At 38.0% G+C, this 144,179-nt stretch overlaps 1 protein-coding gene across 7 annotated transcripts; it reads right to left on the reverse strand.

The window, feature by feature from the left end:
• Positions 1 to 481: 481 nt before the first annotated feature.
• On the reverse strand, positions 482 to 86,616 carry gria1a (glutamate receptor, ionotropic, AMPA 1a). Of its 7 annotated transcripts, none has more exons than XM_055178188.2 (16): positions 86,208 to 86,613; positions 85,903 to 86,037; positions 66,836 to 67,075; positions 59,821 to 60,005; positions 52,684 to 52,737; positions 44,726 to 44,884; positions 44,235 to 44,402; positions 42,439 to 42,543; positions 40,863 to 40,973; positions 36,896 to 37,102; positions 35,890 to 36,323; positions 23,391 to 23,589; positions 21,750 to 21,997; positions 16,047 to 16,161; positions 9,418 to 9,552; positions 482 to 4,223 (listed from the first exon to the last, which is right to left on the reverse strand). In XM_055178188.2, the coding sequence occupies exons 1-16, from the start codon at positions 86,287 to 86,289 to the stop codon at positions 4,056 to 4,058; spliced, it is 2,745 nt and encodes a 914-aa protein (XP_055034163.1). In that variant the 5' UTR covers positions 86,290 to 86,613; the 3' UTR covers positions 482 to 4,055. The 7 variants fall into 7 exon arrangements, 4 of the variants coding, with proteins under 4 accessions (XP_055034163.1, XP_073710381.1, XP_073710384.1 ...); XM_073854280.1 differs by lacking the exon at positions 16,047 to 16,161 and adding an exon at positions 16,623 to 16,737 and having other exon boundaries at positions 86,208 to 86,611; XR_012357960.1 differs by lacking the exon at positions 16,047 to 16,161 and adding an exon at positions 16,595 to 16,737 and having other exon boundaries at positions 4,086 to 4,223; positions 86,208 to 86,614.
• Positions 86,617 to 144,179: the final 57,563 nt, after the last annotated feature.

The raw sequence follows: 144,179 nt of genomic DNA on the forward strand, positions 1-144,179 counted from the left end.
GCTTGCGGCAGAAGTTGAACATTTCTCAACTTTTCAGCCAATCAGATTGCCTTATAACTTAGGCAGAGTGAGCCAATTACGTTTATGGAAGACCGGAGCATGTATTGCGGCCACTGTGATTGGCTGTTGGCCATGCTTCAGACAAGCCCTCCTTCATGCGTGAATGCTTACTCCCCAAGTGAATGTACCTTTAGAGTTGGTAAAAATTTAACAAAAAAGTGATTCTAACCCCAACCCAAGAGACAATGGTAAGAAAACTATGATAAAACAATGCATAAAATGACACGAAAACAAGGCGTGAAACGGACACAAAAAACATTTATAGAAATTCGGTCGAGTGACACAAAAAATACATTTGTGCTCAAGGCATGAAAAAACAGAATTTCGTGCCATGGACAAAAATAAAATTATCAAATTTTTCGTGACTATAACATGACTTTCCATGAGATCAGTCTGTGAAAAAGGCAAGGCACAACGATGATGAAAATATATATTACTTTTACTAGAAACTTAAACACGGATACATACACAGAAGAATAGCATACCAACACAACATTAAATGTAACAAGCACTGACAAAGGAATAGAAACAAGGCAGGGGTATAAATACAGAAATAATGAATGAACTAAACAAGACACCGGTGTGAAACAATAAAAACATGGAAACAGGGGAATGAGAAAGAAAATCAACACGATAAACTAGACACAAAAAACTAAAGCCAAACTGTAACAGGAACACTGTCAGAAGTACAGGGTCAAAAATGGTCCCTATACTGTAGCTGTCACTGTGGCAGTACCCTTTAAAAAGGACTGTAAAAAAATGCAGCATCAAAATTAAACAACTTAATTAAGCAAAATGTAAGTAACTTAGAAAAACAAGTTGAAATTGTTTAACTTAATCTGTTAAAAGAACATAAAAATATATGTTTATATTATATAATTTTTTACAGTGTAATGTACCCTTTAGGTACAGGTATACATTTGGTACTAATATGTACCTTTGGGGTACTAATATAAACATTTCAAAGGTGTACTTTTTTAAAGGGTACCACCCAATTGCCAGCTGGGACAATATTTTCTAACAGTGTATATATAATGCGATTAACAATATAAGGCAAAAACTGAGCTCTACTGTCTATGACAGTGGTTAAAAAAGTTTTATTTTTCTTTATTCATTATTGACTGAACATATTTTCCAATAGTTTTTTTCCAATCACATCTCCCTTATCAACAGAAAACCCCTAAATTAAAACGAACCAACAAAAAAGTCCCAAATTAAACAGTCAAGACTGTAATTGTCAAGAAGTAAATGAGTACAAATGATAAATTCTGCATTAAAAGATTCCCAAAATAAGACATATCGTTTAACATTATTATAGCAGAAACACAAAAAAACCCAACCAGATTTCTCTCTCCAAACGAATGAAAATCAACATCCTTATCAGAGTGAATATCCATGTCACGTTACATTGCCTCAGCATGTGTAAAACACCGATTCAATCAACTCTTCAAAATCTCACAGCGGTATAAATGTTAAACGTCCCACTTGAACTTTACAAATCTTTTACTGCTTATAAAATACTGCTCTCACACGAGTTCATAAATGACTGCGGTGGTCTGTGCCTAATAAAACGTGTCGTGAAACTGTAAAGGAAAGTCAGAGAAATATGGCGACTTGTGTTGAGTTTGTGAGTAACAATGGCAGTGTGCAGAAGGAGGCTGAATAGACAGAGCTGGAAGCCATGTTTTGAAAGCCTGCAGTGATAAAGTCTAGAGCTCTGAAAGGTCAACTTTACCCCAGGAACCGATCAATGATATCTCCACAAACATCATCTCATGAAGAACTATGCTGCACAGTGTGTATACAGGACAGAAGAGCTTATATTCACCAGTATTTGTATTCTGTAGTCTGAATTGAAAACCTTTTTCAAGTCACATGTACCATAGGCCCACATAGAACCGGCACACGTTTTGTTTTTACACAGAAAATCAGATGGATGTAGAAAGTGTTAAACAGCTAAAACGGTCCTATTTGTAGCTAAAAGCCTCGTTAGCAAATTATCAAAATAATCTTTAATACAGGAATATGTAAATTGTATGTACCATCTAAACAACGGGCAGATCCATAAACCATGTAAATGAATCATCATTGTAACAATATTAAAGAATATCTTCTCAAAATGTATTCACAATGGCTTAACTTCAGAGTTCTGGTGCTTTGTGCTGGGGACAAACTACTAGCTAAATGAAATACATTTAAATATGGCGCCCATAATGGAGGGTAAATCCAAGGCGTCCTCCCTGGGAGAGCTCCCAATGAAGTGATCAAACGGGTGATGGATTACTCCCAAATCTCCGATCTCAGATGAGGTATGATGCCTGAAACGAGGCGTAGCAGCTATGCAAGGTCTTTGAGGTGGGAAATCACAGAGCAAGATAACTAAGTTCAGATATGCTCTACTGATCGACAACAAATCAAACTTACCCCTTACTCAGATTCAGATTTACATCAGAGTATTTACACTATCAACAGGTTGTTAAAGAAACACGCCCACATTTTGGGAACTCAGCCCACCCGCCCCATCACCCAGAGCCAGACCAGTCCACACATACCCCCCCCATCTCCGCGCGTCCTGCAACTCCGTCCGACGCACCCCCCGCCAGCCTAGCCCAGCACAAAGACCGGAAGCAAATGGGTCCAGCCAGCACACTTCACCCCACAAGTGACAAAATAACGTCAACATTTTCCCATTTTTGAATTGTATAGTCACATTGTGTACAAATAACAAGGCGATATGAGACACAGCAATATTTTAACAGTATACATACAGGGAACTATATTCTAAGAAGGCGAAGCACTGCTACTCGGGCGGAGTGACTCTGAGCGAACTCTGTGCTCCTTACCACTGGCCCAAGTAGCAGTTGTGACTATACAAATCAAAACATATAAATAGGAAAATGTTGGTGTTATTCTGTCACTCAAAGGGAGCAGCATGCCAGCCGGAGCCATCCACCTCCAGTCCCCGTGCCAAGCCAAGCCAGCGGGCAGTGCGCCAGACAGAGCCACAAGACGCACGGAGATGAAAAAGGCATGTATGGACCCATCCAACTCTGGGGGACACGGCGAACAAGCCAAATTTCAAAAATGTAAGCATGTTCCTTTAAATGAGCTGATATGTTATTCAAAATATTCAGTATGCAGAGTGATAGGTTTTAAAGGGAGAACTCACCCAAAAATTTATTAACTTTAATGTTTGGTTTTTTTTTTGCTTTTGAGGAATAATAAAATGTGTTTCTTACACAATGCTATTATATGGCTTCACAATGCAAATACAAATCACATGGATCATTTTTATGTGACATTTGTGTTAATTTGGTAACAGGCGCTTTTCACAGTCATGAACTGGTATGTGTGTAAATTCTTCAAAAAGTTGTAGGTTTGGGGTGACAGAATTAAAATTTTTGGGTGAACATTTCCTTTAAAGTTGTCTTTCGGTATGGACACTGGATCTATAAAAATTAACAAAATTTGACCAATTAGCAAAAAGCTAATTAGCTTATTTAAACGCTTTTTTTAGCGAGCAAGGAAATAATATATTTGCCATTTTATAGAACATATTTGTGCAAAAACATCTCTGTGCGATCTAATCCTTGTGAAGAAAATCAAGTAAGAGACAACATTGCTGAACACTGATATAAACTGAAATATTGCACACTCAGACAGAAGTAAACAGGTTTATAATATTGGCACGGCGCAAGCGAGTGTCAAATCAGACACAAGACTTGTCATTTTGTCTTTTTTTAAATTTATGACACAAACATCTTTTTCCCAAAAAAGTCCCATGGGCTTGTTATTGCAGCACATCTTTTTCCCTTTTTTAATGTTTTGTTTTTTTAAAAAAAAGAGTTTTATTGGTGGCTGTCCACTACGAAGTCTTATAGAGTGCATTTTGGCAGTACTGTGCGTCTGTTGCGGGCAGACAGACATGAGGGCAGACGGCAGGTGAACGGGAGGTCCATGCGTTACATGTGACGCGTGGCGCTCTGTCGAGCCGGTCACATGCCAGAGGCTCCCAGGCCCATGCTGGCCGCGTGGCTCATGCACGGCAGCGTCTGCACAGCTTTGGGGAAGTCATGTGTGACGATCCGCCCGTTCTCCCCCCCGCTGCCGTTCCCGCTCATCCGGGTCAGGGTGGAGCAGCGCATGGCGTCGTTGATGGATTGCTGGGATGGAGACACAACAGTGTTAGACGGAATATGGAAATATGTGCAGAAGTGTTTAACAGATACTTAATTTTAGTAGAAGACATTAAAAGATGATTTAAGCATCTGCCTAATGGAGTATGCACATATAATGATTTGTTATGTTATGACTGGATAATTAGTTTCAGAAAAAGCTTTGTTATTTATCCTTTGTGCTGAGTTCGTACAACTTGTATGTGTCTTGGCTATAATGTATTTGTATGGTATGGTTCTACTGGGTTACAACATAGCAGTTTACAAAGCCAATAAAAGTAAACAACACGTAAAGGTAACGTGTGTGTGGCTTGGATAAATACTAGCATTTGTTTGGAAAAGGATCTTTAGATTTTAAAATGTTTTTTTCTATTGCATCACTGCGAAGAGCCTTTTGTAGTATATCATTATTTTTAAATGCATGCTTGTCTGACTTGTTAGTCTATTTGGTGCACTTTAATAATGCATTTCTAAAAATGATGCAACTCTAGAAACAACAACACCATTTAGGCATAACACTGCAATGTTAGCTCACTATTGCAATTAAAAAACCCTAACCATTGCATGCCATTTTACCCATAATTTTTTTGTGCGTTTTATTCAAAAACGACTTGTTAATTAAAATAAATTTTACATTAAAGCTTCTGTGTTGTAGTCACATGCTGTTGTGTTGTCAACTTTCAATTGCTCTGCTAAAGCTGTTGTGTTGCGCCCTGCAGGACCACCATATTAAGGCCCTCAAAACCAAGCTGACAATGTAAAGCATCTCTGACATGTGGGGAGACAATAAACTGATTTGATAAGCATGTAACACAAGATTAATTTTCTCTGGCGGCGTGGAAGTCCAGAGAGAAATGTCACTGTTTAATTGCATCTATTGTGAAGAGTACCTCACTATTGTAGTCACACCCAGTGGATTTGATTTCAGGGCTAATGACGTACCCCCTTTAATCGCTTTTTCCAATCTGGGAACGATTTCATTGAGGATACACATCAATGCGCTGGGAGGTAAAAGGGAGGCAGAATAGTTGTCTAAGCTGTAAAATGTGACTCCTGCCGGTTAAATGTAAACGAATCTATATTAATCTGTGCTATTATACCATTACATGGTAAACTGGTTACAAAGCATGCTTTGGGTAACTGGCTGTCATACTGATCACAAGAATACTGACATATATCGGGTCAGTCTTATTTTTAGATATTATTTTATAAGATATATTGTTACGTGACACTTCAAATTAATAACATTAGCAAAAGTGCATTAGGTAAGAAGTGACGCTGGCCGTATTTTATAAAGCAGATGAGCTGACTGATGGTGTGTTAGCATCAGTCTAGACAGACTATTTTTGGAGTTATGGTGATAAACAGAGACCTGCAGTGTCTCGGGGGAACACTTGCTCTGCCTTATGAATGAACAGAGAGACGATGTGTGTAAAGAAAACTCTAGTCTATGGAAAGAGCAGCTAGGAGAGAGAGAAAGAGCAGAGAGAGACATGGGCGTTGCTAGGCCATTTTTTGGGGAGCTTTAGGAGCTAATCACACCAAATGCGCTTTAAACGCTTGGAAACTGCAACGCGGCTTTTTATATTGCTAAGCAACCACCGAGTCAGCTGTCTTGTCAATCAAATATTGAAGCGTGAGCGCTCTTTTGCTGTTAACTGTCATATTAGCAGAAACTTTAAAAAGAGGGCGCTTGCTCTGACCTTGTTTGATGGTGAGAGGTGCACAAACACGCAGGAGAGAGTGAGCGAGTAGAGTCTGGTTCTTCAAAGCAACTGTAAACTTTCCTCAACACAATGTAAGGCCCGCCTCTCCACTCATTCGATTGGACAATGAAAAGACGCAAATGACGTCAGGCGCTTCTCCGCTCTAAGCGCTCCTTCAAAAGCACCTGCTGCAGCAAAAACCGCAAGGCGTTCGGCATGCACAAACAGCGCGCAAACGCTCCTTGCACATAGAATATCATTCAAAAAAGGCGACTGCAACTGCCATAAACGCTTTTGGTGTGATCAGGCCCTTAGCCTTCTACTCAGCCCCCCTAAAGGTTTTGCTATTAGCTCAATAAACTGTACACAAATTTGTGATCGGTCTAGTCCCCTATAAATTTCATATTTCAAAAGTCATTCATGTACTTAGGGTGTGATTTGTGAAAAGATCAAATATTTTTATTTATGGAAAAAATTATATTGATTATTCAGGGTATTTAAGCTATTGCTTGTACAGTAACTGTTGAAATAAAATATGTATAGAAATGTAACCAGTCCTACTCACACCCGCCCTTAACAAGATTCAAACCGCTGTGATCTGGCATGAGAGTCAGATGCTCTAACAAGAAGGTTAAAGGCCAAGAGCTCCAACGTCTGTCGCTAGAGCACTTTTTGAGGTTGGGGAGTGAGGTTTACGTTTACTGCATTGACTAGCTTCCTTCTTTATGCTTTGCGTCAAACATCTTATTATTTAATAGAAAAAATGCAATGTACTCTCAATATAACAATAAAAAGGCTAAACTGTGGCAAGAAAAAGTGTGAATCTTCTGGAATTTCATGGTTTACTGGATACATTTGTTGTTAAATGTCATCTAAGTCAATGTGTATCGACAAACAATGTGTATGAAAAAAAATAACACAAGTAAGTTAACCCTTAGAATTAACAACTGGTTGACCCTATTGACAGCAATAACCTTCTTCCTTGCAGAACTTTAGCTCTGTCGTATTCTTTGGGACGTCTCATGTGTATGGCCCTCTTCAAGTCAATCCATAGCATCTCTATTGGGTTGAGGTCTGGGCTTTGACTTGGCCACTTCAAAAGGCAGATTTCGTTTTTCTAAAGCCATTCTGTTGTGGACTTGCTCTGGTGTTTTGGTCGTTGTCCTGTTGCATCACCACCTTCTACACAGTTATAACTGACATACAGACATTCACATTATCCTGAAAAATTGTCTGATATACTTGAGAATTCATCTTCCCCTCAATGATTGCAAGGTGGCCAGGTCCTGATGTAGCAAATCAGGCCCAAATCATGATGTTTCCTCCACCATACTTTAGAGTTGGGATGATGTTCTCACGATTATATGCAGTGCCCTTTCTATGCCAGATATAGCACTGTGTGTTTTTTCCAAATAGTTTAATCTTAGTTTCATCAGTAAACAAAACATTTTTTCAATACCGCTGTGGAGTGTCAATGTGCTCTTTTGCAAACATCAGGCGTGCAGCAGTGTTCTTCTTAGTAAGTAGTGGCATGCGTTGTGATGTCCTGCCGTGGATACCCTGGTTGTTCAGTGTTTTACGTATTGTAGACTCATGAACAGAGATGTTAGCAAGTTCCAATGATGCCTTCAAATATTTGGCTGTCATTTGGGGTTGTTTCTTTTCCTCATTAATGAGTCTTTGTTGTGCTCTTGGTGTCATTTTGACTGGTCGCCCACTTCTTGGTAGAGTAGCAACAGTCTCAAAGCGTCTCCATTTGTAGATTGTCTGCCTAACTGTAGATTGGTGAACTTCTAAAGTCTTTGAAATAACTTGGTAACCATTTCCAGCTTTGTGTACAATTGATAGTAGCTCTTCTGAAAGGTCTTTTTGGCAAGGCATGGCTCACATAAGCGTGTTCTTCTTGTGCAGAGCAAACTCCAAAAGTTTGAGGGGTTTTTATCAGTCAAAGTAGCTGTAGTCCACACCTCCAAACGTATTATCTTAACCAGACTCCAGGTGTGCTAAAACCTGACTCCAATTAGCTTTTTTGAAGTCATTAACTCAAGGGTTCACATACTTGTTCCACAACCACTATGAGTTTTTTTGGTTGTTCTCAATAGAGACATGAAAGATCAGAATTTCTTGCGTTATTATTTTTAAGACACATCATGTTTGTCAATACCCCTGACACAGATGAAGATCAGATCACATTTTATGACAAATCTATTCAGAAAACCATGAAACTCCAAAAGGTTCACACAGTTCTTCCTGCCACTGTATATGCCTACTTAAACAAGAAGTCAGACTAAGAGAATAGTCTGTTTGATGACGGACTTTGACCTCTTTTTTGAATTCCTGTGTCATTCCCTTGATTTTAACGATGGTAGTTACAGCCGTCTCATCCTCAATGGTAATATGGATGTGACGATCCTGTAAAATACAATGATATGCTGCTTGAAATCCTTTTCATTTATTATTTGGCTGTTTTCTCGCTGAAATAGACTATTGGTGCTTGGCGACATTTGGAAAATCCACGCATGGATGAAAATGATGACACAACCTAGATGCACTGTCACTTACTTTATTGTCACAGGAGAGGAAGCGTAATACTCCGTTCCTAATTTTACTGTTGTTTGCACTATTGCGTGGTAGCATTTTTACTTTATTTTAGGCCATTTATATGGCCGTTTGATGACCATTAATCATGGGGGAGATCAATTTTGTCCCCACTGGAGATAAAAAAAATCTTTAGAGGCAGGGATATAAAGACCAGAGGTGGGGATAATCCCCGCCATCTCCCCAGGCAAATCACACCCTGGTTGTACCCATCTATGCAATACAGTGGAATACTTCAATAAAGCTTGTATATAACCCTACACTAGTGGTCAATCTTTTTTTCATTATATCCTCATTGGGGGCTGAGCCCCCCAAAATGAAAATCCTAGAATCGCCCCTGGAGAGAGTATTATAGTGGAAGAGAGATAAGGGCTTTTCACACTACAGTACACTTAACCCTGGGTTCATTTAAAAGGAAGTTTGTTTTTGAAAATGATACATTTTTTTTATCTCTGTGTGAACTACAAAAATGCAAATTTGTACAAATGGTGATTCATGTGCATGAGTAATACGTGTTCAGACTTAATCCCGCATTACGTGTACCCATGGCCCTAAGCAGCACTGCTGCCCCTGGGTTAAGGATTTCAGTATGAAAAGCCCAAAACAGAAAAGAAGAATGATAGTAAGAGTAAAGAATTAAAGAAAGAGATCGCTGACAGTGGGCAGCAAGCTTTGGGTCTGTGGCAACGGTTAGATGGGGGCAGGTTAGGCTGCTACGCGAGCGGGATGTGGCCTAGCTCTTGCGCTACTTGAGGCTCCTACCCTAGAGTGCTTTATATCTTAACAGTGTCGGCCCCGTACAGGCCGTAACTCTGCAGCTCAGTGTAGCTGCTGTCTAAGGCAGGGCAGTAAAAGGCCTGAGCGGCCCGCGCGGACACCTTCATTCTGCGGGACTCTGTTCTCGACTTGTAGCAAAACTCCACCAGCGCCACCAGCATGGCCAGACCCAGACCACCGATCAGAATGTAGAAGACCCCAGCCACATTGCTGAGGCTAAGAGCACTGGTCTTGTCCTGTGGGAGGAGAAGCAATGATGAGACTTTAGTAGACAGGTAGACAAAGACGCACCATTTTTATAGACAGAAATACCACATGATTTCATATACAGTAGGCGTATGAATAAACAGTGAATCTATTAAAAGCTAACCTGTCTTGCTGAAAGTTTTACATGGCAAAAAGTTTGAACTTAGTTTGTAGCATTCATAATTCAGAATGATTTGCTAAAATCAATATACAAAACTTAAAATTGATGTATCATTTACTAATACTCATGTTGTTGACTTCCTATGGATCACAAAAGGAGAAGAACTGATTGTTTTAATCATTAAATGAAAGTATATGGTGACTAGCTGTCAGTTATTAATATTATGCAGAACCTCTTCTATTGTGTTCCTGTTGATAAAGGGTTTGGAATGGGGACCTCTTATTAGGCAAAACATGAGAGTAAGTAAATGATGACACAATTTAAAAAATTGTATTTATTTTCTCAAACATGGGCTCTAGTAGTATATTTTCATTTAAGTTTTAATAACAATTTAAAATGTAAAATTCTGATAAAATTATAACACAACAGTTATAATCTATGATCTACTTCAAATTATTCATGGAAATTAACATTTATCACACCTTTCAACTTAGAAACATGCATTCATGCACTAACACAAGCAGACACTCTGACTGACTGACTATTTATTTAACCCTTAATTCTAGTTTAATCTACTAAATCACAAGCTGTTTAACCAACTGCAGTCCAAAATCTATATTAGTGAATGGCAATCATGTGGACCATGGCATGAATCTAAAGGACTTTTGAATTTGTAGTTTTGATTTGTAACACATTTCTTTCACATTTCTTACATTTTCTTACAAATACTGAACAGAATCGCTGGGTTACAAATTACTCAATGCTGGGTTGTTTCATCCCAATCCTGGGTTGTTTAAACCTAACTGCTGGGTTATTACTATAACTGTATGAAGCGGTTTCCCGGACAGGGATTAGCTTAAGCCAGGACTAGGCCTTAGATAAATTAAGATATAAGAGTAATTTTTAAAAGCATAATTTATAAATAAACATTACTGATGTGGATTTTCAGGATTTTTATATTTTTATATATTTTTGTTTTTGGTCAAGACAACACTAAAATTTAAGATAGTCTGGGACTAGTTTTAAGCCCTGTCTGGGAAACCGCCCCTATAAGGACTAGAAATTGCAAGCTGTCTATAGGACACAGAATCACTAAATTGTTTCACAGTCTCTTATAGTGTGCTACAGTACGGGGCGGTTTCCCGGACAGGGCTGTATCTGTGCCATTGTTTTGTCACAAGATGCACACTTTTATTGTGTTTTTTTTTTTGTAAAAACTTCTTTAATGTCCTAATATAACTAAGGCCATGTCCTGAATTAATCTAAACCCTGTCCGGGAAATCACCCCTACATGTTTTATTTAAAATTACCGTAAAACTTCAAATAATAGCCGAGTCCCAAATAGACGCCTGTCTCTTTTAGACGCCTGGTGTGACGACAGGTTTGGGTAAATAAACGCCTGTCTCAAATAAAGGCCTGGTCTGTTTTTTAGTTTCGGGTTGTATTTAATCTTCTAAAACCCGTCAGATAGTCTGTTTAAGACAGTTCTATGGTGCAGATTGAACACGCTAAAGTTTTTTTTGCTTACCGGTAGATGTCACGTGACAGACGCAGTCGTTCCTTTACTCATCACTATTGGCGCTTTTCCATTGCATAGTACCCCACGGTTTAGTTTAGTTTGGGTCGGGTCAGCTCACCTCACTTTGGCGTGGTTAGCTTTTCCATTGAGTTTAGTATCACTTCGCAGTGGGAGGAATTATAGGCGTGTCGTTATATTTGCGCTGCATACGGCTGTGACATCATACAAGAGAGAGCGTCCTTGTACATTCCCAAACATTTATTTATTTATCAGTCCGCCACAAAATTAAAATTGGCCACCACAAATACGTAGATGTTTACTTTGAACATTGCGTTTATAACTACCTCTGTCTCACATGACAGTTTCTGTTCAAACACCCGTGGCGTCAGTCGACGGCGCTCCGCTGAGCCTCAATGAAGTTGCATTAAAGCATAAATAATACTGACGTGCACGTCGCGAATGTGCCGCCACAAACTGCAAGTCTGGAAAAAATTTTATGTGTTCCTGATTCACAACCTGTGGACGTTTTTAATCGCTAAAAGGGTGTTTGGAAACTTAAAACAGAGCACAGATGACAACATGTATGCTCGAGACAGCGCAAGCTAGCAGCAGCAAGCTAAAGCTAATATTTTACATAATAGGATGACGGCGCCGATGACGATTCTCTCAGACCAAACAGTGAACTACAGTGTTTACGCGTCACTTTTGTTATCAGCTCGGGTCGCTTGGAACCCCAACCGAGGTGGTACGAAAAAAAGTATCGGGTACTACGAAGTGATCCCAATGGAAAAGCTCCCAAAAGTAAGCTGACCCGACCCAAACTAAACCAAACCGTGGGGTACTATGCAATGGAAAAGCGCCATATGACAACACAACACGCTTCGTCGCCAGGATTGAGGTGATGATGACAGTAGCGAAGTGGCAATCGGAGAGTCAGGACTTTTCCCGGTGGGCCGGTAGTGTTTTGGGGCCGCTGATAATAGCCGGGGTTTCAGTCTTTTGTCATGCATGCACTCCCGCCACACATTGTATTTCTCACGCGGAAACACTATTTATCATATCTAATATGCTGCAGCGCCTAAAATGTATCTGGCCGCACTGCTCTCTCTCTATCAAGCCCGTCTTCCCTAGAGTTCTAGTCGAGTGAGCCAATACAAAAAAAGAAAGAGGCTACACAATAGCCAATCAGAAAATAGCACTGTTGTATCTGGGTAAGATTTCACGCAACAACCAATAAAAAAACATATCATTGTTTGCTTTATTTATACTGCCAATAATTTAAGACTGTTGTTATTACACGAACTAATTTGTTAAACACATTCAAATTAAAAATAAAACGTAATATGTGGTAACCTCCTGCTGTCATGCTGGAACAATTAAATTAAAAGCCTGTCTCTTATAGACGCCTGTCTCTTTTAGACGCCTGGTGTGATGATAGGTTTGGGAAAATAAAAGCCCGGGCTATTATTTGAAGTTTTACGGTATTCAAAGCTTTCCCTAAGAATCAGACTGTACTACTGTACTACTTGGCATCTTGGCATACACCCTGGCTCACCTTAATGATTCATAAATAAATGTTTCTTTCGTTTCACATCTCTTCAGTGAATGGCTGTTCTTCAGAATTTTTTATGTGTGTTCCATGGAAGTTTACGTAAAGAAGGACATCGTTTATTCATAAATTGTTTTGCTGAGCTATTTTCTTTATTTTATGTTTATATAAAAAGAGGGTGCCTGAACTGATTAGTATAGACGGTTCTCTTCAAAAAGGCAAATGTGTCATTGTCTATTAGTGCCAGGTGGGTTTAGTGTTTTGGGGGTGTGGCGGCCAGGGCATATGACAGTACAGTCAGCTGTCCACTGGGTTTGCATCCAAACACATGCACACTCCAAAGGCAGACAGGAGGGAGAACACAGAGGCTGAGGACCAAGAGAAGGGCTGCTTTCTTACTGACGGTCAAAACAATGTGACCAATCTCTCTCCAGAGTTTCATTTGTACTACCAGGCTATTTTAGAGAGAGTAAGTGTATCATGGAGCGAGTCATTCGACCTAAAAGAGTTTTTATCCTGGTGCCAGCCATACTATTATTTACACTATTAGAAAATATGTAATATAAAAAGCATACATTAATTATACTGTTACTTTTGTGTTATACAAGCCTTCATTTCTTTAAAAGAATTATGACAGAAATAAAATATGCAACATGTAAAAATCAGGTACACACGACAATATTACCACTATTCATGAATACACTTACAAGTACACTCTCAGAAAAAAGTACCTTTTCAAAAAGTAGACTTTTGTATGTAAAAGGCACATATACAGTAGGGACCTCTTAGGTACACATACTATTACATACCTGTACCTAAATATTAAGACCTTTTTAAAAGGTACTGTCCCAGTGACAACTTTTGTAGGTTTTATAAGAAAGTGTACAATAAAGCTTCTGTGTATTTCTGACACCGCAACAATGAGTGCCAATGTTTGAAATACCATACTTAAGCAATATCGCTCGAGTAGGAGTGTGATATAGCTCTATATCATCACGGCTGTGATTAGGCCAGAGGCACAAGGCCGCAGGCCGAGTGCCGGAGGCAATCACAGCCGTGATGATATAGAGCTATATCACACGACTCCGAGAGCGATATTGCTTTTATACAACAGTTCGACGGCACACGTTTGAAAAACGAAAACTAGAAAACAACAACGGAGTTATTTTAAAAGCCTCTTTGTTTGAGAACTACTTCTTCCACCACGGATTTGAGGGCGGCCAGAATGACAGGTAAAACTTTCGGCTGCTTTGAAGCTCATAACAACTCAATGGACGGAAAACCCGTTTCTTTATATTACCGTTTCTTGGTCACAAAGTGTAGTTTTAAGATTAGTTCAGTCGAGAATGCATCTGTATTATATTTAAATCTGCAGTCGATTAGTAAAGATAGCGCCTGTTTGAACGTTTGCTTAGTGAGATTCGGTACGAATGAGAACCAAAGCATGAGCGGACGTCAGTGTTCACTCGCCCCGCTGACCACCGCCCTCTCTGGGCTACATCTCTGAAAGGTATTCCCTGGCTCTCATGTTGGCCTTGTTTGTTTATGATCGTCAAAATGAGATCAAATCAGCAGTATTTGGTGTCATGATCAAACTAGTACTTGTTTTTTTATTCATATTTAGTGTCTTTTGTGTTGTTATTGTTTTGACGTGAGGTAAAAGTTAATAAAACTATACTTGTGTAACGTTACTATTGCTTTCTCATTTATTCTTAACGCGATACGAGCACTCGATTATTATTATTAAACTTTGTTCTTGTCAGTACTATACAAAACTGTTTTTTTATAAGTGTCAGAGAGATGTTTTTGCATGCTGCTTATAAATATACCAGTGGGGATATCTCATAACATGTTTTAATAGTCACGTCACGATAAAGTAAATGATCAATGTCCACATTTAAAAGCTGCGGGGCTTACCTGCAGTTCCACGGTGTTTTCGCGTTCTGATAAAAGATATAGCTCCAGAAAAAACGAGTGTTTATATTCCTCTTTCCAAGTGTTAATCGTCCACACGATGTGACAAGACATTTCTCCCATTAACTTTAACGTAACATACAAGAGCGCTGATCTTTGACTGATCAGACTGATTTATGAGCTAGTAAACTAATAAGACACACGGAGAGTGATTCAAACGGCGCGTCTGTGTTTTTCCATTCAGAGATGAGCCTGCTTAGGACCTCCATTCACTAGGTGGCGGAATAATACGAAAGGTGAAGCGGTTACAGTGCCGTTATCAGCACAATATCGTATAGCTCTTAGCCAATCAGATTCGAGAACCAGAAAGAACTGTTGTATAATAATATATAATACTATCATAAAATAATAATTAAAATGTATTTAACATTTAAAAAATTAATATTGATTCTAATTCATAATAATTAAAAATACTAATAATTTTTTCAAATATAATTATAAATATGATAAAATGCCATTTTTACAGTATGTACACCTTTCATATGCCCTTTCTGATTATCTGACAAGTGTGTGGCAGTTGCTTAAAGGTCATGTTCTTCCTGATACCATTTTTTAAACCCTAGTTAGTGTGTAATGTTGCTATAATAGCATAAATAATACCTGTAAAATGATAAAGCTCAAAGTTCACTGTCAGGCGATATATTTTCTTTAACAGAATTCCCCTTTCAAAGCAAGTGAACGGCAGGTTTGGACTACAGCGCTCTACTTCCTGCTTTAATGACGTCACTAGAACAGTTATTTGAATAAACTCCGCCCACAGGAATACCTCAGTCGTCAGCTAAGCTAACGGCAAGCTAAGCTGCATTGAATCACAACACACTAAACAAACAACACAATCAGAACTCGATACATATTTCTGAAGGAGGGACTTCATAGAACAAGAAGACATCAGGCGTTTTGAGGACAGTGAAAACAGCGGTATAGAGATAAGTAAATTGTGTGAAAAATACCGCGTTTTTTTACACGTGAAATGAACACATGTTATATTGCGCACTGTAAACACAATCAAAGCTTCGAAAACACAGAAAGAATGGGACCGTTAAACTATCTTTTAGGTAGGAGTGTGCTATCAAAAAGAAAAACATCAGCCTTAAGGAATTCATTAAATGAAATCATCCATATAAATGATCTACAAACATCCATTAATGGATCTCAATCAGGCAGATCTATTGCCTTATAATGTGCAATGAGATGGAAATGGAGCCCTGGAGAGAGAGTAAGAGTTGCCCGTACAGTATATGACGTCTAACTAAACCTACTGTAAGGGTGCTGGGGAGACTAAACTGAGGGGAACAGAACAGGACCAAATGTGTGAACTGACCTTTCTTCCGGAGTCCTTGCTTCCACACTCCCCCTTATCGTACCACCATTTGTTTTTCAGTTTGTCTAAGACGGCTTGCTCATTGAGCTTCAACACCGCTAGGTTAACTGGGATTCTTCAACCAGGGAAATAACATAAATAACATTATCAATGTTATTTTATGTTATTCATGCACATTAAACACATTCCCATCAATATCAACTCAACTGTTGTGTCTCTTTGCTTTAATTGACTACACACACACACACATCAGAAACATGTTGGTAGTTCATTGTAAAAGTGATATAGATTAATACTCCATCTAGCGATGCTGCCTTGCTCCCTGCTGCGAGATGTGTATTACTATCACTTTGGGTAACCGGCAGGCCGCAAGCACTCCACTCAGAATAACGTGAAGAGGAAAAAAACATAATTTGCATAATTTTGTAAGAACTTCATGATATTTTACAGACCAAATTTAAGACCAGATCAAATTAATTTAGAGTTTCATCTGGAGTGTTTGGTCAGCTTGAGTTGCCGGTTACCCCCCATGGTAGAGATGGTTTTACCCGTTGGGTTTGTCACATTGGGGCTGACCTTGGAATCACCTCCTCCGCTGCCACACTCTCCTTTGTCGTACCACCATTTGTTTTTCAATTTGTCCAACAGGCCTTGCTCATTCAGTTTTAACACTGCCAGGTTTACTGGGTTTCTTGAAACGATAACGAAATAATAGTTTGGTCAGTTTTGGCCCGGATAGGCCGTTTGAGAGACAGCGTGATGGGAGAACAAACTCAGACTGATTTAAACACAACACCCACTGCTTTATGTAGGCTGGAATGTTAAATGCATGATGCAGTGGTTTCGATCTGAGTCTGAGTCATTTGTTCAATGTTAATATGTTTTAATGGAGAGCGATGCTTTTGTTAGTGGCCTTTGTGAAAGGCAGGTTTTATAAAGCCAGGAGCGGGACCCCTACAGATAAGAGGAAGATGACCTTAGATGTGTTTCTGCTTCATCTCTTTAGGGATGATGTCACAAGGGTCACTCTATAGAACAGATGCCTTTATGTTTAAACAATGACTAAGTTGATGTTAGCCTCTGTCATTTATCTGACTTGAATTTATATTTGTTTTTTTCGGTATTTACTGTCTCTATATTTATGCTGCCAGAAATATCAACATTAAATCTTCTATCTAGGAATAATCTGCAGTTGCATGACCTTGCGCATGAGGCTTGTAATGGGAATATTACAAGTAAAACTATTAACCGTTACTTTTGTAAATTCTTGTCTCAATACATATTGAAAAGTACTAATTTAGCAATGTAATACACCTGATAGAATACTTAGTAGTACATTTTTGCACCTAGCAAGGTCATATTAGTACCTATTGTACCAGATTTAAGTGGTGCATATTAGGACCTTTTTAAAAGGTACTACAAGTTTTATATATTGTTAGCGACACATATCATACACGCCAGGTAATATCTAATAGAAGAAAGCACATCTGAAGCATCTCTTTTTATCTCAGGTCCTGCACGCCGCGTAAAGTTCACAGGCACAAACGCACATTTCCCCACGATGGATACTATCGGCATCGTGAGCAAATGTCGTCTGATGCTCTGCACGTTTAGAGAGCGATTGACTGGCTTGATAAAATCCCAGAATTCTTTCTAATCCCAGAAGTTCCAGACAGAAAGAAATCAGAGAGTATTTTAGGAATGAGGAACAGACGATTACATTCAGTTTGATGAACATTTTCTTCAGGAGGTGGCAGTGCTTTTGGTGAGATGATTTTATTGACTAAACACAAATGGAAAGAGATAAAAGGGCAGAGACATCAATCTTGAGGGCTGTCGCATCATGACTGCAAAATAAACCGATTTAAGGTATCAGCCCGAGATAAGACAAGGCAAATGAGGAGCAGCTGTCAAAATGCACCGAAACAACATACTTATTTAGCAAGTCAGTAAATTAAAATACACATCACAAAAGAGAAGTAAAAAGTGAAGTTCAAAAGCTCAATTAACATTTTTAGTCTATTAAGGTTCATTAAAGTTCATTAAAGCAAAATGAGGCTAGCAGACCATAACGTCCTGAGCATAACGTCTCTTAAAATGATCTGTATTATAAGCTTTAATCAGAATCACTTAAAGGGATAGTTCACCCCAAAATGAAAATTGACGATAAACATTAGCCGTTTCTCAATACCAAGTACGCCAAACTCGGACTTGTGTCCTTCGTAGTTCGAACTTGCAAGTTCAGACTCTGAAGAACGAACTCCTGACGCGAAATGCATTATGGGAAACTTTGCTGTCATAAGTCCACACAAGTCTCCTCTGATGCATCCTCGATAAAATGGGCGGATCAAGAACACATCCGGGGATTTTATGTGAACTTGGGCTTGATGCGAACTTTGAATTGGAACAGTACTTGGGCCGCGACTGATGACGTTTCACAAGTCCACAAGAACGCAAGTATAGACAAGAACGCATATTGAGAAACGGCTATAGACTTCCATAGTATTTGTTTTTCCTACAATGGAAGTCAATGGGTACCTTCAACTGTGTGCTTACCATCATTTATCAAAATATCTTCTTTTGTGTTCAACAGAATAAAGACTCATACAAGTTTAGAACAACAAGAAGGTGAGTAAATGATGACAGAATTTTCATTTCTGGGTGAACTATCCCATCAAGGGCCGTTCACATTATGGACGATAACTATAGTTTTAATAATTGCTGTAAATGCAACAAAACAGCACATTTACATGTTTAATAACATGTAAACAATTGCAAACGTTTTTTTTTAAGGAAATCGACAATATTAGTTAATGCAAATAAAGGTAAATGATTTGTGCGAGTATTGCGGCACGTAAGCAAATTACCATTAAAGGGACATTCCACTTTTTTTGAAAATATGCTCATTTTCCAGCTCCCCCAGAGTCAAACATTGGATTTTTATCGCTTTGGAATCTATTCAGCCGATTTCTGGGTCTGGCACTACCACTTTTAGCCTAGCTTAGCATAATCCATCGAATCTGATTAGACCATTAGCATCGCACATAAAAATAACCAAAGAGTTTCGATATTTTTTTAAACTTGACTCTTCTGTATTTACATCGTGTACTAAGACAGACAGAAAATTAAAAGTTGCGATTTTCAAGGCGATATGGCTAGAAACTATACTCTCATTCTGGCGTAATAATCAAGGACTTTGCTGATGTAACATGGCTGCAGCAGGCATAGTGATGTTATGCACTGCCCGAAAATAGTCCCCTTGGTTACTTTCAATAGCAGGGGACTATTTTCAGGTGCAAAGCAGCAAAGTCCTTGATTATAATGCCAGAATGAGAGTATAGTTCCTAGCCATATCGCCTAGAAAACCGCAACTTTTAATTTTCTGTCTGTCTTAGTACACGATGTAAATACAGAAGAGTTTTAAATAGGAAAAATATCGAAACTCTTTGGTTATTTTTATGTGCGATGCTAATGGTCTAATCAGATTGAATGGATTGTGCTGGGCTATGCTGAAGGTGGTAGCGCCAGACCCGGAGATCAGCTGAATGGATTCCAAAACGGTAAAAATCAAATATTTTACTCTAGGGGAGCTAGAAAATGAGCATATTCTAAAAAAGTGGAGTGTCCCTTTAAGTTATCTTAATCATTTGGTGGTGTGAGTGCCAATATAGTTATTGTTATAGTTTACATTACGGTTATGATTAAAGTGTAGACTACACATTTATTGATGACAGATAAGGATGTTATGGTTCATTTTGACAACTGCACCATGTTCAACATCATAACCAGAGTATACAGTATATATACATACAGTAATATGAATGTAAGTGACTGATTCTAAAAGCAAAGACTCCCTCATTGTTTAACAGTATTTCCACATACTGCATTTATAGATTAAGTTACTGCTAATGCACAAATATTCGGTAACGACAGAAATTTATGCTATAAAATGAACTTAAAAAGTCGCGATGCGTGTGAAGTTGAAAGCGCATTTTGTTCATCGCTTTAAAAGTACACATATTTGTTCAAAAATGAAAAGGAATCATTTCATCTTAAAATCAATGGACATCTTAGCGCATCACAGTTATTAATCTGTATTAAGCTGTGGATTCCCACAACCCTATGTTAAACCTTTACTACATGTACATGCGCAGGCCAATAAGGGAGTCGTTTGCTCTCAAAATCTTTTAAATGAGGGCCCAGCAAAGTGAACATTGGCCACCAATTTGGTAACTCGACAGAAATCGAAACAATTTTTCAAATTCATTCAAACTCTCGCTGTCACAGCAACAGCTACCTGGTATGGAATTTAATTCGAGCCCTAGGTGGCAAGATGGAAGTCAGTCATTTACATCATGTATGCGATGTCTCTCTCCTACTCCTTCCACCCTCCCCGTGTTCGCTTTGCTATAAGGTGACCCAAAAAAAACGACAATTGCTATGAGGTCGTTTCCCCAAGGAGCTTATCTTATTAGAGGGAGATGGAGTTATTGAGGTTATTTCAACAGCTCCAAATTGCCCTTGCGAGGCCCTTTCACTGCAATGAATGTAATTTCATGTGGGCTGTGGTGTATGAGCCAGATGGGTACAGTACGTTTTAGTGCAATAAATGTGACGTTAATGATGGTAGCATACAATTGAAATAAAACCATTCACCATATATCGCAGAGATCATAGAAGAAACAGGTTAATGTCGACATTCATCTCAGAAGTGGCTTGCATGAGAATAACAACTGATTGGCCAATTTCTGTCACGTATAAGTCACTTGGGGAGAAGCTTTTGTAATTCATAAGGAAGAAGGGGGTGAAATTAGTAACCCAGTAAGCCTATGTCTTCAAAGAACCTGGAGTGAATGATGTCTGCGCCGTCTCAATAGGTTGTGCTAAGCAGCAGTGCTGTTTTAATAAAAGGACTGCAACACGTGCGTACCCTCGAGAGCTTCTGAAGAGGACAAGTCATTTTAATGCTATTTCTTATGCAAGCACTTCTGGTGGAGTGTGCTAAAAACCCCTTCAAGCAACATGAGGTACACAGGACGTTGAACAGTTTCACACACGCCATGTACACCTACACACCAGCAGGTTCGGTTACAACAGAAGCTAACTAATGCAGTACGCTTACCCTCGCCCTGGATATTATGACTTGCATTATGTGCAAAAACTCAAATCTTTTGATTATTTTTCTTGTTTTTTCTTCAAGGAATAGTCAGCTAAAAAGTCATCATCTTTTGTGGTCTAGTTCTTGTAGCGTAACTGGTATAACGTGAGTCACACTAAAAGCGTCTGCCAAATGCATAAATATAAATGTAGTAGCAATGGATGTCCCTTTTTATTAAATAGATGGAAAACAGCTTGGATAATTTATGGAAACATCTATTTTTGAGACAGATTATGGGTTTGGACAAGATTGTGTAAACACTGACAGAATTACATTTTTGGAAGATGTACCCCTTTAACTAGTAGATTTTACACCTATGCACCTGGCAGACGCTTCTGTCTAAAGAGACTCACAGCAGGTATATTCCTGGGACATAATTCTCTACCAGTTGAGCTACAGGAACATTGTAGCTTAAATATGTTAAAATTATATTCTAGTTATCCAAGGTATTGTACTGTAATTAGCCTCTACCACAACTAAACCATCATCAGAACTGAGCAGTGCTGAATTCACACAGACAGCATGCAATGGACAGCTGTCTTTACCTAAGCGGAGATCCTTTGGGGGTGGCGATGCCGTAGCCCTTGGAGTCCAAGTTCCCTCCGACCTTCATGGTGTCGCAGGGTTTGCGCTGCTCGATGTACTCGTTCATGGTTGACTCCAGCAGGTAGGCGTACTTGCCCTTGGACTTCCTCACTCGGATCACTCCCTCATCTGTGGTTTTCACAAATACGGAGGGGTCTGCTGACTTCATGTAGGACCACATCTTCTCAAACACGGCAATCTTTGACCTCTAAAATGGAGAAAGTAATTAAGTATCATGCACAATTTAATTATCAAACACATACGTGACCCTGTCTGTGGAAACCAAGCTCATAATGTAATTGTAAGATTTGGAGTATCAAAGTTTATTTTTTGGAGTATTAAAGACTTTTAATTGACTTCAATCTTTGATATATCCACCTTTTTCTCAAACACAGAAGTAAGTGATGTGACGTATTTCCTTTCCGGTTCCGAGACCTCCGGTTCAATAGCCGGCCGGTAGAAAACAGTGTAGTGGGAGCACGCATAAAACATGATTTAAACAGTTAATATTTACTACAGCTGCCATGTATAAACCAGTGTCAGGATGAAATTAAGAAGTGGCTTGATATATGAAGATGTGTTGTTGATCGGAGGTGATGGGTCTTCAATGCGCAAATATAAAAGCACAAATACATACCAGTATCTTTACAATGGGAAAGTCAGTCAAGTGTCTGTACATGGATTTTACCAAGACTTTGTGTTTTTAACTTTTCAGGGGCTGGTTTAAAATGTCACAACGGTCCCTCTGCTGTGAGATTTTTTTAAACGGCAATTTTTAATGGACTTGTTTATGGTGACATGTCAAGCTTCACGCGGTCCGACACATACAGTCAGCAGTATCTTTCTCATTTAACACATTGTAAGTTATTTGAACAAACCATAATAAACATATTAAACTACTACATGTATTGAGTATTTTTTTCATTTTATGAAAATATTATTACATCGCTTCAAACTTTAACTAAGCAGATTATGTCATATATATTCTGTACTGTAATCACATTTTTACAATAATATATAGTAGCAGATTAAATAATTCAGCATATTTTTATCAGCATAATTTTAGTTGTTTTATTGTATTTATTGTTTCTGGCAGTTTCTACGAAAGGTTTTACTGGATGGATTTGTAAATACAGATCATGAGTGCATGTGCGCCACATACACATTCAGTTCTTGTGCATGTATTATGGTTAAAACAAATGTTTTGTAGAGATTTACTGAAGTTATATTAGCTATTATGGCAACGCCTAACTGCACAAATTATGTCGGTCTTCCTGAATTTCATAATAAACATTAAACAGCCAGTCAAAACGGCACACTTGTGTCCTTCGCAATAGACTACCATTAGCTTTAGTGACTCCCGGGAAGTCATAAACAGGAAAGCTCAAAGATGGCGGCGCCCACATTTACGTCAAGAAACAGGTGGATATGTATCAGAATGTTCTTTACATTATGCAGGATGATTTTAGAAGAGAAACAGCAAATCACAAAAAAAGAATTTAGCTCGGTTTTCACAGGCAGGATTAAATACAGGCTTTTAGAAGACATATAAAATAAAATAAACACCTAAATAAAATATCTTAAAACATATAATCTCTTACCCTAAAAAACTCTTTGGTGGAACCAGCGTCTAGAGTGCCATAAGCAATCTCAGTCTGTTTCGCCAGATCCTCTGCACTCTCAATGGGTGACACCATTCTTTCTACTGTCAGAAAAGCTGCTAGATTGGCAGTGTATGAGGAGATGATGATTAAGGTGAAGAACCACCACACGCCACCCACGATACGGCCGGAGAGAGACCTGTGAAACAAAAACATGCAGGTGTAAATGCCCACACATACAGTACGCGAAGCATGACTAGAAGTATGTTGACACCCCCTGCTAATAACCGAGCTGAGCTACGGCCTATAAATCTAGTAAACACAAAGCTGTATGCTATGTCATATAGATTTTACAGAAATATGTGCTTTCAATTTCTGAACTCAGATCTGAACACCTTTGGGATGAATTAGTATGCCAACTGTGATCCACACCCCATGATCTCGCCGATGCTCCTGCATCTGAATAGGAACAATTCTCCAAATCCCCAAAGCTATGTTCCAACATCAAGTGGAAAGCATTCCAAGAAGAGAGGACGTTGTTAGGGAAAGCCGTTTTATTATTAATGCAAATGGTTTTAAAATAAATGCATATGGATGTGCTTTTTGATGCCAGTGCACACATACTTTTAGTCATGTATTGTTTAAATACATAATGAAACACTGCTCATGCAGTGAATAATGCAAATCAATGATGCTAATATATTCCAGACAAACGAATGAAAATCATATAAACCCTGACATGCTCAAATGAAGATCTATTATGAGCTTATCAAGTGTAACCTTTAACAAAACACTCTCAGTCACACACAAGCGATCACTCAACATTTTCTACATCCTAACCACATTATGAATGCAGGTCTGTGTTGTGCTTCTCCATGCACGCATTGATGCTTACAGTCGTCTGAGGTCTGGTGCGTCTCCATTTCGCCTGTAACTCTTACAAATGTGCTGAGAGGAGATAAGAGCCACGACAATGCAACTCAGCAGTAGTGCATTAATCTCACGTTTCGAAAGTTGCCAGTATGTTCAATGAACATATGCTTATTAAATGCTTGGGATTAATGGTGATGAGTGCACTCTGTAATTGCACCTTACAAAAATGTAAAAAAAATTCCCCAGGGATACATCTCATTTACTGTAAGCAATGCACAATCCAAAACAATGTTTGCGTGATAGTAGCTGTGCGGTGACACAGGCAATGCTGCTCTGAATAAAACAAACATTAATCGTTTAAGCTGCGAGGGAGGTGATGAAAGTATGACGGGTCGCAACAAACAGAAATAATAAAAGGTGTGAACTTGAGAAGACTTTGAATGTGCAGAGATTGTCAAAGGAGGGAAAAAGGTATACGTTTAAGGGAAAATTAGATTTCATTCCTCAGAGCTTGCACCGAGATATCTCTGGTCACAAATTCCAATTTCACAAGGTTATAAAAAGGAAACATAACTTTACCCCTGGCCCGAACATCATGTGAGAAGAATATTTTTCAGACAGCTTTTATTCTGCCAGACCTTTGGGAGAGTCCCTAATCCTGTGGCCTAAATGCAGCTCAGACAAGCATATGAGATGAGTTTAAGGTCTCTCAGGCGGTCCCACACAGGATCTACCTGGAGGACTACAAGCATAAACAAAACCAAGGCCGCTCTCCACTGAGTTCCTGGCAGCCGGGTGTTTAATCCTATCTCTCTGCTGGTATAAGGGCCGGGGTTAATTACAGTATGTATGTGGTAAATCCACTTTGATGTGGAGCAAGGCCAGGATAACAAACAGGAGATTCGTTCAAAAACCTGTTGATGAATAAGAAACATTCTCATTTGTATTGTTTAAAGTTTTTTTATGCAATTTATATTCATAATGTGTTTGTATGTACTTTCATTGGCTTAAATGTGTTTCTTGTTGGTCCAGCGCGTATGCCTACTGGCTTTGTACAAATCTCTGTACAGTAATAGCTATGTAAGCACCTAATGAAGAATGGAAAATTTATTTGCTGAATGGTTTAATGCACAGCGGTATTATAATCTAATGATCCTGGTAAATCAATATCTAGTGTGACCAAAGCAACATCATAAAAATGATTTACAATGAGACTTGTGCTGTGCATTGTGTTGTGTTAATGCTAAATTCATATGATAAAGATGCGGAAAATGGACCGTGTCTCTTTATAGCAGCATCATAATTCACGGTAGTTAAGTACTGTTTAAATACATAACACACATTCAGCCAAAAATAACATGGTGTATATACAGTATTCACAATACAAATAAGAAAAATTAATATGGTAGATCACTGTACATCAATGTACATTCAAATTTTATATATTTTATTTTTATGTATTCTCTGTTTGATAGCTATTTTGCTACATAACAATGAACACATAAACACCAACACACCCAAATGAATGCCCACCAATGCTCTAGTAAAATACCAAACATTGTAACGCCAAGTTTGCGGAAATAATCTAACTATAATATCTATAATATGCATTTTATTCATTTAAGGGAAAGCTCATATAAAATGAACCATGTCAACTTTATTTGTTTACTTTTTCCTAAGTAGCTTACATCGTAGTTAACTTTTATTGACAGATCTTGGTTGACCTGTATATTAAAATCCCTGGCAAAATGTGTGCTCAGGTGGCAGGAATCTCAAGAGATCGCCGCTCAGTGCTCTGATATTGTTTGACAGCTTTTGCTTGGCACCGCTTGATCTGACACAGTGATCCCATTTCTGTTCGCATGTCTAAATCTCCCCATCTACAAATCTGTGCTGCTGCCCTCACTAACTCAAAAATCAATATTTTTACATTCTGCATGCAATCTTAAAAATTAAGGGGCTTTACGAAGCCATTAAAGAACCTTTTCTGTCTAAATGGTTCTTTAAAGCACCAACATCAGAAGAACCTTTCACAAAAGGTTCTTTAAGGTGAAAATTGTTCTTCAGATTATAAAAATGTTTAAAGAAATGGTTCTTTAAAGCTCACGTAACACACGCTGTTTCTGCATTTCTGATGTTAATCTGAAGGACCTATAGAGTAGTATTACATCCTTTTCAACCTATCATTTTCAATGCGTGCACTTTTGATCTTTATAGGCTACAGCACTTCTTGAATGTGTTAGCATTTAGCCTAGCCCCATTCATTCCTATGGCTCCAAACAAAAGTTTTATTTTCTGCCACTGTACTTACTCGTGTAACCACTCATGTAACAGTTTTTAATAGGGAAAACATGGAGGTGTTTGGTGGCTTCTAAATGTATCCCTGTTTGAAGCCATAGAAATGAATGGGGTTAGGCTAAATGCTAACACATTCAAGAAGTGCTGGACAAAGATTAAAAGTGCATGCATTGAATAAAGATAGATATGTATTAAGTTGAGGTAAGAACATAATAAAAAATTGAAAAACGGTGGTGTTTTCCTTTAAAACCTGTAAAAATGTCACTAATGTCAGCACTATTTTTCAAGCGTAGACATGCATGCAATCGAGAAATTATGTATAGTTGGATTTATTTATAATTAAAATATCATACATCTTACAAATTCACAGACACGTGCTCAGCACAGTCTCTTATTAAGGAATATATTGCTGAAATAGAACAACAATCATCTTGCGAATTTAAAGGCATCATCTGTCTTCTCCATTGTCCTGTTCAAGAAAATTCACTACTGAAGGTGGCCCAGATATCTTTGACTACTATTATGCGATATCTAATGTTCAAAAAACATAACACCCTTTGATAAATCTTGGCAACTAATCACTGAAATGACATTTATGCATTCATTTGTTATATAAAAAAGGTTGTGAGACACTAAACACTATAAGGAAAAAGAAACCGGGAACACACAAACGCACATGCACGCACACACACACACACACACACACACACACACAAGCTGATGATGATGATGGCACTCAGTCAGCAGTGCTCTCACACTGTGAACTGTGCCACTCTAGAGGAAACACCCATGTCTTTTAGCGTTGCCATGGCAGCACACTGCTCTCAGAACAGGCGACTGAGATGGATTTTGTCACCATCACTTCTCTGTCGACTCTGAACTGACTGAATCCAACATTCGTACACAGCTTTTCTCTTTTAATCTGTCTTTGTTATTGCATTTCTGATTCCCCTCCTAAACTTCCTCTGAACTGTCTTTACTCATCCATGTCACTCTCATTGTACAAACTTTCTCATTTCCCACATATCTGGTCTTTCAGCATCACTTTTTTGTATAACTTTTATACAGTATATCATGCATTATGGACTCATATTGCCATCATAACATAATCAGTTTTATGTTCTCATAAAAAAACTGTCAGGATCCCAAATGTTATTAAGTGTATTTAGTCTTGTTTGGTGCCAGGATCCTGACACCCCTGTATATGTGTTTGTGTGGAGAGTCACGTGACCTATGTGTGGCACGTGCTCTCCTGTCTTTAGTCTTAACCTTACCCTCCTGTTTTCTAATTATGTATGATTAGTTTCCTCACCTGTTTGTTGTTGTCCCCTAATTATTTCCCCTATTTAAATGCCATTGTGTCTCTTGTCTTTGTGGTATCATTGTATGTGTTTGTATATGTCATCATCAGGAGTCTTTTAGTTTTGTCATGTTTGCTATTATTTTAGTCTTGCTTTGTTTACCCCCTCGAGGGATTTTTTGTTCTATAATAAAAGTCTTTTGAGTTGAGAGCTGTCTGCACTTGGGTTCATCCACCACCATTCCTGACAAAAAAGCACTACTGTACATTTGCACACTACAGATGCATGCTGATCTGACATGCAGTACTTTATCACTGTGACTCCTGAGTCGGCTCTTTAAAATACCAAAAGTGCACTCGACAACAACATGCATTTGGATATGTGCCCATTCATAACACTCTTATCCATCATTTGATGAATAATGGCTGCCATGATCTTGCCATGAATAGAAATGTAAGTTAACATCTTTAAATTCCATCCTCATTTACCCATTTTGCAAACAAGGCGCATTGTATTGTGTCAAAAAATGTACAAAAAATGTAAACTTTTAACAAAACTAAAATAAAAGCACAGTTCAGTTGGTAAAGCCTTATTGCATTAGCAACGCAAAGGTTGTGGGTCTGATTCCCAAAGTAGAGGTGTACTGATGACTGAACCAGCAAGCATTTTTGCATTTAAAAGACGTCCAAACACAACCCAGACATTTAGGCTAAAACAAGGCAAAATTTGGGCTGACAGTGAAAATTCAAGATGTCGAACCATAGCCCCCCAAATTAAATATAATAAATTAGGGAAGCACGATATATCGGCCGACATATCGTTATCAGCCGATAACTGCTTATTTTTAATATTATCGGTTATCGGTCTGATAGCAAAATTAGGCTGATAAATGAAAACCGATAAATTATGGATTATTTTGGTTTAAGAAGAGTATGCTAGTCAGCGCAAAGACAAGATGTCCGCGCTCTGGGAGTTTTTCATTGTGAAATTAATATGAATATTTATCGATATATATATATATATATATATATATATCGGTTATCGGCCCCCAAATATAAAGAGTTATCGGTTATCGGTATCGGCCAAAATGTCCATATCGGTGCATCAGTATAATAAATAAATGTAACCAAACACCTTGAAATCACTGTTAACTTATAAGATGGAATATCATACACCTCGCAAGTAATTTTGGCAAAAAAGACATGTAACCAAGGACTATGTCTGGTCTATAGTTAACTTGCTTAATGCATACAGTATATGCTGAAGTCATAATGGCTGTAAACATGGTATCGAATATATAATCATTTGAATATCTAAAACACAAACAAAAAAGAACAGGAATGCAGAATTGCTGATTCCATGTGATAAGTAGTGTTTGTTCAGCAGACTGAAATGTGAGGAAGATCATGAATGCTTAACTAAATATCCAGACACTGGACACCGACTCAGGCAGTTTCTCCAAACACACAATCACTGTAGAAGCCCACAGAGAAAACAAAGAGAGGATTGCAAAACAAAGTGTAAGTGGAGACCTCGAGGGACCGTTTCACTAAGATAATTAAAATGAAAACTGTTGTTGCTTGCATTTCTATGCAATTTTTTTTTTTTTTAAAGGCTGGCTGCACAAAGCAATAAGAGAACACAAGAGTTATACAGTATTCAATCCAAAAGATGTGAGCTAAATGTCATAAAAGAAATAAACAGATTTAGAAAGGCAAAGAAAAAAAATCATAGAAACAAAGCCTGAACATTACAACTTAAATTGCATGCTGAGTTTAAAACATCCATCTAAATTTGCCACACAACTGTTGCCACGACAGGTATAATGCAGGAAAAAATGTCATTTCTCCCACATAGCCTGAGTTATAATATATGACAGCACCTAATTTATTACTGAATTTTGATTGTTGTGCTGTAAAATTGTTGCACATGTCAAACGTGATTTATTTCTGCCTAGCAGTGTTTTGTAGTGTGCCACAGTTCGGTAGAACATAACACTCACACAAATGTGTCAAAAAACACAAAACCATCTGAAACTGACAAGCAGAGCATTTTTTATCCTCTTCATAAGTTAATAACTGGAGTAGGTGTGCGGTGGGCTACCAAAGTGCTTGTGTGTGCGTTCAGGTACACTAATGATAGTGCATAACTTCTGATGTATCATTGTGGGCAGGGCACTGGGAGAAATGGACAAGATCCCTTTTCTGTGAGAGCCATTATTAGTGTAACAGCCATGAGATGCAAAACAGGCACAGGCTTCATCAACCACTCAACAACTAGACGAGTTCTGCTTTTAGCAAAGATCACCTTAACCCACTCGCGGTGTGACTCAGGGATTTAATGTAGCTTGGGTCGAAATGTCTTTTTTACCTACTGTAGCACAGTTTTGTGGTTTTCAAGGGCATGTAAGGGAGCCTGTCCATGTTGGGGATAATGGCTTGAATTTGAGCGAGCTTCTAATAAGAAAAGCCCTGTTCACACCAAAACAATATTGATACCGTACTTTCCGGACTATAAACCGCACCGGAGTATAAGCAGCATCATTCAAAAATGCGTCATTAAGATGAAATAAGATATATAAGTAACAGTAGACTATACATCGCGTTTATTTTGAAAATTATTTCACAAAATCCAAGCCGAAGAACAGACATTTCATCTGGAAAGGCAAGTTATTCAACTAAACAATAGCAGACAGAACAGCAGGCTGAATAGATGTCTGTTTGCTAAAGTAATATTATCAGTTATTTAAACGATAAACCATAGCATACAGAACTTACCTGGAAGGTTGAATAGGCTAAATTAACCAAACAAGCCAACTAGCTTGAAGTTTGTGTATTAAATAAATGTAAATATGCAATATAAAAGAATACACAGTATGATTCTATGCTTTATAAATGTAGTGAAATAACATTGCAAGACAAACCATAATAAAGCACAGATGCTTGGAAAATGTAACTAATGTAACTAAGTATTGTCCACCTCTGCTATCAAGTCCAACTAAATTAAATTTAAGCTGTTAATACTGGCATTTTCGCAGCACCCGCTATGAAAACCAGCCATTTTGTTGAACGTTTGCCACTCAACAAGGCGTGCTCCGCTGTGGTCACGTGGAAAAGTGACGTCAATGCATACCCTCTATAGCTGATGTCCGTATATTCAAAACGTTTTAAATATAGCTACAACCTAAATGGATGCTCGCAATTGCGTTAGAGGCGGGGCCATGTGTGGTGGCTCGAGCGTGTCATGTTTTAAACCTGCACAAATAATCCTGAACACAGAAATGGTGAAAAATTGTTTAATGAACTAACTTCACCCTGCCACAGTGAGAGCACCAGTGCGTCGCGTCTTGGATGGTGTGAGGGTCAAGGAGATTTTAAATCAGGTCAACTTTATGGTAATGAGCTATGACGCGGTTCAGTGATAACCAATTGGTAGGCGGAAACCAATAGAAGTCCTCCGCTTGAGAGGATTCCAAAGAATGCATTCAATCGTAAGAGCGTCCACTAATCTTTTTCAATAGCGTCGTTGGTAGGGCAGCCGTTTTTGACGCTCTCGCCGGCGGCGGTGTGAGCATAAAGTTACTCTGAAATTCAGTACTACATAGTTTACAGTCTTTTTGCCATGTTCCAGCAATAGATTTTTAACATTTATAATGAGTTTAGAAATAATTTTCAAGATTGACTTTACAGAGACTTTAATAATACATTTATTGGCTATTCTTGTCAAATACAGGAGCAATTACTAAATAAACAAATTCCATTTGCGAGTCAAAAAAGATGAGACAAAACGGGATTAGAATAGAATAGCCGATCTGAAATTCAGAGGGCCCACCTGTGTGAGATGATAAACATTATCTAGAGTGGCTTGCATAAATTAGGCCTGATGGGGAGGTTTGAGTGACAGGTCTGACATTTGAGCAGGGCTTTTTCCCAAGAATAAATAGCACATGAAGGGCCAAACCACAGTCTGAATGTTGCCATAAAGAGGGAATATCGGCCACAATTTAGCCTATCAGTGTTCATTGGGTAGGAAGGGGCAAGCGTGTAAATTCATGTGCAGATAATAACAAATGGATGGGAGTCTGAGATGTGTACGATAAAAAGATAAGACATTATTACTGCTACTGCTCTCTCTCTCTCTCTCTCTCTCCTATTCACTAATTAATTTATATTACACAGGCAGCCAGTGCGCTCTATCCAGTCAACAGAAACATGTTTGGTCATACTGCAGTGCACATAAGGTGATGTGTTATACACAGTAATACAAGTTCACCCGCAATGCGGACATGTCATCTACAACCCGTCCTCACTTGTTTATGAAACAAGGTATAATCACTACAAGATTCTGCAGAGTCTGAGTCACGGAGAGACATGAGAGAAAGAAATGACACTGTCTAATTAAAATACTCTGAAGCTTCTCCGTACCTCATCACAGGAAACCACTGCCGCTCTGTTTCGCACTATTGACATTTCAGCTATCACTGGTTAGACAGAACCATCAATATATATAGGAACACACATAGATTCAGGAAAAAACACATACTGTACTGTTTGTATATTCCATTAAACACCTAGACCTAGACATGAGCACAAAAAAGGTGTTGAGATATAAAACCTATGATTGGCTCATCACATTTCATATTCCTAATGACTCCCTGCCAACATGCTCATTTGAAATTATGCTTATGGTTGTAATTGTCCTTTCCGAACAAAGAAAGGGTGCAATTATTGCTATGTTGATAGAATAAAATGACACCAGAAAGCTGTGGTGCAATACTGTTGTGTCTTAATTATTACTGCCTGGCAGCTGCTTTCTTAGCAACTTGACCAGCGGCCGGTCTCCAACGTTTTTATGAGCCAAGGCTACCACAATGGATAAGACATCTGGAGGGCTAGTTTTTTGATATAGTCTACACAAAACTTTTTTGTTTTACTTAATTTTTTTTATTTTACTTGATATGTTTTATCTAAATGTTAACATACAAGAAGCCAAGCTTATATAAAAAATATGTAATAAATAAATATTAAAATTGAGGATTTAATTGAATGTGCTTTGGCGGGGAACTCACAGACTTTGTGAGGTACCTGCGGGCACCACTTTGGAGACCACGCCTACTTTTCAAGATCTAATCAATTCGCAGTGGAAAAACACAAGCCTCTATTTTTCTCATTAAAGGCAGGATAGGCAGGAATTATCAAATTTGTTTAAACTGTCTTTATATACCAATACATAAGTAAAATGTAAGTACTCTGAAAAAAAGTATAAAAATCGAGTGTCTGTAGACCTCTCACGACTGTTTTAAACACAGCTGATTTTTCCATTCACTCCACCCCCTCCCTTCTGGGTTTCTTCTAAAGCCACGCCCACAAAACACATGAACGCGTGACGCTGGGAGCAGCATTTACCTCAGACGAGTGGAGAGGAAGGAGCGCAGTGCATGTAGTAACATCATGTCACAATCACATGTAATAATACAGCTAACTTTATCACTATGAATATAAACAAATAGGATGGCTTTTAGTACTCACTATTAAGCTAGCATATCGATACTGGTAAAGTTTAAAATATATATATTTTTTGATTCGGTAACAAACAAGCTAGTTATATTTATAAGACAAAGCTAAAAACAGATTGCATTGATACAAGTTTTTTTATTACCATCAGTTACACTGTGATGAAGGTGAATTTCATGGAAGATTCATAAAATATACAGTGTTTTGCATGTAAGAGTTTCCGTGATGAAAGCATTGTTGACTCTGATGAGGACTACACTCCGGAGACAATACCGCTACCGCATCGTCGACTCGAGGAAAAGCCATGTGATATTTACTATATTTTCTTCGTTTATTCCTTTTTTTGCCTCGTTTGCCTTCGCTGACTGCATATACAGGTACTGTGAGTTCTGAATGCTCTTTCTCTGCCGTACTTTTGCTCTTCCTAGTGTGCCTCGTGCACGTTCAAATCAATTGGGTGTTCGCACGTGTGGGCAGATCCCGTAGCAACAGGGTTGGTGCCATGGTCGCGAGAGAGAGTGATAGTCGCGCAAGCCAATCATTTGTTTCGTCCCGAATGGAAATAATTAGCTGTGTTTAAAACTCGTGAGAGGTCTACAGACACTCGAGTTTTATACTCTCTTTTTCAGAGTACTTACATTTTAATTATGTATTAGTATATAAAAACAGTTTAAACAAATTTGTAAAAAAGTTTTTTTTAGATAATTCCTGCCTATCCTGCCTTTAAGTTTTTTGTTTCACTTGGAAACATCAGTGGCGGCTCGTGACTGCTCTTCGAGGGGTGCAAATTCAAAATAAGTGTTCAGAGTATCATGCATGTTGCTTGTGTTTTCAAAATATGTGTTCGGCGCGAACCTGTGTGCATCACATGTCTTGTCAAAATAAGTGCCTGCTGCACACGCGTCAAAACCGTTTATGATAAAAGAGACGCTCACATTCACAAAATACACGCAAGACAATACCTTAACAGTAAACTCTGATTACGCATGAGATTATGCGAGTATCTGGCAAACGCGAGCGTCTCTTTTATCATAAACCCTTTCAACGCGTCTGCAGCAGGCACTTATTTTGACAAGACACGTGAGGCACATAGGTTCACTCGTCGCGCCGAACACATATTTTGAAATTACGACCCACACACATGACGGGCTACATACATGTAGTGACGAACTTTGCATAGAGTGCCCTCGAAAAAAAGAAGTAACCGGCCGCCACTGGGAAATACATCACAATACTCAAATCGGTCGTAACTTCTGTTTCACACAGACTTTATTAAGCACCTATGATGCCTTAAAATGCTGCCTTAGGTAGCTCACAAGGTTTTGGAGCAGATCAACAATGCTACCCGTAGGCACACATTTTTGATTCTCTTCTCATATAAAAGACTTGCATGTGAGTCTGAAGTTTCATTTAATACTGTAGCAGAACCAAGAATCTGCATATCCATCTGTAGCTTAAAGCACCTGCTATTAGTTTGACATCATCCAGCTTTAAAAGTCTTAGAAATGTCAAGTGTCTGTAAAATGATGTTGTAGCTCAAGCGAGATGTTGTAGTTCCCACAGGTGATGGGATGGTCAGGTGTTGACATTTTTCTGCACTACCCCTCTGCCTGTGCCCTTGGACCCAAAGCTATTCACCTCATGTTGCCAACATACACCCTGCTCCATTAATTAGGTTTAAAATTGGTGACCTTTGAGAGTCCAGCAGCGGTGTAGCGAGACACTTCATCTCTGCCTCTGTGCACCAGCGCTGAGTGGAAGACTCCAATGTAGCATTCACGCAAACTTAATCAGATTTCCGAAGAGAAATTACCAAACTAAATCAGTAATCTCCAGAGCGCTACATAACAGCAGTACCGCTGAGAAATCACTAGACCCTGAGCATTTAAAAATGATTTTGAGATCTTGAGCAAGAGAATCTATGTAATGAATTGAAGTGATCTGAGTAATTTGTACTGATGAACACAAAGGAAAATCTGTGTGTGAAAGTACGAAATCCTGGACACTTTGGTATGAAACACAACATAAAAATGTTCATTGGAATAAATAATAACAGTATGCTCTTTCTTCAACTGGTGTCACTGAAATAAAGTCTAGGCTTCAACGATACAGTATATACAGAGTGCAATTATGCATGTGTCAGTGTTGTTCAATGCAATATGACACAAATTTGCAATGCAAATTCTATTCATTGAAATTGCGTCTGGGTTTTTTAGCTAAACTCCTATCATACACACAAACGCACGCACACACATTTCAACATCTTCCCTTTGAATATATCATCCATCAAAATCCAGTGTTCACATTAAATCTAATTAATCCTGGATCATTTCAAGTGCACGTCACATTTTCTCCAAGTCAATCATGCTATTACAGGATATTACGTGTCATACTGTTTTCAAGAGATTTCTTTAAACTACATGGAACAATGATGGACCATCATCTACTTGCACATCATTAGGCAAATAATTTTAGGCAAACAGCATTCCTTAAACATTTTAAGCGCCATCTTACCTGGGGGAGATATCACAGCCTTGCTGCATGAACGCTCCCAATGAGAACCACAGACTATTAAAGATGCCAAACTCATTGGTCTGCTCCTGACTCTGCTGGTTCTGGTTCTGTTGACTCTGACCAGGTTGGGCAGACGATGACGATGGCTGGTTAGGGTTCTGCTCAGCACTTTCCTCATAGTCCTCCGCGTGCCACTCGTATGGACTAAAGCGGCTGACCAGGAAGAGCACCACGCTCACGCCGATGTAGGCAAACACAATACACATCCAGATCTCATAGGCCAGAGGGTCCAGGAAGGAAAATACACCAGGCTTGGACTTGGTGGGCTTCTTGATCATAATGGAGATGCCCAGACTCATGAATGGTTTGGAGAAGTCGATGACTTCCTCTCGTACCAGGGTAATGGTAAGGGGAGCCACAGCTACATCAGCTTTCTGCGGGGAGACATTTGATGTTATATTGTAACCTTGCACATAGTACTAGCAACTCCAAGGTCATGGGTTCAATATGCTGTAAATGCAGTGTTTCATGTAACATATTTGTAAAGTTTGCATAAAAGCATGCAAAAGAATAAATAAGGCTAAACAAGAAATGTTGCATGTATTACAAAGACATTTTTTTATTTGCACACTAATACTGTCTATGTGGACAAAGGAAATGGTTTTGAGAGGGTAAAATAGTTTTTGTGAGAATGTATACAATGTATTTATTGTGGAACCTTCTTTTGACTCAATTTCAGCTTTCTTCCAGAAGACAATTCACTCTTTCATTATTATTGAGATAGATATAAAGCATTCTGGTCACAATTATTAGATCTCCACATCATTTTAAATTAGGTTTGTTTATTCTGTATGTTATATTTCAGCAGTAGGAGGCTGATAAATATACATCTATAAGCATCAAATAAGCCTAAAGCATGTAGTTAACAAAAACCTATTGAGTTCTTATAGCATTCCCCAAATGCAGGGATATCTCACGTAACAAACAAATAATATGTAGCACTTACACCATAGACAAGCTCTCCCACCATCCCATTCCACATCTTGGTGTCAGGATCTCTGGCTCCGTATTTTCCATCAGCCACTATCTTGAGTTTGTATTGGTATCCTACGTGCTTGGCGATCTCTGCTGCCAGCTCCACACAGTAACCTTCATACTTTTCATTTCCGTTAAACTGCTCGTGGTTCTTCTTTAGCATAACATAAGGTGATTCCTAGGCAGAACACACAGGTAGACTGGCACGTTACAGTGGGCATGTGATGCACAATGCATAGGCCATTAATTATTAATGCTTATACAGTACCACATGACTAATGCTTATTCTGATTGGTTGAGAAATGTTTCACTGGTGTTAATATTTTTTCTGTAAAACGCACACTTAACCTGTCAAATGTAAAAAAACCACCAGAGAAATGTTTGGGGTAACCGTGGTATAAGTAGAATAACTGAATCCGGTCCTTTGAATTATGCGAAAATAATGCACACGCACAATGTAACGGCACTCCGCTTCGTGTCGTTACGCATTACCACTTTGGGTGTGCATTATTTTCAAATAATTAATTAACTTAACTAATAATTTAGTTATATCAATTGATTAAATGTCCTATATTCTGAGAAAAGTTAAAGGAACAGTATGTAAGAAATGTATATCAATTAATCATAAAATGTCCCTGATATGTCACTAGACGTTAAGAAATCATTTTCATTTCAAATATTTATATTACTGACAACAGTGGTTTGGCCAGGATATTGTCATTTAAAAAGTGGAGTTGCAGCCCTCAACTGATGTTTATGTTGTCATTTTGTGTATTGGCCACCAGTTGTATGGTTGCAGTACCAGTTTTAGCCACTAGTTTTGTTATTGCAATATCAGTTTTGGCCACAATCCTACATACTGTTCCTTTAAAGTAATGTGCAATAGACCTTTTGCGAGTTATATCAAGACATGCACAAAGGTTCACTCGACGCGCCAAACACATATTTTGAAATTACGAACCACACACTATTGGGCTACATACATGTTGTGACGAACTTCGCATCGAGTGCCCTCGAAAAAAGAAGTCACCGGCCGCCACTTTTTATATATAAGAAAATAACAAAAGCCTAAAGCTAACCTAAAGTTAAAAACAATCATACAGACCATTATATTTGCATTTATTATAGATGCAGAAATGGAAGTGGTTTGTGTATATTTATAGCATGTCAAAAATAGTATACGTCAACTAAAGGCGCCTGACAGTGTGACATGACAATACGTTTTCAGTGACGACAGTTTCAATGTATATAACGTCATAGTCTTGATGTGCCATGTTTTAACTGTCATGCACATCTCCTATAGTGTGAATGTTCAGTGAAAAGACTTAAATCACTTTTCAAGACATTGAGAGCTGGGTAAGAAATGTTTGATGAAGCAGAAAGGAAATAGCACTTTGTTACTAAGAACACTGTGAACCTGACAGGTTTATTTCTAGATGGCTTTTTTGCGCATCATGGACAGACAGGCAATCAATTGGGTAGAAAGTGTTGGTGATTGTATTCGTGGATGGTCTGTAATATGAGTTAGACGTTGAATTGTGATATTTCAGAAAGATTGGACATCCTGAGAAGATTACTGCACACACGGCACCTGAGGCCCTGCTGACAACATAAGACTTCTTTTACAATGAGCGCACAACGAACAAATAACATAAAAGCGTAGAGCAGGTAAAGAGAAATAGTGCAAGAGGAAAAGAGGGCCAAGAGTAATAACCTCTCGCTAGTTAAAAAAATAAATGCAGATTTTCCATAAAGTACAATAGACAGTTTTACTGTTTCATATCTGCAAATGCTTCAGTTTTGCAAACACAACGTTGGGTGCAGTTCATCTTAGAAATAAGCCCAAGCTGTATATACCGCACTTCCTACAAATACAGACCTCCGAGATGGCCGACATGCTGTTTTTCGGAGAAATCATTCTTTGGAGCACCTGTGGTTATGTGACTATTCCCTGCTTCTTTGATAAACAGTCTATGTAGGACAAACAACACAGTCCAGACTATTTCCTGCAATCCATCCCTCTCCCTTGTGAGCGCTTAGCCCCTAACCCACACCGTCTATCCATTACAGGCTCTTTTCTATCACCCATTCCCCCCACGTCGCTCCATCAGGAGCCCGTCCACAGACTCTGCCCTTTCTACGGCTGGGAAAGAGAAGGGCATTGCACATATCAAAGGTTAATAAATCCCCTCTGAAGCCTAACTTGCGACAGAATTTATAAAACGCATGCTAAGCCCAAGGATCTCTGCTAAACGAGGGTAGGGGGAAAAGTGAAATTAATCTTTTGTCCACCGCTGGCAATTCAATCCCAGGTTTCTCTTTAAGTAGATGAAACACAGTGGCTAGAGGAGCAGTAATGTCTCATTGACAGAGCACAAGAAAGCTGTTGTGCATTTATCCGCACACTATAGGATTAACGTCACCATATGGGAGATGAACACATGGAGGTGATGCATCAGTCGAATGAGGACATTCAAACAAAACACACCAACAAAAACAGCAGCTTCATTTGTCTGTTTTAATGAGATGCTGGAAACCTGGGTTGTGTTTGTACTCCTGGTTTTTGTCAGGTAACTTTACATCTAAATTTAAAAGGCAAAGAAATATCCTCAATTTGTTAAAGTCATTTTTAACATCTTATAAAGCATGCAGGCGTGTAGTATAAACACATTTCTGGACATACTACATCCATCAACCTGTGATTTCCACGATCTATGACGTAGCATTCATAAGAGTATTAAAGAGATAGTTCACCCAAAAATTTAAATTTTGGTTACAATGGTTACAATCAGCTGTGTGTTTACCATCATTTATCAAAATATCTTTTGTGTTCATCAGAAAAAAATACTTATAGCCTTCAGGTTTAAAACAACACGAGGATGAGAAAATGCTGACATAATTTTTTCTCTTTTAGATTTTAATCTCTTTTAAAGGAATAGTCTACTTTTTTTCAATATTAAACTATGTTATTACCTTAACTAAGAATTGTTGATACATCCCTCTATCATCTGTGTGCGTGCACGTAAGCGCTGGAGCGCGCTGCGACGCTTCGATAGCATTTAGCTTAGCCCCATTCATTCAATGGTACCAATCAGAGATAAAGTTAGAAGTGACCAAACACATCAACGTTTTTCCTATTTAAGACGAGTAGTTATACGAGCAAGTTTGGTGGTACAAAATAAAACGTAGCGCTTTTCTAAGCGGATTTAAAAGAGTAACTATATTTTATGGTGTAATAGCACTTTTGGGAGTACTTCGACTCGGCGCAGTAACACCCTCCCTCTCCCATTATGAGAGGGAGAAGGGGAGCGGACTTTTCAGGCGAGTCGAAGTACTCCCAAAAGTGTTATTACGGCATAAAATATAGTTCCTCTTTTAAATCCGATTAGAAAAGCGCTACGTTTTATTTTGTACCACCAAACTTGCTCGTATAACTACTCGTCTTAAATAGGAAAAACGTTGATGTGTTTGGTTACTTCTAACTTTATCTCTGATTGTTACCATTGAATGAATGGGGCTGGGCTGGATGCTCTCGGGGTGTCGCAGCGCGCTCCGGCGCTTGCGTGCACGCGCACAGATGGTGGAGGGATGTGTCAACTCTTCTTAGTTGAGGTGGTGACATGGTTTGGTGTTGAAAATGAGTAGACTATTCCTTTAAGTGATGTTAGCTTAGCCTGCTAGCTAACAACAACAGCTAAAAGTCTTTTTGCAGTAAGTATCCTCAAATGCAGCAAGTAATCTCATATTATTGCCTACCTAAGATGAATTGTTTCATTGTTTTCCTAACAATAAAGTTGCAGCTGCTTAATGCCTAAATGTAATGTAAATTTAAATATTCAGACAACATCTAATTTGATGCTTTTTTGTGTAGCAGGGAAGAATACACATTCAGATGAAGCAAACCAGTAACCAGCATGAGTTATGTAAGGAAGACATACCAATATAGTGGTAACAATATATGTGCGGTTCTGCAGTCCGTAAGTATCATTACTGCCGGGCATGAAGGCTGCCGTGCTCACAAATTTCTCATCCTCGTTCCAGTAACCCACCTGAGAATAGATGAAATCAGCAACCTGAGAACCATCAAAAACTTTCTGAGATGTCCCACAATAAATGTAATACAAGATACGGTGCCCATTCAGTTAGACTGACTGGATTGATCAAGTGATGGCTATACTAGAACTAGGGCAGCACGATTCATGCTAAAATGTGAGTCATGATTTTTCTCCATGGGGATTGAGATCCCGATTCTCTCACCTGATTCTATTTTTTTTTACAAAAACATTTTTTGTGCACTTAACTTAAAAAAATGTGCAACAGGACTTTCAGTTATAATAACGTGTCTTAAAAGTCTCTTTTCCTTATTTTAGACCCCTTAAAATTTAGAGTAATTTAAAATTTGTTGGCTGTTAAATAGCACCTGTGCTTTTTGTACTATCAAACTGGCCAACCTTAAAACTTTAAAAACACTTGTGGTGACACAGAGGCCGTTTCTCAATCTGAAGGCTGCAGCCTCTGGAGGTCGAATTCCTAAGCTGCGCATCATAAAGACTTTCTTATTTCAGAATATTAACAATTAATCATTAATAGTTGTAGTATGTTTCTAACTTGCGAATGTAATACTCCGTTAACTCAAATGAACCAGGCTTGATGCCGTATACAGCCTGCATATGCGACCTCCGGTGGCTGCAGCCTTCCGATTCAGAAACGTCAGGAGGGAAGTAATTTCCTTGCCTCCTTTCGGAACCAATGTTGTTGCATCATCACTTTCTCCGTTTTCGACTGTTATTAGGTCTGCCGCCTTGTTATATGTCACGCGAGTGACAGCAGAACGCCTCAAATGAGATGAGAGAGAAGAGAAAGGATTGGGTCTGATTGGTGAATGAATAGGGTTTGGTTTTACCCTGTATGAGTGTGTTAGCAAGTTTGACTGATATTATAGCATCTTGGATTGTAATGTAAATACGTGAACACGTGAATGCAGCATCTGAATACAGGGAAATACTGTATATGCAAATGAATCGCTGTCATTTAAAATGAAGATCGCATTTATGTATGAATCGAGATCGTGATTCTTTTTCGATTAATCGTGCAGCCCTAACTAGAACTTCTAATAGCCTTGGTTCCATGAAAAAACTAAGCCATCACTTCATCTCGGTTAAACGAGTGGATCATTCGTTCGAGCCATAGATATCTATGGATGAAGCATAGACTCATAATTGAAACGATCGCTGCACAGCTACGTATGCATTGTGAAACCGGACTTAGCAGCTAATTTGTCTGAAACTGCCGAATGTGATATCTATTTACATAAATATCTATGGTCTGAGCTGGTTTGATTGAGTAGACATGGGGGCTAATTTGCATATTCATAGATCCGCATATACTAAATAAGGAAAGTGTACAGGTACATTCAAGCTATTTTAAAGCATAAAGAAATTACTTTCACAATACTCAAAGATGAGTTTTAAGTGAAAAATTAATCATCGACTACAGGGGGATGCAAGTACTTACTTTCTTTGGTCCTGTTGATCTGAGTTCCATCACGCTGACAGTGTAGTTTGTCCGTCGTCCTTTCTCATTAAATTGAATGTGTCCGGTTAAACCTTCGATTCGAACCTAGGTTAAAAGCACAAAGAAGAAGTCCATGAACTGTTTCATAACAAAACCCCCTGAATTAAATGGGTCATATAATGCCTTTTCATGTTTTGCTTTGTCTTTGGAATGTTAAAGGGGAAATTTTACAAGACATTTTAACAATGTAAAATAAATATTTGGTGTCCCCAGAGTACGTATGTGAAGTTTTAGCTTAAAATACCCCATAGATCATTTATTATAACATGTTAAAATTGCCACTTTGTAGGTGTGAGCAAAAATGTGCTGTTTTTGAGTCTGTCCTTTAAAATGCGAATGAGCTGATCTCTGCACTAAATGGCAGTGCCGTGGTTGTATAGTGCAGGTTAAGGGGTGGTATATCCCCTTCTGACATCACAAGGGGAGCCAGATTTCAAAGACCTATTTTGCAGAGAATGGTTAACCAAAACTAAGTTACTGGGTTTTTTTTCCTCACATTTTCTAAGTTGATAGAAGCACTGGGGACCCAATTATAGCACTTAAACATGAACAAAGTCAGATTTTCATGAAATGTTCCCTTTAAAAGCTGTTTGTGCATATAGAAGATCTGTAAAGTTGCAAAAATGAAAGTCTCAACAAACCCACAGAGATATTCTTTGGCATATGATGAGCTTTGTAAAAATTGACGAGTTTTGGAAAAAGGCGGGGCATAGAGGAGCAACAATAATGTGCGTTGTGTGGAAAATAACGTGTTTTAAACATTAAACTGAGTAAACACATTGCATAGCATCAAATATACAAAATAATGTTCATTTTAGAGCAACGTCCCCTTTAAAGTCAGTTCAAACTCCCAGGCTGCTATGTTCTATGTAAGCAATAGGCTGGCATATTAACCTTATATGTACATAGAAAAATGCTCTCTTTCTTTTGTTTGTTTGTTTGCTTCTTTCTTTCTTTCTTTCGCCTTAAGGACTGCTCCTCAGGGGGTTGTGTGTCTCTCACAGTGCCTCTTCTGTGTGTACAGTACTGAATGTCTCCCAGGCCGAATGACAGAGTTAATTGACCGAGTTGAACATCAATCTCCACGGCCTCCCTGCAGACGGACCAAATTCCCTCAGTCCAGCACCACGCATCAGACTCTCATCAGACGCAGCCGTAAGCAATTGTGAGACATTCTGCTTCTGCGAGCAGAACACTATACAGCTTAATGCATTGGCACCTCACACTTTTAATTAAGTTTTTTATGGAGGGAATTAAAAAGCATGATCTGAATTTTGTGTAGGCTTCACAAACAGAGTGCGTTTCTACAGATTTCCAATAAGTCACATTAGCTTTGCACTAACAAATACCTTTTCTACCTCGCCTGCCAAGTTGCATCTTCTACGCTTATTCGTACACAGCAAAGGGGCAAACACCTGCCCGAGGGTAACGCAACAAAGCCAGGTGTTCTTTTCTTCATGTATCGCCTTGTAAATATAACTTGTCATGTGCTGTTATGACCAGCATAAATGTTTATTGGTTTATTATCTGCCGTGTCACATTTGATTGTGATGGTCTCTTTGGTGAATCAATGTGAACTTTAGGAGGCATAAAGATGTAATTTGCTTATTGGTCTTTCATCAAAACAGATTAGAAGCAACGTCAGTCTTGAAAAAAAATAAGTTTATACTCGTGAACACATGTGTGTTTGTTGAAAAATGTGTGTGTCTGTGTGCGATCCCTTAAGGGTTGGTTACCTGCTGAAGTGCTCTCTGGATATCAATGCCTTGTCCCCAAGGTGCCGGCGGGTTGGCCAGACATTCACCAGCATTTCCACGGCGAGAAATGTCTATCCTCTGCCTGCGGAGATTCTGGAAGGCTGTGGACATCACTTTGACACCATCGTATGTAAGCGCTCCAGTGTACTGCACAATGAAAGCATAGTGGATGCACAGAGATAAATGACAAGCTGTATTATACCGTATATTTTATGTTACCATCTATGTGTTTGTCTAAATGGAAACTCATAAGCCGACTAAATAGAGTACCTCAGACAGAGAACGAACAAGCTTTTTTGTATATTAGATTTTGAGGTAATTCAATTGCGCTCCCGGCAAATGTTGTAGTGATTTATTGTACAACTACCTAATTGTATATCGTTCTTAAATGGCTGAATTCTTTTCAGGAATTTCCTTACAAGATTAGTTCACATTGTGAATGATTTAATGTAGTGCATTGAGTCTCTCACCTTCAAGCCTCGCTTGGGAATTTTAGCGTCTTTGTTATCAAAGTCCATCCATTGCTGCACTATCCTACTGACGTTTGGATTGGCATAATTCACCAACTGAAATCCTGTTACATTAGCCTCACCTTTCTTGAACTCTGTCAGGTCGATATCTAGAAATCCCTAAAGGACCACAGAGAACAAGTTAGTTAGTAGAAGTGACATGCTGGGTATCATTCACCAATCATTACAAAGTGCACTAATAGCTGCATTCTAATCTAAAAAACGAACTAACTAATACTGTACACATACAAAACATCCTAGTTTTAACCACAATTATGAGCATACACGCCAACCGCATGTTGTGTTTACATGGTAAGACGAAATGATTTTAACCAAATGTTAATCATTAAAGTCAAGCCACCAAACTTAAACGCTAAGAGATAATATATGGTAATAAATTCTTAAACAGTAAATGGAGGTTGAATTTTCCGCAGAGGGAGTAATTTTTACATTAATGGTCAGCTGCAGTGAGAAGTGCATGAGGTCAGGTCTGAGGAGTGCCGGCAAATGTAATGCAGTATTTAAAACTATAACAGAAAGAATGGTTGGCTCAATCACTTAATAAAAAGGCTAATCCTATCATCCTCTGAGACTCGATATCCAAAGGAAATCGGCTGTTATCCGATGTGAGGACGAGAAATGGAGAGGCTGGAGCATAAAAAACAGAAACGGATCTTGAGATGTTTGGAGTTCTGTCTTTGATCTTGAAAGCTCAATTTACTGTTGCAACCCACAATCCATTTAGCTGAGGAAAGATGCATTTAGATGCTTTTAAAGCGACTTATAGTGCATTCAAGCTATACATTTTTCCTGTATGTGCCTTCCCTGGGAATCAAACCTATGACCTTTGGTGCTGTTAATGCAATACTCTACCAACTGAGCTAGTACAGGAACTACTTAAGATGCTCTCAAGTGTGCAGCAGCCCACCCAATCCGTGCACCTGACAACACTGCGAACACAATTACATCTGTGAAAGCACGGAAGAATGAATGTGAATGTATATCCTGTAGTTTCATTCATGATTTCATCTTTTTGTGTTTGTCTCACCTAGTAAAAATTAAATAAGCATGTGAGGGTGCTGAAGGTTTGCTTGTGAATGACAAAGTATGTACTGTATGTCTGTGCACTTGGGAATTTAGTGTAACAGCCCTTGTCAGGTTGTTAGTGTCTTTGATATTTTATTTTTAACATGCTTGGTCCCACAGCGACTGTAACGTGTGTCTGTGTGTCTTTAAGAACATCTGCTCCATAGGGCAAACATTTTTTATAAGAGGCGTTAAAGGATTAGTCAAGGATTTTCTTAAAAAAAAAAAAAAATCCAGATAAATTTACTTCACCACCATGTCATCGAAAATGTTAGTGTCTTTCTTTGTTCAGTCGAGAAGAAATTATGTTTTTTGAGGAAAACATTCCAGGATTTTTCTAATTTTTATGGACTGTAGTGGACCCCGGCACTTGACAGTTTTAATGCAGTTTAAAATTGCAGTTTCAAAGGACTCCTAAACGAGGCATAAGGGTCTTATCTAGTGAAACGATTGTCATTTTTGAAAAAAAAATACACTTTTAAACCACAACTTCTCGTCTATCTCCGGTCCTGTGACGCGCCAGCGCGACCTCACGTAATGCCGTTGAAAGGTCACATGTTACATATATGAAACGCACATTTGTGGACCATTTTAAACAATAAACTGACACAAAGACATTAATTAGTATCATTCCACATACAACAACGTCGGAATGGTCCTCTTTCTCCACACTTGTAAACACTGGGGTGTAATTTTGCATACGTCCTCCGTGCCCTTTTGACGTGATGGCGTATTGCGTGGGGTCGCGCTGGCGCGTCGCGGGACCGGAGGTGGACGAGAAGTTGTGGTTTAAAAGTGCATATTTTTTATTTTTCTTGTCAAAAATGACAATCATTTCGCTAGATAAAACCCTTATGTCTCGTTTGGGATCGTTTAGAGTCCTTTGAAACTCCATTGAAACTGCAATTTTAAATTGCATTAAAACTGTTATGTGTTGGGGTCCATTAAAGTCCATTAAAATGAGAAAAATCCTGGAATGTTTTCCTCAAAAAACATAATTTCTTCTGGACTGAACAAAGAAAGACACCAACATCCCGGATGACATGGTGGCGGTCAAATTATCTGGATTTTTTTTAGAAAATTGACTAATCCTTTAATAGCAATGTTAATTAATACTGTCTTATTGTTACTACAATATACATAATTATATGTAATGAATGTTTTCCGACTGACTGAAACTCTTTCAGTCTTAAAGCCCAACTTGGTCACCTGAGTATACTTCATCGCTACTGATAAATACATTTTTTAAACGTGTTCCTTTAGTTCCTGAGCATTGTGTTAGCAGCACAAAAAGTCATGTGTTTGAACCCATGCAAAACACCAATACTGATAAAATGCACTTTGGATAAAATGTATTTTAATCTGATGACGGCCTTTGGTTGCTTCTAAAGTATAACAAAGCTTTAGACCACAAGTGTGACAGTCCTTCTGATTCATTGCCGCTGACCTCATCCACACGCCCTGTGAATGAGCAATGCTGCACCAGAACCGATCTTGTAAAATGAACACTGGCAGGGTGATAATACTGAAGGGCTTCATTCTGTTTCTGGCTAACTACATTATACAGCTCATCACATTGTTACTTACAAATAAGTAAATAGACAGGAAATATTGATTTGAGTTGATGTTCTTTCATCATGTGAGAAAAAAAGACCTTAGATCGCTATCAGAGACATGAGCTAGCACACTGTGCGACAATGGTTGCCAGGGACAATAATCAATATATGGTTTAGCATTCATCACCTACCAATATCGGATCAAAGGATGGCATGTTTAGACCAATCAGAATCAAATATTCCAGAGAGCAGGTAACAATTTTCAATACAATCTCATGGCAATTCGTACATAATTCTGGCTAATTCATACAACCACATTCATGCGTTTTTGTAGGTTTTGCTTACACCCCTGTGACATTAGACATAGAGGTGGGGTTTAAGCAACATGATCTCATGGAAGTAGTTATAGTCACAGAAAATTTGATCACTTTATCCGTGTCATGTCACGGAATTCAGCTTTTTTCCATGACGGGAGCATGTATGTCTTTTCAGTGTCACTCCCACGAATTTCTCGTGTCATTTCATGTATTGTTTTCTCATTGTTTTTTCCTTTTTTCAAATCATTGTCACTTGAAGTTGGTGTTATATTAGAGGTTAGGATGTACTTTTATGTTAGGATTTACATTTATGTATTGGTTTATACATGTTTTTCTTCCGCTTTTAAAACTATTCTCACCAGGTGTTGGGGTTAGGGTTGGGGTTAGGATGTCTAAAAATGTAACAGAAAGTGATTCTAACCCCAACCCCACGCGCCAATGGTAAGAAAATAGGAAAAAACAATGAGAAAACAATGCATAACTGACACGAGAAATCCATGGGAGTGACACGGAAAAGACCTGTCATGAAAAAAATCTGAAATCCGTGACACAAACACGGATAGTGATCAAATTTTCCGTGAATATAACACGGATTTTCGTGAGATCAGGTTGGGTTTTATTATTGTTTTTAAAAGAATTTTTTACGTATTTGTACAATTTACTTCGTAAAAATTCATTCAAATTAGCCAACTCGTAAAATAAAAAATAAAAAGTCACGCTTTATTTTGCTCAGTTTTGCGTGACATTGTCACGTATTTCCACCATTTTATGTGCCCCTGCCATGACTTTCTTTTCTGTGACAGTTTCACGTATTGGTCAATTGTTTTTACTATTTTTAAACAATTGTCGCTTCAGTTTGGAGTTAGATTTGCTGTTTGCGTTAGAATGTCACTTAAAGTATTGGTTTATACTATTTTTTGTATGCTTTTTAAACCATTGTTGCCTGACATTAGGGTTAGAGTTGGGTTTGGGTAAGGATGTCATTTTATGTAACAGAAAGTTGTTCCAACCCCAAACCGAAGCGACAGTTGTACGAAAATAGGTAAAACAGTTGAGTAACCAATACGTGAAACTGTCACGGAAAAGAAAGTTGTGGCAGGGGCACGTAAAATGTTGGAAATACGTGACAATGTCACGCAAAACTGAGCAAAATAATGCGTGACTATTTCACGTATTTTGTGAGATCAGGCTATAAAATACGTACAAATTCATGTGAGGTCCGGCTGCAATTTTTTACAGAAATACAGCAGCCTACATAATACCAATATAATATCAGGACGATTCTTAAATATTGTTGGCTAGAATAATTTGTATGATTTACTTTTGTCCCAGTGACGATTTTGTACGATTCACTTTGTACAAATTAGCTAACTCGTAAAATACTTTGAAATTCCCTTGAGATCAGGCTGACAATACTGTCCGTACTGTAACCACAAAAATAGCTCAACGTCTCCTGTAATGTTAAATGAATGCTGCTGTAACTGTATGTGAAACCCTATCACATGACAGGCCTCTAGGCTAAAGTGTCAATTCACAACATCATCACTCTTTATGGCGAGAGGGAACGAGGCAATCAGAGATACTTAAGACTTTCTGCATCACTGCCTGCACATAAATACAGAGTGCAACTAAATGTCATCATGTGTGTGCCATGGGAATCTCTCTGTAATCCACATTTTTCTTTCATTGAAGATTACTACAGCCTTCGGAGGCAATCAAGAGCTCATTCACCAAACAAAAGAGCTTTTATATAAAATTAAAGGAAAATACAAGAAAGTACAAAGTACATTTGCAGAAAAAAAAGCTTTCACTGATTTTGAAAAGCAAAACGATTCTAAAGGCACTAATCAGATTCTCATATCAGAAACATTAAGGGTCTATAAACAAATACAAATAACTATAGACTCTGTTAAATGTTTGCATCCATCATTTTGGACCAAATGGCATGAAATATGTAAGCCCAAACTCAAAACCTTCATATCGTCACCATCGCTCAATGTTATGGATCACATGGACTAACCACTAGCCTCATTTCAAAACTCAACGCCAATGGTGTGCTAGGGTTAGATGGGGGTTTAAATGCTTGACTTCATCTGCATCACTGATCTGAAATTGAACTGGGGTCTGCATAGCAGGAAAACACAGATAAAGTAGCGCAGTAAACAGTGCAGCCGGAGACATGTCTGTCTGATTTAGGAATCTAACCAACAGAGAGAAGATGGAAGAGAGACAGGCCAACAGACAGTCAAGTCAGATGCCTCTGATTGCAGTGGCTGATTTCTGAAGCACGTCTAGGACTCCAGCTCTGTCATGATTGGCTGAATAGTCATATTTTTTTTGGTCAATAGTGTGGTATTTTGGCATTGCTACCCATGTAGATTTTCTGCTCTCATAGCAACAGTGACATCCTTGGAAATGTCTTGGCAATGCTCCACTGATAATGCCTTTAATTTGTATGTGCCTTATGGTGTTGTTTATGGAATTTTGACAGATTTCGTGCATAGGTGCTCATCCCACGTAAAACTAATCTGAGGGATTTTGACATTTTGACCCTACACAGTCTTTGTAAACCATATCAATGTAAAAAGTATCCAATATGTTTCCCAGAAAACCTTAGTGTTAAAGGGACACTCCACTTTTTTTTAAATATGCTAATTTTCTAGCTCCCCTAGAGGGGAACATTTGATTCTTACCTTTTGGGAATCCATTCAGCCGATCTCTGGGTCTGGCACTCCCACTTTTAGCATAGCTTAGCATAATCCATTGAATCTGATTAGACCATTAGCATCGTGCTAAAAATAACCAAAGAGTTTTGATATTTTTCCTATTTAAAACCTGACTCTTCTGTAATTACATCATTTACTAAGACTGACAGAAAATTAAAAATGGCGTTTTTTATAGGCAGATGTGGCTAGGAACTATATTCTCATTCTGGCGTAATAATCAAGGACTTTGCTGCTTTAACATGGCTGCAGCAGGCGTAGTGATTTTACGCACTGCCCGTAAATAGTCCCGTTGGTTACTTTCAATAGTAGGGGACTATTTTCGGACATAGTGTAATATCATTGCGCCTGCTGCAGTCATGGTACAGCAGCAAAGTCATTGATTATTACGCCAAAATGAGAGTATAGTTCCTAGCTATATCTGCCTAGAAAATCGCAACTTACATTTTTTGTCTGTCTTACTACACAATGTAACTACAGAAGAGTTAAGTTTTGAATAGTAAAAATATCGAAACTCTTTGGTTATTTTTTTAGCGCGATGCTAATGGTCTAATCAGATTCAATGGATTGTGCTAAGCTATGCTAAAAGTGGTACCGCCAGACCCGAAGATCAGCTGAATGGATTCCAAAACTGAAAAAATCTCATGTTTAACTCTAGAGGAGCTGGAAAGTGAGTATATTTTTAAAAAAAGTGAAGTGTCCCTTTTTATCATTTAATTTCCCTTTCAACTCTTTCCCAAAGATGAAAGTTCCCTGTCATCTATATCAGAAACCTTTTTCTCTCAATATGTCTTATACTGTACACTCCCCATCCAAAACATCACCACCTGGATTTTTCTAAGCAAACAGGTAATCGCCTCCCTGGGTCCTGCAGTTGGTCAGGTCTAGGTTTAGCAACGTTATTTGCCCAAATAATGAGGTCAGCTAAATACCTGAATATATTGAATGATCAGGTTAATGGATTTTTTTCTTCCCTAAAGGCACAGGAATATTCCAAGATGACAATGCCAGGATTCATCGGGCTCAAATTATGAGTGGTTCAGAGAACATGAGACACCATTTTCACACATGAATTACCCACCACAGAGTCCAGACCTCAACCTCATTGAGAGTCTTTGGAATCTGCTGGGAAAGACTTTGCGCAGCGGTCCGACTCTCATCAATACAAAATCTTGGTAGAAATAAATGTTGTTACATTGCAGAAGCTTATCGAAACGTTGCCATGGCTAATACGTGCCGTAATCAAAGCTAAAAGCGGTCCAATTATTATAAGAGTGTGTGCCTTTTTTGGTCGGGCAGTGTATTTACTCCAAATGTTCAAATGTGCTATTAATATAAAATATAAGTAAACGATAAGAAAAATAGCACCACAATTCTGATGTTAAATAACGTAATATAGAACATCTTATCTGCAGCTTTCAACTGAAGTAGAGAGTCAATATGTTAACACCCAATGGTCATTTAAAACACAGGTGGCTACCGTGAGGTAAGAAAGGAAGCACCTATCCGCTCTAATGTATCTGCTTTAGCAGGTGCCCATATCTCTTGATTGAGTGGATAGAGTTGTATCTTTTTACGCTCTGTGTCCCTGTAAATGTGGTGCAGTGAGCTGGTGATGTTACTATAGAAACTAGCCTTCACTCAAAAGCCTTGGACACAGAGGGAGAAAGCTGACACAGACATTCGCTCAGAAACGCGTGCACACGTGTTCGCACATGCAGGCGTAAATAAAATTGAGACCCGGTGGTAGGACACTGAGAGTAATTTGCTCACAGTTCCTAAAATCCGGCCATTATGGAAAAAGCAAACAGTTGCAAATCTTTATTGCTTTGCAAGCTTTATCATCTATCATTTACAATTACATCTAACAAACCGACCAGACTGCTTTCATTTAAAATCCTCTGCAGTGCACCATCCACAAGCACACCTTGGAATATTAATGCTGCGATTATCATCATTTCTGTTTAAATCAATTCGGCTTTCTATTCTTATTGTTACAGTGTACCAACAATCAGAGACTGCAGGACTCATTTGCAGTTAATCACAATCTGTTCACCAGGGAGCATTTATATATATCATCTAATCGCTAGTTAGTAACTTATTATTAGAAAGTGGTGAAAATATGTAAAAGTGTTGTAATATCATAAGTAGTAGTGACATTTACAAATCTTATTCTTCATTCATGCAATCTAACATATCATAGTGTTAATACTATAGTGATGCTTGGTTTAGCTTACCAGGTTGGCTAGGATGTAATGGTAACTCTTCACATTCTTGCCCTGCTCAACAATCTGGAATAGAAAGAAGAAAAGGCGACATTATATGAAAAAAGAAACTTCTTCAAACCATGTTTTATATTCATTGAAACATTTATCATATATCCTGAAATAAAGATCTGATTCTGACTTTGATCAATCTTCAAGTGCATTTGGGTGTAATGAGAGACGGTGTCGATTTTTTACAATGTGCATGAAAAAGTAAAAAAAAAGGTGAAGGAAAAGATACTTGCTACTCTACAGGTTAGCTAGCAGTCAAATGTTTCTGAATTAAAAGTCTCAAATATTGGCCAGTATGGTAATGACACCTAATAAAGCTGCTCTCAGATCGTGATGTAAAAAGCTAAAATTACATTTAAAGACTTTTCTGACATTTCTAATGATCTTCAAACTCTCTTTCTTCGCTCTGACAGAAATGTGCACCCTGTCACTTCTTATTTCCATTACATTCTATTATAAACAAATAGAAAACTGCTAAAAGCTTGGGACATGGGTAAAAACAAAATTAGTGGAGTCAGCAATTCTTTACATTTACGCATTTCTCAGAAGCTTTTATCCAAAGTCAATTACATTGCATTCATGCTATAAATTTGATCAGTATGTGTGTTCCTTGAAAATCAAACCCAAAATCTTTTGGGCACTAAAGCAATGATCTACCAGTTGAGCTATAGGAACACAATTATCTTATAAATGTCAAATAAATGAAATGTAGAAAACAAGTCCAAACCAGAGTAATTCTGGCAAATGTAACATAATAAAAATACAATAGCAAGTAATAAAAATTTAACACGATAAAAAAAGATTTGCTGTAAAAATTTCAAAAGCTTTCTTTAAACCTTTAAAACTGGAATGAATGTTAAAATCTTCTTAGTGGAACAAAAAGGTTCCCTTAAAGGGATAGTTAACCCAAAAATTCTGTTTACTCGCCCTTAATGGTACAACTAAAAAAACGAATACTATAAAAGTCAATGGGTACCGTCAACTGTGTGCCTACCATTATATATATCAAAATATCGTCTTTCAACATATCGTTTTGATCAACATGAGGGAAAGTAAATTATTTTTGGGTGAACTATCCCTTCTTACCGCAAAATATTTGAGCTTATAAATTATGCAATGCAGCATAGGTATTACATCTAAAAGCATTAATAATATCAAAAAGAAAATATAGAATATTACTATTAAAGACAAAAAACGCATACAGTAAATATGAAGAAAACTCAGTACAATGCTGTGTTGTACTCCCATGTTATAATATTCAGGCAAACAATCTTCATACTGTATAAGGCTGATTGCCTAAAACAAAACATTACCTGTTTGTATATTTTATATGACAAAACAAAACAATTTCAACACAGGTATTGTGATTAAAATGTGTAATGGGGGTTCCCACCCTTCATTTATTTCAGAATATTGTAAACTTTCACAGCAATCATCAATTAAATCAGCAGGCAGATAGTGTGTATCAGTGTGTGTTTGTGTGTGTTGTGTTGGCAGAAGGATGGGTGTGGGGAAAAAGTGAGACATGCTGAAGCTGGTGAAAGATTGAAATGCTGTCTCTGGGGAAACCCACTTATACTCTAATGCAGTGGTCTCCAACATGGTGCCCGCGGACACCAGGTTGCCCACACGGAGTCTGTGAGTTACCCGCCAAAGCACATTCTATTAATAGCCTCAATTTTAATACTTTTTTATTTTTTACATATTTTATATAGTAGCTTGTCTTCTTATATTTATGTTAACATTTTAAACAATGCTTAAACATATCAACAAGTAAAATAAAGAATTTATTTTAAAGTAGACTATATAAAAAAAGTAGCCCCCCAGGTAGTCCATGCTCACAAAAAGGTTGGAGACCCCTGCTCTAATGACTACAGAACCACCATCATAAAACCAACCAAACACATTAAATATCAATATCATATTTACATCCCTCATCAGTCAGCACAATTTAGAATCAAAATGGCTATGTTTACGCAGCAAGACAGAGGAGAAGAATGAAGATCTATGATGTGGGTTTCATTGTGTGTGTATATAAAGATAACAAAGCTTTTTTAGCCGCAGAGAGGACAACCGTGGTGAAAAATAATGACTCATATGCTGACGGCGGAGGAACACATTAGCACTCTTCTAAGTGAGGGTGAGCGATAATGGCAAAACAATCCGATAACAATAACTGACCATATTTTGCATCCTGTGTTTGGGAAAGACTTATATTGTTCTAGCTCCCTTTTACATTTTTATAGAATTAATGTTGATAGGTTAATAGGTTCATGTTGACGTTAAAAGATGGAAACAAAAGGGAAAGGTCTTTATTATTATTTAAAACTGAAGCATTAAGGTAAAACATTACAAAGCACCGCTCTGCTATAAAGTAAACCATGTACCATACAAGAAGCAAAAATATGACATTGTAATACAAGTAAGCAAATGCAAAACTCTGTCAAAAACAGCACAAGAAGTGAAGGACAGCTTCACATAATGGCTTTAATATAGCGGGTTACTCTATCAGCAAGGCTACACGAAAACTGCTTTTTCACTGAAACTTTAGGGAATAATCTGTGGAATTATTTTAAATGTTTTCTGAGAGAATTTAAGCTGTAAATATTACAAAATAAAATCAAAAATAATGACTAAACAAAATCTTGCACAACCCTACCTCTCTTTAACCTGTGTGGATGAATATAAGCAAGCGTGTGTGTAGTGTCAATAGGTGCCAAAGACTCAAACATCATCATGCTGTTATGTCTTCTTTGGGTTAATTTATAGAAATGTGTATGTTTGTGTACATTTTTGGTAACACTTTCTATGAAGCCCATGCTTATTTAAGCAATATCGCCTCGTGCCTCTGGCCTAATCACAGCCGTGATGATGTGGAGCTGTATCGCACGACTCCGAGAGCGATATTGCTTTTATACAACAGTTCGACGGCACACGATTGAAAAACGAAAACTAGAAAACAACAACGGAGTTATTTTAAAAGCCTCTTTGTTTGAGAACTACTTCTTCCGCCACGGATTTGAGGGCGGCCAGAATGACAGGTAACACTTTCGGCTGCTTTGAATCTCATAATAACTCAATGGACGGATAGGCGTTTCTTTATATTAACGTTTCTTGGTCACAAAGTGTAGTTTTAAGATTAGTTCAGTCGAGAATATATATGTATTGTATTTAAATCTACAGTCGATTAGTAAAGATAGCGTCTGTTTGAACGTTTGCTTAGTGAGATTCGGTACAAATGAGAACCAAAGCATGAGCGGACGTCAGTGTTCACTCGCCCCCGCTGACCACCGCCCTCTCTGGGCTACATCTCTGACAGAGATCCCCTGGCTCTGATATTCGCCTTGTTTTTTTTGATGGTCAAAATGAGATCAAATCAGCAGTATTTGGTGTCATGATAAAACTATTACTTGTTTTCTTATTCATATTTATTGTCTTTTATGTTGTTATTGTTTTGGCGCAAGGTAAAAGTTAATAAAACTATACTTATATAATGTTACTATTGGTTTCCCATTTACTCTTAACGCGATACGAGCACTCGATTATTATTAAACTTTGTTCTTGTCAGTACTATATAAAACTGTCAGAGAGATGTTTTTGCATGCTGCTTATAAATATACCAGTGGCGATATTCTCATAACATGTTTAAATAGTCACGTCGCGATTAAATAAATGATCAATGTCCACATTTAAAAGCTGCGGTGCTTACCTGCAGTTCCACAGTGTTTTTGCGTTCTGGTAAGAGATATAGCTCCAGAAGAAAAACCGAGTGTTTACATTCCTCTTTCCAAGTGTCCACACGATGTGACAAGACATTAATCCCATTAAGTTTAACGTAACATCCAAGAGCGCTGATCTTTAACGGAATAATAACTTCAGATTGGGATTCACGGAGAGTGTTTAAAAACAGCGCGTCTGTGTTTTTCCATTCAGAGATGAGCCTGTTTAGGACCTCAATTCACTAGGTGGCGGAATGATACAAAAGGTGACGCGGTTACAGTGCCCTTATCAGCACAATATCGCATAGCTCTTAGCCAATCAGATTCGAGAACCAGAAAGAACTGTTGTATAAAATTATTTATAGCCCCCTTTATAATTGTTTAGGTAAATATTACTATTCTACAAATATATTTATAAAGACACACCTATACCCCATTATAAGAACAATTTATAATATTTTTATTATTACTTATATGTGATAAATTTTTCAATCCACATGCTCATTTTCCATTATACACTTATATAAGTATATGTATACTTCCATCAGCCTGCATTCTTATAATGTCATTATAGTATAGTTACATTTACAATTAATTTTCTCAATTTACAGAAAACATTTACATAAAAAAGTGTTTCTGAGGAATTCATGTTAATCTGCAATACAGTGATTATCCACTAGATAGAAGCCAAAATGTTATTTACTTATTTTAAACTCTGTGTATGTTTTGATAATCATTCTGAATCTAATCTCTAACAAAATTACTTCACAAAAATGCAATTATTTCAGCTTATTGCTAAAAAAAATATTTTTAAAGAAAAATACCCATATTTAACTGTTTATAAGCAGAGAAAAAATTTAGATAAGATGAAACTTTTTTCCCAATTTTGTTTGTTTGTTTGTTTATAGTTTGTTTAAAAGCATAGGGTCTGTTCTTTCATTTGATATATTTGTATGTTTATATATTTTTAAAATAGATTTTCCTGGAAGGCATTTTGTGAACCATTTGTGAAAATCACAAAAAAATGCTTACGGGCAACTTTTCAAACAATGACTGGCGGGGAATGAGTTAATTGACGAGATCATCAATGGCAGGGAAAGAGTTAACCGAATAACATCTTCATGATTCCCTAACATTGCACTAGGAAAACTGTATCGTTTGCTTTCACTTTACAAAAAGCCATCAATAATGCATTTTTAGAGGTTAATAACTGTATTATGACTCACAATAAGTAACTCACAACATGGCTATTACCAACAATAAAAAACAATTCAGCTATTTGACAAAGGACCAAAATCTGCATTACTGTATAAATAGCTAATCATAACTTTACTATAATGACATTATAACAATGTAGGCTGTTTCTTTTAAAAAATACACTCATGGAAGTATACGACTGAGTAATTAATACTTATAAATCAGTGTATAATAGATTATGATCATGCACATTAAAAAAGCAAATGCCACACTTATAAGAAATAATAAAAATACTATAAATGCAACTATAACTGTTTTTATAATGGGGTATAGTTGTTGTTGTGTCTTTATAAATACATGTATAGAACAGTAAAAATTACATATAAACCAAAGGGCACTATAATTCATTATAAGCATGGGCTTCATAGAAAATACCATATTTTAACACATTCTTCTTTAGGTAGCTCATTGAATGCAGACTTTAGCTTGTGGGCATGACAGACAGTAGTTTTATTTATTAATGGTGGCACCGAAAGGGTTCTCCTCAGGCAGAACAGCCACAGGCAGGAACATTTGTGGCAAGGACAGCACATGGCCTTCTTTTTTATTACAAACATTATAATCAACACAAATGGAGACTGCAGAAAACTTCAAGACTCCATAAAAGGTCCATGTGTTACGGCTTGGAGGTCATTTGTATGCTAATGCACTTCCAGAAGTTGATAACATAAACTTAGCAAACAGATAATGCTGACTGACAGAGCTTAATGCACTGCAATGGTACAAAACACATCCAAATAGAAGAAACAACAGCAAAATAAAAAACATCTTCATCACAAGCGCTGTAAACAGTCACACACCATATACAGAAACGCACTGCAAATACTCACAACACTATCAAATATAAAAACCCACTGCAAATACTCAACACAACCAAATGCAATGCACTTACAACACTAATAAATACAGAAACATGCTGCAAATATTCACAACACAAAAAAATATAGAAACCCACTGCAAATACTCACAACATAACCAAATGCAGACAACAGAAGGATATCTCCTTATTTACAAAACTATTTTTAAGCTATTTGCCTAGCACACAATTATTACAGCCCACAAATAGCAAGTAGTAGGGGGAATTTGTTTAAAATAACTGGTTTGTGTACTTTTCTAGCTATCATAACAGAAGTTATTCATCAAATGATGGAGAGGATATATAATCAAGCAAACATCCAGACACACATTGAAGACAATCACACTTTCTGCATTTTAAAGAGCTAATTTCAGTGTCTGATCACAGTGGTGGTGGTAATGCCTTTAAAGTCACAGTACTCTGCTGCATCTAGCACTAATTTTGTGAGTGCGCTTACCTTACTTAACCTGGCACTAAAACAAGCCAGACAGCATATGCAAATAACCAGCAACCACTCATTCTAAGTGAATGTCGCTCTTTTATATTTGATCTTATCTCATTAATCATCTGCATAGCCACTTGTTGTAAATGAGCATGAAAGTGGGGGAGATTTCGACAGTGTTCTTTTATAGCACATTTGGTGAACGCATGGTGATGGATGATTGCTTTCAAAGAGGAAAACTTAGCGTAGACATGCAGTGCATATTGCCGAAAAACTGCGGGCACCACGCTATCAATAACGCCACACAACTTGTCGAGGGTCTTCCTTTTAGGGCAAGACATAGAAAAAAAAAGAGTTGAACATTAATTACAGTTGCGAAGTGATTCCTCCTCCTGCAGGCAGTGGAGACAGGAAAAGCGGTGCGTCTCCATGGCGCTGATGCCAACTCCAAATGTCAACCCAGTGTTATTTATCTGCTCTGTCCTTGGAGCTCTGTGCATAAGAAAGCTGTACTGGGGTCTGTCGCACTGGCCACTCCATCTGATAAGGGTGGCCGAAGGCGGCGTCTGGCCGTTCAGGACTTGAATTGCATTTTAAGTCGTCATCTCGGCCTGCTGGTGTTTACCAGTGAATTTTCATAATGGCATGGATATTAGCAGAATTAAAGATGACTAACACACTAGCTGTTTGCCTTAAGTAAAAGACACATTTTGGTCATTTTTAGGAGACTGAAAGTGAGGGGAGAAAGTGCAAAATTTGGAATATAAAATATGGCACATTTGACAGCTTGCAGGACTATAATAAGAAAGATGAGAGGCAATTACCTTTTTCAATATGGAGGTGAGTCTCTCCAGTTCACAGTCGATGATGATTTGGCCCTCCTTCCTTTTGTCCAGGTCCTGGAACACTTTGAGGAAAGATGCCTCTGTCATTGTCTCCACATTCACAGAGGTCACCAGCCAGTTACGCTCGGCTGCTGTGTCCAAAACCTTCTGCAGAACTGACAGTCCTAGAATACAAATGTGGAAAATGCAAAAACATTTCATTACAGGAACGCTACAACATTTCAGGACAGTAATGATGATTTCTTGGACAAATATCTGTAAATTATCAGCTTGTAAAATCCTTAATTCTATTTTTTAGTATTTACACTTGTTATTCCTCCATTTACAGTAGTACTAGGCTTGGAAACTTAAGAAGGTTTTCCAATAAACCTTACAAAAAACACTACATGTGTGCATCTTGAGAAAAAACAATGTCACCGATATATGTCAAAATTATTCAGGACAAGGTGTTTTTAAATTAAAGCAGCTCAAATAGGCATTTCAATCTGAGACTAGGATAAGGCTACCCAGTTTCATGTAGATGCGTATAAATAGCACAAAGTGTGAAAATTGTGCAATACATTCGCCAAGTTCCAATTTGTTGTGCATATGATATGCCGGTCCTTCCCATTCACTTAACGGCGCATTTTTTTTGTCATTTTATTTATTGGTTTCTCATTTTTTTTGTTTTTTAAACCATTTTTGCTTGGGTTTAGGGTTAGACTTGAAATTTGCTGAAGGAGGTTATTTAATATACAGGTTTCTCCATGTTTTTGTCTATTTTAAAGGCATGGTCGCTTGAAGTTGGGGTTAGAATTGGTGTTTGGGTTAGGATGTCATTTTTATGTAACAAAAGTTGTTTTTAACCCTAAATCCAAGCTATTTTGCAACTCCGTGAGACTGGGTTGGATAAGCCCTGTCTGGGAAACCGCCCCTATATAAATACAATGCAATTACAGTAAAAAGCCTACAGTTATCTGGTAGATAAAACAAATATGGCTGAAACTGCAATGCATCCATATGTAAAAGTAATGTATTTCAATAATAGAGTATAAAGACAAACACTGCTATGCAAAAGCTACAATAGTTCATTAAGAATTAACAACACTCTGCAGCAACCAAGCAGTGTTAAGGACTATAGTATTGACACTCTGTTATCTCCATCCACCTCTGACCATCTGAATGTCACTTTATTGGCTGTTAAATTTAGAAAAACCTGCCTGAAAGATACCGAACAGTAGACAAAGAGTGAGATTCATCAACATTGCTTGCAAACAGGAAATGGGTTTCGATTAGCAAAGGCATTGATCTTAGCATCATGGTAGATGTGCACAACCCCAAAAGACCAATCAGTGAATTCCCTCAGACACCAACTTAAATCACTTAAGATAAAAAACATGCTCTAGTATCATCTTTAGCATCAATAGCTTAGGTTTACTAAGCCCTGCTGAAATGCATTCTGGGATTGCCTAGTACAACTGCTTTAGAATATGCTGAAAAGAATACGACAAATTGATTTATGAATCCAAGTAACTAATGCCGATCTGAGAGCAGAAAACTGATTATGACAGAATTCACGGGTGATTCCTAAAACATTAAACGTGCCGTCTTCATGTAAATATCACGCCCATATGAAGTAAGAAATGAAGAGTTTGTTTCCAAAACGCAATAAACACCTTTTAAACAAGTTATCACCGAAATCATTATTGTATCTGGTCTTAAAAAGTATTAAAAAGTAAATTCTTAATTTTAAGCAAAATCCAATATCCACCGTGTTATTACGTCATCTTTTCTCCCTTTTTTTCAAACGAGATGGATATAATTAGCGGTCGTTGCCAGCTTCTTTTCGGAAGCCCGGAATCGTGGTTGCTGAATAAGTGGAGGGACATGCTAGGCTCCAATATTTTCAAGCAAACGTAATGGCTATCGCCGTGGATGAAGTTCACCTAACGTACAAATGGTAAGAGATAGTCTTACTCTATGACTTAGTAAATACTTCATGTTGTGATATAAACGAAATGTTGTAAACATAATAGGCGTTGATGTACATTCGCTAACTCGGTATAATCACAATGTTAGTATCATTGTAGCGAATAACTACCAGTTCGGTCAGGCTGCAAAGACGTAATTTCAACATACGTTACACACTCGGTTGCTCTGATTGGTCGTAGGTCTATCCAATTGAGTGCAGAGGCATTTTTCGGTTGAGACACGCCTCATAATTATAGCTCAATGGAGCGGTATCAGACTCAAATTCTGACTAGAATTGAGTATGGCAACGTCAGGCTAGCTATGTGAAAGTTTGTAACAGAAAATAGTGGCTTTCATCTTGTCACTTTCTTGGTATAGAAAACAAGTTTTTACCGAAATTAGTCAAAATGAATTTATTGCGTTTTGGAACCAAACTTTAAATATAACCTGGCCAAGAAGAGGAACCTCTTCACTTTAACCTTTAATTTGTGGCTTGAAAAGCAAAGTAAAAGTTGAAAAACTGCAGTAAAATTCTTAGATATTGTTTTTTTAAACCACAGTATTTACTTCAATTTATCAGTGGTGGAGAGTCTGTGCACAACAACGTAGGTAGGTAAACTTTTGAAACAGGGCAACAGTGTCTAGATAACACCATATTCAACTTTTCTCTCACATAAAAAGCAAACAGTTTTGAAGGATCCTACTGTATGATACCATGACATGATAACAGTTGAGAGCACAAGCGTGCATGATTGCACTTGTTATGTTGCCAGTGAGAGCAGCTTATGCTCCTTGTGTTCTCAATGTATCAGCACCATTGCCAGCTCCTTCAAAATCATCAGAAACCCCTCTAAACACTCCACTGCTTTTAACAGCAATCTATGCTTTTTGCTGTGCGAGTGCTTCGCTGAACAATTTAGCCTAAGTTTATCCAGTAACTTCACAAAGCCGAACTTCAGCTTTTTATGTGCAGTCAACACCCCATCAAACACTAACAGTGGGAGTCTATTGCCTCCTGGAATCAGATCCGACAACCAACGCTCGACGGGCTCCACAAAAATACATAAATAACTCCCCTGTGAGCATTTATATGGGGAATTGTTGATGAAATGTTTAATGGACTTATTTAGGTTTGTTTTATGTGAAATATAAAAGCGCACTTGAATTTTACGGCCTTTCTTTGAAGCAACACCACCCGGCTGTTGCATGAGCTGCAATTAAAAGAGAGCAACAACAACAACAACAAGGATACATGTTATAAAGTTATAAAGATGTTGAGTCATACAGTAGAGATAACAAGAATAAATATTTTATTTATGTGGTGGGATGGACAACAAAATACATCACTAAGAGCTGGACCATTGTCAAAACTGCAGCGACTACACACATAGAAAGTTTAATAAGTAAGTCCAACTGGACATACACATTGAAAATAAGACATTAAGAGCACTTTGGGTGTTTCTTTAAAACAGGACATCACAAAAGAATTCTGCCATATTTTAAAAACTGTAAGGTGCCAAAGTTGTGACTGCTGAGTTAGCGCTATTTGCTAGTTAATGCTATATGCTAGCCTTTAAGCTGCCAAGTTTTACTAATGACAAAATGTAAATGGACATGTAAAGGTACAATTTGAAAGATACTTGCAGTAAAATATCTGAAAACCACTAGTTCAATGTTATATATTTTCTCCAGCTGATTACTAACAATATCTGTAATGTTTTCAACTACTTGTAAATTATGAGAAAATTGCCATTCTAAACAGTGACACGGGGCAGTGCAGTCGCCTGTCAATGACGTTAATATCCAAGTTACCCTATGTTACCGCCTTTACTAATGTAGAAACTACATGACAACAGTGTCGTGGACAAATGCGAAAGTATGCGTTAGTGTATAGCGCCTGTTGGTCTACTCTTTTGTTTATGGTAATCTGAATACTTAATTCTGTGCTGTGTTACACACCATCAAATTGGACTAATACTGTAACATCTATGACTAACAATTTAGTTTTGAACATTACATGAAACCTTCCATAATGAAATAAAATGATGTCACCAAACGCAACATTTATAAAACTTGATTACTTTACCTCATCTGTTAACATGATTTCTCATTCCCGTCTGATTGATGGCCATCAGCGGTTGAGTTAAAGACAACTGCTTCAGAATGTCATTAATCTATGTCATTGTTATTATTTTGATTGTGTGCCATCTAGCGGCAGATTCTACAAATTGTATCTTTAAACCATTCCCCCCAGCACTTTTTCACAAAATGCCTTTCAGAAAGTTCTCTTCTATAAATATATAAACATACAATATATCAAACGAAAGAACAGACCCTTTGCTTACAAACAAACAAATAAACAAACATATCGAAAAAAAACTTTCATCCAATCTTGTTCATTTGTTCTCTTTTTATCATCTCTCAAATATGGGTTTCTTCAAAAATACTAAATTTTGAGCAAAAAGCTGAAATAATAGCATTTTTGTAACTACATTTTGTTAGAGATCAGATTCAGAACAATGATCAAAACATACACAGATTTTTATTTGTTTTTAAATTAGTTGATGCTTTAGTTTTTATAAGGTAAGCGAATAATAGTGGAATTATCCTATACTGTAAAAACTCATCAGAAAAGCGTCATTGGCAGGGAAACGTTTTCTCTTAATTGACAAAATAACTCATCAATGGTGGGGAGAGAGTTAATAAAGTCACATACCTACTATACAGTCCTTCCAGAAAATTTTTTTTTGTGATTGTTGATGGCAAAAATCCTTGATCTTGCGGCAAGTTTTCATAAAAAAAGTGATGGAATATTCTGGATATTTATAGAATTTGCAAAAATTGCGGGAACTTTCAAAAACTGTTTGCAGCTTTTCAATGATGTCCACGTCCCATAATCACGTCATTTCATAATGTTCCCATGGCAACAGTGGACATGGCTGCGCTTGTGTGAAGTAAATGCAACATTTTTCAACTTTCTGCTAAGATATATGTGACTTTTTGCTCAGAAAATGCGGGGATTATGAAATCATGCAAGCCCTGCATATTTTGCAAGCGGAAATCTGTAATTTATGCGGCGAAAGTACGGCGTATTCGAAAAAATGCACTCCCCCCATAAATATGCGGACTTGGCTGATTATTCATTGAATCATGTGATCGCATAATCGCGTTTTTCTGGAGGGACTGATATAGATATCAGAGAACAATTTAAAATATTGAATCAGTGCATACTTTGGCACTTTTAAATCTAAATGACAGTAATTGAAATAACATATTTGAACACTGACAAAATGAATGATTGATTGTAAATGACACACAACTATAATATTTATATATTTATAAAATAAAACAAAAATGTATGACTTTGTATATTTTGACATTAAAAGAATAAGTTCAGGGCAAATATGTAAAGAATGCTTTCATAAAAGGCATTTTAAAAATAACAAAAATTAATTATAAAAGACATGAAAAACAATTTTAGTATTAATGTGACCTTCAAATAACAAAAAGTAATTCATTTAAAATAAAAATCAACCCTGTGTCCCAAAAAGTAACACCTACCTAAAATAATCAATTTAAAAATAGCTGGATTTCAAAGTGTAGGAAGAAAATATTGATGACGGGGTTTAGGAGGAATATTGATTTCTTCCTCTGCTTCTGCGCCTCGGTTTTGAACACTTGACCTTTGACCCCTCTGCATCTGAGCTAGTTTTGCTCCATGTTTGACTCAATGTGAGTACAGCTGGACCACGTTATGACTGCAGGGTGATTTGACATTAAGTAGCTCACATTCTCAGCGGGCTGAACAAATGGCTCACGATGCACATGGAGAACAGAGCCAGCGGGGAAAGTCGCCTCTTTTTACCCCATTCTTATTCGTCTGGGGTGGTATGATGCCAACGGAGTACTACGCTAACATAAAAAACAGCAAGGTGCAGTAATAATAAAGTGATGATGTAATGGGGGACAATTCTATTTTCATGGGAAGCTCGCGGTGAGCCATCGGTGTAAACGGGTTCACATATAGGCTACATGCGCTCTCATACAGTACGTACCCTTAAAAGGCTTAAAATAACCCCATAGACAGTGCCGAGCTGTATCTAGGCAACAAGAGGCTGGTGATATGGATTCCTGCAGTTTGGTTCCTCTCAGTCACAGAGTTAATGATCCTACAATCTAAACCCAGAGCCCTCAACACTTCCACATGATAAAACCATCAGCATGACACCCGTGGCACGCATATAGGCATGCATCAAACCTGTTGTGTGCGCAGACCAATGACAGTACTGACAAGCGCAATGAAAAAGGAGAGCCGGAAAAAGAAAAGAGATGGGACAGGTAATGCCCAAAGCATTGTGGGTAACTGCATTCCACCAAGTGATTTAAATAACCTGTAATATTCAGATTGCATCATGTTTCCATCATGGTTAAAACGAATGCCTGTGACAGATGGTGACACATTATGGGGATATTGCATGCAGTCAGGAAGAATAGCACACCTGGTGGAGACAGGTGTGCCAGACTCTGCCTGCCTGGAAAGCAGCATAGGTTGCCCATGCCCATGAGTAGATCTAGGATTTTCAGGCATGAGGAGTTACAGATCGGTTGTGTTTTTGTAGTTCTCTTCATTTTTTATTTTATTTAAATAAACAGTAGTTTAATTTATTCACATCTCCAAATGTTTATTAAACTCCTTTTGCTAAATGACGGCAAAACAGAAATATTCATGGTTCGCACAACAGCCTCATTTTGGCAGATTTCCATAAAGAAATATGCCCAAATGAGCTTCCAAGTGCAAAGAGAAATGCATCTACTCAGATGACAGCAGCTCAGCCTAGTGACACACAACCAGTCAGCCCTCTCATGAGTCATATCTATATCTGTCACTGCACACCAACAAGTTCGCAAACAGAGCGAGAACAAAAGCTGATACAATCCGCACACCAGCAACGTGGGGTAAACACTGGGTCTCCGAAACCAACCAAACATAATCAAAATGGAATTAAAAGACTTCACGGCTAAGATCATGAAAAGCAAGTCTCACCAGAGTCTGAGCTGTACATGTAGACGAACGTGGTCCACTTGTAGTACTCAATAACACCCACCAAGGCGTCTTGCAGTTCGGGTCTCAGCTGGATGACAAACTGGTTGGAGTTTTCCATGGGGAAACTGGGCGTCACAAAGCAGACGTGCAGCGCGCCGCAGAACGACATCAGCATGTTTACGGTCTTCCTGTCATACACACCGATGATAGCATAGACTCCTTTGGCGAACTGTGAACAGACTGGAGAAAAAAGCAGGACTTACAATACAATACAGGGTCTGATTCATAAATCATCAGTAAGTTTGCACTTAAATTGGGCCCTTTTTAAGAATGATGCAGACCAACACCAATTTTAAGCAATAGGAACAGAATAAATGTATGTGTGTAGGCACCGGTTTCACGCAAGGACCCTTTCTGCACATACAGTATATGTAATAACGCTTTTATTAAATTATAAGTGAGTGAGACTTTACTTTTATAACTTGTTGCCAAGCTGTTATTATTTCCGTACCCATCAATGGACAAGGAATGGTCACAGACAGACTTTGTGAAGGTACAGATAATCGATGCACACAAAGTCTCGCTGACATTTACCAAACAGCGGGGCACTTTTCTATTTCTCCTACCCTGCACATTGAATATCTTTTTTCTCTCCTGCTCTCCCTCTCTGTCGGTGGTAAAATGCCCCCATCTGTTTTGAACCGGGTTTCAAAGGCAGGTTTCCCTGTTTATTTATTTGAATGGTGCATCACACTCTGTTGTGCTATCTTTGCCCTGGCCGGGATCTTTTTTTACTGCAGCTTTGGGCCTTACGTTTCAATGCTGCAGCTAAACAGATTGAAGTTGCAGTCTGTTCACTGCCCAAGGCCCAAATCCCAGCAGGGGCAGCCTGAGGGGTGCAGGGGAGCATGAGCGATAGGCATGGCCATCACCCAAACTGCCTGTCCCACTACAAAACAGCCAACAAGTAGCGGAGAGTGCCAGCTTCTGAAAAGTGTGTGGGTTTAAGTATGACCGCTGGCCTATACATTGCACTGAGACTCATTTTAATACTTTAGCCACTATGACATGATAAAAGGTTTTTGTAGATGTTCATGTATTACCCACATATATTATTTTACTTTCATAATTTAACCCAGAGGATTTTTTTTCTCAGATGTTGCTCAGGAGATTTGATGGAGTTCTCAGATGTGTTTCGGTTAAATGGACACTTCACCGATTTGCATTAAGTTTTGTATCGTTAGAACCCCAGTCATGTTTTTGAATGGTCGTGCATCATTCCCTCAGTTTCCCCTGAGATGGGAGAAATATGTAGATTTCAGTGTTGCACTTCCTTCTTTCAATGATGTAAAAATCTTAATTTTGTGTCATTGAAAGAAGGAAGTGCTATATCTTTGTCAAGGGTGAAAGACTACAAACACTCATTCCTCATTTTTCCAAGGTGGGGGCTATTGGTGGGACCCACTCAGGCTACAGACATATTACAGATCAGTGGGTGGGACTTACGAAAATATACAAACATAGACTTCAAGTAACAATAATATTGGAAGGTTATCGATATAATATGGAAGAGGGTGATTTTGCAAGCGTGATGCTCTAATCCGCTGTTCATTGCGCATTTATGAGCCACAATACAGCAAAGAGCTGAGGCAGATGGAAGAACAGAAGCCTGAGGAGTAGGCTGGAGGCTGGGCTTCGGCTGCGTAGAGGAGCCCAGGGAAGACACCACAATCCCTTTGCCTCTGCTGCGTAGAGAAGCCCGGACTGGCTCGAGCTTGGACGGACTAGTAGTGGCTGTACTCTCGCTGTGTGCTTTCTGTATAACATTTCCGCTTCAGATCAGGATATGGACGTTTCCTGGTGAATGTTCCCGGGTAAAAAGAGGTACTTTGCACGTGTTTATTTCACAGACGTGTTTCGGCTTACGAGCACAAGTGCTGAGCCAGCGCGTCTGTGGAGTATACATATTGGGAATTTACATGTTTGGCCAAGCACTCTCAAAAATATATCAGAAACTGAATGAAGATTGCTCCTACCCAAGCTTCGTACTGTATATGGACAGCGGTGTCCTGGATACATATTTTAGAATCCTAAACTGGAAGCGACAGCCAAAGCCTGCAGGGATAAATGGACGTATATAGTGTTTCTATTTTCTTTGGTATACTAACGTGGCATTTATGTACACAATATCTGAGCGGTGTTCCGATTAATGGGAGAGAGCTGTGCATTGTGGGAGTTGTAGTTTTCTATACAAATGTGCCCTAAAGTCAAGGTCTGTCTTTTCGCAGTCAAATAGGCACAAAATTCTAAATTTATGTTACATTTCGACTACAAATATGACCCACTTTCAATAAAGATTCATGTTTCAATCTATGAAATTTCCCTTTAAGTACCATTTAAAGAGATATTAATAAAAAATAGAAATACATGAGACAATTAATAAAAAAACAAAGAGTATGGATGTTGAATATATTGGTAAAATAATCTGGATTCGGGTAAATTTGATGAAAAATGTTCATTAAAATCTGTAAAAATTTTGATATTTGAGTGCAGACTTGCAAATCTAAGTTTGTGATATTGTTGAGATCTCATCTGAAACTAATGGAGACATTGTGAGATTTCTGTAAGGTTGGGTCAGTGGCCTTCAGCCGGACCTTAACTCTTTTGTGAACACATGTATGGCTTTAGTTAGTAGTTAAAATATAAATGTTTCCTTAAAAAACCCATCACATTATCTCAAAAGACATGTAATAACTTTATGGATTAATTTTTGATGGATGATGCACTTTTGGAGCATTAACAAGGGGCACTATCCAATGCCATTATAAAGCTTAATAAAGATCTAGGATTTTATAAAAAATAACTCTGACTGTTTGGCTGAAAGAAGAAAGGACGGTTGAGGGTGAGTAAAATTTGGGCAAAAAAACTTTAAGCAAAAGCTTCAATTTGCTCTCCTTTTGATATCTAGGAACTTGTTTACACCTGATATTAAGATGCGGTTTGGTCGATCAGGTCACAAGTGGACGACGCTAAATACAGGTATTAATGACCACATTCAGAGGTAGTCGAAAACGTATTCAACCGGATGTGTTTGAGCATCCACATAAGGCTGCCCACTCTCTGCCTATTATATTATGCGTAATGAGCAAAATGTTTTTAAATTGGACATAACTTCTAGCGCAAACCCACAGTGTTAAACGCGATCTTTAGGCTTTCTTGGTTAAAACTGAAAAAAGGCTGCTCTCTACCTCTTCCAGTTTTGTTTCAATTTGAAGAAGTTGCACAAGCATATTTGATCAGTTGCTCTGAAATATCAGAGTAAGCTCTTACATAACATTGGGCAACATGTTACTAACAACACAAGCAGCGGACTTTGACCTAATATTGGTGTGTGTGTGTCAATCTAAACCCATCATTCTCCCGCTCGAATTTAAATGAAAATAAAGGGACTCGCCCACAGACCACCCCTTAAAGTAATCAGGACAGAAGCGGTCGAAAGTGGATAAAGAGACGGATTAAAGCACCAGGTGTAAACGTGAACGTGTCTCTCTCGACCAAAATGCATCTAAATACCAGGTTTAAACAGCCCCTGGAAGAAATAATATAAAGATATTAAAGATGGTGCTTGCAACGGCAAGGTCATGGGTTCGATTTCAAAATAATACACAAACTAATAAAATGTACCTTATAAACTAAGTAGCTTGGATTAAAGTGTCAAATCTAAACATGAATCTACCCAGAAATATTATAAGAATCAACAACCTGTTTCCATCTTATAACATTTCTTAATATAACTAGAACATTGTGTAATATTCCAGACTGACATGCTAATTTAAAGTGTTCTCTCTGCACTGTACGGAGGAAATTCACAGACTACGTGCTAAGCAATAATGAATACGACACTTCTAACAGGCGCTGCAGTGAGCTCTGAGGTAATATTGGGGATGTTCTTATCACACAGCTCTGGTTTCTGTGTGACTGATGACTTGCACATTAATTCTGTCTGGGCTGAGCTTTGTGGACCCAGGGAGACAGAAAGACAGAAAGAGGAGTGAACGTGGGGGACAGCGTCCCTCTGTGTTAGCTATTACCGAAGACATATGGCGCATTGAATCAAGCTCCTCAAAGTACCATATGTGCTTGTCTTAAATGGTTTCACATAGTTTACCTTTTTGGCAATTCGTACCATGTTAATAATCGAAGCTTGTTTAGCTACAACGCATTATTGAACTTTAAAGCTCGGTTCCAGACATTAGAGAAACATTAATTAACTTGAGGTAATATTTGTTACATCTATATTTATAGTCTGAGACTGAATACAGCCTTATTGCATTTCTTAATGCAAAAAATCGACAGTGTTTATTGACAGTTTTTATTCATTTTTATATCATGTAGCTCCACCCACAGACACTTCTCAGTTCAAAATCCCGATGTACTGTATATGACACATCAGCCATATTCTGAATGTAACACAGCATTTACATATTCAGTGTGGACAAACAAACTGCTTATTGCTTTATTCACATCTGGTCAGTACACAACATGACAAATCCTTTTCACACACATAAATACGGTTAAGGGTTATGTTTATTTCCTTCTGTGTTAAGACAGTGGTCCTCAACTGGGGTCCCAGTTTTATGACATTTTTGTAAAATACATTAATTTATCATGAATTCTGTGAAATTAAACCTAAAAAAAGGCATCACTACTTTGTATAATTTAATAATTTGTTTAATAAAAATGTGACATTTTAGAACTGTTTTTGTCATAAATTTTCTTTGGGGGAGCCGCAAAGGAATGCACCGTACACAAAGGGGGCTGCACGCTGAAAACGTTTGAGAACCATTGTGTTAAGATGATCGGTTTTAAAATGTATATTATGGTTTGTCATATTTTAGGCATGTTTTTTATCTAAAATTAAACTACACTCTGAGAAAAAAAGCTACAAAAGTTGTCACTGGGGTGGTACCTAAAGTTGTCACCTAAAAGATATTTGTACCTCAAAGGTCACATTAGCATCTTATGGTGCTTTTCCATTGCATAGTATCCCATAGTTTGGTTTGGGTAAGGTCAGCTTACTTTTGGGGTCTTTTTTTACGTGGTACCCGATACTTTTTTAGTACCACCTTGGTTGGGGTTCCAAGCAAGCCAAACTGATACCAACGCGAAAATGCGAAAACACTGTAGATCACTGATTGGTCTGAGAGAATCGTCACTACCAGCATCATCGCTATAATATAAAAGATTAGCTTTACCTTCATGCTAGCTTGCGCTGTCTCTGGCAAACTTCTTGTCGTCTGTGCTCTGCTATAAGTTCCCAAACTCCCTTTTAGTGTTGAAAATCATCCACAGGTTCAGAATCAGGAACACCATACCAATTTTTTTCCAGACTTGAAGTTTGTGGCGGCACATTCGCGACGCGCACGTCCGCATATATGTTTAAATGCAACTTAAATGAGGCTCAGCGGAGCTTTTTTTAAGTAGTACCCGATACTTTTTTTAGTACCACCTTGGTTGGGGTTCCAAGCGAGCCGAGCTGAAACTAAACGTGACGCGAAAACATTGTAGATCACTGATTGGTCTGAGAGAATCGTCACTACCAGCGTCATCGATATAATGTAAAAGATTAGCTTGAAGTTTGTGGCAGTACATTCGCGATGCACACGTCTGCATATATGCTTAAATGCAACTTAAATGAGGCTTAGCGGAGCGCGTTGACAGACGCCACGGGTGTTTGTACAGAAACTGATATGTGAGACAGTGGTAGTGATAAACGCGATGTGCAAACATCTATTTGTGGTGCTCAAATTTGAATTTTTAGTAGACTGAGAAATAAATGAATGTATGGGAATGTACAACGACGCTCTCACTAGTATGATGTCACAGCAGTAGGCAGCGCAAATATAACGATACGCCTATAATCCCTCCCACTCCGAAGTGTTACTAAACTCGATGGAAAAGCTAACCAAGCCAAAGTGAGGTTAGCTGACCCGACCTGACCCAAACCAAACCAAACCGTGGGGTACTATGCAATGAAAAAAGCGCCATTGGAGGTACATACTGGTATCTCAAATATACATATCTGTACCAAATTAGGACCTTTATATAATGTACCGTCCCCGTGACAACTTTTGTACTTTTATTTCTGTATGACACAGAAATGAGCATTGGGACTTTTCACGGTTATTTCAATTACCTTGTCAAATACACTTCACCTTGACTAATCTGAGCAAAGCTAATCAGAGCCAAAATAGCAAAATGACAAGCAAATTGGTTTTTAATCAGTAACTCATTTGCAAAACATTTTAATGGAAATTATTTGCCACACGGCTGCCGCTGCTTTCCCTGTGTGTAATAATGTGGCAGCAGATTGGAGCGTGTAGCTCTCTCTCGCTCACATCTGCTTCCCTGTTTTGAGAAGTTCCTCCTGACAGGGAGCACATGGTCATGTCACCCGGCACTCTAATGACAGGAACACACTGGTCGCCTGCAGTGGTTTGTGTTACCCTGAGTGGAGCCGTAAAAGCGATCCTGCCACCTCTGGCCGACCTGTGCTCTCCGGCCGTACTAAAGATCCTGACAGCATCTGTCCTTCCTGGCACAATCTCACAAACAGATCTCGGTGGGCCTTACAAAACCAGGATATTAAGGTGGGGAAGACTGATGAACTTGTTGCAGTGAATGTTCAGTTTGAGCGGCTAAACTGATGTAATTAAATGCTGTGAAAGGGTTATTATGAAAAAGATTTTTAACTCTATAGAGGGTATTGTTACATTTCCACTGTCAAGCTGTCAGTAGCTGAAACTATCTATCAGTGGCGGCTCGTGACTGCTCATCTGAGGGGCGCTAATTCAAAACAAGTGTTCGGAGTTTCATGTGTGTTGCTTCCGTTTTCAAAATATGTGTTTGTTGCGTAATGTGAACCATGTGCATCACGTGTTTTGTCAAAATAAGTGCCTGCTGCACACGCGTCAAAACCATGTATGATAAAAGAGACGCTCACGTTCACAAAATACACTCCCTTAACAGTAACCTCTGATTATTACGGATGAGATTATGTGAGTATCTGGCAAACGCGAGCGTCTCTTTTATCATAAACCATTTAGACGCGTCTGCAGCAGGCACTTATTTTGACAAGACACGTGATGCACATAGTATCACTTGACGCGCAGAACACATATTTTGAAAAAAGGAACCACACAACATGATGGGCTCCATACATGTTTGTAACGAACTTCGCATCGAGCGCCCTCGAAAAAATAAGTCACCTGCTACTGCTATCCATTCATTTGGATTGTGAGCTCTGAGGCCGTCTGCAATCTCATTAAAGAATGCTTTCAATTGTTTTAACCCATATTTAGGTAAAATATGGACAAACCCAACTGTTGGGTTATAAATAACCCTATGCAGACCTTGTTGCATTGATCAGTTGGATTACATGACCATGTTTCTCCCTTATAAATAACTTAGTCCCACAACTATTAAAGTATTGCAACCGAAAGATTTGCCTTCAAACATTTAAATTTGACATGAGAGGAATTTTTCAATCTCAAATTCTGAAAGCAACAGTAGGATTGACTTGTATAACTAGGGGGGAAGAACCAGGGGAAATCCTTTGACGCTAGTCTACTGGTTTTTCTTTCCAGCGTCTCTGTATGTGCTCAGCCTAAATTACATCAGTTCCACCTAATATGTGTGAGACTAGTCTATTTAAATGACGGCGTGTCTGAGAGATTTCTTGCCAGGCGGTGCTCCGGAGTAAACCCGCTTTAAACTGCAGTCTGAGAGCAGGTAGACTCCCTCAGGAGCATTGCGGACTCTAAATAGCCATTTCCTTCTCAATCTGTTTCGCTCACTCTCTTTCTCTCTCCGTTTTCCCAGTCCTCAAATCAACCTGAGGATTATCTAGAGCCATGTGCTGTTGATGCCGACAGCATGTCTGCATATGGAAAAACTGAAGTAGTGGAGTGGATTTTAAAGAAGAGTGGCGCTTCACCTCTACCATCCACAGTCTTGGCTTTAATGAGCTGTTCTGCTTTCTCCTTCGGTCTGTAGTCCTCTGTTCAAACACACATGCACATCATATCCTCAGGCACACTCTGACGTAAACACAAGCTACATGCTTCCGAGTTAAAATACAAAACACGCACATACACACTTAAAACAATTCGGCTACTACACTCTAATGCACTGCTGCTACACACAAGCAAATGTACAACTGCAAGAGTAATTACACACAGACAAGCTAAATAAGACCTTGTCTCACTGCCTCACTCTCTCTTTCTTTGTCTGACACACCAAACCCATCCATACTCATTGCTGGGAGTCACACATCATTACCCTACACACTGGAGCGTATGCCTGTTGATGCTTAAGGGGAGATGCTGTTATAATCACTCCTGTATTCTGCTGTATCTGTGCCTTAAGAGGACAGTTCCAGGTCAGCTATACATAATGTGTTATTTCCAAGAAATTCAACCTTTTTCAAATGTAAGCAAAATGCAGAAGCCAAGAGGCAGCCTTTCATTTGTTGTATCTTAATATCTCATACTAAAATCCTGTAATGCTGTCTGATTGTTTACTAAATAACACTGAAAAGAAGTAGACATTGTTTCATCTTCAATCTAGACAGCTAGTCAAACCAACAACTAGTTAGTTGTTTATAAAGACTAGTTAATCTCGATTTGTTCTTATACGGTACTCAGGGTTCCGACACCTTAGTTAACTTCAAATTCAAGGACCTTACAAGGTCTTTCCAGGTCCAATACCCTCAAATTCAATGACTAAATGTGGGGACACATTTTAAGTGAGAGCAAGGTTACATCGTGTTACCTTTTAAGATAAATTGTTACAGTTACAGAACTCACGCTTAGGGAACAACAGTTACATACGTAACCCCGAGATGTTTTCATGTGTCAAACACAACTATGCAAAAAAGCATTTTCATATGAATCAACATTCGCATACAGAAGATATAAGCATTTAAAGCAAACAGTTTAGCACGTGTGCTTAAAAAGTCTAGAATTTTTATGATATTATCCTACACTACACAGGGAATAATATGGATTTTTTTCCAGAAAACTTTGTGCATACAATAGATTCAAGCACTTTCAATGACCTGTATCTATTCATGTATATTTTCAAAAACTTCCCAGGGCCTTGAATTGTTTCCCTAGATTCACAAACTTTCAAAGACTTCAAGGACCCGTGGGAACCCTGCGTACTGTGCCAAAGTCTTATGCCTGATTCACACCAGACCCGAATAGAGCGCCTAATAAGCGTCTACCGCGTCTTGTTTGCCCCTTGAACAATTTGCGTGCATTTGTGCATCTATAGTGAAATAGATGCACATAAAAAGCAAGCATTTGAAGCAAAATTGGCACAAAATATTAGCCATTCCTCCATGTTGAATGAGTGACTCCGGGCGGGCCTGCCGCCACAGCACCAACCACGCTCCTGATTGGTTAACGCGGCGCAAATTGATGCCAAAGTTCACATTTTTCAACTCAGGCGTCAGATTGGTTAACGCGGCGCAAATTGATGACAAAGTTCAAATTTTTCAACTCAGGCATCAGATGCCAATTTGAGTCATTTGTGAAAACTAGACGCGCTAAGGAAGCAAATTTGTATCTACTGCGCCGCGCTAAACGGCCTCATTTGTGCCGCGAGACCTTTAGACACGCATAAACGTGTCTTTACATTGACTTAACATTAATATCATTCATTGTTGTTTATGCAATAATGACCATATATAAAAAACTTTATACGAGTGAAAAATCCTGCAGTGTATTCCAGGCTTTAGTGCCATGAGAGGTCACCCTAAATACTGACTTTTGCCAGTCATTTTGTTATAAAACATATATTTTTACATTTTATGCAAATATTTCCTGTATTTTCTGTGTGTATCTTAAAAAAGCGAGCAAAAATAAATATGGAAGGTCTTGCTAAAACAAGAAAACTGGTGGTGGCCCAAGACATTTGCACAATACTGTACTGTACAATATATTGTTCGACTTTTTTAAAGATATTTTAAGCAGTGTTTAATTACTGTGCAGCATAGCTGTTAGACAGTTCATACAATAAAATCCTTGCAGAAGTGTAATGTCTGTAAATATATCCCCTTTAAATCAACACCGCTACAGACACACATATTCATCTCGACGCACCTGCATACTTCTCTATTCCACAGCACACTTTCTCGCCGTTTAAGAATGAAAGACTGCTGCTTAAGTAAATAACCTTTAACAAAAGTGTCTAATTTGGGTCAGGCCAAACCACATTTAGTCTAATCACAGGGCTTCTGTTTAAGACCATTTACTCCACAAATCATTAAAGTAAACCAAGCTAGTTGATTTTAAAATATGTAGTTTTTCTCTTCGCTTCCAACGACTTAAAACTATAATATAAGTATAATTAAGCAACAAGAAATTAATATAGTCACGACTGATAGGCGAAGTTAACATCATGGAGTCAAATGTTCATTCATTGTTTTTATTTTCATAAAGATCATTAAATCCTTTCATTTGATGATAGTGTTCTTGACATCAAGCGCAACAAAATGGGTGCTGCAGAGAAATACAGTACACATAAGTGTGATTTATAATGAATTATACACAACTGCTGACGTAACAGCATCCCAGACCATCCATTTTAAAGAATAATCTCTAGTTTAACATACATATTTGTCACCTTTTATTTGGCATGTGCAAAACAGCATCGTGAAAAATCTTTCCATTGTGTTTAACAGTCATGTTATAAGCCTGTATCCTGACAAGCCTCTCAGGGCAGAAATAACTGTTATCATTCCTACACCAGGAGAACAAACCAATTTAGTAAAAGCCAGAGGCTACCTCAGAAAAATGTTCCTTTTTCTATTACCCAAACGCAACAAATAGCCCGAGTGCCGCATCTCATTTTGCCCATCATGTCTGTTGCAATAAAAGCACATAACATATGGACAGTTTAAGCTTCTGTGTGATGTTTGTGTCACTTTATGAAAACAACTAAATTGTCCTGCCTCGTGGCTGACATTAGGAGTTACTGCTGTGGTCCTAAAGCTTTATTTAAAAGCCGAATGAACACATTTGAACTATTGAATTTCTAACAGCCATCTCTTGAATCAAACTTTGCCTAGTACCTATCCATCTAGATTTAGCTTTGTTTAATATGGTGTGACAGCACTGCAAGCCAAGCTCATTAAATAAGCTCGAAATATTAAAAATTATCTGTATAAGCGTATATTTTGCTTCAGAAGATACAGTATATAAATCACAGGATTTGGATTACTTTAATGATGGATGTATGATAATATAAAATTTTCGTTTGTGTTCAACTGATTCAGAAAGTCGTTCATCTAGGATGTCAGTAAATCATGAGAGAATTCTCATATTTGTATGAACTATTCCTTTAATGATAATGATATACAGAGCTATGAGTACTTGATACTGAAGACCATAAATATGTCTCACTGCAGTAAAAGTGATTCAGCGTTGGGTGGGCAGAAGCCCTCAGGTGCACAGAGTGCTACTATGTCCAAATGAGGATTCAATCCTTCAGAATGACTCATTCTCACAACCTGAGTGTAAAAGCGCAACATGGATAAATATAGAAGAAGAATAAACGCCACCTCAATGGTCACACATGCTGGCTGGCACAACTGTGCGCTCACACCAGAACATATCCAACCACACACACACCACCAAACACAAACCCATTCACTTGTGATGTTTTCGGTTTAGCATTCTTTGTTGCTTGTGAAAGATATTCATACTGTTAGTCTTACAAAATGTTAACAAAGATAGCTTATAAACCAAAAAATAAAATTATTCTGCAGATTCTAATGGTCTACAGTGCTTATTTCTGGAGGATAAAAGGTGCACAGGTGTTCTTGCAGCTCAGTTGGTTGAGCATTACATTAGCAGCGCAAAGGTCAAGGGTACATACTAATAAAACTAAATCTGCAATAACAAACCTACTAGACCACATACATGTATGCATCCAAACAGCATCTTTAAATGTACTGCATGTCTACGCACACCACCTTATTGCATGTGTAAGAACAAATCACAGTGGATTTCCCAAATGAGATCACTCTTCCTCTTCAACTGAATTCCATTAGACTCAAGCCAAAGGTCAGATTTTTAAATAGGGCAGAGTATAAGGGCAGGTGGAAACTCAAGACTCAGGTTGTGGTGTGTAGGGTCTGAAGGTCACACTTCCAAACAGTGCTAATAGTGCTGTGAGGTTGTGGCTGCTTTTCTCTGCATGTGTCCTCATCTAGACAGAGAAAGGACAAAGCCTCGTCCTAGTCCTAGACATCAGTGACCCACATTTGTTCAAGTTATGCTGGTAAGGAAAACAGAGCCAGACATCAGGTGACATGGAACGAGGCTGGCCTTTTTCATTCTTTCTTTCATTCTAACGTTTTTACATGATTGCAGCTAAATCACAAGTAAACAGTCTATAGTCTATGTCTACAGTATAATTTCATTTGTGTTCTTTTATTGTAAACATTACAAAATGCCATGACAAAGTTAATTGTGTACGTTGCATTATTTCATTACATTGGTCGTTATAATGTCACTATACATGATTATTGCTATTTATCATAATAGTTTGCAAATTGTGCATGTTTACAGTATTTACAACCTCTAGGCTTATTTATGTCCTGATAATTATGTGAGATATTGACAACTGTTGTCATGATAATCGCATTGCGTACTACAAGCAAGCGCAACAACATACAACATAGACCGCAAATAAGTTTACAAATAAGAGATTTACTTACTAGTCCATCAACAAGATCGCCAGATCAGCATCCCATCCAGTGCTTTCTTTTCGCTCACGCCAACGAGTAAAAACCTGACAGAGTGGGACTCTTGTCAAGGTTCCTAATGCGGTCAGATTCTCTTTTCCTTTTCCTACTCTCTTCCGAACGCGCTTTCTTAACTTTTAAATCGTTTAGCCTCACGTCTCAAATTTTGCTCGTGCAGTTGTTGTTATAGGCTTGATCAACTTCATGCAGCGCTGCAAGAACCGACAGCCGGATGACGTCAAAGTGCCGTCTCGGATCATTCTCGCGGTACTTTGACGTCATCCGGTGGTCGATTCTTGCAGCGCCACACGAAGTCGAACAAGCCTAACGTGTGTGACGTCATTGCCGTAAAGCAAGTCGTGATTCTCGCGAGATTTGTCAGGGGCTGTTCTCTCAAGCTTGCATTGCTGGTTTTGCTAGCGACGTCCTCCCCGAGTTTCAACAGAAGGATGATTCGCCCTACTATGACTTTGTTTACCACCGAAATAACTTTGAAGCTGTTATATTAAGGTAAAATAACTGCATAGTGTGTCTTTAACATGTACTAATACACACTTACACACCAAAGGAAATTTTAAAATGTAAATCGGACAATAGGTGCTCTTTAATGATTAGTCATTTTGAAAAATCACGTAGATGTGTTTATGTGTCTGTTTATTATCTTTGTGTTCTTTCCAACAACAGTTTTTTCTTTTCTTTTATACAATTCTTATCTCTTATATTCAGTAAGCAAGCTCAAAACATTATGAATAAATGACTAAATTAATGCCAACTTTACCAGCTGTCATTGATATTAATCATTCCTAACATTTTGTAGATCCTAATCTTACACTTCAACAATTTATCATACCTACTGTATACTTTCCTTACCATACTATACTATATTTCAACATGAGTCCATCGTTACAGTACATCTTCAGAAGCATTAAGATCTGGAGGGATTTTAATAAATTAATAAAATGTGGTAATGGCAGCCAAAACAAAAGCATGTGTCCTCATTAAGACGGGAAGCTCAGGCTAATATGGGACATACGCCCAATGAAGCATATTGGACTGCTTCCACAATTTGTACTATATGATGCTGTTGGGGACATTTTAAACTATATAACAATATAGAGACAATGCTGTATCAGCCATGTTTATTCTACAATCAATAATCAAAGAATAAACGTTTTACCACCTTTATTCTCTTTGTACTAGTGGTACAGAAACAGTACTGTAATACTTTAACACAGTTGTCATTTCTTTAAGAACGAACAGACAAGAAGAGACGATATGCCGTCTTTGTCTCTCATTAGCGCAAAGGACTGGGCGAGACGAGAGAGTCTTCGTTTGTCTCTCAGACTGAACATGACAGCTCCTCTCTTATCCTCCATTCTGCAGACGTACAGCCCTCACCGGATCCCTTCTCTCAATCCACACCAGCACCGCCAGCTACAATACATCAGAGATCAGAACCCAGAATTGACAAACCACCACACGTTCACGGTTCACCTATCAGCCCGATTCACCTCTCGATCTACAAAGTTGCTAGTTTGTGGAGCTGGCATGAGCTAATGTTAAAAGCCAGATCTGTGTTTTCTCCATGGCCTCGGTCACCAATTAGCAGACTGTGGCACATCTTTGTTGATTATAATGGGATGCATTTATGTGTGATGTGTGGACATGATGTAATTGAACATTGTTTGTGGTTCCTAAGCAACAGATGTGCATATCCAACTGTGTCACAAAAGCCTTAAGCGTGGTTCATTCAGAATTTGTAACCTTATGCTACATGCGAATCCTACATGTTCAGAATTTTGTGAAACTGGACCTCACATTCAGATGAGTGCTTGTTCTCCAATTGTGCCGAATATGGCGTGGAGACCCTCAATAAAACAAGCTGCTCTGGGCGCATTATAAAGCTGTGAAAGCTGAGGGTTATCCCTTCCCCCTCAGTCTCCTGTTACACAATAATATAACACCATGAAGCCAACTCTCCCCACACACAATCCAAAGAAGGGAACACTACCGTCGTGCTGCCTGTACGCATTTTACTGTGACTGCAAGACATGCAGGAAGACATGGTGCAGGGGTTATTATTTCCTTCTCAATGCCAAGCTCTGAAAGACATTGGAGGTTTATGACAGAAACGGCTGCTGTTTTCTGAGTCTCTCTAATGCGTGTTTACAGCTTTTCGCCTTTGCTTCATATTAGATGAGAAAGTGCATACTTAAAAAAAGTGCAAAAAATTGAGTCTTCGATGGTAGCAGAGCGGTTAAAAACAGATGTTTAATTTATAAACTGCATTTAGAAACTTTACTCCGTGTAGATCAAACTATTGCAACTGTAAATGCTTTTTTAATACTTTTTTAGTTCTTTATATTCATGTGTGCTAATATTCTTCTGGCTTGGAGGTTATATGGTTGTATAAGAACACACACTTAGATATTTAAGCAGGCTCTTGAGAGTCTTTGCGTGAAGGAATCGGTGAGCATCTCGTATTGATTGTGGAGCCTTTGCATGGGGTCTTGCTATTGATCAGCTTCTAATTCTCAGGGATCAAATAAAGGAGTCCACCATTAGCTGTGAGGACTTCAAATGCCAGCCAGACGCTTGGGGGGTCACTGAATAAATTGCAGTTCTACACAAAACACCTTCAAATTAGGCACATTCTTTTGAAATTGAAAGTGAATAAAAAACGTGTCTATAAAAAGTAAGCAAACAAAATAAATTAATAAATAAAATGTGCTGGTGTAATTTGGATTAAACCTTCTTTTACTGAATGATTAGAATGATTGAACGGGGTATTTATCCTTGTTCTGTGATGCGAACAAAATTTTGTTTGGGTCTGTTATGCCTTAGAAGCTTCCTAAAAACCTCTCTCAGAAAGCTATATTAGGGTGGGGGATTTTAAACGCGTGGTTTTGCAATTTTTTGGCATCTCTTCTGGCTTAACTGGCAACCTCATTTTAAAATGCAAGCACTTGACCCTGATTGGCTGCCTTTGCTTCCAGTCAAAAGAATGTAAACTTATTTTACAGATTGAAAAGCTCACCTCGCAACGCGACTCGCCATTTCTTCTTGAACTTCGCGACCACTGCTGCAATTTACTTTCTGCTGAAGGCGAGAGGCTGGATGTATGCAAATTATTTTAAAAGTAGGGAATTGAATGAGAGTGGGGGGTGAAATGCATTTTACGTAATATGTATCCGTTGTTCAGATTGGGCCACTTTCTGGGGGACATTTCTAAAGGAGGAATTTCTATGAAACTGAGATGTTCAGAATGTTTAGCACTTTTCGTATGTTTGTGAATGGGGGTAAAATACCGGTACTAAGGTAAAAACGTTTAAATAAATGTATATGGGGATAAAATATACTGAGAACAATGGCACTAATATATGTTAAAGAGCATCAATGGTACAATTCACGATTTTACATTTCCTTTGGTGTGTAAGTGTGTATTAGTGCATGTTAACAATATGCAAAAGGTACAAACCCCAAAGTAAACAATGACGTGAGTTATCATCTCCAATATACATCTTTTTTCTTGGACTACAACAAACGCACGGATTGTAGGCAACAGTTTACTTCCTCGGATTGGTTACGTTAGCAACCGAATCTTTCAAACATGATAAGGAGCGTCACATTTCCCCCTGACGTCAGATGTATTCAGACCAATCACAACGTACAGAATAGCTGGCCAATCAGGGATAGTTTTGTACAAAATCTGTGCGTTTCAGGAAGACAGGGAAATGTGGAGCTACAAAAATGTACGGTATGTTGAAAATAATGTGGTTTTTTAACCATATACTATGCGAACATATTGTATTATACCAAATACACAAAATAACGTTGTTTTTAGCAATGAAATAGGTGCACTTTAAGATAGGTCCAGTTCTAAACATTAAAACATTAATTCAACCAAACATAGATTTTAGACTAACTGGGGCAATTCACTAAACAATTGCTCTAGTTACGTGTACTAATGTCTAAGCATATAAGCTTTTCGATGCAAGCACATCAATGCTTTTATATAACGGTTACTAAAAAATGCATATTATTTGCAAACATCTTCAAGATTTGCATGGAGTAGCCTAATTAAACCTAGCTATATGTCTATTCACAGAAAAGAGGCAGTAATCTGAATTTCACTTACATTCGCGCTTATTTTTTATTTAGCACGTCAGCAGTTATTCATCAAATTTATTATAATCAGGCATATATTTAGTGGAGCAAACTTGCTGCATTAAAAATAGCTAATTCTGATGCTTGGATTGCAGTGGCTTGGATTGAGAGATGCTGTACAGTCCCAGCCAAATATGCAAATTGTGTGCAAAACGGCACTGGTATGTGCAAATTCAGTTTTAATACAGAATTGTTGATGTACTGGAGTAATCACCACATTTACATTTCTTTAGTAAATCAGCTGCCAGAGCATCATCAAATCACGTCAAAACAAATTTTAAATGCTGAGATAAACTAAGCAATCGGCAGGTGGATGTGGATTGTGGAAGTCTTCACATTTCAAAACATATATAATTGTTAACAACAGCAGCACACACTATATGCTACGCTTTCCAATCTTCATTAAAAAACGTACGCTTTCCACTTCTCATTTATTTAACCTTTGCACCATACATCCCCCACCGGTTTGCCCAGGCAGGTGCCGATGAGGATGGTTGCTTTAAGGATTGAGGCCACACAAGAGGGGAAACAGCTGAGGGTAAGTTTCCTCAGGCGTCTCCGGACACACATTCAGTTTCTGGCACAAGAGGCCATTCAGCATTAGACAGAGTCAGGGCCTTCACAGCACTCCTCTCACAGCTCACTGCGCAAGGGCGGCCCATTCACCACGCAACAAATCAGAGCAATACAAGACACTTTCGATTAACCAGGACACGCTGGTGCCTCATTTCAATATAACTGAGCTTCACAATGGGTTAGTGAATAACAAATTTCTTATCTAGAGAGAAACGGAAAAGGAAGTGAGAAAAGTGCCATCATAGGATAATGAGCATGTTGAGAGAACAACAAATAATTTATAGAGAAATTGAAAGCGTGCATGCCATCCCTCCAGTAAAATCTAATGGGAACACTCCAGCCCTTACAAAATCAGTGGATGTAGTTTATTTATAGTTGGGAAACTTACACATTTATGTTTGTATCTGGATGATAATATTCATTATGATTGTTCAATTGTTTTCACCTTGATTGATCTGCCTTAGGGCTGGTGAGATGGGAACGCATGATGCACTGATGGATGAACAGTTTGTCCTGACAAACCATCACTGAATACTTTGAGCTGGATGAGACAGAGTTTTATGCAGCTCAAAATTTACAACTGAGGAAAAAGAAATGTTTAAATGATGTGCATTTCTTTGATGTGCTCTCTCAGTGGTATTAAAGTATAAATACGCTCAAGTGTCTAGTTGGTGTCTGTTTAAATAATTGAAATAGTCTTTGTTACCCTGTCAAACTAAGAGTATGTGAAAAAGAGGCGGAAATCATACACTATAAACAACGCAAAACGCAATCTAAATCTTCACCATAATCATGCTGTTTTAAACAAAACCAAAGACTCAAAATATTGCTTTCATCATAAGATTTTGAGTTTGTGTTCTTGTTATGGAAACATGCTGCCAAGCTTTGCGCTTTTAACCTGCGCGCTCATCTGATCTGCGCTTTCAGACTAAAACGTGTACCCTCGTTAACCGTGCCTATAAACCCCAAAAGGCGCAACATTTTGCACATCTTCCGGAAAGCTCGATAGTACTGAATAATACATAATCAGCAATGTGAAGACAACAGAAGCGGTCTCGTGATGAATAGCGCGCATTCGCTACGACATACAATAGCGCGCAATTCGGTCTGTAACGATTTCACATATATAAAATGACGTACGACGTTAAGTTGACAATTAGGTTATTTTCCTCGGATCGGTCACATTCAAGAATATTCCGGACACACTGAGCTTTCTGAGGAAGATGATGATCCAGACGAAGGCTTCTGATTCAATTTGTTAATATAACCTCCGGAGAAGCGCTTTACTTTCAAAACTAATTTAATATTGGCTTTATTAGCCCTTCAATAAAAGATAGGCGAGACCATTCAATTTAAAATAGCCCAAAAGATTTCCTCGATGTATGCGCAACAGGAAGATAGAAACTTTCACATCTTTTACTCATTTATTTCTTATGTGAATAAAAGCAACAGCAATCCATAGAGGATGCGTACATTCAGGTTTCTACACTGTAAAATGAACTGTACTTACAAGCATATGTCATGGAGAAGCTATTCCCCAGTTTGACCATATCCACTTGAGGAACCAGTTTAGGGATTTCCTGGTGATGCGAGAGCGCAAACCGAAACACCTCATATTCATGTGATTCGGTTGGGAATAACCCTCCTGTGGGAAAAGAAAAATCCCACAATCCATTAATAACCTCACTGGGTTTTCTGGTCAAACAGGTAAATACATCTAAAACAATGCTCATTCACATAAATTTGATTCATCACTCGTCGCTTTTCCCGAACGCACCACTGTGGATATCTTCCTTGACTTTGTCTTTCACTCACCTATGTTGATATTACTTGGGAAACTGGACGCAAGGCACAATCCCAGGAAACTGGTGCAGAGCAATGTGAGGCTTCGCTGCATATTTCCTTTTGCATGAGCGAAGAACAAGAAAACCAAATCCCAAGCATGGGTATGCGCGTAGTTTATAATACGTCTTCTTTCTTCTGCTGGATGCTCTCACACTATCAGTACATCGGCGAGTGAGCGGTGTGGATTACAGGTGCACCTCTTTGCGCGTGCTGTCCTCGCTGGCGCTGCGTCCTCGTGTGTTGTGTTCAGATCGGCTCCTGCACGCGCTCCACTTCCTCTACGATCCGCGAGAGCGAGTGAGGGACTCCGTAACTGCATCCACTCAGCATAGGCTACAGTGTAACCATCACGTTCGACACTAGACAATTACATGGCATGATCAGACAGCAGTATGTTTCATACTCTAACAGTGCGTCATGCGATGACGAAAACCGTAACAAACACAAGAGTAGCAGAAAAACTTTACTAATCGATACTGTGGATTATCACATTTATTGTGACCTTCTCTTTAGAATAGAATATATTTTATTGTCCCATTTTTATATATCTTGAACAATACAACAATACACAAAAAGATAAGAAATCACTACAAATTAATTTCCTTATTTAATGCTTTAGGCTACAAAACAAAAAATGTCTCAAAGCCTGCCTGTAAGTCAATGAAAAGTGAATGTGCATAACTTTAAAATATAAAGATTTTCGTTTTGGTGACTTTGATGCCTGAGCCTGAAGGTTTGTGGTCAAAAAACAGCTTTTGTACCTTTTCTGACCTGGCATTGTAGATACACACTGAATTTAAATAGGAAAAATTTAAACATATAGCAGAAAAACTGACACTCTGCACTTGGTAATCCATTTTTAATAGGCAAATTTGATTTATTTTACTAAAATGTAATAAACTTGGTGTTAAAATTATGGCAGGGTCAGACATTGAAAATAATCTTTTAAGATGTTGCAGGGCAATCACTACCACTTACAGCTACACAGACGGCTTCACAGACACTTAAAGAGAGAGAGAGAGAGAGAGAGAGAGAGAGAGAGCAATGACAAGTTTAGTGCTCTCGGCTGATTCAGAACAACAGTGGGTTATTTATAATCCACTGCACTTTTAGTGTGATAAAGATTACCTGCCGGAAACCACTGCGGGAAACAACATGCCAGTCACTGTCACCGAATAACTACAGTAATTCTTAAACATGAGCACTTCAATTCTCTATATAAATCTACGTTTTAAAGCCTACATTGCTCTTTCAGGTGAAATTATTACATGTTTGAAGCTACAGCTATATTTTGGTATTAGGAATATACTGCCATTTGCACCTCATCGTGGAATTTCACCAAACATTTTTGTCTCATAATTGTGTCTGCGACAATAATAAACTAATCTTTTGTCTTTCTTGTTGATAAGCTCTATGACAAAGCCCCACATTGGTTTTGCAGCAAACCTATCTCTGAATCAGGAATTTGACATGGTTCAGTAAACCTCTCATTTGTAGGCGGGCTTAAATGCCAACCACGTTATTGTAGAGTCTCTTTGTGAAGTTCCATGCTTGTTTATGAAAAGGGTAAAGTAAATCCCGCCTTTAACACAATTAGGACTAAGGATAAGCTCATTTATCAGACCCAGGCAATTTCTCTTCTCTGGATAAGGGAAAATTAGCTTTTTTTGCATTTTCGTCTCAAACAGAGGACCATATTAGCATATTTTCACTGACAATAACATTTAGGTAATTAAATAGGCGAGGGGTGAGAAACAAGAGTGTTTGTTTTTTTCCTGTCTTTAATTTAACACACAGTAAGTACACAAAAATGATAAATATCCTCCAACTTTGGCACCTTTAAATTGAGAGAAATCTTGTGAGACATCAATATCACAAAATTAAAGAGAATGTTGGAGAACCTACCATCATTTACAAAATGTGAATAAGAGAGGACCATTTATTATGAACTGAGTTCAAGAGGAAGACCCACATACAAATGAGTTGAGATGAAACGTGTGGGCTGCAATCAGCCACACCAACTTCTTACCATGAAGCTCAATTACTCATTTGAAAGTGAAAAGGTGAGAAAGCCTTTCTCATTAAACCTGTATCATATTCAACCCAAAAGACCTCTATTAGACATCAAGGCAAAAGGAGTAAGTAGAGACTCAGAAAATGAGTTGCACACATTACGTAAGATGTTTTAGTTTTCTCTGTAAATAATGCACTCTCCACTTTTCATTCTTGCCCACATAATTAATGATTTGCATTATAGTGCCTGCTGTCAAAGATCTCAAATGGTTAATTCCAGCATATGTTTCCTCCGTATGCATTATGAACAGGATACTGATTCTTGGAATCATCTTCCATTTACATATTTTACCTCGGTCTGTAATACTGTATCTGGTTTCACAGTTTGATTTGCATTAGCAAATAAACATCATGCCTATATGTTAATATGCATATGTTGGCTAACACAAAGACAAAAAATATATGTTCCTATGAAATGGCAGTCATTAGCTCTCATTGTTGTTTAGATGTACACTGCCACCAAAAAAATCTGTCACTGGGGTAGTACCCTCAAGGTCCTAATATACCATTGAGGTACAGATATGTATACATTTGGTACCAATATGTACCCGAGGTACTAAAATTAAATCTTTAGGTCCAAATATGTACTAGCTAGGGACCATTATTTGACCATTTTTTCAGACAGTGTATGTGGACATTTAAATGAACACTTTAGCAAACACAAAGAAAGCAATTTTTCATGGTAGGGGAGAACCGGGATAAAAGTAACAATGCGATTACATTTGCATTCCAAACTATGACAGCATCTTTAGCACCGAACCCTTGGCTGGGCTGATAAATATTGCATTATTTTATCATCGTTTCGCGCATCTAGGTCTAGAAAGTAAATCGGGTTTAAATGTCGAGAGTTCTTGTCTTATTATGTTTATTATTTTAATTTGATTCAATTTAATTTTCATATTGTAATTTGATACAATTTTTAAGTTTTACTGTTTTACTATCAACAGTTTTAATTTGTACTGTCAGGTTGCTCTTAAAACATTTGATGAAACTTAAATTTTAAATGAAAATGTGACAAAAAAAATGGCAAAGATAAACAACAATTAGGGCTGGGCAAATTTTTTTTCTCTATTAATTGTTTTTTACATGGTCAATTCAAAATCGATTCTTAAAGCCCACAAATCAATTTGTTTCATATTTATTTCCGCAAACATTGAACGTAAGATTAACGTTATTCTAATAACTAGTCTTCTTCACAAGATGTCACCCTCTTTTTTCCTTCCGCGATGTTACCAAGGAGCGAGAGGCGAGCCTGTCAATCATTCATTCAGTCTTTATTCTAATATATTCTAATATAACATAATATAATATTCTTTATAATCTATATTCGTTGAGTTGAATCGAAAATCGAGTATAAAAATTGCTGGGGCCGAGAATCGGAATCGAATAGAGAATCGAAATCGAATCGTTTTGATACCACGCGAACAGAAATCGAATCGATCTGGAACATCTGAATCAATACCCACCCCTAACAACAATATATGTTTGTAGTTACCAGTGCTTTAAGTGGGCCGTACCGCCACTTCCAAAAATAGCTCTTGAGCGTTCCACCACCTCTTCGTGTGCCCAGAACGTGCGTACCGGAACGCTCATTTGGTTTAATTTAATTTGAGGTTTAATTTAATCCTTTGGCTGCACTGCGGCTTTTCAGAGCGCCCTTATACGCTTCCTAATTCGTCCCACCGAGAGAAGAGACTACATTACCCATACACCCTTGCATTTACAAGTTAAAAGCGCATGCGTCGGTCAGTCACTGTGAACGTGCTCTGGATAGGTGTGTGTTTGTGTGTGAAACGCGCAACTATAGCTGCTCAGTTAAAATGAAAATACAATGAACCCTTAATATGCCCTCCTTGTTTTAGACTCTTAGTAGTAAAAGAACAAGGTCAGAATCAGAGGACTCGCTGGCTGACATCCCACCAAGCCAGAATGATAGCTGCAGGTCAGACGCAAGCCTTATAGGTACGTGATAATCTCCGCTGTCGCGGCTGTCAGTTTGATTCCCCTCGACGCAACTTCGGATTTCCTCAGGCGATGTGCAGAAAACATTCTTGAAATTGTAATATATATTTAGTTTAATTGCTAAACTACAAGTGAACGAAATTTCAATGAATTTGAACAATGTGCACAGTAGTTTTACCACCCGCAAAATGGTAAACAATGGGATAAAATAAATGACTTTCAAGTTTCAAATGGCCAGTATTTTGTTATTCTTGAACCCATAGACATGGTCTTGGGGTCATTTTAAAGATTTTTTTTCAAGCTCGTTCTATCTGAACAACTAGTTTTAGCATTTAACCATGCTGAAAATTTTACTCCCATATCTACCTTTTGCACATTTTATTTATGTTCAAAAGCTCTACAGTAGCTCTTTCTAATGGTATTTTTTCAAAATCCTTTTGCACATTTTATTTATGTTCAGTAGCTATTTCTAGCTCGAGCAAATCCACAAACTTATAAAAGGATTTATTATTTTTTACAAGGGCGTCTTTTGACTGCTGAATATAAAACCCCTTCAATATAGGAGTCGAGTCAGCAAAAAAAAAAAAAAAGAGTACCGGCACCTCTTTTGGGCCACTTAAAGCAGTAGTTACATATTAAGAAGGTCATAGTTGTTGATATTTAATAAAAAAGTAACAATACACTATATATCTCTGTCTAAAACATTCGCTTTTAAAATTAAGTTTTTCTGAAAAATGTTACTTTCGTCCCTGCTCTCCCCTATGCCACTTTTCTATCTTTTAGTACATTCTCTAGAAATCAAAGCAATAACCTTGGTGTTTTCAGCTCACTATACGACACCCCTTACACCATTGTTCCTGCTTTTAGCGATCCCAGGATCAATTCCAGGTCGTGTTTGCGTTCACACAGAAGGCAATTTTTTGGGGTGAAAAGGGGTTTGAGTCTAGTGTTAAAGAGCAAGGCTGGCCTGCCTAAAGCCTTTTGACAATTAGTGTTGTTACAGACATGGACCAACGTCTTGATGCTTAAATCAATGTACATCAGGGAAGCATGCTTAACTTACAGTACTTGGTCTACGTGATTGATTAGTGGGCTTTTTGTAAAGATAAAGGAAAAGATGGCTTTACGGAAAAAAACATTTGTAATTGGTCAGTCTCTAATTGATACCTTTATGAAGAGATGGTCAGGCAGAGATATATGCTTTATGGCAAGTTCTGTTAGAATTGTGATGATAATAGTGTTTTGATTGAATTAACTATCCAATTTGTTTGTCCAAAGAGAATTATTTCCATTTCATTATCTCAAAACCTTTGGATTGTATGTGGCAACATAGTTTTTCTGTTTCAGCATAATCTAAAACACAGTAAGCCTCAGGGGAGAAATTACACAGTAAAGAACTACTATTGACTCCAATTGATGGAACGGCAAAAAACAAGTCAGTAAGTGCTTGCTATTTTTTAAAAGCCTATAGGTCCCTCATCTCTCTCTCTCTCTCTCTCTCTCTCTCTTTCTCTCTCTCTCTCTCTTTCCGTGCTCCCAGTATAATTGTCTTTCCATTCCGTTGCCTGCCGCTGGATGTAGGGCTTTCAGAACGTTACAACGGTAATACTGATTGATGGAGTCGATACCTTGCCAGGTTCCAGAACATCGAGCATCCCCGCACAAAGACATGACAAATTTCAAGGAACAAATTATAATCGCTCAACCCGTGATGAATTCCCCATAGGGAAAGCAGAAATATTGTGAATACTTATGAACTTTGCCTGTCACACGGCCATTCATTTGGCTCATGTAGAAATCACGACAGAGGAAAATATAAAGACAAGGTAAAGAGGCGGAAACTCTCTCTGAAAAGGTCTGTCAACCATCCATTAGTAAGAGGCAGAGAGATCATTTTCTGGGATATTCAACCAGGGTGGGTTTATAGCATTTTAAAGGAGGTCAGTCCACTATGCTGACATTTTTACAATGGCCCCAGGCAGCTTTTTACAGTTATGCACGCAAAAACTTAAACTAAGACAGACAGAAATCCGAAAAAAAAAAATGTTATGGTTATGTGAAAAACTTATTGGGATGGGCTGAAATAATATAAGAACAAAAAAGTCACAGAAAAAACAGTATATTTTTAAGTTTGTCCAAGAAAAGGTGTGTTAATGTCTTACTACCACCATAATATTGAACTCTGAAGTGTCTCCATAAAAACCGTGATTGGCTCTGTAAACCTTTAGGCAGGACTATAATTAACATTTTTAGGGTTATTGTGCATTTCCTCTTTTAATAAATATACATTGTACAGAATATTTCAGGGGAATGTTCCTTGCCAATAATAAAAGGAGCCTGTTACAAGGACATTAATGTGATTTAATATGAAGATGCGTGGGTTTAAGGAAGACATTGACAGCGCGAGGTTTGCATCACTCCAAATGTGACCAGTAGACAAGCATTAAAAATCAATCAAAACTAATTAACGGCTGACAGTAATAGCTGGGTTTTGCTAAATTGGTTTGGACTTGGTTGCAAGGCCGTCGCAATGAGTGCCAATCATCACCACTGCCAATCACTTGCTCTCGCTGTCACCCATGTGACCTCCTAGAGCAGACGATAGAACCGAGATATCAGAAGACAAAAACTGGACACCTGTGACATTTCAATTCAAAAACATGTTTGATGAAAGATAAAATATTGTGTGATAGTGCTTTCCTCCAAACTCAATACTAAATGTAACCCTGGACCAAAAAAAAAAAACAGTCATACTGTAAATAGCACGAGTATAATTGTAGCAATAGCCAACAATACTGATTAAAACTTAAAAGTTTACTTTTTTATGCCTAAAATCATTAGACTATTATAGTGCTGGGCAAAGATTTATCACAAAAAAGTGATTTTTTGCATAATATATAAGTGTGTGCTGTGTGTAATTATTGTATATATATATACATATAAATACACACACATTCATGCACGCATTTAAGAAACATTTACATGTGTATATATATTTATTTATATTTTTATATATTCTATTTGATATATAAATAAAAAATACATATACATATACATATACACATATATACAATTTGTATATATATATTACAAATTTCTGAAATCAATATAATATGCTTTTATTTTGTATACGATTAATCACGATTAATCTTTGCCCAGCACTACGAGTAATATGTGTTGCTAAGGACTTCGTTTTGACATCTTTAAAGACAGTTTTCTTTGATATTTTGAGTTTTTTTTGCACCTTCAGATTCCAGATTTTTAAATAGTTGTATCTCAGCCAAATACTGTATTTTCCTTTTCTAACACCATACATCAAGGGAAAGCTTATTTATTCAACTTTCAGTATAAATTTTGTGGTCCAGGGTCACATATGTAAATTAAATACTAATATACATGCTTAATATTTACCTCTAACCTATTAAAAGAAAAATATCATATTAAAATATACATCTTATTTTAAGATTTGCAGCTGATTTAGATTTTTATAAGACATATCAAAGGTAATATAAAAGTTAGCCTTCATCCTAAAAGTCCTTGTTCCATCTGTCAAACTTTATGATGTTAATTTAATGTACTGTACATTAGGTCTTATTAAAATGGAAATACACTAGAAAAAACATAATGGCTTCAATATTAAATATAAAATGCAAAATATGCATTCTGCATTATCAATCACATGATCAATAAGATTAAGTTTCTTTAAAAGAGACGGCAATACATTTGACCTGTACTCTCAATTCACTCTTAATCAAGGTTGAACACTACATTAATCTTTATTCATAATCAATATTCGACAGAACATGAAAAATGATAGTAATCTAGAACATGGATCATGAATCCTCGGTACATAAACATGCATTTTTACAATCTGAAAATGCTGTAAAAAACACGGTTGGGTAAAATGTGGGCATTGTCTGTGTCTATTTCTACATGCCCTCCACAAGTATTGAGATAGTAAAGACAAAATGTTTGCTGTATAAAGACAAAAAATGTGTAAAATGAATATGAGGCAAAAGTACAGAATGTTACATTTTATTAACATTATTATTTCAATACACAAAGGCTTTAGCAACAAAAAACAACAACATTTCATCTTGACTGATGTGTGCTGTCACCAATAAGAGTCGGACTGCACAAGTAATGTATTAAACTGATCCCACACATTCTCTGCCTTTAATGTGTAAACAATAAATGCATCAGGACACAGTTCATCACTTAACACTTTTGAGACAATGGTCTCAATATGCTCACATTAGATAGAAGAATTAAAATGTAAACATGTTCTTAGTTTAAGATGATAAACTGTGTTAAAAAGGTGAAAAATAAAATGTGACATTCTGTACTTTTGTCTCATTCACCTTTTAATGTTTAGACTTTCTTGACTCCATAGCAAACAGAGCAGTTTTGCCTTTATTGTCTCAATACCTATGGAGGACACTGCATGCGTGTGTGTGAGTATATGTATATTATATATACCATATTTGTTTGAATAATGTAACATGTATAGACATTTTTATTATATTCAGCTCTACTGAGAAAAACCAAAAATATTAGAGAAACAAGTTTTGGGAAAAACATTATTCTTATACAACCATGCATTCACCAATTTCATTCGCCTTTGAGAATTTCATTTGTCCTTACTAGTGATGCAAAAATACCATCACTACTTAAACCCTGACTGTGATATCAGAGTCTCCTTGGCAACAGGCGAAAATGCTAGAAGGCTATATGAGGAAAATAAAGAAGCTCTCTTACATTGATGGATTTCTGTATCATTTCTGGTCTACTGTTTATGCTGTGCTAGCACCTTCTCAGCCACCTGAGAAGTTGGGGAGGTGTTCTCATATATTTATCCAGGGAAATCACTGACTGAGAAATCAATTAGTGCATGTATGTGTGCATGTCTCACGCCTGCCACGACCAAGCAGGACGCTTCCTGTTCATTAAATCAGTTCTCCTAATAATCTCGATCGTTCAGCTGTCTGATGAAATCGACTCACCTCCATTTGAAGAGTGAGTGACAGGATGAAGGAATGAGGGAAATGAGAGATAAAGACAGAGCAAAGACCACCAGGACTGGTGATTATAGGTGATTATTTTTGGGAACACCAAGTGTCTGTCACTGTAATGAGTGCCTTGAGAAATTACACTTGTCTGGGTGACAACTCTGTAAATAAAGGTACCCTATAATACAATTGTTCAGCTGGAAGTTATTCTTATATATAAATCATGCAATTGGATAATGCTAACCAGTCATGCAAAAGATTGAGGGGATGAGCACATTTGGGCTAGAAACACTTTATGAATGGAAGGGCGGATGCATTCAGAGGCTTTGCCTGTCGGAGGTTAGCCAAACGGCTGAAATCCTTTATTGCATATTTAAAGTATACTGCAGTTGCTGTGTAGGTGTTTGCCAGAAACCTAATGTAGGTGTATGCTGGAATTACACACCAAAGTTCCTGAAGAGGCTTGTGTATTTCCCTACTGAGACCCTAAGGATGCCCGGCCTGATTCATAATGCAGCCATTTTGAGATAGTGTTTTCATACTTAAAGTCCAAACAGGGCTTTTCCTATCACAAGCTTGTGAAAAGCCAGTTGCTAGTTTTTAGCATTAGACTGAAGTGTCTTTATCAGCACAGATTCGCCCAATGGTTTTCACATCCTGAAACAAGAGTATGGCCTACATTCTTTTAAGGGATGTTAAAGTCACAAGAGGCTCCTAAAATAGTCTGCAGTGCACATTACAGCACGTATTAGCTGTAGAATTTATTACAATAATTAAACATGGACACAGGGTTACACAGAAGAGATAAAGAGCCCATTTGGTTTGTTTGTTAGTTAAGTGTATAACAAGAATTAAAGTGGCCTGGATGACCTTTGAGCGAGAGTTTTTTCAGCATGACATGGTTTCATTATTCTTGCGTTCTGTGCTCACTAATATCTCGCTCTGATTCTGATGCCAATTATTAAGGAGCATTACCATAATGCGAGTCACACTATACCTCTGTACAAGCTGTAGAATAATCAACATGTCCCTTACCAAGGGCATTTTCTTGAAGGAGGCAAAGGGAGGAAGCGCCTTTGAAAAAAAAACAGAAAAAAATAAAAGAGTTATACCAAACTATAGGATCAAGAGTGTAAACAATTAATGTGTCATTTAAATACATAGTGTACACGTTTCAGCAGGGGCCAGTGTGTCTTTTCTCTGCCTTAAGGTCAATGCACACTTATTGAGATCCTAAAGCAACACTTATTGAGATCTTAAAGCATGACAGTGAACAAACGTTTAATGAGTAAAAACCAAAATTCTGATAGTTTTTGTTTGCTGCAAATGCAGAGAGGCTTTGCCTCCTAATCATACAGTAGGTGGAGTTTGAGGGCAAGAAGTGACACTGTCCCCCTCAGACCAGAGACATTATAATTTTGTCTTAATTTAACTTTTCTGAAAACTGACATGTGTGCATGAAGTTATTTTGTAAACTTAGTCTATGTGTGCTATATACTGTATACCTTCTGTAACGGCCCTCGTGGTAAAAAAATAAATAAACAAATATGGTCGAACCATAGTTGCCAAGTCCGCTTATTATACGCGACTTTGGGCTTCTTATTTTTGCAAGTCGCGTTAAAAAAAATCACGGGTTGTGTTTTTTTTTGGCTTATTTAAAGAAATAAGGGTGCTTGTTAGGAAAATCTGTTTTCTTTACATTTATGGTTGCCGTTTTCTCAATATCCAATACATTGATTGACATTGTCTGCTCACAGCTAATATACAGTAAGTGCTGTGGAGTAATTCGTAAAAACATCCCACCGAATCCGCCCCTTCTCCCCCTCATTGGAGAGAAGTCACATTCACTGCGCAGGCAAGCGCGCTCGCGAGAGCTAATAACTCTGCGAAACTGTAATTGAAAGTAATGTTAGCCTGTTATGATAGTCAAGAGGAGACAGCTGAGGAGATGATGGACAGTGTAATGGATGGACATCTTTTGTAAGGTAAATATGTAATTTTTACAATGTTTTTGTGATGTATGAATGCATATGTAATGTATAAAACAAGTTGTCTACTAATACTAAAAGTAGATACATATGGTTCAAATGTATTTTATTAAGCTAAATATGTTACAGCTCCCATTAATGCTATTATCTTTTCCTCCTGTTAGATGATTTTGCTAAATAACTTGTTTATCCTTTTGGAGAGGTTTTAGTTAACATGTTGCAGGCTCATTTATTGGTAATAAATAATAAATTATAATGCTGAAACTAAATAATCTTATAATATTGGGCTTGTTTTGGGCTTGTTTTTGAAGCTGCAGTTGCTTATTTGTCTCGCGAGAGTTGGCAACTGTGGGTTGAACGTGCTCATGAACAGGAAGTAATAATGTGTGCATCTTTGAATAACTGTAAGAATATTTCCTTTAAATATAATTTTTGTTATATAAAGTTTTGAAAGATAATAATGTTTTTTACACTGCTATTGCTTATTTAGATTGTTAGTGTGGTTAAAAGCATGTTTGGCGCATTTACCTCAGAGTTTATTTCAGTATATTGCTGTTTTTCTGGTAATAATAATAATACAATTTACATGTCAATCCTGCTTCATTCTCTGTTTATTCATTTCATTATGCTGTTATGTTAAGTTATGTACATTTATTGCCATGAGACGTCGTTATATAAATACTCTCGTCTAATGTTCAAATCATATGCGGAATAATGTGTGCATCTTTGAAAAACTGTAAGAATACAGCTTTGAAATTTATTTTTGTCATAAAGTTTTGAGAAATAATAATGTTGTGAGGATATTTATTGCCATGTTAGATTTTATTGCCGTTGAATACTTACATATATAATATGGAAATCCTATATACATAGTAGGAAATATATAATGTGGTACAGACCGTTTCATCGGGCGCAAGTGCTGTGACACGATAAGCGTCTGGTCCGAACTTTACTTCCGGTTTCTGTTTGTTTAATGGTCTGACTAGTTGCTGAAACGGAACTCAAACAAATACCTCATTGAAAATAGCGAAGATTTTATTGCCGTTGAATATTTACATATATAATATGGAAATCCTATATACATAGTAGAAAATATATAATGTGGTACAGACCGTTTCATCGGGCAAAAGTGCGGTGACGCGGTAAGCGTCTGGTCCGATCTTTACTTCCCGTTTCTGTTTGTTTAATGGTCAGACTAGTTGCTAAAACAAAACTCTTAAACAAATAGTTGAAAATAAAAAATGTTTTGGGTTCCTATGTAATCTACGTGTTGTTTATTTTGCTTGTATTATTATTTTCGCCGAGTTTACCGGAAGTTACGTGATGACCACGAAAGCTGCATGTTTATGTTGTTACTGCTGAAACCATCTATACTTCCAAGTCAAGATGCTAATTATTATTTATGATATATGTGGAGATAAATAAACCTTTGCAAATCTGCTGATTTGATCCATTCATGTCCTGACCACCAAGCTACAGATTTTAAACATCCTTAATCCACAAGCCATTTGGGGAGGGACCGCTCACTGATCCCCGTATTTTTGTCAATCCTGGACATGGTTGGACCTGCAGAACGGGTGAGCACTTTGTTGAGCAGATAGTCTGCACAGTTTGACCAGCCGGAAGCGGCCGCACATCAGGCCGCCATACGGTGTTGCTAAAATAATTTGCAATGTATAACTATTATCAGACCGGCCCACCGGGAAAAGTCCCGACTCTCCTGATTGCCACTCCGCTACTGCCCCATTCTCATCTACTCACGTTCTGTATCGTCCTACGAGACATCATAGAAAGAGACATTTACCCAGACTCAAAGCATCCCTGAGTTTTATTGACCTGCATAGTTTGTGTCAGCAAACCTATTACCAGACAACGTGACTGTGTTCTGTATGGCATAAAACACGATCCTGTCAAGTAGCGGCGTTGATGGAGAGAGGCCTGCGTAGCTTTGTCAACACAGAAGACAGCAAGCATGGGTATGAATGAAAGGAAGGGGCCACCCCAGAGGAGTGCCGGAAGAGAGAGAGATGTCAGTGTCACTACTCAGAGAAAGAAAGACATGCACTCCTGGCACACGCTCAGATCCTTGCTGAATAAATACTGAAGGAAACAAAGAACTCCTCTAGTTTTACACATATCTTTGACCTGGGTGGATGGCACGAGCAATCAATTGAAATCACAGTGTGTGCCATACAACTCAACTGACAAAACCAGCAGAAGTCAACCTGAGCAGGTGTTTTAAGGTCTAACTGGTCACTTAATTTGGTCAAGTAAGTTGGTTATTATGAATAATTGAAATGATGGCTGATTAATGAATACATACAAACATTTAACTAGTTGACTAGCTGGAAATTGACCAAAACTCTTTTAAAACCATATCAACCTGATCAAGGAAACCATCTTAAGATAACATTTGCTCTATTTTTGCTGCACAGCAGAGCCTCTGAGTTCAACTTATTAGTCTTTATTTTATTTAAACAAATGTTTGTACAGTTTGGAAATGATGACACTATTTATAACATCTTTTGGGATTATGTGTATTTGCAGCATTATTGAAACGGAAACATTTTCTCTAGGCTGTTGTGCCGTGCAGATGCTGGCCGCAGTGTTTCATACAGTAGTTTAGAAGAAGGACAGACATAAAAGGTGTCTGCCCCCCAAAAGGATTAGCCCAATCCTCATCCTTTTCTTTCTGTATTCCCTCTGTAGTCACTCAACATCAGACTGCTTTCTTCTTACTCTTCTGTTTCTGAGTTAGGCTGGATTGCACTGCCCAGGCCTGGATGAGAGTGGAGATGCAACTATGGCAACAGAGATGAGTACCATTCAAAAGACTCTTCTGTCTCAACTATCAGCTGTCGGACCGGGGGAAACAAACCCCTCTCGGTTTATGCCACCAATATGGCCTCCGTTAGAAAGTAACAAGAAAGTCTTTTTATCAATGGTGCTCTAGTGTTTTGTTGCTGGCCCAATTATTGAGGTGCCCAGTGGCTCTTGCTCCTTAGTGACCTAATGAGGAGAAATCTTGCCTTTGATAACCTGGTAATGGCTGAGCTCAATCTCAGTGGCTGGTACACAGACCTTAGGAGAAGAGGACACAAAGCAGGGTTGTGGGAGTAGCCAAGGGGCGGATATTGGTGATGGCACTTCAGTTGGCATTGAAAAAAGATAATAAATGAGAAGAATGCTTTGAAGATTCATCTCAGAATCTTTTGCAAATCAAAAAGCAAAGGGGAAAGAGTAAGATACTATATCTAAACCAGATGCACTTTAAAAGTGTTCTCTATATTGCAATATCAATAAGCGGTCTATTATGAGCACTGTCAGATGTAAACCTTTTATGTTAATATATCAACTTTATTTTTCATTCATGTTTGTCACCCCCTACAACTGTCTGTGGAGTTGTCAAATATTCAACCAATGCAATTATATATATATATATATATATATATATATATATATATATATATATATACAGGGGTTAAATTGGGATTTGTTATGTGGGGGGGGGCTCTGCGGGGAGGGTAATTTAAGGGGTAACATGTTTAATACTGATGACAGCCACTGGTGTGTTTTAATGACATTCTGGACCTCTGATAGGATTTGATAAGTTTCAACTGATTGCGTCTTTGCATTGACTTTGTATGTAATCTACTCGCGCAAATCGTTGAACTTGCATTGGTGAGTATGCCCCATAATGAATGGAAACACATTATTCCCTTCGCGTCAGTGCACACACACCAGCGCAGCGAGTACACACGCACAAGCGCAGCGGGTACACTGGCACGAGCAGAGCGAGACCTTCAGCCTATGTGCCGGAGAATATATATATATATATATATATATATATATATATATATATATATATATATTCAATTCAATTCAATTCAATTCAATTTTATTTATATAGTGCTTTTCACAATTTGGTAATTGTATCAAAGCAGCTTTACATTAATAGAAGCAGTGAAAAGCACAGAAAATCGACAGATGATGATAATGAATCAACATTATAAGCGAACGTATTACTAATGTAACGTATAGAAGAGGGTGCTAAGTCAAGCCCAAGAAGGCTGCCTCCCCGGGTTGAAAAACCCCCTAGGAGAAAAAACCCAGACTTTTTAGCCGGGGAAGTAAAAAAAGTCCTAGGAGGGAAAAACTCTTGATATATATATATATATATATATATATATATATATATATATATATATATATACATTGAAATGGATAAGGAGATTAAGTGAAGATTAAGCGAAGATTAAGCGGAGATTAAGTGAAGATTAAGCGGAGATTAAGCGGGTTCTGCCAGTGGTTGTTGGTCAGGCATCAGCTGGGCATCACGTTGAAGAACAGCCAGTAGATCAGAGGTGTGCCGACTTTCACATTTACCAGAACTGGGTCTGTTTGTCTCATTGTCCTCGGGATCGGGGACGAGACAGGGAGAGAGAAACAAAATCTTATTAGCGTAGGGGCCGTTCACATGTAATGCAAGTGTCACACAGTGATGTGGTTTAAGTCAGCTCGGTTCCGGACAGGCTAACTATTGCTGGTTAAGTGTATTACCTACTGTATAGATGATTTTGGGGCCCCCCATATGATCTTTAAAACAGAAACAGAAATATATATATAAATCTGTCTTCCAGGTGTCTTGTTTGTGGCTCGTCATGTCAAAAAAATATGTTTTCGGTACGTCATGGGAACCTATGTGCATCGCGTGTCATGTCAAAATCCGTGCCTGCTGCATACACATCGAAATGGTTCATGATAGAGACCAGTGCAAATAAAATGTTTTAAAACGCCTCTTGAATCTATGCTTTACAGTGATTTTGGCTTTCATGGCAAATTACATTGCTAGGATCTCCAGTCTGCATCACAAGACGACACATGCAGTGAAGCAAAGGCTCTTCAGCATGCACATCTGTCTTCCAGAAAAAAGATGCTTTTAAAGCCTTTTTGATTAAACTAATATGCATGTGTTTATATTTCAGCTAGCCTTTTTTAAATAAAATTTAAACAAGGGTTAAAGATATGTTTTATGATGCACACCGTGACTATGCACAGCTTTCATGTGTAATTATACTGAACTCAGTTTAATCTTATTTGTCAACATACTGTCAACAAATGATGTATACTTTTATAAATACTCTTCATGGTCTATCTTTACAATTACTCGACGAGCGTCCTCTGTGTTTCCGGCTCACGGAGGGCCTACTAATCGCTACAAAATGAATTCATCCTTTGATGAGACGTAGGCAGCAAACACAGAACAATGCTGTGATCTGTTAGAGTGCCGCCTTCACAAGCTGCCGTTTGCCCTCCGTAAGACTGAGTGGGAGAGAGAGATACAACAAACAACAAAGATGAGCAGCAGAAGATATCGATTGTTACATCTTTTACCTTAAAACACTAGGCTGCGCGATACGCACATATTCTGACAATTTTTCTCATTCTTATTCTCCGCTGCTGATACAATTTGAAAGTGAAGTCACGTTGTACAGTCTCTGAAAAACACTATTCAAAAACAGGCTGTTCTGAATGCAGTATTCAATGAATGTTTGTGAGACAATGTGTACAAAGAGGAGATGCATGACCTGTTTTGACTAACCTCTCATGCTTACACAATCGCTTTTTCATCTTGTAAAGAGCTAATTGAGGATTTGTTGACACAGGAATGGTACTGGATCTAATGGTGATGGACTTTTAAATGAACAGCTGAAAGGCGAGAACCAAAAAAAGGTTTTAAAGCTGTAGTAGATACAAAATGGCCTTCTAAAAAAAGTGGTTTGGCTATTTCAGCTATACTCAATGCTAAAAGGTTCATAAAACTGACATGAAGTCATGCAATCTCTTTAGACAAACATTTTCAGTACTCAATATAATGCGTATCAAATAGTTTTTTTAAAGAAAGCGTGCCAAAAGTCAAATGGTTTACAGAGTCTGACGTGAAAGGACCCTTACTGACCTCCACGAAAGCCCAAACCTCACTTAACACCTTTGAGATAAATTGAAATGCCAGCAGCGAGCCATCAGTGACCTCTCTGATGCTCTTGTGTCTAAATGGGATCAAATCCCCACAGCCATGTTTTAACATCTAGTGGAAGACCAATGTTACTGGTTTAAAATTGAATATTAAATATGATGATAAGCGCTCAGGCGGTCACATACTTTTATCTAGTATCTACACTCACCTACAGGATTATTAGGAACACCATACTAATACTGAGTTTGACCCCTTTCGCCTTCAGAACTGCCTTAATTCTACATGGCATTGATTCAACAAGCTGCTGAAAGCATTCTTTAGAAATGTTGGCCCATAATGATAGGATAGCATCTTGCAGTTGATGGAGATTTGTGGGATGCACATCCAGGGCACAAAGCTCCCGTTCCACCACATCCCAAAGATGCTCTATTGGGTTGGGATCTGGTGACTGTGGGGGCCATTGTAGTACAGTGAACTCATTGTCATGTTCAAGGAACCAATTTGAAATGATTCAAGCTTTGTGACATGGTGCATTATCCTACTGGAAGTAGCCATCAAAGAATGGGTACATGGTGGTCATAAAGGGATGGACATGGTCAGAAACAATGCTCAGGTAGGCTGTGGCATTTAAACAATGCCCAATTGGCATGAAGGGGCCTAAAGTGTGACAAGAAAACACCCCCCACACCATTACACCACCACCAGCCTGCACAGTGGCATGATGGGTCCATGTTCTCATTCTGTTTATGCCAAATTCTGACTCTACCATCTGAATGTCTGAACAGAAATCAAGACTCATCAGACCAGGCAACATTTTCCAGTCTTCAAATGTCCAATTTTGGTGAGCTTGTGCAAATTGTAGCCTCTTTTTCCTATTTGTAGTGGAGATGAGTGGTACCTGGTTGGGTCTTCTGCTTTTGTAGCCCATCCGCCTCAAGGTTGTGCGTGTTGTGGCTTCACAAATGCTTTGCTGCATACCTCGGTTGGTACGAGTGGTTATTTCAGTCAAAGTTGCTATTTTATCAGCTTGTGTCAGTTGGCCCATTCTCTTCTGACCTCTAGCATCAACAAGGCATGTTCACCCACAGGACTGTCGCATACTGGATGTTTTTCCCTTTTCACACCATTCTTTGTAAACCCTACAAAAATTCTTTGTGAAAATCCTAGTAATTGAGGAGATTGTGAAATACTCAGATTGCCCCGTCTGGCACCAACAACCATGCCACGCTCAAAATTGCTTAAATCTTCTTTCTTTTCCATTCTGACATTCAGTTTAGAGTTAGGAGATCATCTTGACCAGGACCATACCCCTAAATGCATCTAAGCAATGCCTGTTCAATAAGAAATTGAACAGGCGTTCCTAATAATCCTTTAGGTAAGTGTACATGTAGAGGACGTGGAGTACATGGATGACCAGACAAGGGGCTTCAAACTAACATGTGGTACTAACAGTGGGATTTACACCGGAAAGGTGTGGAACATGAGCGTCAATGCAGGATCAGACACAACAGATTCTACCTAAAGCATTTCCGCTAGGCCCTAATAAGGCCTGAAGACATTATGCAAATTGCCGCTAATGTGCCACGCATCAGAGATGAGCGCTGCTCTATGCCACCCTCCCCCTGATGCTATAGATACGCTGATGGGAAAACTGCAGAACAAAAATGAACGTGTGAAGCACAAGAACATTTGAGATCTTCAGGCTGATGGAGAGAGAAAGAGAGCCAAGACTCTGATGGTATTTCAAGGGCCATTCTGAAACGATGGCTCTTTGTACTGTTTTTTGCACATTACGTTTAATTGCTTTTATTACTGTTGCTATGGAAACGGCAGAACACTTTGAAGCCATTACAGATTTTTCCTGCAGCTTTAGGGGTGGGGGGCTGATGTTATGGCATTGAGGTTAATAAACTATAATTGCTGCATGTGTATAAACATACAGACCCTTGGATGCTAAACCTTAGAGGATCCTTAAAGCAACAGAGAGAGAGAGAGGAGAAGAACGGATAAAGTTTGATAACAGAAAGTGTATTATGCAAAAAAACACTCAGTGCGCTCATAAGCATAATCTCATTGGGAAACAAGTCACGCAATGAGACCGCTGAACTTATGGCCGCTGTTACACAGGAGTTAACAGCACCAAAGAATCGATTGTAACTCTGGAGATTGTTCATTATTTATGTTTGGAGTCCCCAAAACCACAATGCTAACAACATACATGCAAATACAAGTATAAGAAATTTGTTTATAATTAGGTTTACAAGATAAGGTCATACCCTTGCATATCCCACTCTTACTTCAAAGCACTCCCCAAAGCCTCATCCAAAACACATGAACTTTGCTTTTAGCTTTTTCCTTAATCCGTTTCTAAGACTACGTTTTTGTGTCCTTTTTGTGCAATGTTTTGTCGTTTCTAGAGGAACATAAGGCTGTTTGCCTTTCATTCTTACTTGGTCTTAATGGTGTATTGCAGTGGTTCTCAATCCTGTTCCTGCTGGCCCACTGCTCTACACCTTTTGTATGTCTTTCCTAAGCTATGGCCACACCAAAAGATTTTATTAATCTTATCAGATTTTCAAAATGTGAGAGATCACAAACCATCAGATTAACTTCACAAGCAACGCGAGTCTCCACTGAGAACACAGGAAATCTTGCGGAGATCTCGCAATGTCTCTCAAATGTGACTTCACAGTAAACAAACATGTCGAACAACAAGCATAAAGAATTAAGGCATGAAATGGACTGCTTTTTAACATTTCTGATGTCTTTCACTTTGGACTGTGCCTTCTGTGACTATAATTGTCATGGTCACATCTGCTCACTTTATGATAGGGTATCGTTTCATCCTCGGGATAACCCTCACAAGATTTCTAATCGAATATATTCAACATGTTTGCAATCGGAATGGCCGACGTGCTTCCAAGCAGATTCAGACGCTCTTAACACACAGCGCACGACAGGAAAATCTGATAAGATAATCGATTCAGGGATGCATAAAGATTAATCGCGAATAATCTATAGCAGAATAAAAGTTTGTGTGTACATCATATGTGTGTGTGAACTGTGTAACAATTATGTATATATAAATATGCACACATGCATGTATAATTTTAAGGGGAAAAAAATGGTATTAAGTATTTATATATAATATAAATATCAACATAAATACAGTATACAAATGTATATACACATGTAAACATTTCTTAAATATATACATGAATGTGTGCATATTTATATACAGTATACATAATTATTATACACAGTTCACACACATATATGATGTAAACAAAAACTTTTATTCTGCTATAGATTAATCGCGATTAATCGTTATGCATCCCTAAGATGATATGGACCTTACCCTGGATTGTCATAAGGGGAAAATCAGCCCAAATTCTGCCCGATTATCTTGTGTGTGTACCGGGCTTTATCTGACACTGTTCAGTTCACAGAGCTCTCACCTAATGAGCTGATGATCAGAGTCAGGTGTTAAGAGAGATAAGAGAGACAATGGGTCAATAACAAAACAAGCTCCTAAATACGTATTTTTAAAAAATCTTTAAAAAATTGATTTTGAGTCAGGAACAATGTCATTAAAATGTTTTTAAAAAAGTATTTAAGTAATTTTTTTTATATCCCCATTCAAAAAATGTCAGGTGGTACAATAAATCATTCTTTATTCGCCAGATAAGCTTTAATGTGCTCCCTGTGTCATGCTGATTGTTTGTTTATTTAATAGTGGCATTTAAAATGATAACCCTGGACAGTGTAAAAATTAACCTTACCATTAGTGGCGGCTGGTGACTTCGGAGGGCACTCGATGCGAAGTTCGTCACAACATGTATGTAGCCCGTCATGTGTGTGGTTCGTAATTTCAAAGTACGTGTTCTGTGCTTCGAGTAAACCTATGTGCATCACGTGTCTTGTCAAAATAAGTGCCTGCTGCAGACGCGTCTAAAGGGTTTATGATAAAAGAGATGCTCGCGTTTGCCAGATACTCGAATAATCTCATGCTTAATCAAATTTTACTGTTAAGCTGTCTTGCTTGTATTTTGTGACGGTGAGCGTATCTTTTATAATAAACAGCCTTGACGCTTTTGCAGCAGGCACTTATTTTGACAAAACAAGTGATGCACATAGGATCACTCGCCACGCAGAACACAAGCAACGCGCATGACACTCCGAACACTTCTTTTGAATTTTTGCCCCTCGGATGAGCAGTCACTAGCTGCCACTATAAATGAGAGCTATAAATTTAAGAACAATAACTTAAATAATAGCAATAATTATACACAACAACCTTAGCTTGCATATTAAAACTAATATTATACGCTAAATAAATAGCTCATTAAAATATTTTAACCTAATGTTTTTAAGAGGTATGCAGTTGCGCCCTTTGACTTTCTGGTTGCACCATCTGACCTTTGCAATGAATTTACATTTAAAGCAACACTATGTAATTTCCATGTAAAAATGACTTACAGCTCCCCCATGTGGTTGAAAAGCGCAACAGTGCCTGGTATCAGGCACTCTTCTGCAGGCGGGGGGAGGGGCGGGGCTGTGTGCTCTACCCTCCACCGCCACTCTCAGAGTGTGCTTGTAGCAGCTAGGAGGCTGCTCAGGTTGCAGCAACAGTACAATTTGTCCAGTTAAAAGTTGTTCTATCACTGAAATAATTTTAGAGACATTATTTAAAAGTAAAAAAAATACATAGCGTTGCATTTAAAGACCTTTTCTTGAATGATAGGCTTTTGCCTGTGATGTCAATTAAATTGATAAATATATAAATACATAATATATAAATTAAATGTGTTTAATAAAATAACATTTGAAGAGTTTCGTTGCAAAACGAGATAACCACCGTTTTTTTAATTGCTCAGAAATCGCGTTTTTTGGTTGTGCATTCCAATTAATATCAATGCAACTGCAGTTGGTTTGTTTTGATTTAAACCTTCATAGCTTAAAAAATACAGCTAAGTAGCACCGTAAAACTAAATTATAACATGATAACATAATAATAAACATGTTTTGAAAAAAATTGATTTATCTAGTTTTGCAACGAAACTCTTCATTTGTAAACAACCCTGACACAGAAAGTTCACCAGCCTACATTTTTCAGTATTTAGAGAAATCTACAAACTTTTTATTTAATTTTTAATGTTTACTGTTTATACATGTTATCTTCTTAAAGCTACGGTCGGCAACTTTTTTGATCATATTTTTTATATAATATAAAGGCAGCTTTAATAAAAGTCCCATGACTGCGTTTGTACTACCTTGACATTTGAGAACATCCAAAATGTTTTTCAATATCCTAACATCCCAACTATATACAACCATATTTGTAAAATTTCAAAATATATGTCATGTCATTGACCCACATACAAAATGTGCAGTGCAGTGGAACAGGATTGAAAAACATTGGCACAATGGAACACGCAGGGTTGCCAGATCTGCATAACAACATCAGTCCAATGACCAATGAAACTTAGCCCAAAGATCTTATCCCAAATACCAAAACTTTAAAAAAAGTGATTATGTAATTGCAGGTACATTTTGTGTCAACAGTCATTTCTGCTTTTTAGTAATAGTAATAGTAACAGTGTTGACAGTCATGCATGAAAAGCGCAGACTTGGCAACACTTCTGTAAATGAGTGATAGTCTGCGCAAGCAGGATGCACCGGCAAATACATACAGTAGTTTGACAGGCAAGTAGGACATCTTGTTATTGCATTCGGACCAAGGTATATATTATTATATTTATAAAAATATACTGAGACCACTTTATTCAGCATGTGAATTTTTTTTCAACCAGCATAACAAAAATGTTTCTGAAAGAAATCGTCTACCATGCCTTTAAATGTTAGTAATACTGTACATGTTGAGGTATTAAAACAAACTTTGTCTCTCCCAGATCCAGTATGGTAAGACTGCGAAAGATCGGGAGATACACAACTACCACTTACTCCCCAATTCTTTAATTCTGTCAATATTTAGCTTAATCCAAAACAGAAAAAAACGTAGCTAGAGCAGATGGGCTGATTTTCAGACATTTCATCTCATGCTGGCACACCAGGAGCACACTACACTCTTATTGTGTTTTCTCATACTCACCAGAAGCGTTTTTATTGTTATTGTCTAAAATCTTGGCATCTTCTGTTTCACCTCTCAGTCACAGGCTGGAGCGAAAAGAATAAAAGTGAAACGTAGCTTTTCAAAAGGATGCATCAGAGAGGATGTGATAGGATGGAATAGAAACACCCACAGAGAGTACAGTTGATCTCAAATTCCCTTGGTAATGGCACCCATCAGAACCGATATGATTGTTCCTTCAATTACCCCCCTAAAGCACTGAGCAATTCCATCACCATCCTTTTCTTAGCTTGGTTGGTTTAATAGGAGCATTACGCAGCGACTAAAAGAACAATACAACAGTAATGAGATCCAGAACCATGTGCATTAAAACCACCATATTCAAGCTCTATTAATTAAGCAGAGGCTTGACTGAAGTGATAGAGACAATGAAAGGTTTTTGAAATACACCACCTAACTAGGAGTGAGATCCACACAGCAGAAAGTGACGATATTCTGCTATTTTCCCCAGCTGAATATAAGGTAGATTAACCAGGACTCAGAGACATTGGCAATCTGCAGGCAGCCTCTAAAGATTCATACTGATGCATTATGCATGGCACGTTGAATCATTTGAGATATGACAGTGAGTAATGGTGGGGATTGTCTGATGGAGGCCATGCTTAAGATCTAGTTTTTAATATCATTTATTCCAGGTGATTTTTCTAATGGCCTTGCGCTGTGATGATCAGCCTAAGACACAAATGCAGACGAATATCAGTAAACTGCAGATAAAACGCCATTAGCTGCTCTTTGTGGCAGGGGCGTAGGCAGATTTATTTTTCTTAATGCAGTCCAGGCCTTTCACTAGGGATTCTTTACTAGAAAAACTCAATTTTCAGGCTATTTCAATCTTCTGTTTTTTTGTTTTAATTGGCACATTATCCATAGTAAAATGCATGTAATACAACATAAACATGGAAATGTATCTCCAGTGTCAACATAATCTAAATTGAATATATTTACAATAGGCCCAAGCCTTAGAAAAAGGTTAGTGCTCTCTCTGGGTATGTGTTTGAGGAAACAAATTTCTATAGTATCTTGTGTCCATGGCACGACTTTCTTTTTCGTTTCGTTTTATTGTATTGTTTTTTCCTATTTTTTACCATTGTCGCTTAGGGTTGGGGTAAGAATCACTTTCTCGTTTACCCAAACTCTAACCCCAACCCCAAGTGACAATGATTTCAAGGGACAATAAGTAGGATTTACCCCCATCTAGTGGTAAATTGTATTTTTCATTTAAACGAATAGTGCTGTCTAGCGCCTCGCTTTTCCAAATGCGTGTTGCAACTACGGTAGCCGTTATGTAATCACTGATCTACTTGTCCATTTCAGCTGCTTCATGTGTTCTGAATGAAAACGCTTTGTGGAAACGCATTGGTAGGCTAGTGCTTTTTGTCCTTCTCTGCTATTATAGTTTATCAGTATGGCGGATCGACATGGAAGCCTCCTTGGACGTACCCGTTCCGTGTAAATAAAGAGAAGAAATTCTAAGCTTACAAAGAAAAGTCAGATCACTGGCAGAGGTCATTTGACATCAACGAGGACATATTTATGAATAAAGACATTGATTTTGATTAATAAAACACTTTAAACCCTACTTACTGTCCCTTTAAAAATAGGAAGAAAAAAATAACATCCTAACCCAAATCTAACCCCAAGCGACAATGATTTAAAAATAGGAAGACAAAAAAAGAGAAACAATACATAAAATGACACGAAAAAGAAAGTCGCGCCACGGACACGAAAAACTATTTATAGCAATTTGTGCGAGTGTCATGAAAAAGACATTCGTGCTCAAGGCATGACAACAAGCTGAATTTCATGCCATGCACACAAATAAATTAATACAAATTTTGCGCGACTATAACATGACTCTCCGTGACATCATGTTGCATAAAATATATAGTCCCTTAAAAATTGGCGTCATTGTTTGGTTTGCAGCTTATTGCATGGATCAAACCAGACTATTGATTTAACATAAATTACCTGCTCCGACATGTAATATTACCTCATTATAATAGTCATATTACCTAGATTAACTGGACACGGACTGTGGAACAAAAGATTATGCATGTCACTGATTACATAAAAAAAAATATATATATATCACAAAAGTCTCTGAAAGTCATCTTGATTGAGCAAATATGTGTTGTGCAGCTGAGAAAGCACAGAGAGAGTTGCGCGAGCGCACATCCCAGACCTTTTTATTCTCATCCCAGCCCTTACTCGCGTGACAGCAGCTGAACGCTCTAAAATGCTGCCTTCGGAGACAGCATTCCAAGGCATAAAGGCATCAAGGCACGGCCGAATCCAATGTTAGGTTTACTTCCTGACTCCTGAGATTGTGCACAGGGAATGTGATTGGTCGAGCCTGATCGAGTTTGAAAATAAAATGGCGGCCAAGAAAGCAGCTTTATTTATGTAAATAAATTAATATTTTCACTTTTTACACTTTTTAATTGCATTCTAGCAACAAATTAGTTTTGTAGTTTTCAAATGTGGGATTAGACATCACAATGGTGCTCTCTGTTTATATTTCAAACAGAATTCAATTATGCTGCCTATGAAGTCTGTCTAAATGCATTTCTAATGGTACATTCACACGGGGCGTAAGCGTTAACGCTTAACGGAAGGCTTGTCTGAAGCGTGGCCAACAGCTATTCACAGTGGCCGCAACCTATGCTCCGGTCTTCCATAAACGTAATTGGCTGGCTCTGCCTAGGTTATTTGCATAAGGCGATCTGTTTGGCTGACGCATGGATTGCCGCTTGAAAAGTTGATAAATGTTCAACTTCTGCCGCAAGACAATGCTCTGAGGCGGCGCCGCGAGATCCACAATTCAGTTCGGCAACGCATGACGTCACCCATTAAAGCGTAACTAAACCCCTGGTCAGAGCCTGACTCCACCCACTGGCAATATTTGAAAAATGCAAGAAAAGTGGGCAGATCCCAACGGAGATAGAGGGGACGAACTAAGCTCGTACCAAGCATGTGGTGAGATCATAACAAGGGCGTGGTGAGCTTGAACCTGCTTACGTCACGAGTAACTTTTTGGACCCAACATCCAATAGAAATATTCATCTGCAGTAGCCACCGTTCAACCTGAAGAGGGCAGCACTCAGACGTTTTTACACCATATATTGTAGTATTGAAACACTTTATATCCAAATGTCAAAAAACTTACTAAAATCAATGAACAGCACTAATAAAGCATCATTCTTACAGATCATTAACTAAAAAAAATTGGTTAAGGGTTTAGTTACTCTTTAAAAGTGAATGGTAAGCGTTAACGCTTACGCACAGTGTGAATGCACTGTCAGAGCTGCCTTCATGCCTCTGACACATCTTCTGCGCTTGTTACTCTCACTTGCGTGTGTTTTTTTAATTCATTTTGGGTATGAAGTGACTCCATACTATTCGACAATGTCCACCATTTACATGGAAAATAACGCTGAAAAGAAAAACCTGATTTGCAACGGGTGGCAATATACAGCGCACCTCCTCTTGAGCTAGACTGAACGGCATACGACAGTTGTTCCCTGCACAGTGATTAAGGGCTTCTCTCAAGACTTTCTGTCTTTCTTTCTTTTAAAAAAGGTTTCGTTTGAGGTTCAAATTATTTGGAGAAAGAGAAGAAATCTGGACCCCGACAGGCCAGATTTGAACTGGATTCACTGAAATGCGTGCCATGGTTCAGTATGTCTGTGCCACAGTGTCCTTTTATGTTTAGATGCAGACAGTGAAACACTTTCTCCTGCTCAGTAGCTTCTGTCTATATCTGCACCCAGCCAGTCTGTCTTTTCGGTGAGTTGCAAACTCAGATAAGACCCTGTTTGAATTTCCCATACAGCGGCTGCGCCTCGGCAGCCTGGAGCTCAATGGCTTATCAAGGTCAGGAGTGCGTGGGGCAGCACTTACAAGCTTTCATCAGTGTTTTATCACATACACAGCGGCGGAGAACAGCAGGTACGTTGACTTGCTTACAAATAAACACTCACTGCTGCTGCAGAGTTCTTTTGTTCGATTCTAAAGCAATGAGTGAATCACAATTCAGTCACAATTCCTTTACTATTCCCTTGATCCCATTTCATTTTTTATATATAAAAAACATATACAACAAAAGCATGCTGCTGTAAAGAAAGAAAAACATTATTCACCTTAAATGTATAACAAAAATGCCACGATGAAGATGCCAAAGTACAACATTTAGAGAGGATGTGGCTTGGTATTACTGACTTCTTTGCAATGAATACAATTCCATTATATGTGTTAGCTAAACAGCTTGCCAAATTATTTAATTTAGATTTTAATCCAAATGGATCATTAATTTCCTATCAGAAAGGATGCAATGTGTGAGACTCAATGTTTTCTATTTTCCATGTTATACTCCTCTCCATGTTTTTGTGCGCTTCTCTCTTTGGTTTTAATTTTGTATACTATTGATTGCAGGAGGACTACTATACATCTGAAAATATGTATATTCTGAAATTTGCAGATGACAGTCATTGTGAGCCATTTTATTACAGTAATATTTTTCTTGGTGTATGTTGGCATTTACTTCGGAAAGTCTATTATGTACTACAGTATGTGCAAAGACATGCAACCCTGTCCAACACTGACATTAAAGATAATGGGCCCTATTTTAACGATCTAAGCGCATTGTCTAAAACGCATGGCGCACGGTCTAAACGGGCGTGTCCGAATCTACTTTTGCTAATTTAATGACCGAAACAAATGGTTTATTCGCCAAACGCACAGGTGCCATGCCTAATCCCTATTAGAAAGTGGAATTTGTAAACTGATAAACTAAGCGAGACCACCAGTTTAAGGATAATGTAAAAAAAAGTTTTCATTTGTATTGAAATTGTTACTTTTTGGATTAAAACCTTTAAAAGCTGTTTTCTCGCAGTCATTGAAGTATAGCAGGCTTTTAATTGTTGTAAATGTATTGATATCCTACATAGTCATTGTGATCTTATGAAATAATTTGCAAATATGCAAGAAAAGGTTTGTACTCTAAAAATATTTTATTTGTAACAAACAAGAGATAAAGAATTTACAAACGTGCGGAGAGCTGTTTCAGCACTCGGACAACTTTAAAAAAAAAAAAAGCATTACTTAAAATTGTTTCTCATCTCATCATATCCACAGGTACAAAGTCATCATATACAATAAATCTGTGGGGTAAAAAAAAACATTTAAAAATAGATACATTTGTTTAAAGAAAAACATTTAATTACTTACCAGGTTACAGGTAAAGCATCTCTTTTACACCTCATAATCGATCCTCATTTATGTCCAAGAGACTCAATAATAATCTTTTACATTTTAGTCCTTTCATTTTTCATATTATAAATAGGGTTGATTGCTGCTGTGCATTCTTGATAAGCAAACACTTGTTGTCTTCTTGTTTGTAGGCACATATTGCGCTCATTAAATAACAAAAACAATATTGCACCATTGACTTTAGACTTTAGCTGGTCAATGGTTAGGGTTAGGTTAGGGTTAGGTTGCCTCAAAATAGCAACGCACCAACAATGCGCCTGTACACATCTCATTTTAAGATCAGAACGCCCATGGGCGCAAAATTGGGCACAAATGCATTTGCTATTTAACAACGTGGCACTAAACGTGCGCCGGGTCGAAACTAGCAAAAGACACTTGCGTCGCGCATTGCGTTGGGTGTATGATAAGGCTCAAATATTTGAAGTAATAGGTTATGTGCAGTTGCGGCCGGTGACTTCTTTTTTCGAGGGAGCACAATGCCAAGTTCGTCACAACATGTATAGCCCGTCATGTGTGTGGCTTGTAATTTCAAAAAAATGTGTTCGGCGCGTCAAGTGAACATACTGTATGTGCATCACGTGTCTTGTCAAAATAAGTGCCTGCTGCAGACACGTCAAAACCGTTTATGATAAGAGACGCTCGCGTTTGCCAGATACTCGCATAATCTCATGCATAATCAGAGTTTACTGTTAAGGGAGTGTCTTGCGTGTATTTTGTGAACGCGAGTGTCTTTTTTTATCATAAACAGTTTTGACGCGTGTGCAGCAAACACTTATTTTGACAAAACACGTTATGCACATGGTTTACATGACACAACAAATACATATTTTAAAAACACGAGCAACACACATGACACTCCGAACACATATTTTGAATTTGTGCCCCTTGGAAAAGCAGTCACGAGCCGCCACTGGTTATGCGTTTACAGTATACAGTCAATGAGGTACTGTAAATTGAAATTTTTAGAAAAAGCTTCCCTGCAATTATACCTCATAGCCTTTAGTGTTTAAACACATCTAACCTGGCTACAGGCTACATGCCTTTGAACATAATAAGGATTATTGTCTCTAATGAAGGCAGAAGTAACAAACTGTTGTTAATGTGCTCTCCCCTAATGCCAATGCAGTCATTCAGGATTCTCAGCTTAGATTCCTCTCACCTTGTTCAATTCCAGCTGACCCGATTAATAGCTCACAGGCTCCATGATGAGATCTCGCTTAAAACACCATATAGCTTAAGGTCATTCCCAACACGTCTTAATAAAATTGGGATGCTTGTGAACAAACCTAGTATGTGCAGTGGATCTACATCATTTCCCTCCTCTCACTCAGTTTTTTGTGCTGTACAAACACCAAGTCCAAATCTTAAAGTAACTAGTGTTTTAGTGACTGTGTATGGACTGTAAGTCATGTCACAATAAAAACCCTTGTCCTGAGTGGCTAGTTTACAGTAAGCTGCTATATAGCCACAAGTTGACAGCTGTCAGGACAGCACTGTGTAAATTGAGGGCGGCTGATGACGAGACTTTAAAAGTTCCAATAAATCAAGCCGGTGCCCGACGGTTCGTCTGGCCCCTTGCTGCGGGAGGGGTGGGCGTTGGGTGGGTAATGGATGTGTCTCCTCTAGAAGGCCCAAACTTCAAAGCTTCACCAGTGTTGATGAATAATCACAGATGCACGCAAGCTAGATAATAAAAAGAAAGAAAGGTCTAGAAGACACCTGCTGCCTCTATAAATTTCCATCCGGCGTTCTCCCAGGTTGTAAAAAGAAAATCAATAGATAGACGCAGATAGAAAAAGCAGGAAACAAACCAAAAAAGAAAGCAACTCCACAGTTAAGCGTTTTTCTGTAATAAAAATGACGGATGTGTAGACTTTTATCGCTTTGGCTTTGTAGCTTACTGCATTATATTTACTCTGATGCCTGTTATAGTAATTACCATGCTGGCAGGGTTTGCGTGGCAGTTTTCGCAGTGTTATGATTAACCAAATGCTTAGACTGTTGACCCAGCACAGTAATGCAGTAATGAGCGGAGGGCAGTGATGATTTGTGATGTTTCTTTTAATTAGACTCTAAATTGCTTTTTACGACGCTGTACTGATCATGCCACTGTCCCCCGAGCAGCTAAACACTCCACGGTTCTCAATGCTGTGGTGATAAAGCCGAGATATATTTTTCAGCAAATTTCTTCAGACAATGTAAAAGACCACAAATCAGGGAACTACGATCTGTGCTGCTTTTAAGGATCGACGTTTCGTATGGCTGGTTAGAGCCAATTCTAAATGTCACAGGACATGAGGCGGCACAAGCTTTCTTTTCTAGAGATATCAGGATCTGGTGGGGACCAAATAATTATCAATTAGCCCGCGTTACTATCTTTCGGTGCTCTGTGGAGTGAAAACGAACCACAGACGGTGAGGTGTGCGATGTTTAAAGGCCCATGCTCTGTAGTTTGATGGATTCTGGAGGGTTCACAAGTTCAGTAGATGGGCCTTATCACAGACTGCCAGCTGGATGAGGAAGAAATGACTCAATTTAATATCTATCTCAGCTGCGTGATAATAAGCTCTCTCCTGTCATGGGCACGCCGCCTCCCGCTCATTAACCCCTTGCTGTCTTTGTCTTTTAAAAGAGTCCTTTATATTTGTTGAATCCTCTGGTCCTTTCCATCACTCAGATTTCCATTCATCTGCTGGCAGCTGAGAGAACGCTTTATGTCTTTAATGTCGAGAAGGAAAAGCGGGGAAATAGAAAAGTATTTTGCACGCCTTGTTTTTTGTTGTTCTCCTACTGTGGAACAAATAAGATGGTGCGCTCGTGGTATTAGAATGGGAAAACAAGTTTTATCTTTTCCCAAATATCCTTGTGTAACCATACCATAAAATGTTGAATTATTTAGATTTTGTTTCAACCCATGGTTGGGTTGTATTTGGTTTAACATCCGATGCAAATTCAAGGCCTGTAATTATACATAAGAAAAACATTAGACAGGTATAAAAGTATATGGTTATTTAGGTGTAACAATAGAGGGTATGCACGTGACATCACCTTCAGCAATAGTGACTGCAGTTACGCCCACTGAGTGGCAAAAGACAGAGCGGCAAAATTTGTGTACAGTGTGAAATCAGCGAAAACACAAAAAAAAAAACGCGTCTAAATGGGAAAAAGCTGTATACAGTATGGATTGTCCATGCTAACGTCCAATGACCACAGGTGGGTTGACAAGTTTTTGTAATAAGACAAAGGAGATAATTTATTTTCTTTGTTGTCTGAGGTCATTTGGAGCAAAAAACAGATTTTTGTATTATTTTTAATGTCAGTAATTATGAGAAACAATGTTTTACAGTATTGCAATTCTGTGTGGTATATGAGTTTGTTCCTCAGGCTAAAAACAAAGTTAAGGAACCAAATAAAAATCTGTTTAAAGATAGTATGACAGCCTCTTGATAAGGTATATGAGCAATCTTATCATGAGAATCTCTTAAGGCTTGCGAAGAATATTGCTTCTAATCCTAGTCATGTGTTAAATAATCAAATTGTGCTTTTACCATCTAATCATCAATACAAGGTTCAAAGATTTAATGAAACTAAACTAAAACATTCATTCGTACATCAGGCTGTCCAATAACTGATAAGGTAAAAGGAAAATGAAAAATGTGATATAGTATAAGTTTTATTGTGAAGTAAATTGTCTGTTCAATGTGCAAAAGCAATTTAATATTTAAAGGAACAGTATGTAGGATTGTGGCCAAAACTGATATTGCAATCACAAAACTTGTGGCTAAAACTGGTACTGCTATCACACAACTGGTGGCCAATACACAACATGACAACATAAACATCAGGGCTGCAACTGCACTTTTTAAATGACAATATCCTGGCCGGACCAATGCTGTCAGTGATATAAGTATTTGAAATGAAAATGATTTATTTATGTCTAGTGACATATCAGGGCCATTTTATGATTAATTGATATACATTTCTTATATACTGTTCCTTTAAGCTACATTTAAACAAAAGAATTAGCAAAACAAAACAAAAAACTTTTGTTTAAATGTACCTTAAAGGAATATTCCATTTTCTTAAAAGAAAAATCCACACAATCCACCCACCACCATGTCATCCAAAATGTTGATGTCTTTCTTTGTTCAGTCGAGAAGAAATTATGTTTTTTGAGGAAAACATTGCAGGATTTTTCTCATTTTAATGGACTTTAATAGACACCAACAATTAACACTTAACTCAACACGTAACAGTTTTTTTCAACGGAGTTTCAAAGGACTATAAACAATCCCAAACGAGGCATAAGGGTCTTATCTGGCAAAACGATTGTCATTTTTGACAAGAAAAATAAAAAATATGCTCTTTTAAACCACAACTTTTCGTCTAGGTCCGGTCCAGCGTGACCTAACGTAAATGCGTAGTGACGTAGGGAGGTCACATGTTACATATATAAAACGCACATTTGCGGACCATTTAAAGCAATAAACTGACACAAAGACATTAATTAGTATCAGATGACATACAACAACGTAGGAACGGTCCTCTTTCAACACACTTGTAACATTGGGGCGGAGTTTCGCGTTCGTCTTCTGTGAACTCTTGACATCATGACGTATTGCGTGGGGGTCACCTGGCGCATCATGACCAGATCTAGATGAGAAGTTGTGCTTTAAAAGTGTATATTTGTTATTTTTCTTATCAAAAATGACAATCGTTTTGCTAGATAAGACACTTATGCCTCATTTGGGATTGTTTATAGTCCTTTGAAACTCTGTTGTTAATTGTTGGGGTCTATTAAAGTCCATTAAAATTAGAAAAATCCTGCAATGTTTTCCTCAAAAAACATAATTTCTTCTCGACTGAACAAAGAAAGACATCAACATTTTGGATGACATGGTGGTGAGTAAATTATCTGGATTTTTCTTTTAAGAAAATGGAATATTCCTTTAAATAAATTGATTGCAACCACCTTAAAAAAAAAATGATTAAATTGATTGAATAATTTTTTTTCAGTGTACGCAAGTAAAATTTCGGACAATAAAGTTTAGATCTATATCTAAATTAACCTAGAAAATGTTATATTTGACCCAATCATATTGAAACAACCTAGCGTTTTTTAGAGCGTAACACAGAGAATAATTTGAGTAAATATCATTGAGGGCATCATTGACATTGACTCTTTTGAGCATTTGTATTTGGACAGCACTTTCATTAATCACAGGTTGATTTTCATCTACTCGTTGTGTATTTATTTGAACAACTGATTAAAAATGATTAAAAGTTTGCCGTAAACATTTAGAGCGATTCAACAGACTATAAATGAATCAACAAATAAGTGTTATATATAACTCAACACACTGAAACAGGACCTTAGTTTATTTGACTTCAGTTCACATGGATCAGAGTTCAGATAACAGACAAACACTCTTGAAAATAAATGTGATTCACAATGCCGTAGAATAACTATTTCTTCATAAAGAACCCTTTAAGCACCTTTATTTTCAAGAGTGGAGCTACTCAGCAAGTTCAACGCACTCAAAAAGAAATGTGAATTAGAAGAATTTTGTTATATCAGACTTTAAAACATTTTCTACTGTATGTTCAAGGACAAACATAAATGAAAATACAAAGGAAAGAATGCAATCTGTCCAAACCAGAAGTGTAATTTAAGTTCATCCAATTTGTATGTGATTTTAGCAGAAGCTTTAATCCAAACACACATACAGAGCATCTGAAGCATGCATTTTGAACCCATCACCCTTGCATTACATTACTATTTTAGCTGAAAGCCTATTGTGATGTTTCTTTTCACTTACATCTTAAACCTTTAACATACTATACATATCTGGTATATGATAGGGGCAAATCAAAATTTACATCAAAGTAGGTATGACATTGCCTAGCAATCAATATTAAAAAGGGTTTTTGTCTGAATAAGTCTACTACCATTATCATTTAGTACTAAAAGACTTCCAGGATTACACTGAGCTGACAGGTGTGGGGAACTAGAGCCAGCGCAGTGGCTTATGTCATTTCATGCTCTGCAGCAAAAGCTCCATCAAATTCTTACACAAATTCACTGACTGTATGAGAGCAACAGACAGGCACAGAACAGAGAGGGTGTAACCCGTTAACACTACATATTACTGTCATACTTTTATACCAAAACTGTAGACCTACCTTACCATAACACTATGTTATGCTGTCCCACTTATATGTTCTTATTAAAAGCAACACATTATTAATATAAAATGTTTGTTGAATATGTGAGAAAATCAACTTTCTACACTTTAAGAAGGATGTGTTAATTTTTTACACACTTTTTTGCGTTATGCTAAATAACAAATTATGGGCCAGATTTACTAAATGGGGCAAATTAGCGCGAGAGCACAATTCCCAAAAATGAATGTTTTTTAGCAATAATTGCAGCCATTTCAAGCGCAAAGTAATTTAAAAAAGTGGTGGCTGGTCAATATGGGGCGCCGCCCCTCTAAAGTTGGCCAGAGAAGAAAGCTTCTTCAACATGTTTTGAGCTAATCATCCATAATTTATTTTCTTTGTTGTCTGAGGTCATTTGGAGCAAAAAACTGATTTTTGTATTATTTTTAATGTCAGTAATTATGAGTGTTTTACAGTACTACAATTCTGTGTGGCATATGAGTTTGTCAGGCTAAAAACAAAGTTAAGGAACCAAATAAAAATCTGTTTAAAGATAGTATGACAGCCTCTTGATAAGGTATATGAGCAATCTTATCATGAGAATCTTTAGTAAAGCCTGACATTGTTATTTAATGCCAAAATGATGGTTTGCGGTGGCCCAAGCTGTTAGTAAATCTGGCCCTATGTGTAATTTGGTGTATTCTGGGACAACGCATTTAGTGTGTTGTCTTAAAACTAACACTGATTGCGTTGTTTTTAACACATCCATTCTAAGTGTGTATATTCTTTCACAGTCTTGGCTTTAAAAATGACAAAAGAAAATTCACTTTTATTTCTCTTGCAATGTGGCTGTAAAATCTAATGGTTTATTTAACATGGCTAATAATAAAAGTAGGTTCAGTGGGTGCTAGAGTCTGTAGAAGCAGGATTTATTACAAAATACCAAAACAATAATATTAATATACTTAGATTAACACACTCAACTTTACATTTACAGGTGATTTAGCCAGCGTAAGAATGAAACAGTAAAAAGGAGTAAGAATGAAAAAGGTAATATACCATGAAATATAATTTCAAAAACCGACTAAGTGTAAAAAACATGAGGGTAACACTGTTCCATGTGCTGAGAGACCCTGTAAATATAAGTGAAGTAACTTTTAAAGTAGTCTATGACTAGCAGGAAGTGAACAAAACAAAACAAAACACTCCAACAGAAGCATTAGATGAGGAAAACTTGTTTCTTAATTAATTTGGGGATCCAATGATGATGATAATTAAAACAAATGTACTGAGTAAAGAGAATCACCACAAAGATTTATAAATACAAATTATTAACAATACAAAAATAACTACACAATAGCTAATTGTAGCTATTTTACATTTTAGCAAACTGGTACAACCCACTCACAGCCCAGAGACAGTTATGTTTAGGAGTGGGGATAGTCAGAGGTGCCTGCTGGTGCAGTGGGCAGTGCCCACTGGGCCCACCTCAGTGCCAACAATGTATTGTGACCACAGCTATTAACCAAATAGACACAACAATAATACTCTTGTAAAATATTTCAAAAGTAAAACTAGTAGAAAAGTAAATTCACACTATATATTCAATGTGTTTATGTAGAGGAGGAAACAGACCGGGGTAAAGCTCCATCAGTCATGTTTCCATATATTTCAGCATGACATGTGTCGAGTACAGCGTATGAATGAAGCCACTTCACATGATGGACAACAACACTGCAGGGCCATTTTTTTTGACAAGCCAATTCCATGCCACATGTTATTTCATCAGCCATCTGCCAATTACTTCTCATTACACCATGACAATCTAGCATGCACGCAGAGATGTTTGACTTCTTATATTTGTGTGGAGGAGTGCAGAGTATTACATAATTCAATGTGTAATTTCAAGGTTCTTTGCCACCCGGTGCATATGGATCTGTGTATGTGTTCTGCATGGTTGATGAAAGCAAATGAGATGTCACAATACCACAGGCGACATCATGTTCTTACCTATCCAGTTTGCAAGAGCATGCATAGCATACTGTATATTACAGGCAACTATGTACTGTATACACAAATCTTAGCAGCAAAAAACAATTTAATATTTCTCTAATTGCATGCCAGAGCATTCACATTCATAAACATTCCTTGTCCAGTTTAACTTTTTGGTTAAAATGGTCAACAGTACAGTTGATGCATGGCTAAATATATGCCAGCATGGTTTTATTGTGTTTACTTGTTTACAAAATAAAATCTATTACAAAAATTATGATCTGCTGATAGTGTTTCGTAATGACATAATAAAATATTTCCTAGGGCCACACAATTTGTAGCCAATTGTAGTGCTGTTCTGTATCTGTTTTAATGCTTCCCAGTACCATGCAGAGTTAAAAACAGGATGATCGCCTTAAAGAATTTACAAAACATAATTTTATCTCTTTTCAAATTGACTATAATGCCACGTACTGCAGAAGGCTAATCTTTGTCTTTTTAACCATAGTAAAGTGTACCATCTAAAATCCGAAACCCAAGCCCTGTGATGGTGTTCACTCTCATCGAACCTCTCAGCTTTGCTCCATCTACCAAACTAAAGTACACAGCTGTTTGTTCACTATATTTCACCATCTAAATTGAGGCTCACTGCAGACGCAGATGTAAGATCCACTTTGCTGCATATGTCTGGCATGATTTATGGGCGTCACTTTCAGAATCACTCGGAGAGCTGCCCTCGCCGTGGCTGATATCAGCTCCCTGCATTCTTTACCTCACAATCTGATTTGCTGCTTTACAGCTATGAAAAACTAATGAGATGGATTTGACAGCGTCCTGGTAGTGCACTATGTAAACACATTACATGCCCGAGTGTGTCAGTAGTTTATTGTGTGTGTTTTTGTGTATTGTGGGATTTCATGCTAATGTTGGAGTATGTGAAAGTGTGACTGTGTGTTTTATCTGAGCTTAAATAAGTTTATGCAAGCCAAAGGAAAAATCTTGTGGATTGAATCTGAATAATATTATGTGTTGCGGCATTAGTGAAAATTGGGGTAGTTCATTTGCATTTATGGTATAAACTACATGACATTGATCACAAAGACAGCACTCTTTAAATGAAATTACATAATGTTTATAATAACTTTAAGTTATGAACAGTAAAGCGAGTCTGATAAATCATGTAAACAGAAAGGCTGAATGTTTTGCTCCTCTGAACAAGTTCATTTAAGGATATGCGTAGTCCTGAAATGTTTACTGGCTCTGCTGTTGTAAACACCATTGAAGACTTTGTACTGATGGATGCTTTAATTGGTTTATAGCATCTGTTATTCTTTGAATTGTAATGTGCCATTTTCTGACGGTTGTTAAGGCAAGAGCACGGTATGAAACTAATGCACTCATGGAAGAGGTAGCCATATTTCATCCTGCTCATTGGAGAGGAGATACAGTACAAAATACAATCATTTGTCCATCATGTTGAATTTCAAAGTGCATCATTTACACCCCTTGCTTTCTTTTGATTTTCCAAAATCAATATTTTATTACCAAATACTTTTGAAGTAGTGCATCATCAAAGAAGCAGAACAATGGATACATAAATGAGTGAAAATCTGCCTTGATAATCAGACAAAACACATGTGACATTTGACTTCTGGGGCTTAGAAGAGCTAGATTTTTTTCTTACTAATCCATACATTCTCGGAGACAACAAACAAAGCAGCAAATGTTTTAATCTTCTCGGCACAAAACGTGTCAGAAATGTTGTTTACATGGCAGAAAATTGAGCTGGATGTTTCAAATTTTCCATGAAAACTGGGCCACTGCTATCTTAGCAGCCAAATGCCACCTTACTATTTTCCAGTAAAATGTAACGTACTCTGTATTCAATGATTCAAAACACCTCCTCTGCATTGTCTTCACAATGAGCCATAAACATATCCCAAGGGCCTTTAGTCCAAAATTATGCACATTTGTCGAAATATTACCAACAGAATCATATGATGTTTTTTACATTCATACTCAAAGCCAGGGAGCGACATCGAGTTAGTACGAACAGCAGAAGAAAAGTAATGTCGGGACAGCCATGAAAGGCTTTAGGCTTGTTGTCAGTGTAGCTGAATGCTGTGGATGTTGCGTCTATTCTCCATTTATTACTTAATTTGCATGATTAATTTAGTAGGGGAGAACCGGGGTAAAAGTAACACGGGAGGAAAGTTACAAAGCGTTACAAAGTTACAAAGCCCTGATAACATTTGCATCTCAAACTATGACAGCATCTTTAGCACAAAAACCCTTGACAGAGCTGACAAATATTGCGTTATTTACTTACTGTTTTCCGCGTGTAGATCCAGAAAGGTGTTTTCAACCATGATAAATAAATTCTTAAAGCGGTCATTTTGTTCTTATATCGCCTTGTGTTTTTTCGTTTCTTGTGTACTGATCAATCTACATGGTATTAAGTGACCGAACACATCCTGAAGTTTCACTTCTCTGAGTTTTTCAAATCGTGTTTAAATGTGAGGAGATCCTGTCGGGAAGAAAGTAACACTTGTTACTTTTGTCCCGCTGCTAATACTGTTGTATATGTTGAAAATGTATATTATTCTAATTTGATTTGATTTAATTTTATAGTGTTCAAACTGTTGAAAACATGTTTTATTCTCAACAATTTAAGTTTGTATTGTTGGTTGTTTTTTGATAAAACTGAAATTTAAAATGTATTTTTTTTTATTTTTTACAAAGATAAATTACAAAATATGTTTGCAGTTACATATTATCGAGGTTATAGTCATGTATATTTAATAAAAACATGTATAACACCAAATCAATCTTGTTTTGTTTGTCAGGGATTTGGGAGTACAGAACCCAGGCGCAGACAACAGATGAACGAAAAGGGGTTTATTGAATAAAACAGAAAAACAAAACCCACGAGGGGGTAAACAAGGAAATAAACAGACAGACTCACAAGGTAACACTAAACTAGACAACAGATTTGAAACAACTAACTAGACAGGATATAACTTGACTTGACTTGGTTTAACAAACTCACGTGGAACAAACACACCATATGAACAGACGATCGAGCACAGGACAGCAAACACAAGGGCATTAAATAAGGGAGCAAATCAAGAGGGGAACAGGTGACATGAATCAAACAATAATGGGATGATTAACGAGGAAACAAGGGGGCGGGGTCAGGAAACGAGACAGAAAGCACATGGCAATGAAAAAACAAAGCCAGTGCTCTCACACAAAACATTGGGCTGCCATGATCCTGTCACTATGACTTAAAAACTGTGACCTGAAGACAGGACCATGACAGGACCCTCCTCTTAAGGGACGCCACCTGGCATCCCCCAAGGGAACACACTAGACACGAGACAAGACATACTGAGAAACAGAGAGAAACCAATAAAACATAATACACAAACACAATGGCAAACAACAACTTACAATAACAGGGTTGGGGTGACATAACAAAAACATCATTAAAGGGAGAGGGGGTGGGGGAACAAGAAAGTTCACATGAGGAAGTCCAGGTGGGGTGGAGCTGGGAGGACAAGGGGTCTTGGGTCCTGGGGCGGAGGTAGAAGGTTTAGGACGAGGAGTCTGGGCAGGCTTGGGGGTCTTGGTAGGTGGGGCAGGTCCAGAGGGAGCAGACTGAGGCAAGGCTGAGGTGGGGAGGACTGGAGGCACAATGGGAAACAAGGCAGGGTCTCCGGACAGGAAAGGGGCAGACACAGGAGCCAAGACAGGGGGCGCTGCGGCCGGCAGCGGGGACGAGACAGGGACCACGACAGGGGGCGCTGCGGCCGGCAGCGGGGACGAGACAGGGACCACGACAGGGGGCGCTGCGGCCGGCAGCGGGGACGAGACAGGGACCACGACAGGGGGCGCTGCGGCCGGCAGCGGGGACGAGACAGGGACCACGACAGGGGGCGCTGCGGCCGGCAGCGCGGAGGGCAGCGGCGGCTGGGCTGGCTGCGCGGAGGGCAGCGGCGGCTGGGCTGGCTGCGCGGAGGGCAGCGGCGGCTGGGCTGGCTGCGCGGAGGGCAGCGGCGGCTGGGCTGGCTGCGCGGAGGGCAGCGGCGGCTGGGCTGGCTGCGCGGAGGGCAGCGGCGGCTGGGCTGGCTGCGCGGAGGGCAGCGGCGGCTGGGCTGGCTGCGCGGAGGGCAGCGGCGGCTGGGCTGGCTGCGCGGAGGGCAGCGGCGGCTGGGCTGGCTGCGCGGAGGGCAGCGGCGGCTGGGCTGGCTGCGCGGAGGGCAGCGGCGGCTGGGCTGGCTGCGCGGAGGGCAGCGGCGGCTGGGCTGGCTGCGCGGAGGGCAGCGGCGGCTGGGCTGGCTGCGTAGCCTTCCTTCTCCTCTTCTTATGAGGACGCGCTGCAGAGAGTGGGGAAGGTGGCGTGACCACCTCGGAGGAGGACCCCCCAGACGAAGACTCCCAGGAGATCCTCCTCTCTCGCTTCCCTCGAAGGGACATAGGTGGGGAGGAGCTCTCTGGAGCTGGAAGGGAATGTCCTGGACCGCCGGACACCAACACTCCCATGATACGTCCCTCCGGGACAGAAGAGAGGGGCACAGGCTCAACGTCTCTGGTCGGGTTCCGCCTGGAGTTAACCCTGGGTCCATAAACGAGAGGATCATACCAAGTAGGACCCGGTTCACACTCCAGGACGAAACCCCGACCTCTCCTCGCCAGACGACGGTTCATGTCTGCTGGGTTCAATTCTGGCTCGATCGTTCTGTCAGGGATTTGGGAGTACAGAACCCAGGCGCAGACAACAGATGAACGAAAAGGGGTTTATTGAATAAAACAGAAAAACAAAACCCACGAGGGGGTAAACAAGGAAATAAACAGACAGACTCACAAGGTAACACTAAACTAGACAACAGATTTGAAACAACTAACTAGACAGTAGTGATGGGACATCTGAAGCGAGGCTCCGGAGCTTGTGTCGAGCAAAAAGGGGCGTTCCAGATGAAGCCCCGATTCGAGGCTTGTATCGTTTCCGTGAAAATCACGTGACGATGACAAACGAGGCCTCGTTTTCTGTTGAATACGTCATTGCTTCATTCTGAGTTTCGCTTACGGTTCGAAACTCGCGCCTCTCGTGGGTTTTGCAGTACGTTTGCATTGATGTTAAAGTGTTGGTTGTAGCGAGTAGTGGCGAGGTTGTAGTGAGTTTCTAGTATAGTTATCATTATATATCATAGCCTGTATTATATATTATATTACACTTAGTTTAGTAGATTATTAGAGTCAATTATACATAGCCTAGTTCAGTAAATCATTAGAGTAAATAAGCATATGTCTAGTTGTAATACCTATAATACGTAATTATATTATATAGCCTATATTAGTATTAGTGTTATTATTATATATATTATTGCTGCTGTATTAGGGATAACCTAGAAGGACTGCGGATCCATTGGGATATTAGAACAAACAGAAGGTCCAATATCCCAATTTATATAAGCTGGCACTGATCTTCTTATGTTGTCCAGCATCATCAGTGCCCTGTGATATGTTTTTTTCTAAAAACAGAAACCGCCTCAATCCAAATACTGTTAAAAAACTTTTGTTTCTAAATAAAAACCAGTAAACCATTTTCCGTGTTGCAGTTTGCTGTTCCACACTTCCAGTCCCATAAGCATTGCACTATTGCAGCCCCAGTTCAATAAGCACTGCACTCACGATAATTTGAAGAGTTTAGTTGCAAAACGAGATAACCACCGTTTTTTAATTGTTCAGAAATCTTGTTTTTTGGTTGTGCATTCCAATTAATTTCAATGCAACTGCAGTTGGTTTGTTTTGATTTAAACCTTCATAACTTAAAAAATACAGCTAAGTAGCACCATAAAACAAAATAATAACATGATAACGTAATAATAAACATGTTTTGACAAAAATGTTAAAAAATGGATTTATCTCGTTTTGCAACGAAACTCTTCATTTCTTTATTTTGTGCATTCACTGTTATCACTAACTCAAGAACTACTGTATAGTTGAACACAAAGTTGTGTATGTGTGAGTTGTGTGTACATAGGTTAACACAAGCAGAGTAAAATACTTTCTTTAATATACTTTATTCAAAAGCCCACACCATGACAATTTGGTTGCTCAAAATGAATAGATTTGTGTGCGTGTGCGATACATTGCTTTGCACAGCAGGTGTCACTAGAGAGCACAGTGTTTCATGAGGCTTCGGGAAAATGAACCTTTTGGCGAACCAATGGGCTGGAAAGCCTCATTGGTTCAGGAAGCCTCGTTTGGCCATCACTACTAGACAGTATATAACTTGACTTGACTTGGTTTAACAAACTCACGTGGAACAAACACACCATATGAACAGACGATCGAGCACAGGACAGCAAACACAAGGGCATTAAATAAGGAAGCAAATCAAGAGGGGAACAGGTGACATGAATCAAACAATAATGGGATGATTAACGAGGAAACAAGGGGGCGGGGTCAGGAAACGAGACAGAAAGCACATGGCAATGAAAAAACAAAGCCAGTGCTCTCACACAAAACATTGGGCTGCCATGATCCTGTCACTATGACTTAAAAACTGTGACCTGAAGACAGGACCATGACATTGTTCTGTTACTTTTGATCCACCTGTGTGTTACTTTCATCCCTGCAGGTGCAACCCAATATCACGCAAATACGTGACTATTTCACGTATGGACCAACATGAAAATGTCACGTTTTGCCGGTTTTGAACGTGAGCATGTCACGTTTTCTGTTTGTGTCACTTTCACGTTTTGGTTACTCAACTTTTTTGTCCTATTTTCAAACCATTTTCGCTTCGGTTTAGGGAAATAGTCACGTATTTGCGTAATATAGGGTTGGCAGGTGGGGTTGAAAGTAACAATTTACTTATGTTTACTTAAGTGAAATTATACTAAAGTCGTTTTACTTTTTTTTCACCTGGTATTGATAGACCACACTTTTATTAGTTAGTTTTATTTTAGTTATTGACCACAGCAAAAATATATTGCTGTCTATAGATGGTTTCATCAGACGCACGTGCGCTGACGCGAACTTTACTTCTGGTTTAGTTTTTTTTATGGTCTGACTAGTTACTAAACTGATCTCTTGAACAAATGCCTAGTCGAAAATAACAAATGTTTTGGTTTCCTAGGTAATCTAAGTGTTGTTTTTTGCTTGTTATATAAATAAACTACGTTTAAAGAAGTTTGTTGTTATTTATTCTTAGCAGAGTTTACCGGAAGTTACGTGCGGACCACGACAGCCGCTTGTTTATGTTGTTACTGCTGAAACCGTCTATAACATAATTTTTTTAAATTAAGTTTTTCTGAAAAATTGTACTTTCGCCCCTGCTCTCCCCTACTGTAAATCTACAACAATCATACATAGGCTAGTGTGTGAGAAATTATACTATCAACAAAACTTGATTATCTTGCTAAATGTCAACAACCCATGTATGAGATAGACAGTCCTAGCTGTGCTTGTCTCAAATGTTGATCTGGATCAACAGCGTTTTTGATTCTTGTTTTCTGTATTAACATTAAAGCTGGATACCCCTGCAGTGCTCCATCAGGGACAGATCAAAGCTTTAGCTGTTTTCAAAAATTCATGACAAGTTTACTTCTGAAGCTTTAGTCAATGAGGAAAATCTTTAGGTTTTTTCATATAGACGGTTGCAAATTTCTACTGATTTTTTTTTAAGTGTTGTATTCTGTAAAGACAAAGATTTTTAATGTTTAATGTTCAACAAATGGTTGCCAGTAAATAACATGCATTTAATCTACAGTAAGTTACTGGCAAACAACTGCATAACTACAGCAATTTTTTACAGTGATCGATTATTTGCGGAAGTCTACCTGAAGGTACAGTTGGCCAAAAAAGCAATTTGTTTATGTTGTTGTCTATAGATCTGTGGTACATAACATGAACTATACTGTAAGCATTCCTGCTCTGCTCTGCCAAGTGCATCTCATACCAATTTGTGATACGGTGTCAACCTTAAAATCAGGGGAATTAGAAAGTGTTGCTCTTACAGCCTGACCTTGTAAAAAGCTCTCAATGTGCTATTACAGAAGTAGGTCACCTTGCTCATTTCTCAGTTTTTGGCTTGTGTAAGGTTTCAGGGACACTGTACTGTATAATGTGTCTTCATGTGAAAATGAAGACTATATGGGTAGAATTTTTTTTCAATAGAGTCTGAAATTGATTTCCTGGGGCACTATCTACCTGAGAAACCAGGTTTAATGATTTTATTGAAATGTGAAGAAAACATAATGTTTGCCCATTTCCTTCAAATATTGCCAGGCAAGTAGAATAAAATCAAAACTCGGCAATGGCAGAACATAAAAAATCCCACAACCAATATAAAAGATTCATCTTTACTGTTTTACACAGCTATAATATTTATATGCATTTAGGTGCTTTTTTAAAATTCCTTAACCAGGTTAGGTTTTTTTAAAATATGATTTTATTTACACTCTAAAAAAACAAACGGTGCTATATAGAACCAAAACTGTTGATTTGGATCGTAATCATAGAAGAACCGTTTTTAGTGCCATATAGCACCGGTGAAGCACCAGTGAAGCACCTGTGTAGAACCATATAGGTGCCATATAGAACCACTATAGCACCAAATATGGTTCTACATAGCACTATATGGTTCTACACTCTAAGAAAGGATGTGTTAATTTTAACACATTGTTTTGTGTTAAACTATTTAACACATTATGTGTTATTTTAACACATTGTGTGTCATTTCGTGTAGAATGTGAGCTTAAATAAATGAAATGGACAACACAAGATGTGTTAAAACAACACAAAGTGTGTTATTCCAAAAATAACACAGAGATGTGTTAAGTTAAGGACAACACACTAGATGTGTTGTCCTTAACTGGACACAAGATGTGTTAATTTAACACATTCATTTTAAGAGTGTACACAGGTGCTTCACTGGTGCTTCACCGGTGCTATATGGCACTAAAAACGGTTCTTCTATGATTACGAGCAAAGAACCACTTTTGGTGCTATATAGCACCGTTTGTTTTTAGAGTGTACCATTAGTGCAGTACTTTTAATTTTTTTTAAAGCATTTTATTTTCACAAGACAAGCAAAAAATATACATGTTAAGATGCAAAGCAAAGCAAACCTAAATGTTTGGGGCAATGCTTGACCAGTGCTAGTCCAGCAGCTTGTAAGAAAGCAAGGGTAAAACCGGTCAGGATAAAGGATGGATTGATGATGCTGCCACAGCTTGTCAACCCTGACAAATTGACATCCCGGGCATAAAGCAAGTGAGAAGCAACTAGAGAACAGTGATTCACCAAGACCCTGTACATGCACTGCCATCAATGACTCAGACCCTCCAAGAGGTGCACCAAAAGTATTTTTTCGATGAATTAGATTTTAATGGGTATGAGATTTTAATGTGTAAAAATGCAATAGGAAACAAATACAATACAATTGCTTGTCTTTATAATCTACCATGCTATGTTTAAAACGTACATGACAACCCCCAAACAAATAAATAATTGATTTTATATTGAATTTATTTTATAAATGTCATTGATTATAGAGTTTGGTATTTGAAGTCCTAAGCCTCAGAATGTAAACAACTCTAAATGCAGGTCCGTAAGAGTGGAATGTATTCTGTCTTTTCCCCCAAATGTAGCTTCATGCAGCTTGATGCTGCACTGTGCATAGTAATGAGAGCTTTGCCTGCAAATCACCTCCTTCACAAGATCCTGAATACTGATGGTCTGAGATGCTAAGATGAAGTTCACAGTATTTTTGGTGTTTTAAAAGAGAGTAAATTAAAGAGTTCACTTTTTCAGTAGAAATTTTCCCAATTATTGATTTCTCTTTCATCATCGGAGGAACTGGATTCGCTCATTTTCTTTCCCTTGCACTGGTAGCCACAATTGCTCTGTGCCAAAAACCAGGAATCATAGGCACTTTTCAAAAAAGTGGACACTTAGGAGTGGTTTCCCAGACATGGATCAGCTTAAACCAGGACTAGGCCTTAGTTTAATTATGAAATATAACTAGTTTTAACAAACATGCCTTCCTAAAAACATTACTTGTGTGCATTTCGAGGCAAAACGAAGTGCACTGATGTATTTTAAGATATGTCAGTGCAAGTTGATTTCAGTTTGGACAACTCTACATTTATTTTAGTCTAGGACTAGTCTATCCCTGTCTGGGAAACCGCCCCTTAGTGATTTGTAAGACACTTAGTTAAAGCCACACTCTAAGAGGCCGTTTACACTTGGCATTAACATGCGTTTTCATCGATCGGATCACAAGTAGACGACGTTAATGCCAGGTGTAAACAGTGTTCAAAACGTTTTGAACCCGTCTACTTTCGACCAATTTTAACCACATTCAGAGGTAGTCGAAACCCCTTTCGATCGGATTGCTTTTGTAGTGTAAACGCACATGTGGTTGAATGTGTTCGAACAGCCACACGCGACCGCCTTCTCTCCGCCCATGTATCTAATCTGAGGTACTGAACACAATGTTTTACGTCTTTTCTGACTTCTGGCGTGAACACACGTGTGCAGCGCTATTTTAAGCCTTTTATTGATAAAACTAAAATGGCGGATCTCCGTAGTTTCATTTTGCAAGCGTGTTAAAGTTGCGCGATCCTATTTCATCAATTGTGCTGAAAATTCAGAGAAAGCTTACAAAACACTGTGCAGCATGTTTACTTGCTAAACAAGCATTGGACTCTGACATAATATTAGTTCGCGTCCATATAAACTCATCATTACTCCCGCTCGCGTTTGAATGACAGCAGAGAGACTCGCCCACCGTCTCGACAGACCACCCCCTCACAGTATTCAGGCCAGAAGCGGTCGAAAGTGGACAAAAGAAACGGTTTTAAATACCAGGTGTAAATGTGATGTATCTCTCTTGTCCACTTGTGATCCGATCGACGAAAAAACACATCTTAATACCAAGTGTAAACAGCCCCTAAGGCAGCAAGCATGTGTCCTTTGAGGTAAAGCAATCCCAGAATACACTAATGACTTTGATGAAACAGTTATCTCATTCTTTGTAGTTACCCTTTGTACTGTATGTTGCCAAGTTGCCAACTCAATTTAGAGGGCTGAGAATCTGTAAACAGACCAGATCTGCACCGGATCCAGGCCGAAGTCAGCAGATCCGACGTAGATCCGGTGTGGCTCGGGCCCGAAGTGGATATATCTAAAAGTTAAAGCACACCTTAAACAGAAATAATTTCTTTCATGTGATTAACCAGTGAATATTTATGTCGTCAAGACTTAATGGACTATACTTTTTCTGTCAGTACCTAAATTACTCATCTATAAAATAGAAATCTGTATGTTAGTGAATTTTGAGCCATAGTAATGACTCATGCCCAGACTGACATTTGATGGAAGATATAGCACTCACCCCCACCCAATCATCATCTTTTCCAACCAAGTCAACCAGTGCACTTGACATGCTGAAGTGAACTCAAGCTAACCTCACTGAAGACTCATTCTGAGTGTTTGCAGTCTGAAGGAGTGCGTTGCTTCAGACGGTACATCAGTCCAACTTGTCAGATGTGTTGACTTCCTTTTACCCAGCGGTGGGGCTTATGCAAATTAGGATCCAGATTTCAAAAATGAGTCACAATTGTTCCAGAAACAAAGACTATTTTCCATCGTTTTCTAAATGATTCATTTTTGACAACAATCAGACGTCTAATCTCTCGCATTTAACCCTCTGGTGAGCCACTTTGCCAGGCAGAGTAGCTTTGCTTTGTCCTGCTCCTTCATTTTTAGCCTCCAACTTGTTGTGAGGAGCCAATGAAGTGTGAAGGGGGGAGAAAGAGAGAGAATGACACTACTGAGGAAAATACAGAAGATGAGAGTATTTGTTATGATAATCACATAAGCATGATGGATCATGTTCTCTTGCTTTGGCTGGGAGAGAAGAGCAGGGGTCTGGTCTCATCATCTGCCTGGGGCGCTGCATCTGGCAACCACTGCTGTGTGTTGCAGGGGGTGCCTGACGTAGGTCAGCAGCTCTGCTAAACCGCTAGCCAAATTTAAACCCTTAACTCAGCATATATGTCATTATGGAAATAATCCCGGGACTCTTGATCTGCATATGCAAGGCCATCACACATACAGATTAAACAGCCATTATTATAATTTTACCTTTATAGCCTTTTAGCAAAATCTCCCTCAGTCAAATTATGACAAGCAAGCTGGTCCCAAGGTTTGTATTTAATGGCTATAAATGACAAACTTAGTTCAGAAAATGATAAGATTCTTACTAGAAATTAAGAAAGACATTTCTAAAAGGTTACCCAGTTAAGCTAAGCAGGACTATGCCTGGGAGACCTCAAGGGAAAGGTCACTGCTGGAGGGAGTGTTAGTCAGGGCTGTAGGGTGTAAGTCTTACTTGGATGCTATACTGTAAACTGTAAGAGATGTTAAATGGGTACTTTACTCAAAAATGAACATTTGCTCTTAATATTCTTACCCTCAGGCCATACATAATGAATGAGACTCAGTAGAAAAGTAAAACTACGAAGGTATGGTAAACAGCTTTAAAAGACCTTGTAGTTTAAAATAATAAATAAATAAATATAAGTATTTGCATTCATTAGGGTTTTTGTGGTTTGGGTGAATAGATGGAGGCAGATTTTCCCCCAATTAGTTCCTGATACTTATTAAACAAACAGTATGAGATGCTAATATGGGAACACTTTTTTAATTGGGGCAGCCTCTTAATGAAGCCAGGACTAATGGTAGTAATCACTCTGTTATCCTAATAAGCATTCAACAAGACCCATGAAATCCGGTCAGCTAATTGACTTGTCTGAAATGTCCTCACAAATAAAAACTGTTTAAAAGGGTGTTTGCAATGTTATACCTTTGACTAGCTCACAGCACGACATCAATAACAATAGCACAGAAATACCAATGAAATGACGTACAAGTTGTGGACACGTCTCCATGGCAACATGAATCATAGTCATCTGATAAAAAAAATGTAACCTTTTTAACTAAGTCAGTGACCAGTGGAAAAATCGGGTCAGACTCTAATAAACAATAAAACTGAAGGATAACACACACACACAGAAGCAGTTGCACTGTATATGATGGCTATTAAAGTCCAGTCCTTGAGGGCCACTTTCCTGCAGACTGTTTAGTTTCAACCCTAATTCAAATCACACCTGAACAAGCTATGTCTACAGGATTAACAGGTGAACTCTCCATTATGGTGTCCTTTCAAGATCGGAGATCATAGTCATACTCTGTATAATGGGCCTCATTTATGAAACCTTTGTAAACATATGAGTAAATTCCAAGTAATTTTCGCATTAAACTGACATTCCCATTGGATTCACTAATACTTCGTAAAAAATTTGATAGTAAAATAATGTTAATAAATTTCAATCATTCGTAAACAGGGTGCACATGCACGCTTATTCACAATTAGCATATGCAATACAGCTACGCAGATTATGTTTCTAGGAATGCTGTAATCCTCTGGACTCTATTCATTGATTTGGCTACATTCTTTGGTTTTTGCATATTTTTCTGTGTTTTTAAAGCTTTGATTGTGTTTACAGTGCGCAATATAACATGTGTTCATGTTTCATGTGTAAAAAACCTCAGTAACACAATTAACTTTTCTCTATACCACTGTTTTCACTGTCATGAAAAAGGCTGATGTCTTCCTTGTTCTATAAAGTCCCTCCCTTAGAAATACGTAGTGTAATACATAACTAAATTCATAACTTAAGTTCTGATTGTGTAGCTGGTCCATGGTGTGTTGTAATTCGACAGCAGCTTAGCTTAGCTGGCGTAGTCTTCTGGGCAGAGGTTAGTCAAAAACTCAGAATATTGAAGCCTTATACCCGGGAAGTAGAGGGATACAGTCCAAACCAGCCATTTTCTATAAAAGCAAATTTCGTAAAAAAAAAATATATAAATATATATCGCTTGCCATTGAACTTTGAGCTTTATAATTTTGCAGGCATTTAAGCTGTAACAGCAACATTACACACTAACTAAAATTTGAGAAATGGGATTACAAAAACGGCCAATTTAATTAAGCAAAAATACTTCTTATATTTCGGAGACGCATTTGTTGCTATGTTTGTAATATACAGTTATATGTTATATTATCTTTTTATGAAGAACATTACTATTTATGAGTAATATTAACTTCTCCATTGTTGAGAAGTACAACTACAAGTATGATGGTTGGTCAATGCACTGTTTGTCCAGCTCCTACTCTTGTACGGCTGTGTAAAAAAGACGAGCGCTGACTTTTTCTCAAAGTTGAAGAGCAAAAGATGAATAAAGACAGGGTAAAATAAATCTTCAAATGTCGTTATGATACATAGTTTATCAAAATGCAAACTGTAAAAATACGTATTTCGTAAAAGAAGTAAAATTCGGGCAGCTGGGGTGGCGGAAAAATACCGTAAAATAACAATAAATTACAGAAATTTTCCGTAATACATTTTTTTTCTGTAATTTTACATTGCAGTGTCATCAGTTTGTTTAAAAAATACAGAACATTAATACAACACATTTTGTTTGCACCATTTACACATGGTGGGGAGCAGGTGTAAATTTCTTTCATTAAACGAAATTTTCGTGAGAACGACTTCATGAACGATTTACACAAAATTGTTCTGCATCATGTTTCATAAATAAGGCCCAATGTATCTAATATACTGTATGATAAGGTCACTTGACTAAAATGTTTTGAGATTTTTTTTAAACAATTAAAAAAATTAAGGCATTTTCAAATGTTTGTAATAAGCGGAGAAAATAAAATAAATTAAAGCAACACTATGCAGTTTTTTAACCTTTAAATAATGTCTCTAAAATTATTTCAGTGATAGAACAACTTTTAACTGGACAAATTGTACTGTTGCTGCAACCTGAGCAGCCTCCTAGCTGCTCCAAGCACACTCTGAAAGTGGAGGTGGAGGGTAGGAAACACAGCCCCGCCCCTCCCCCTGCCTGCAGAAGAGTGTCTGATACCAGGCACTGTTGCGCTTTTCAACCACATGGGGGAGCTGTAAGTCATTTTTACATGAAAACTACATAGTGTTGCTTTAACAAATAATGATGAAAAACAGCCAATAAGAGCCCAAAATACAACTATTTCAATGCTATTTAAAAAGCCTCCCAGGTTGAAACCTCAATAAAATAATAAAATGGCAATAATAAATGTTTACAAACTCTAGGGTGGCCACCCTGAATATGCTAAAACATTTTGTATCCTGTTGTATTTAATTCACAACTTAAATCCCATATTTATAGCTTGATTAGGTTGATTAATGTAGTATTGTAAAATGTAATAAAAAAAAATTTGGCCTGTAATTCAAAACATGTGCTGAGTAATTAGTGGTACAAACTTGGCTTGGAAGGTGCATTGATTTGGGATGACAGCTTGAGTAAAAGGAGCAGCAAACAGTTTACTCATTAAAACGCTCCACATTGCGTTAATTCCCTTTAATTATGGGGAGACGTATTGTACCTGCACAGGTGTTGATCTCGAGAGAGACGAAGTCTTCATTCCAGCATTAGCAAAGGTCTCTGAGAGGTTTTTTAGACCTTGATGGGATAATTATGTACTCCATCCCCTTTTAAAAGGACGCAGGCAAAATCATACTGTGAGTTTGGCCAAAATCAATAACAGGTAGAACTATAGTACTTATTAACATACGTTTAATCATGCCAGGTTTTTACCTGCCCAGAAATGCATTATGATTTAAGGGATAAAATGGTACAAAGCCAGAAAAATCACAACTTTGCTAGTGTGCTCTGCTAAATGGTATGACTTTACATCCTTATCACAAATAATACAGGTAACTCATTATCATAAGCCATTTTTGGTGGATTTAGAAGTCAGGGTGACCTTGCTAAGTGCAGAACTAAACATTTGTGATAACTAGATAAGCATTATATTTGAAGCTTTGTTTATCTGTTTTTAGGCCTTTTGTCACTTTTCTATTTCTCCAGCAAGATACCATCACCCAGATCCAAATGATATAGTGTGTGTAAATGTGATTTTATACAACTTTACAGTATATATTCATAATATTTATAAGAGAAAAAAATGTTTACTCAAACATACAGTAAGGGATGTTTTATTTTTTTGAAAGCATTTTGTTTGTCTGCCCCACGGGTAAATCACTCAGGTAAAATTTTCATGAAAGGTCGTGTAGGATTCCTCCTGCCTTGCTAAAGGTAATGGACTCCTGCACATGCTGTTCTTTTGACATGAATGTAATTACACCAGGGGGAATTCTGGACCTTAGCAAACCATCGGCACTGAAATTCAGAATGTAACAAGGTTGTACGAGGTTTGTCCTTATGAATGAGACACAGATGATTATATTTAACACACATCATGTTTTTTTTAAGTAAAGGGTAATATATTAATGCCTTGTCAGTACTTGCATAATAAAATTGTCCAAACATACACACTTTAAAAAATACTTTGCTGCCTTAAATTTTTTTGTTAAATCAACTAAGATTTACAAGTCATGTCAACAGAGATAAGTTGTCACAACTTATAAAATATATCAACTTAATTTTATAAGTTATAACAACTCACCTGTAGTTATAACAACTCATCTCTAGTCAAGATAAATAATAGTAAGTTGAAATTACTTGTAAATCTGAGTTGATTCAACAAAACATTTTAAGGCAGCAAAGTATTTTTTACAGTGCAGTAGTTGTCTTTAATATGTCATATATACTGAATGTATTGCTTACAAAGTGATTCATAAAATGAGTTACAGTACAGTAGCAACCAAACGGAGAGAGAAAATAATAATTAATTGTATATTTACAGTACAAACAAATTAGCATTTAATTATGCATCTGTAATATTGAAAGGTCAGGAAAATTAGTTATGAAACTGTAATGTCGTTGGAATAATCATTTCTCCGTTTTCTTTCAAAAACCCATAACTGGAATAATCTAAGAGAGATGGTTTTAATTTCATTATGCCCCAGAGCTATGACCAAAATTAATTGTCCTTTAACATCCGAGAGAAGGTTCTCCTGAGACAGCCTCAAGAACTGAGAACAAATGAGATCATAATGAAAACTTAGAGAGGAGGTATTCCCACTGTACAGTCTGCAGTAGCTGTGCATTACACAGAATTAACAGTGCATGTACAGTATCATACTTTAAACATTAGCCAAATCACTTAATGAGCACAGTGCTGAGGAATATTCCTATGAAAACAGACATTTTAAGTGTCTGTACTATATAGGTCGTAGTCACATCACAAATGGTAGTAGATCATTAATATTAGGAGGCGATATACTTATGTTCTGGAGAGCATTAGATAGGTAAAAAATATGTGTGCGAGATGAGTTATTGTTGGTTTATTATCAGGAAAGACAAAAACTGTACATTTAACAAAAGCTTTTCTGTTAAGATTAATTTTGTCAACTCTATTTCGGCCTCTAAGCTGAAAGACTTAACTGATCTTTGACTTTTGGGATTTTTTAAAGTCCAGGATTAAAACGTTTTTATTAATTTTGTGACTAAGAGACTCATAAACCTACAAAATGTTTTACTTCAAAAAAGAAATAATTAACTTTTCTTTTTTACATGACCAGAATCAAAGAAGAAATAGTATTCTTCTATAGTATGTGCTACGGCCATGCATTTCTACTCAGACGAAAAAGATAAAATCCATCAAAGTCCTTGGACGAAGCAGTTTATAAAGTTAAACCTTTAAGTCGAATAAAAAGCAAAGCTTATTGGATTGATTTTCCTTTCCTTTAAAGCTCTTCTTCTCGATTTCAAGAGAGATTACATGGAGAGTTCAGCAGCTGGGTTATGCACATAGGGATTCACACATCTCTGTTTCCCGGCGTCAATGACATTATTTCACTCGGTGATAATTAACTAATGATTAGTATTAGTTTCGCTAATTCTGTGGGTCGTGAGTTCACCGTAATAGGATGACGTGTCTGATTACTTGTAAATAGTGAAAATTAATTGTTACCTTTCAGAGCTTTCTCTACCTGATCTCACACTCCAAATACTTTTGTTGGGTTGATGCAGTCATATAATAATTTTGACTAATACAACCTAGGCCCACGGACCGTTGGTCGAACGTCTGATGCATATGTAATACTTTTCTGAAAACACTTTATCAGATTTCGAAGTCATCCTCTGATTGGTTAAATTGTACAGGATTTCCGGGCAACCCAGTATCACAAAATTACGTACCTACACTTACCTAAAGGATTATTAGGAACACCATACTAATACTGTGTTTGACCCCCTTTCGCATTCAGAACTGCCTTAATTCGACATGGCATTGATTCAACAAGGTGCTGAAAGCATTCTTTAGAAATGTTGGCCCATATTGATAGGATAGCATCTTGCAGTTGATGGAGATTCGTGGGATGCACATCCAGGGCACGAAGCTCCGTTCCACCACATCCAAAATATACTCTATTGGGTTGAGATCTGGTGACTGTGGGGGCCATTTTAGTACAGTAAACTCATTGTCATGTTTAAGAAACCAATTAAAAAAAAATATTCAAGCTTTATGACATGGTGCATTATTCTGCTGGAAGTAGCCATCAGAGGATGGGTACATGGTGGCCATAAAGGGATGGACATGGTCAGAAACAATGCTCATGTAGGCCGTGGCATTTAAGGCAATGCCCAATTAGCACTAAGGAGCCTAAAGTGTGCCAAAAAAAACATCCCCCACACCATGACACCACTGCATTAATGATGAACTAACATATATGGTCCACTGTTTTAATTTACTTACGTTAAATGACAAACACGTTGTTATACTGTAGATGTATTTCATTATCCGGTGCCGTGATGAAGATATTAATATGACAGTGCCTTTAAAGGGCGTTCACATTAAAACGATATAAAAATATCGTTTTATATTAAAGATAATAGCAGAGTTCACACAACAACTATAACGATAGCGATTTTGGCACATAATGAACGATAAACCATTGACAGCCAATCAAATCTATTTGAACTTGAAGTGCACGCGCACTTAAAATGCAGTAGAAAGCTCATTCATTGCTGAGCGAATAAGCATGAAGTTATCATTATGATGTGGTCACTCACTAATATATTTATCATTATAATTATCGTTATAATGTCCCTTAAAAGTTTTATACACTGCTGTCGTGTTATTTGAGCTGTTTCTGAATGAAGGCAGACTGCTGACAGCGAGTCGTGTTGGCAGAGTTCATGTAAAACTTCCTAATGTCAAGTTTAAAACGAATTTGTGCTTAAGGCGCGTGACTAAAACACACGCGCACTTCAGTTAGTGCGGTATAAATGCGATTAAAGCGTTTACATGGACGCATACTGCGATTATAAACGGCGTACGCCACCTCTTTTAATGCGATTATACTCACTGCGATTATGAGCTTAATCGCATTATTTTAATCGAATTATTGCGTTTACATGAGGTAAGGCATAATCGCAGTATTGCCAAAATCCCATTATAATCGCATTATTGGTGTGCATGTAAACGAGCTCATTGTCACGTTTTGGTTACTCAACTGTTTTGTCCTATTTTCTTACTATTGTCACTTCGGTTTAGAGTTAGATTTACATCAAATGACATCCTTACCCAGACCCAACTCTAACCCTAACGCCAGTCGACAATGGTTTAAAAATCAGAAAATAAAAAATAAATCAGAAAAAATAGTATAAACCAATACTTAAAGTGACATCCTAACGCAAACACCAAATCTAACCCTAAACCGAAGCGACAATGGTTTAAAAATAGGAAAAAGCAGTTGAGTAACCAATACGTGACAATGACACGTAAACAGAAATGTGTAATACGGTCACATAAAAACGTGGACTAACGTGACAGTGTCACGGAAAAGTAATTTCGTAATACAGGGTTGTTACAGGAGATGTGTGTCTGTGTTGCGATATTTAATGGTCTGCCCATTAACAAAGCCATCTGATCGATAAAGAATGCTTACATGTTTACATCAGTTTCATCATGATCGAATAAATGCTGCATGTTTTAAAGTACTGTATTTTAATATGTATGCTATTGTTGTTATAAACTTTAGAGACGTTTGTGAATGATGGTTGCACACCGGTCTGTTATTGTGGCAACATATCCAAGCCCCTAAACATGACGTGGCACAAAGTGAAACGTGATTGGTTCCAATATGTGTCAGTTATATGGCCTTTTTGGATTCAAAGCTGCCATGGTTTCCAGACCTTCAGTAGGAAGGAATTACAACCAGTTTTTAGACAAACCATCTGCAAAAAAAAAAAAATTATAGTGTGAGCACAAAAACATTGTTGCTTGAAATGTATTAATTGCTTTCTTATAGTTATCTGTGCATATAAAGAATAAAACAACCACTCACAAACAGTTGTGTCGTTTCTGAACTCACTGGATCCGCGAACTGTTCATGCAGTATGTGAACACAGAACCCTATAAACCTCATACCTCATGTGTAACCTCATACGGCAGAATAGTGCTGAGCGTATTTGGCCGCTATCTTCTTGTCTCTGTAGCAATAATGTTCCCATCAGTCTAGTAATGGATCTCCTCCAGACTTCATCAGATTGAGAAGGTGAATCTGGTGAGGCTCCAGGATGGTTTTGTCTGACCATTGCTCTTCTTCAGGAAGATAACTCTGGGCCTTAATGCACTATATTGATTTGTTAAGCTAATACATTTTTCTTTCTCTACAATGGAAGGTCCATATTCCATGATATTTCACAAAGGGCACTGTTGATGAAAGAACTAAAATTCACTTTTTCCTCTTTAAATACATTATACGGTTATAATAAACAATGTTAAAGCATAACACGGAGACATACAGAATGTATTGATCTATACATCGATCCACAATTCATAGGAAGCTCGGCTTGGGTTTTGGAATTAACAGTTTTGTTTCTTTCGTAAAAAGGTTCTGTATTTTCTCTTTCCCAGGATGGAAATTGAAACTGCTTTGAAGAAGTAATCAAATCTCGGAGGCAGTAAAGCCATTGAGTTTTCCCCTAAGAGCTCGGCTCACTTTGTTCTCATCTAAAACTTTTTTAAAAATAAAAGGATACTCGGAGATATCTCTACACTTATTCCTCACAGACCTTTTGGTCTTTTTCTCATGTCAGAGTGTTCTGACATCCACCAGACACAGAAAAGGTCAAGCAAATGTTAATAGGAAATCGAATTTTGACTGAACCGCTAAATGTAAATGGAAAACATGCTGTAGACAGGCTGTTACATGGCGCTCTGCACCACCATAATATGTCATCACCGAAACAAAGCCTAATTAGCATTGTTAATCAGCATCTTCATCTGTATTACAACAATTAATGGAACTGGAAGGCCAT

The sequence above is a fragment of the Misgurnus anguillicaudatus genome, chromosome 16 (assembly GCF_027580225.2).
Source record: "Misgurnus anguillicaudatus chromosome 16, ASM2758022v2, whole genome shotgun sequence".
NCBI classification, from domain to species: Eukaryota; Metazoa; Chordata; class Actinopteri; order Cypriniformes; family Cobitidae; genus Misgurnus; species Misgurnus anguillicaudatus.

Coding starts and splice junctions, on each gene's coding strand:
- gria1a (XM_055178188.2), bottom strand. CDS start 86,289: ATGCAGCGAAGCCTCACATTGCTCTGCACCAGTTTCCTGGGATTGTGC. Junction 9,553..16,046: donor GCAAGGACTCCGGAAGAAAG/GTCAGTTCACAC, acceptor CTCCTCCCACAG/GACAAGACCAGTGCTCTTAG. Junction 4,224..9,417: donor CAGAGTCCCGCAGAATGAAG/GTGTCCGCGCGG, acceptor TCTCCATCCCAG/CAATCCATCAACGACGCCAT.